Source organism: Prionailurus bengalensis, chromosome B3 (genome assembly GCF_016509475.1).
Source record: "Prionailurus bengalensis isolate Pbe53 chromosome B3, Fcat_Pben_1.1_paternal_pri, whole genome shotgun sequence".
Lineage (NCBI taxonomy): Eukaryota > Metazoa > Chordata > Mammalia > Carnivora > Felidae > Prionailurus > Prionailurus bengalensis.
In genome coordinates this window covers 11,605,719-11,749,531 of record NC_057355.1, presented here as the reverse complement: position 1 = coordinate 11,749,531, position 143,813 = coordinate 11,605,719, and the positions used below count along the sequence as shown (strand labels likewise).

At 47.2% G+C, this 143,813-nt stretch overlaps 1 protein-coding gene across 1 annotated transcript; it reads right to left on the bottom strand.

The window, feature by feature from the left end:
• Positions 1-64,266: 64,266 nt before the first annotated feature.
• On the bottom strand, positions 64,267-132,188 carry ST8SIA2 (ST8 alpha-N-acetyl-neuraminide alpha-2,8-sialyltransferase 2). Its single transcript, XM_043554760.1, has 6 exons — positions 131,903-132,188; positions 98,929-98,991; positions 95,043-95,171; positions 90,864-91,121; positions 84,825-85,118; positions 64,267-68,746 (listed from the first exon to the last, which is right to left on the bottom strand). The coding sequence occupies exons 1-6, from the start codon at positions 131,998-132,000 to the stop codon at positions 68,461-68,463; spliced, it is 1,128 nt and encodes a 375-aa protein (XP_043410695.1). The 5' UTR covers positions 132,001-132,188; the 3' UTR covers positions 64,267-68,460.
• Positions 132,189-143,813: the final 11,625 nt, after the last annotated feature.

Here is a 143,813-nt window from a genome sequence, read left to right as displayed (position 1 = left end):
CCTCAAGTAGTTGCCAATGGGCTGCAGGTTATAAGAAATTTTAATTTCACCTGCCATTTCCTTCTTGCCTTTGTTCCCCACATCACTATAGAGGCGTGATGTTGGGGCTCCAGGAAACTGAGTCTATAGGTTTCTGGAGATTAGACTATTGATAACACTGCCTTTTTCTTGTAATATACTAAGATATTTGTAAGTTGATAGAGACCCATGTCCTGCAGGACTGTGATCTCTATCAGTTAACCATTTGTTTTTCCCTTTTCCTCTGTCCTTGGGCAGCCAGGAGTGCCTGAGGAATGTCACACATATCCCACCTGGGGCAGGGGTGGGGAAGGAGGGGGGAGGGGGAGGGTTATGTCCTTATGTCACCATGTAATGTATGGGAGACAAAGAAGTCTATGCAAAGAAATTGCATCGAAGCCTATACCCCTCTACACTCAGGGCTAAGCCTTTTTGGGATCTTAGCCCGCTGAGCCCATGCTGGCACGAATAAAGCTGCTTCCTGGAAAGAACAGCCTTGGTGTCCTGTCCCTCTGTGCAAGACTCCTGTTACGCGTAGAGCAGCACCCATGTCAATAATAAAGATGAATTGTTGTTTGTATATATTTATAAACCGTTACCCTTGGGAGTTTAGGTGAAGGGCAGGGAAGTAATTGGGTTCTAATCTTTCTCCCAGCTGCAGCACCACTGGGCTGACTTTGGACAGTTCTTTTCTGTTTCTTAACCAACATATGACATGTGTTTTTCCAATGGCCCTTCTGCCTGCAGTATCTACAGGTGTCCTTACTCATAGACCCTTGGGATTCTCAGAGAATAGAAAACCTCCTGCTTTTGTTTTTATTTCAGGGACCAGTTGTTTAATTGGGACGGCCAGAAGTTTGTTTTCATTCCTAGCTTGTTTATTTTCTAGGGCTTTTTGAAAATGTTAAGCCACATGTTGGAGATCTTCTAAATTGGCAATTTCCCAGTCCAATTTATTTTTCTGACTAAATTTCCTATTTCAGATGTGAACCTATTTACAAAAAGAGAGGGCAAGGCTTCTTTTGCTTCAGCTGCTAGGTATATCTCAGAATATTGTTGAAAGGATTCCTAAAGTCTAGTTTTCAAGTCTCCTATTGAGACATATTTATTTTATTTACAACTTTGAAGTTTCATCCAATCTTCTCTCAAGGGGAAGACTCCAATAAAGGCTGTATGTATTTCATTTCCTATTTTTTTGTCCTCTCAAGGCCAATATCTGAAATATCTGAATTGAGCACAGTTGGCTTATTTAAATCCCATCTTGGCCTTTCCCACCCTATTGCCTTTAATGATTTTCCCCGTGTGAGGGGCTTACAATTAAGTGAACTAGTTGGTATGGATCTGGCAGTCCAGGATAGTAAATAACTGACAAAATCCATAATTCTGCAGATTACTTTTGTCTGTGTTCCTGTGGTTTTGGAATCCTTAATTATAGCCCTTAATTCAACTTAAATTTGACTTCTAGATCAGCATGTTGGCCTGGAAATTTCGAGGGGATATTACAAACTGTGGTCCTTTTCTGAGAAAAAAAATCTGGGAAAGGACAGTTCATTTAGGAGGTCAGGAGAAGGAGCCAAAGTACAGCTGGGTGTCTGTGGCCCAAAGATAATTTGGAGTAGAGAGAAAAAGGTGCAAGGAGAGTAGGTTTCAGAAGGTTGAAATGAAAGTGATTTCGGTTTGCTGGCTTCTGCCAAAGAGTCTTTCAGAAAGGCTATCTTGAAGTCAGTGTTCCATTTGGAGGCCTTGGCCAACCACTGAATGTCTGTCTTTGCTAGTGTTCCTGTTCAATGTGTTATTTTTACCACACTGTAAGTTACGGATAGTTGAGGTGGGTAGATCATGTGGTCTTGAGGCTGCCCCTTTCCTGCTCCTTCCAGTGGTGGTGGGAAAAGGGAGTGAGCTGGATCTCAGCTGGGAATAGTGGAAGGGTGAATGTGGGCTGGAGGGAGGAGAGTAGCAAGGAAGGGGTTCTGCCCACCCTGGACAAGGTGTCTACCAAGGTGCTCAGCCAGCTGGAGGGATATAAATAGCTTGAGTAAAGTGCAAAAAGGAGAAGGAAATTTTAATGAAAGTCTCAAATGTGGAAGAGTTTTATTGTCCTATTACCATCTGTGGACATACCCATGGTCAATTTTATGATCTTATATAACTCTTTAGAATTGGTGGAAAATCAACAAACTAGCTGTTCATGGGATTGCTTTGGGGGTGAGGAAGAAGGCTCAGAAAAGCAGCAGGTTCACCTGTGACAGATTTGTCAGACGTTAGGAAATGAAGTGTGAGTCAGGGGGTCCTAAATTTTGTTCAAACAGAGAAGGTCTCTGGGGCACCTGGTGGCTCAGTCGGTTGAGCGTCTATTTTGGCTCAGGTCATGATCTCATGGTTCATGAGATTGATCCCCTAGTTGGGCTCCTTACTGTCAACAAGAAGCCTGCTTGGGATTCTCTCTCTCCTTCTCTCTCTGCCCCTCCCCTTCTCTCTCTCTAAATATATAAACTTAAAAAAAAAAAAAACACAGAGAAGTTCTCTTAAAGGAATTAATAATTTCACACACTAAAATGGGAATGTAACAAAGCTCAAATCTGTCTATCAACCCTGGTCATTCAGTAATTGAATAAATGTACCTCTCTCTTGAGGATCTCCATGGTTAGCATTTTCTGGGAGAACAAAGGGTAGGGTAATTTTCCTAGCACAAGAAACACCTCCACCACTCAGATGCCTGCTTCTAAAGCTTCTATGAAGAAACAGCAGGAGGTCCTCACCAGTATGAAGCGTAGGCAGGTGAGGAGGTTCCCAGATAGCCCCACCCACCCACCATTCTCCACCTTGACTGTGGTCGAATAACCCGAAGAAGTCTAAAACATCCCCAGGCCCAGGCCCTAATCCAGATCAATCAAACTAGACTCTTTGGGATGGGGGCTGGACATCAGTTTTCCTTTAATTCTGATTAAGGAGCAGCGCTCAGATTCTTGCCTCTCAAAATATGGTCCTCAGACCAGCAGCATCAGCATCAGCATCACTTGGGGCAATTGTTAGAAATGCAAATTCTCAGACTTTAGTCCGGACCTGCTGAACCAGAAATCAGAAATTCTGCGGGTAGGTCCCAGAAACCTGTGGGTTTTTTAAATTTTGTTTTTTTTCTTGTGGTGAAATAGACACAGTATTTATCACGTTAACCATTAGTAAGTGTACAATTCAGTGGCATTAAACACATTCACAGTGTTGTGTATCCATCACTGTGATACATACTCAGAAATTTTTCACTGTCCCCAGCAAGAACACTGTACCCTCCCCTGTCTTTCCCACTGTCCCCCCACAGCCTGTGGTGACCTCTATTCTACTTTTTGACTCCATAAATTGGCCTATTCTAGGTACTTTCTATAAATAGAATAATGTAATATGTGTTTCCTTCTGTTTCTGTCTTATCATGAAACCTAATATTTTCAAGGCCCATCCATGTTGTATTTTAGCTTATATCAAAATTTTATTCCTTTTTATGGCTGAGTAATTAGCAGCCCGTGTTTTAACAAACAAGTCGGGTGATTCTGATGCTCACTCAAGTTTGAGAACCACTGACTTAGAGCAATGCTCCTCAGATTTTACCGTACATCAGAATCACTTGGGGGATCTTATTAAAATGCGGGTTCTGATTCATTAACTGACTTACTAGTTGATTCATTAGTGTGCCCCAAGATTCTGCATTTCTTTTTTAAAAAAAAAATTTTTTTTTCAACGTTTATTTATTTTTGGGACAGAGAGAGACAGAGCATGAACGGGGGAGGGGCAGAGAGAGAGGGAGACACAGAATCGGAAACAGGCTCCAGGCTCTGAGCCATCAGCCCAGAGCCCGACACGGGGCTCGAACTCACTGACCGTGAGATCGTGACCTGGCTGAAGTCGGACGCTTAACGGACTGCGCCACCCAGGCGCCCCAAGATTCTGCATTTCTAACAAGCTCTGAGTGCATAGGGTTGAGACTCATGCTCTGGAGTCATCACAGCTGTGCCTAGTTCACCCTGAAATGACAGGGTGCAGGTCAGTCTCATTACCAGGGTGGAGTGACAAGGAAGCTGTGTCTATTTCTGCCTCATGGGCTAGAAGACTGGACCTTGAGACCCTGTTGTTCTCTGACTTGGCCTTTCTGGGCTGGGAGACTGTCACAAGTCTTGCAGGGCACTGGATTGGGAAAGGCTGGAATCTGGGAACCTTTGGGGGAACTCAGTGTTAATTACCACACTATAAATGACAACCTGGTCAGTGTTTAGTCCCTGCCTTGAGATTCAGGCCTGGCAGTGCTGGGAAGAAGGGGGTGAGGTGAGGCTGGCTGAGTCCTGGGAGTGAGACAGGATGTCAGAGTAGGGGTTGACCAGCAGGCCTCGGGAACCAGCTGGGGCAGGCCAGTGTCATCACCTCAGGGGCCCCTGCACCAGGCAGGAGGGTCAGTACTTCTGTATTCCTTCCTGATTGATGAAATCTGACGTGGCGCGGGGGGCAGGGATAGAGCGAAGAAGGATGGGTCTCTAGGCGCACTGTTCGCATTGAAATGGTGCCAGATTTGTATTTTCAAAGCAATAGTAATCACCTCTGAGTGAATTCAACCACAGAATATCCTCAAACAAGGACTGTTCAACCTCAGGATATTCCCACAGAGGAAACCACCATGTATCACCCACAAGCTGTTCCAGTCTGACTCCTCAGAAGATGCAAGCTGTCACCTGTGTGTGGTCTTGAACTAGGAAACAAAGATAGTTGGGAACATTCTTTTGGAAACTTATCTGTGTCATAAGTAGAGCTCCTGCTGCATGGGAGAGAGAGCAGAGAAACACACAATAAGGAAATTATAGTTCATTTGTGTGATGAAATACTTTGGAGCCATTGGAAATGAAAGGATTTTTAATGACATTGCAAATATGGCCGTGATCAAAAAGGGAAAAAGGCTCAAATAACAGATGTAGGCGTATATATACACATATGTGTGTATTCTATGTAAAAACCTTAAACGATACATATATATAAAGAAAAAATGATAGGAAATACATTAAAAGTCACAATGGTTATCATTGGATGGTAGGAAGCCGTGGTTTTTAATTGTATTATTTATCATGTTTGTATTTTCTACATCATTCATCATGAGCATATGACACTAACAAAAAGATATTGAAACTATATGGTAAGGAAATGATCAAAAATCAAAAGACACAAGTTTTTATCTATTGTTTTTCTTAGTAAGTTTTTAATATATATATTTTTTTATTTGAGAGAGAGTGTTAGTGAGTGCCTGCAAGTGGGGTGGGTGGCGGAGGGGCAGAGGGAGACAGAGAGAGAGGGAGGGAGGGAGGGAGTGAAGGAGGGAGGGAGGGAGAGAGAGAGAGAGAGAGAGAGAGAGAGAGAGAGAATGAATATGAATGAAAATCCTAAACTGGTTCCTTGCTGAGCAGGGCTGGAGCTCAATCCCACAATCCTGGGATCATGACATGAGCTAAAATCAAGAGTTGGATAGTCAAACAACTGAACCACCCAGGTGCCCTGTATCTATTCTTAATTTTAGCAACAGAGTGTTTTAGTGCTTGATAAAATTTAAATATTCAGCTATCACCCAAGTCCCCCGGAGGATGCCCCCTGACTCAGAGAGAAAGCCATGATCTTTGACATCACCTCCATAGCCTGCCCTGATCTCTATTCCCAAGGCCCCTCTGACAATCTTCTCCACTCCTGGTCTTTCCCTTGCTCCCACCCTGGTCTTGTTGATTTGCATCAAACCCTGGTACTCTCCTGCCCTGGAGCCTTAGCACTGGCCCCACCCTTGGCCTGCAATACTTTCCCCAGCCATCTGCTGAACTGGGCACTTCACTTCTGTCAGGTCTTTCCTCCAAGCTACCTTCTCAGCAGAGCCTTTCCTGGAGATGCTGCTTAAGATCCCCAGACTCCTGTGACATTTTAGATCTCCCTCCTTGCTTTGGCTCTGGTAGGAGTTGTTACTATTTAACATCCTGTATCTTTTATTTCTCTATTTATGGTCTCTCCCATCCATTATAACGCAAGCCCCACTGGGTCAGACTTCTGTCAATTTTTTTCCACTCCTGTAGCTCCAGCTTCTAGAACATGCCTGGCACTGGCCCTTGAAAATCAGCTGTTGAATAAATGAATGACCAAAAAACCCCCTCTTTTTTTTCTTTAAATGTTTATTCATTTTTGAGAGAGAGAGAGAGAGAGAGAGAGAGAGAGAGAGAGAGAGAGGCAGAGAGAGGGGGAGGGGCAGAGAGATGGGGACAGAGGATCTGAAGCCTCTGTGCTAACAGCAGAGAGCCTGACGTGGGGCTCGAACTCACAAACCTTGAGATCATGACCTGCGCCGAAGTCAGATGCTTAACCAACTGAGCCACCCGGGCACTCCTATTTTTGACTTATAAAATCATAAAGCTTATAAATATCTTTCATCCCTACTAACAAATTAAAACCATTCAGAACCAAGGCACTTATTGCCACTTAATGATAGCATCCCATAGTAGCTTCTGCTATTTCAGTGGTTTATAGATGTAATTTTCAGGAAATATGAATATACAAAGTGGTGCCAGGAATATCATATTATTTGGTGACTATGTGCAAAAAAAAGAGGCAGCTTAATTTTGGAATGGCATTATGACTTGGTGGTCAGAGGTGGATAATAACTTTCTAGAAACCAGTCTAGAGAAAGCTGTACATATCAGCTGATATCCATTGATTCATTTAACATGGATTCATTAAGCATCTATTATGTGATGGGACCTGGGTACACACAGTGATCAAGATACCACTCCTTCCTGGATGCAAGTTACAGTCTAATGGGGGATATAGATGACTAAATAATAATAATGAGATGAGATATCATATGGGAGCACAAAGGAGGGGCAGCTAACCCAGACTTGGGATGGGAGATTTGGGGAAAGTTTCCTGGTGGAAGTAAGCTTTGAGCAGGATAAACAGGAATATGTCTGGGAGCAGGGCTTGGGCTGAGAGTGTTCCAGGCAGGGCGTGGGGGCTAGAGGGGTCCATGTTCTTCTGGGAAGCTGGAAAGCTCACTATGGTTTGTGTGTGGCCATGATCACACTCACATCCTGAATTCAGTCACTTCATATCAGCTCCGCTGCCATCCCCTCACCCCACCATGTCTCACGTAGACCACTGCGTCGCTCCTGTACGTGGACACCCTGCTTCTCCTATGTCTCTGATACTGGGAGAGAGAAAAGCAGTCCCTGGTAGGCAAGGGCTGGCCTGGCACTCACAGCCGGCCGGTGGTCTTCTGTCCCACATAAATGCATCACAGAACCCCAACAGACAGATGAAGACAAAAACAAGCCCACTCTGTAATCATGCCTGAACAGAGATGACAACATCTACCATGTCCAGACCACAGAACTGACCGGCAAGCCTTCCGTCCTGGCTGATACGGGTTACTACCACTTCTTTGCCAATCACACTTTTAGCTTCCCTCTGTTCCTCCCACCCCCAGGACAGATTTATTCAGACATCTGGCCTCAGAATTCCCCCCGCTTCCTGACAACATCTAATCCAGGGCAAACCACACTTCCTTGAACCTTCTCCATAATCACCTAACACAAGCCCCAATCCTATCATTTCTAACACCCTTCAGCTGTGAGGCCCCCACCGTCCCCATGGTGTATGTTCTAATTCACTGCAAGGAATTGGTCAATCCAGCTTGTTTAACCACAGTTGTGTTTCTGGTGATCATGGGCTGGAGGATATTGACAATACACACATCAGGTTAAGGTACTTTCCTCTTTGCTTCCCATGACTCTCAGCATCAAAGTCAAACTCTTTTCCAACACCTCTGTTATTTGACTCCGTCTGCCTCTCTGCCCTCCTTAATTCACCCCACAAGTCCTGTTGAGGATCTGCGATGATCCAGAGACCTTTCTTGGCACAGGTACCTTTCACACTGCTGTGTGAAGAATGGGTTGGAACAAGAAGCTGGAGCAGAGTCGGGACACCCGTTATGAGGATCTTTTAAATCAAGCGACACAACTGGAGTGGAATCAGGGAGGGAGAAAGGGGAAATGCAGTGCCCAGAATTATGCTTAATGAGATAAATCAGACAAAGGAAGAAGTGCTGTGTGATCTCCCTTGTATGTGGAATCTAAAACAGAGAATAGACTGGTAGTTAGCATGGGCTGGGGGGAGGAGGAATGGGGAGATACTGGCCAAAGGGTACATGTGTCCAGTTATGAGATTAACAAGTTTTGGGGATATAATGTACAGCATAGTGATTGTAATTAATTTAGTTAATAGTTATAATATTGATTTTTAGTTTATTGATAATGTATATAGTTAATCTATACTTTAAAAATTTTTAAAAATATTTATTTTATTTTTGAAAGAGACAGAGACAGAGAATGAGCAGGGGAGGGGCAGAGAGAGAGGGAGACAGAATCCGAAGCAGGATCCAGGCTCTGAGCTGTCAGCACAGAACCATCTTGGGGCTCAAATTCACAAACTGCAAGATCATGACCTGAGCCGTCAGGTGCTTAACTGACTGAGCCACCCAGGTGTCCCTAGTTAACCTATACTTGAAAGTTGCAAAGAGAGTAGATCTTAAAAAAGCAATAGTAATTATGTGATGTGATGGAGGTGTTAGCTAACACCACAGTGGTAATCATATTGCAGTATCTAAATGTATCAAATCAACACGTTGTACACCTTAAACTTACACAATGCTGTATGTCAATGATATCTTAATAAAGTTGGGAGAAATTTTTCAAATGTAGAAAAAAGACAGGGAATTTCAAAGAATTCTGAAAAGGATTAAATTGTGTACCCCTATTTTACACCAGTCACAAAAATTAAATCAAAATGGATTAAAGACTTAAAAACAAGGCTCAAAACAGGGGCGCCTGGGCGGCTCAGTTGGTTAAGCGTCCTGACTTCGGCTCAGGTCATGATCTCATGGTCTGTGATTTCGAGCCCTGTGTCGGGCTCTGTGCTGACAGCTCAGAGCCTGGAGCCTGCTTCAGATGTCCAGAAGTCTGCCTCTCTCCTACTTGTGCTCTGTCTCTCTCTCAAAAATAAATAAAAATGTAAAAAAAAAAAACAAAACCAAAAAAACCCCAAGGCTCAAAACCGTAAAACTCTTGAAAGAAAACACAAGGAAAGAACACTAAAGGCACAAACAACAAAATCAAAAGTCAACAAGGACTGACTACATCAAACTAAAAACCTTCTGCACATCAAAACAAACCATCAACACAATGAAAAGGCAGCCTACCGAATGGGAGAAAATAACAACAACAACAACAACAAAACAACCCAAATAATCCAATTTAAAAATGCTGGGCAGAGGACCTGAATAGACATTTTTCCAAAGAAGATGTACAAATGGCCAACAGGTACACGAAAAGATCCTCAACATCACTTATCATCAGGGAAATGCAACTCAAAACCACAATGAGATGCCACCTTACAGCTGTTAGACTAGCCATCATCAAGAAGAACAGAGACAGCAAGTGTTGACAAGGATGTGGAGAAAAGGGAACCCTCATGTACTGTTGGTGGGAGCGTAAACTGGTGCAGCCACTGTGGAAAACAGTATGGAAGCTCCTTAAAAAATTCAGAATAAGACTGCCATATGATCCAGCAATCCCACTTGGGGGTATATACCCAAAGGAAATGAAAACAGGATATTGAAGTGATAACTGCACTCCTGTGTTTATTGCAGCATTATTCATAATAGCAAGATACAGAAGAAACCTAAGTGCCTGACAATGGCTGAATGGATGAAGAAGATGTGAAACACACACACACACACACACACACACACACACACGAGTGAAGGAGGAAATCCTGCCATTTGCAAAAGTAGCATTATGCTAAATGAACTAAGTGAGAAGGAGAAAGATAAATACTGTACAGTCTCACTTATATGTGAAATCTAAAAAAGCCACACTCTTAGAAACAGAGAATGGTGGCACCAGGGGCTGGGAGAGTGGGGGAAATGGGGAGATGTTGGTCAAAGGGTACAAACTTCCAAATGTAAGATGAATAAGTTTTGGGGATCTAATGTACAGCATGGTGATTATAGCTAATAATACTATATTATATACTTGAAAGTTGTCAAGAGAGTAAATCTTAAGTGTTCTCACCACACACACACACACACACACACACACACACACAAAGGAACAGCAATCATGTGACTTGATGGAGGTGTTAAATAATGCTATGGAGGTAATCATTTTACAATATATAAACGTATCAAACCAACACTTTGTACACCTTAGACTTTTCTATGCTTCAATTATATTTCAATAATGCTGGAAAAAAAAAACCCCGAAACATGATGCTCAGGTTTCTGGCTTAGGCAGTGGGAACCAGCAAGTATCATTTTCAGCTGATATGTTAACAAGGATTCTGGAAAAGGCTGAGCATCTCATTTGTGAAAAAGGGCCCCTTCTAAGTTATCTTCAGGAAGCGGTCTCCCCAGGTCCTAGAAAGTACTGCAGAATTTCTTGGCTGCCTTTGGCCCATGGGCTGTGCCTGTCACTGCAAGAAATTGTTTGAATAATGTACCTATTTCAGGTTCTAGTTTATATGTTTAAGGGAGACATATTTCAGTGGAGTCAGTAACTTATTTCTTATGGCCTTCTGGGCTTAAATAAAATGATGATTAGAGTAATTCAGGGTCCATGAAGTAGTCCAAAACAGCCTCCATCTGCCATTGCTCTCATTGGTAACTCATTTACTTCTTATAATGGGTTTCCAGATATATGAATTAAGTTAAAATGTGCTGCTCCTGCTCAGAGGAACCAATAAATGACTTGCTTTTGTGTTACAACTCTCCGAAGTAAATTATTCAGTATTCATTGCTTGTAGGGTTTAAAGAGAAACTAAATTTATTTGGATTCCCCACCCTTCACTCTGGGACACGCTTTAACGTTCCCATCACAGGGACTTTGTGGAATTGACTAATTATGTGTTTTGCATATTTATAAACACTTTGTTATTTATTAATGGGCCATTTCGAGATAAAATTAGCACTTTATTCACACCACAGCCATTTCTCAAAGGCACCCTGACTCCAGCCTGAGGAGTTGAGATCTGAGTGCACACAATGAAAGCACGGGCGATTGTCTTCTCTGTAAATCCCAACAAGGGTGAAAGCTGCCTGTGTGCAATTTATCAGGCTGGCTCTCTAGAGCTGTGCTGTCCAATACAGTTTTGTAAAATTTAAATTAATTAAAGTTAAATAAAATAAAAAATATCCAGTCCCTTAATCACACTAGCCACATCTCAAATGCTCAAGAGCACATGGGGCCAGTGGCCACCATATTGGAGAATGCAGAGCATTTCCATCATCCCAGCAAATTCTACTGGACAATACTGCTCTGCACACTTAGTGTGCTGATGTTTTTTTTTTTTTAATTTTAAAAAATTTTTATTTTTGAGAGACAGAGAGAGAGAGCGAGAGAGCGAGCACGATCAGTAGAGGAGCAGAGAGAGAGGGAGACACAGAATCTGAAGCAGGCTTCAGGCTCCAAGGTGTTAGCACAGAGCCTGACGCGGGTCATGGGCCCATGAACTATGAGATCATGACCTGAACTGAAGCTGGACGCTTAACTGATGAATCCATCCAGGCACACTCGTGCTGAGGTTTTTGTATGGCTCCCTGGACTGATAGAATTTGGTCCTTATAAACTGATTGGCCAGCAAGACTGAGGGGTTAAGGCATGCCTGGTGATACTTCAAATCCTGAATATATCCTGAATTTGATTACTTCTTACTACCTACAATCTGGTCCCATTACTTCTGGCTCTCGCCTTTATTTCTAACTTCTTTCCCAGCTTGCATCCTGGGCTCTACAGTCTCTTGTCCACATTTAATAGAGCAGTCCTGCTCAGAAACTTCCAGTGGCTTTGTGTCTTGCTCAGAGTAAAAGCCAACATCCTTACAATGACCTCCAGTGTCCAATATGGCTGACTCCCTGCTGTCCCTCAGATACCCCATGGTTTCTACTTCTCCAGCCACACTGGGCTCTAGGTGTGCTTTCCCCTGTGCTGGCTGTTTCCTCTGCCTGAAGTACTCTCCTCTCAGATACCTGTATGAATTGTTCCTTCACGTCTTTGCTCAAAAGTCTTCCCTGGCCACCCTGTCTAAAATTTCACCGTTCTCTCCCTGCCCCCCCCCCCCCCAACAGCATTCCCTATACCCCTTCCCTGCTTTACTAACACTATCCATATATTTTACTAATTAGTGTTGTTTATTTTCTGATTCTTCTAGAATACAAACTCTGCCGGCAGGTTTTTGTCTGTATTGTTCACTACTATCCCCCAATGCTTAGACCAGTGACTGACGTATAGTAGGGGTCCAACTGGTATTTATGGAATGAATGAATGTACTTTGTAATCCATGTGTCCATCAAGTGAGTGAATGGAGAGGCATGGGTTTTAGAATGTATGAAGCTCTGGCTTATTCCAGATGTGAGACTTTAGGCAAGTCTCTTAATTTCCTCATCTGTAAAATAGAGATTGTAATACTTTCCAGGAAGGATTGTCACTAGGATTTACAAAGGCACTCCTAGTGCATAGTCAGAGCACAATAATGTTATTCTGGGGGTGTGAAATATGGCCCACGGCTCTTCTTCATGTGCCAATATCTATGTGAAAACCATGCCAGCCTTTTCTTTCCCTGTGTATTTTAAGCTGTTGTGCTTTTATTTTAATAATTAAAACATTATATATATGAAAATCTGGATGATGATCTTCTGAGTTTGGCTGTGAGATTACATTGATGAGATTACATTGGTGAGACTACAATGTGAGATTACATTGGCTGATTATTACATTGGTTTTTAGATGTGAAAGCCAGCAATCCATGTTCATATTCTATGAATTAAAATTTCACAGAAATTCAAATAGAGAAAATCAGTCGAAGAGTAGGGTCCTATTGTGTGACATGTGGTGGCATAAGCCTGCCGAACTGAGCAAGAGCATGCACCAGAGTGGATAGGATTATATTCACATTTCAACAGGGGATTTAGTTCTGCAAAATGATATGGTGCCCATGGCCTAGCACGTTGACTTAATGTTATTTTGAATTTTATTGTTTTTATTGTTATACAAGAGCCCTGTGCTTATAGAGTTTATACTGGGTTTTATGTTTGTACATATTGAGGAGTGTTAGCAGGGTTGACGAGGAAAATAGAAACCACTCCAGATATTTGAGACAAAGACAACGTAACACAGGGAAGTGGTACTTGGGAGCGGAGGTGCAGAGACCCAAATGGATGCATATGTGCTTGAACGCTGGCAACAGCAGGAAGCTCCCTCACCCTGAGGCTGGAGGGTCAAAATGTGGTGGCTTCAGAGCCCAGACTGGGGCCAACAGATAGAAGCTGAGACAACAAAGGGACCAAAGGCAGCTGGAGTTTTGCAGGAGATGCAGCTGTTTCCAGAGGAGCTGCCCAAGGTCGATAGAGACGGGAGGAAATACTATGGTTTCTCCTTTTCCCTGCCTCCATTTCTTCAGTAATGTTTCTCTTTGGCTGAAAACTGCAGAAGCCAATTGACATAGGAAACTGGGAAATGCATCCTGTAGGGATTAACAGCTCTGCACACCACCCCACCCCCCCGCCCCCACCCCCAGCATGGCAGAGCAGAGCAGGGGAAGGGTAGAGAAATTATCTAAGGATAAACTCATCATGATTGTGTGGATGTGTGGTTGATTCCCTCCATGCGTAGTCTCCCCTTCCACCCTGTGTGGCAGCTAGGTTGATTACACGGGTTCGGTACACCAGCTCCAGGGGTGGGCGCTGATTGGTTTCAGTGTCTAAACCAAGAATGGTAGCCCTACCCCCCTTGCCATAGTGATTGGTTACATAAGTCCTGGCCTAAGATGAACAACTCAGGACATTCCCCAGGCCCCAGTGGTTTAAAGCTAGGCAACCCTGTCTGTCTCCTTCCTATGAACAAAATAACACATAACCCCTAAGCATTCCCAGCAGCCAGTCCCTGTGATGGCATCAGAACAAGCCTGAGGGAGAGGCCTAGTGCTGCATGCACATGCATACTCACATGCACATGCACACACAGAGCCAGAGACTTACTACATAATTCTGGAAGTCATTATACCCCAGGGGTCCTCATTCATTTGAACCAGATTAGTTCCCTTTCTTGTTCAAGCCAGTTTGAATCGGCTTTTCTGTTGCAACTAACACAATCATAAAAATAATTTAGATCAACACTGGGAGTTCAAAAAAAAATGTGTGCTAACGGGGATACATACATTGTTCAAACTTGAGAAACACTGTCACCTCCCCAGAGCCCACGCCTTCCATTTCTCAGCTGAAGATGAACACTAGTCCTGCACAAAGCATGGCTCATGCTGGGTCCCAAGGTCTTTGGAGCCAAGCTGAGAGCGTGTAATGCTTCTGCAGCAGCAATAAGACACATCTCTGGTTTTGAACCAGGAGAAGGAGCACACAGATACGTAAGTGGTGAAATGAGGAACTTCCAAATGTTGTAGGTGGAATAAACATAAAGCTGTGGAGAGCCATGCTCTCCTTTTAGCAATGTGGGCGAAACTGGGGCCAAAGCAAGTAGAAAAACGTCACTGCCACCATGTTATTCTCTCTTTAGGTGGAAAAACCAAGTGCTTAGAATTTTAGTAGGCTTAAGAAATTATCTCACTTAAGAAGGGGCAATGCTTAGATGTTAAATCTCTTGAAAAGAATGTCTGGCCTGAATTTCCTAGAAAGAAAGGCTCTTTGAGCCTACTATTGTTCTACCAAGAGAGGCAATGGGTCCTGTAATTCCTGGTGAAAGCCACTGGGTTCAGCTCAAGGTGAGGGAGGGAGAGCAGATTTACACATTTTGGAAGCTTCTTCCTTCTGCTGGTTTTTAGCAGTAAAGGATTCTGAACTCCTGGAGGATTCTGAATAGGGGTCTTGGTGTTTCTGCGGACTAATCTTGAAATTGAATTGATCAACCTGAGTATTTTGTCTCCTCCTGAGTTAAGTTTTGGTCAGAGGTCAACATCATCGGGCAGGTGAGTCTAGAGTGCACTTTCCCCATCCCTCTGCTCCCCTAGTGCTGTCTACTAACGAGTGGAGAGGATGTGCATTAGCATTTACTGCTTCACACTAGCCAGGCCAGACCTCTGCAGACAGCTGCTGTTTCTCTTACCCAGAATCAAGAGTCAGGTGCTCAACCAACTGAGCCACCCAGAGTTTTTTATTATTATTATTATTATTATTATTATTGTTGTTGTTGTTGTTATTATTTTTAGAGAGAGAGAGAAAGAGCATGAGCAGGGGACAGAGGCAGAGGAAGAGAGAGAGAGAGGTAGAGAGAAAGAATCTCAAGCAGGCTCCATGATGTCAGCACAGAGCCTGACACAGGGCTCGTACTCATGAACCGTGAGATCATGTCCTGAGTTGAAATCAAGAGTCTGATGCTCAACCGACTGAGCCACCTAGGCACCCTGAAATGGAAATTTTAATATGTGTTGCTATGGGAATAAAGTGGTAGCATCTTTGGGAGGGCTATCTGGCAGAATCAGTCAAAATGTAACATGTCTCCTGTCCATGGTGAAGCATTTCTAACAGGACCCTATCCTATAGGACCCTATGCTTGTGAGCATCTACAAGCATGATTTAAGACGGGAAACCAGAAAAGGTCCTAAATTCCCTTCAGTAGGGAATGGTTGGATACATTGTTATACATTCCCAACCCAGTGCCATGCAATAACTAAAAAGAATGTGTTTGAGGGACACCTGGGTGGCTCAGTTGGTTGAGCATCTGACTTCGGCTCAGGTAATGATCTTACTGCTTGTGAGTTCGAGCCCCATGTCGGGCTCTGTGCTGACAGCTCAGAGCCTGCTTTGGATTCTGTGTCTCCCTCTCTCTCTGCCCCTCCCCTGCTCATGCTCTGTCTGTCTCTCTCTCTCAAAAATAAACAGTAAAAAAAAAAAAAAAAAAAAAGAATGTGCTCAATCTCACGTCTGTGCTGACATGGGGGTGTCCATGCTACATTGTTCAGTGAAAAAGATGACATGCAAACCAAACAAAGACGGCCTGTCCCTGTTAAAAAATGTGGACACACATACATCTTTAGTTCTGTATGAACTCAGGAACAAAGATCTGGCTAGAGTCTATTAGTCCATTAAACTGGTAACGGTGGTTACTTGTGGAAAGCAGGATTGGAGAGGTAGGATGTTGGGGACCTAACTTATCACACTAGGGGTGATTTTGAGTTTTTACACCCTAAATAAAATAATTTAAATAAACTGACCAGCCAACTCTTTTGGGTTAGATTTCATTTTACAAAATTCTGTGAATAATTTTAGGAAAAACACCACTCAATTTTAGGACACACACACTCACATGAATTTACCAGGAAAAGGGTTTATATTTACAACATAAGGGAGAGACCCAGGTCACAGAATATTATGATCCCAATTTTGTCTAAAATAAGTCTATTATCAGTACATATGAATAGAAAAATAACTGGAAAGTTACACAAAGAAATGTTAGGAGGGTTTTTCTCGAATAGTATTGTGGATCATCTTTGTTTTTCTTTTTGTTTGTGTTTTCTAATCATCTGTAATGAAGTTGGATTAAAAGTAAAGAAAGGAAGGAGGGAGGAAGGAGGGATGAAGGAAGGAGGGAAGAAGAGAAGGAAAGAAGGAAGGAAGAAAAGAAAGCAAGGCAAGCATCCAGAACTGCCCCTGGACAGGGATGACATGTGAAGGATGCAGGTGGGCATCTGACAAATCGTGGCTGCTCTGGCCTCACTTAACCTAGTGGAGCAGAAGTGGCCAGGCTCTCCTTGCTAGGCCCTATCACCTGCACCCTCAGAGGCACGCACCAGCCCTCTTGTAGGGAAAGCCGTGGCCTTGGACATTCCTCAGGCTGCAGGCTCTATGGGCCCAACTTCCAACTCCCAGATGTACAGCGGCCTGGAGAGGAAGCCAGAGCATAGTCTGTTCGGCCCGGCTAAGCAGGTGACACTTTTATTAGCCACAAACCTTAAAAAAAAAAAAAAAAATCCCTCGATCTGGGGAAAGATTTCTATTTAGGGCTGGGAAAACTAGGCCACTTCTAAGATCAGTGACCTACATTTCCTGCTACAGAAATTTAAGATGAAATAGCAGTTGTCACTGCTGCGTGCAGGTGCCGAATCTCCATCAAAGGGCCCGGAGCAGGGGGGGAAGGGAGGAAGACCCGGGAGAGAGGGAGGGAATTCTAAAGCGCCTCCGTATTTGAAATCTTTTTCAGCCGAGCTAACAATATTTAGTAACAGAAGAAAAATGAGTCTCCCAGCTGTGTGTTTGTTTTCCTGGAAGAGCACTGTTTGCTAACTGGTGGCTCTTGCAGCAGGTAAAAAATCCATTCCCACTCTGAGGCCTGTTAGAAAAATGACAGCTTCCCAGGCCCCCACCAGCCATTCACAAAGACGCGTCGTCTTGGTGTTTCATGCTGGCTTCCAGCCGTCTGCTTTCGGTTATAGACTTCTGAGAAACTGTTGGCTTGACCGCATCGATCCGGGGCTCGTTACACCAGACCCCGTGGAGCATCTAAGGTTAATAGGCTCTTGGGACCTGAGTTCCTATGAATCTTGTGGTGGGGGCGAGCGGTTGTCTAGAAGAAGAAAGATAAAAGGACAGCTGTACACAGCACTTCTTATTATCTGTAGCCGCCTCATCGAGGAGTCTGGGCCAACATTTGGATGGCAGTAACCAGATGGCTCCTGCCCAGGCCTGCAACTGTTCCATTCATTGTCAGCTCCTATCGGGGTTCTCTGTAATTGTTAAAATGTGGAGGCGAAGAGATGGCAGGATTCATATCCACTGAAGATAGTGCTACTATCCTCCAATATGGAGCTCCTTCCTAATCCCGGTGCATGGGTCAGAATCATCGGCAAGTAGCAGAAGTAACTCACCCAGAGTGAGGACCTCACAGAGCGAAACCTCTCTCCAGACCCAACCCAGGCCGGACAAGGGGTGTGAGCGAGAAATAATCTTCTGTGGTTTTCAGTCTGTAAGCCCGTCCTGGCTGAGGTGGTGTCGTATCAGGTCATTCACGAAATCTGTTATAGTTTTGGTCGTACCCCTAAAAAACCAGAACAAAGGATGGGGCGCCTGGGTGGCGCAGTCGGTTAAGCGTCCGACTTCAGCCAGGTCACGATCTCGCAGTCCGTGAGTTCGAGCCCCGCGTCAGGCTCTGGGCTGACGGCTTGGAGCCTGGAGCCTGTTTCCGATTCTGTGTCTCCCTCTCTCTCTGCCCCTCCCCCGTTCATGCTCTGTCTCTCTCTGTCCCAAAAATAAATAAACGTTGAAAAAAAAAAATTAAAAAAAAAAAAAAAAAAGAAAAAAAAAAGAAAAAACCAGAACAAAGGAAAGTCAAAACAAAACCCAAAAGATGAATGCGCATGTTACTGGAGATACAGCAGGAAGAACTGAGACACTGTCTTTCCTCTCTTGGACCTTTCATGGGAACATGGGGGATTCACACAAACCGGGCAGTGTTCCTACCCCGAGGCTGCCGTTACAAATGATGACCAAGTTAGCGGCTTAGAACAACAGGAATTGTTCTCTCTCACAGTTTGGAAGGCCAGAGACCAAGGTGTTATCCCTCCCAAGACTCTAGGGGAGAAGCGTCTCTTGCCTTTTCTAGCTTTGGAAAAGCTGATGGCATCCCTGTGTGTGTATCACCCCAGTCTCTGCCTCCATGGTCACATGGCCTCCAAATCTCCCTCCACCCTTCTCTTATAAGGACACTTGTCATTGGATTTACAGTCCACTTGGATAATCTGGAATGATCCCATCTTGAGAGTCTTTTTTTTTTTTTTAATGTTTGTTTATTTTTGAGAGAGAGAGAGAGAGTCAGTGTGTGTGTGTGTGTGTGTGTGTGTGTGTGTGTGTGTGAGAGAGAGAGAGAGAGAGAGAGAGAGAGAGAGAGCAGGGGAGGGGCAGAGGGACAAGGAGACAGAGAATCCCAAGCAAGCTCCTCACTGTCAGCTCAAAGCCTGACATGGGGCTTGAACCCACGAACTGTGAGATCATGACCTGAGCTGAAATCAAGAGTTAGACGCTTAACTGACTGAGCCACCCAGAAATACCCCCCCCCCCCCACCATCTTGAGAGTCTTAATCACATCTGTAAAGACCCTTTTTTCAAATAAGGTCACATTTACAGGTTCAGGGTGGACATATCTTTTGGGAGTCCATTCAACCCACCACATAAATATTTTCTCAGTGCCAGCCATTAGGTCAGGCACTTTATGTCCATGATTTACCTGACTTACCTCTCCAATAAGTCTCTGAAGCAGCTATTGTAGACCTGTTTTAAAGACAGTGGAACTGAACTGGCTCTCAGGGATTTTAAGTAACTTGTCTAAGGTCGCAGAATAGTGGGAGCCAGAAAATATACTTAGAGCATAAATCTTATTCCTACACCTGTGGCATTTTAGGTGTATCCAAATAAGTGTCATTTCCTCTAAACCACTGTTGCTTAAAAGATTTCTGGACCCCTCTGCTTCTAAACCACTCTACAATCCACACAAGAAGGCTGCCTACTTGTATTATTGTCACAGCGTGTATGTACGTGGTTGTAGGCAACTTTATTTTCATATGCCGCAGCACCCAGGTGAAACTCTGCTTGCAGCAAACAGGTCCCTGCATGTGATGAATCACAGCCTATGGATTCCTCAGAGCACTAATGGCCCCAGAGCAAAGTAACCTGGTTAAATCCAGCCGAGGGCTTGACATACACTAGAGAGGACTAGGTGGAGACGGACAATTCGAAATGTCCCCGGTCCCGGATGGGTGGTCACACCGGTGGAACCCCTCTGCCATGTCCTATGATGCCTGGAAGGCACGCAGGTGCGGCCCGTGAACCAACCATAAGCATATGGAGTCCACGTGTGAGCACGCACACACGCAAATACATCTTTCCTTTCCCCACTGTATTCAGCCTGAGCCGTACGATATTGATTCCATCCCACCAGCTGTCTCCTCTGTCTCCTTTGCTGGCAATACCCCCTCCCTTTTTTTGCCAGCGGCCACATGACACCTGGGAATGCAGGGTTGCCTCATCATAGTGGGGAAACAATTGTTGAGGCTCTCCGGACGATGAAAGCAGCTGTGATGTGACCAGTTGTGTCCAGAACTCCCTACCTCTGGACTCCCTGCAAGGTAACCAACGCCTTCGTCTGAATCCTGTGCTACTTACACGCTGTCTGCTTAGAGGAGTTACAACAACACAAAAGGTACACTGTTGTACACAACAGTGTGCCCTGGGAACTTTCACAGGCTATCTTATTTAATTCGCACAACAATGCTATCAGGCAGGTATTGTTACTTTCACTTTGTAGATGAGGAAACCAAGGTACAGAGACGTTAAGTAACATACCCAAGGGCACACAGTAAGTATAATAAAGGTAGGATTTGAACTCAGAGCCATGTGCTTAACCCATATACTAGGCTAACTCTCAGTCCAGTGGGCATCAGGGAATCCTTCCTCTGTCCCCCCCACCCCCAGAAAGCCCTGTTCTATCACTTGCCTTGACAGTTCTTTCTGAAATGGAAAGGGTAAGTTTGCTGGATAAGTACCCTCAGCTCTTAGAACCTTGGGCACAAAACAGATGTTTTCTCATTGGAAGGAGGATAACACATTTGTTATTTGAGAAGAAGGAACATGCTTAGAATGTTTTGCTTCTTGGGGCGCCTGGGTGGCTCAGTCAGTTAAGCGTCTGACTTCGGCTCACGTCATCATCTCACGGCTCATGAGTTCGAGCCCCGCGTCAGGCTCTGTGCTGACAGCTCAGAGGCTGGAGCCTGCTTCTGATTCTGTGTCTCCCTTTCTCTCTGCCCCCACCTCCCCCACTCACGCTCTTTTTTTCTCTTCTTCAAAAATAAATAAACATTTAAGAAATTAAAAATTAGAATGCTTTGCTTCTTTGGCATTGCTGAGTTGAGAAGGATCCTTAGGCTCTGATCAGATAGTCTTGTCTGCAGGGGGCTCAGGCAGGATGAGACGTGGTAGGTTTGCTTTGTGTGTCATTCCTGCCCTGGTGAATCACAAGACATTCAATCCAACCGAGAAAAGGATTTATTGATAAACTGGGTAGCGGTGGAGGGAGGGTACTACTTTTAAGTTAATTTTGCCTTAGGTGTTACTCCGTGGGTAAATAAAGAGAATGTGTGTTTGGTGCATACGATACAATTGGCAAGGAGGGAGCATCTGTGTGAGCTGGTTTTCCATGTCGCTTGCTGTCCTAACTGCCATATGGCAGGGAAGTCCTGTGGCCATAGGCTAAGGGTAAGCTCTAACTTAGCCCAAAATAAGTGATGGCAGATTGATGATTAATTCATTTTGACCTAATGGGATTTTATTATTTATTGTCTAATGTTATTTCTGGATGAAGGAATTCTGTGTATAGAGGGTTAAAAGAACAATTGACAAATAGCTTAGCCAGCTAGTGGGTTTCTGTTTCCTTTCTGACTCTTGCCTGTATCATTGCTGCCAGCTCTTACCAGCACCTTCCTTGAAACTGTCCTGTTTTATGTGTCCTGGTCATTGAGAGTTATCGGCTCCTTGGTGCACCAGTAAACTGTGGCTCTAGCTGTGGTCATTTTTGTGGGAACAGCTCCTTGAGCAGCTTGTTTGGGGGAAACTCCAAGAATGTGGCCTATTTCAGTGCCCTGGAAGTATGTTTCTTGATGGGAGTGTGGGAGTTGGGGGTTGCTGTCAGTCCCCGAGGTGGTTCTCCCAAGACTCACAAAACTATGCTCTTAGAAAGGATAAAACCAGGGAAGCCTGGACGGCTCAGTCAGTTAAGTGTGCGTCTTCGGCTCAGGTCATGACCTTGCAGTTCGTGGGTTCGAGCCCCATGTCGGGCTCTGTGCTGACAGCTAGGAGCCTGGAGCCTGCTTTGGAGTCTGTGTCTCCCTCTCTCTCTGTGCCCCTCCCTGCTTGTACTTTGTGTGTCTCTCTTTCTCTCTCAAAAATAAATAAACATTAAAAAATTAAAAAAAACAAAAGGATAAAATCACATGATCATCAATAGATGCAGAAAAAGCATTTGACAGAGTACAACAGCCATTCATGATAAAAACGTAGGGTTAGAGGTACATACCTCAGCATAATAAAGACTTTATCAGGAAAACCCCACAGCTAACATCACACGCAATGGGGAAAAAGTGAGAGCTTTCCCTCCAAGGTCAGGAACAAGACAAGCATGTCCACTCTTGCCACTTTTATTCAACGTAGTACTAGAAGTTCTAGCCACAGCAAGCAGACAACAAAAATAAATAAAAGGCATCCAAATTGGTGAGGAAGAAGTAAAACTTCCACTATTTGAAGATGACATGATACTATATATAGAAAATCCTAAAGATTCCACAAAAAACCTAGTAGAACTGATAAATGAATTCAGTAAAGTTGCAGGATATGAAATCAAGGTACAGAAATCTGTTGCATTTCTATATCCCAATAATGAAGCAGCAGAAAGAGAAACTAAGAAGACAATCCTATTTACAATTGCACCAAAAATAATAAGATACCTAGGAATAAACTTAACCAGAAGTGAAAGGCCTGTACTCTGAAAACTATAAAACAGTGATAAAAGAAACTGAAGATGACACAAAGAAATTGAAAGACATCCCATGCTCATGGATTGGAAAACAAATATTGTTAAAATGTTTATTACTACCCAAATCAATCCACAGATTTAATACAATCTTTATCAAAATACCAATAGCATTTCTTACAAAACTACAACAAACAATCCTAAAATTTGTGTGGAACCACAAAAGACCCCAAATAGCCAAAGCAATCTTGAAAAAGAAAAACAAAACTGGAGGTACCACAATTCTAGACTTCAGTTTATATTACAAAGCTGTAGTAATCAAAATAGTATGGTACTGGCATAAAAACAGACACATAGATCAGTAGAACAGAATAGAAAACCCAGAAATAAACCCACAATTATATGGTCAATTAATCTTTGGCAAAGCAGGAAAAAATATGCAGTGGGAAAAAAGATAGTCTCTTCAATAAATGATACTGGGAAAACTGGACAGCCACACGCAAAAGAATGAAACTGGACCACTTTCCTACACCACACACAAAAATAAATTCAAAATGTATGAAAGACCTAACTGTGAGACCTGAAACTATAAAAATCCTAGAAGAGTGCACAGGGAATAACTTTTCTGAACTTGGTCGTGGCAGCATGTTTCCTGGGCAAGGGAAATAAAAGCTAGAATAGACTATTGGGACTACATCAAAATAAAAAGCTTCTGCACAGTGAAGGAAACAATCAACAAAAGCAAAAGACAATCTATTGAATGGGAGAAGATATTTGCAGGTGACATATCTGATAAAGGGTTAGTATCCAAAATATATAAAGAACTGATACAGGGGTCCCTTGGTGGCTCGGTCAGTTAAGCGTCTGACTCTAGATTTCAGCTCAGGTCATGATCTCAGGGTCATGAAATTGAGCCCTGCATTGGGATCTGCGTTGAATGTGAACCCTGCTTAAGATTCTCTTTCTCGCCCTCTGCCTCTCTCCTGTTTGGTCTTTCTCTCTAAAATTAAAAAAAAACCACACACACAAAACAAAAAACCAAGAACTGATACAATGCAACACCCCAAATAATCTAATTAAAATGGTCAGAAGATATGAATAGACATTTCTCCAAAGAACATATTCAGGTGGCCAACAGACACATAAAAAGATGCTCAACGTCGCTCATCATCAGGGAAATGAAAATCAAAACTACAATGAGATATTACCTTATACCTATCAGAATGGCTAAAATCAACAACACAAGAAACAAGTGTTGGTGAGGATGTGGAGAAGAGGGGAACCTTCCTGCACTGTTGGTGGGAATACAAACTGGTGCAGCCACTCTGGAAAACAGTATAAAGATTCCTCGAAAAGTTAAAAATAGATTACCCCACAATCCAGTAATTGCACCACTGAATATTTACTCCCAAAATATAAAAACATTAATTCAAAGGAATACATGCATCCCTATGTTTATTGCAGCATTATTTACAATAGGCAAATTATGGAAGCAGCCCAACTGTCCGCTGAGAGGTGAATGGACATACACAATGGGTACTAGCCATCAAAAACAATGAAATATTGCCTTTTAGAATGACATGGATGGAGATAGAGAGTATAATGCTAAATGAAATAAGTCAGCCAGAGAGAGACAAATACCAGATGATCTCACTCATATGTGGAAGTTAAGAAACAAAACAAATGAGCAAAGGGAAAAACAAAAGAGAGATGAACCAAGAAATAGACTCCTCACTATAGAGAACAAACTGCTGGTCACCAGAAGGGCGAGGGGCGGGATATGATGAAATAGCTGATGGGGATTAAGGAGTGCACTTGTCGTGATGAACACAGGGTGATGTGTACAATTGTTGAATCACTGTATTGTGCACCTGAAACTAATATCACACTGTATGTTACCTAACTGGAATCAAAATAAAATCTTAAAAAAAATTTTTTTTTAACTTCTATTCAGTTTTGAGAGACAGAGAGAGACAGAGAGTGAACAGGAGAGGGGTAGAGAGAGAGGAAGACACAGAATCTGAAGCAGGCTCCAGGCTCCGAGCTGTCAGCACAGAGCCCAACGCGGGGCTCGTACTCACAAATGGTGAGATCATGACCTGAACCGAAGTTGGACACATAACCGACTGAGCCACCCAGGTGCCCCTGAAATAAAGTCTTAATAAAAAAATGCTATGCTCTTAATAAATCAGTGCTATTCCTTTTTCATTTCGTTACTGGCGGGTTCCAGGGTATTTGTCAGAGAAGTGCACAGCACCTCCCAAAGGCTTGTCTGAGTCTCTACATTTTCATAAAGCTCCAACTTGTCTGTCTATTTCCTTTCTCTGGCTCCCTTTGCCAAGGACCTTGACAAAATTGGGAGATAACTGATGTTTTTCCTCCCAGCCTTTCCTGCTGTCCCCCTTTGCTCTCTGTGGAAGCTCTCCAAAAATCTTCTGGGGGAGAGTTTCCTGATTCCGACCACCTTCAATGAGTAACGTCATCCTTTGCAATTTATATTCTGTTAAATTCTCATTTCAGTTCTCTCCAGAAATTGCTATGCTATTTTCGAGATGAGGGAAACCGAGGCTCAGGGAGGTCAGTGAATGTGGCTAGTTTTCTGCTGAGCAAGAACTTGCATTCAGTTCAGGGCTGAAGTCCTCCCTGTGGGGCGTGCTTCCACGGACTGCCTTCCACCCGCCCCGGTGACCCCCGCTTTCTCTGGCTGCCCCCTACAACATCTGCTTTCAGCAGGCTGTATTTTTCTAGCCATTATCTTTTTGTTCATGTTCATTTTCTATTCCATTATTTTCCTCGATGGCAGGGTGCTGCCTCTTTAAAATACAAATCCCATCACATTGCCCCTTAGCATAAAATTAGTCATGCTTCCGCACGGCTTTCTGGACAGAATCCAAGCATGGCCTCTCAGGCCTGATCTGGCCTTTGCTCTCCTGACCATTTATTCCTTGCTCTACCCCTGACCCCCACCCCCACCCATTCCACTTGCCCCTGTGCTCTGCACAGGGTCATTGGCAGTGCCTAGGATTCTTGAGTCTCTCTTACCATCATGGCTTTGCACCTGGTATTTTCTCCTTGCCTAGAATGAGCTAGTTTCTGCCCATCCTTGAAGATTCATTCCTCTGGGGAGCCATTCTTACCATGGTCACCCCGCTGCCCTGGGCTATTCTGTGCAGGACCCCTTACAGCTGGACAGCTGAACCCCTGCCCACCCAGTGCCTGCGCCCTCATCTAGACCATGTTCTGAGCCTCAGGGCCCAGGAATATTCTTTGCACAGGGCTCCAGCCTGCTTCCAGGGCCTGAGAAGTTGGGCTGTACACCTCAAGGTCAGAGGGACAGCCATGTTTAGGGAGAGGAGTATTATGTGAATTTATATGTATGTACTGAGCTGGGCACAAATGTTCATAGAGGCCTTTTGTGATGTCCCTGTGAAGTCAGGATAGGAACAGAAAGAGGGTAAGCTAGGGTGGGGAACACTCTTCTCCTGGGTGCTACAGATACTATGCTTAGCCAGCATCCATCCATCATCCTCCCTCCCTCCCTCCCTCCCTCCCTCCCTTCTTCCTTCCTTCCTTCCTTCCTTCCTTCCTTCCTTCCTTCCTTCCTTCCTTCCTTCCTTCCTCCTTCCCTCCCTCCCTTCCTCCCTCCCTTCCTCCCTCCTTCCATCCTTCCCTCCTCCATCTCTTTCTCCCTCCTTCCCTTGTTCATTGTGGTACAAAATACACCACACAAAATTTACCATCTTAATACTTTTCTTGTTATTAAGGCGATGCTAACGCTTGAGGTTGAGCTCTTTAATATAAGCTACTCTGGAAGAATTCTGGAGGTCAGGCCAGACCTAAGCAGCTAAGGCCAGGGAGTTCGATTTGGGCCGAGAAAGAGCGAAGTCTGGATCGGAAGGCCAGCTTTGGGTGGCAGGAGGAGGAGGACTTGCTCAGAATGCAAGGTCAAAGACAGTACCTTTGAATTGTCAGCATCTTGAAAAGGGAATTTTAAGTTGGGGTCCAGAAAGGGTTGTGGCAAATCCTTGATAACGCCCTGCTACTGAGTGCTATGCCAGGAAAATCACCTCCTTAACTGCCTTGGCTTACTTTCCAGGCCTGAACTGGGTATATCCCTGGTCAATACACTTTAAGAGAGGTAGTGACAAGCTGGGGTTTTCAAGAGTAAGGTAAACAGGGGTCTGGATGTGTGCCATAGAAGGAGCTGGAGATATTTGCTCTGAGGACAAGATTCAGGGGGCCAAGGTAATTGTGCACATAGTGCAATACTATGTAAATAACTGGGGAAAGAATCCAGTCTTGCACAATTTTAATTAAACTTATTCTTAGATACTGTCTATATGTTGACATATGCTGTAAATTGCGTACTGTTCTAAATAGCTTCTTCTGAAAATTACATTTTGAACAGTTATTTTGCTGGTATATAGAAATGAAAAATATTTTTATATTTTGATTTCAAATCTGGTAACCTTAAACTATCATATTAATTCTAATTATCTATAGATGCTATGTATTCTACATACCTAATAGTATATTCTGCAAACAATGATAGCTTTGTTTCTTCCTTTCCAATCCTTATTTATTTTCTTGGAGAAAGAAAATTCCTTTTATTATTCTGGTTTTTTTTTTTTTTTTGTCTTTTTGAGGCCTCAAGAGCAGAGGGTCAAGTTATTTATGCTTCTTAGTTCATGGTGAATGGTGAATTATCATAATTGATTCATGCAAAGCACCTCTCTTGCATTATTTATTTATTCCCCATTTCTGATACTCCCACTGCCCTCCCCATACTCCGGGGACAATGGCTTCAGCATGTTTAATCTACATGTTTTCCTTTGTATGTATTTTGGAAGATGTTATTGTTTGGTGGGAATATACTTTTAGTTTACACAAATATGTTGTATTATATAGGTCATTAGGTTTCTTTCTTTTTATATTAAACGTTATATGAAGACTTAATCCATAGTTTCTAACTGCTTCATGGTAAATCTATCGTATTTTGCTTCTTCAGTTTCTCAGTAACGCATGCCCAGAAAACCTCTTTGCCACACAAATAGAGCTACAGCAAACATCTCTGTAAATATCTCCTCATAGACCTGTGTAAGAGCATATTTGGAATCCATAGGTGGGAGTGGAATCATAGGCTCTTAATTTTTTTTAAGTTTATATACTTATTTTTTAAAGTTTATTTATTTTGAGAGAGAGAGAGAGAGAAAGAGAGAGAGCAAGCTCATGGGGGATGAGCAGAGAGCAAGAGAGACAGAATGAAGAAGGCTCCAGGCTCTGAGCGGTCAGCACAGAGCCCCATGCGGGGCTTGAACCCATGAACTGTGAGATCATGACTTGAGCTGAAGTTGACCACGCTACCGACTGAGCCACTCAGGTGTCCCAGTTTATTTATTTATTTTGAGAGAGAGAAAGTGCAAGTGTGGGAGGGGCAGAGAGATGGAGAAAGAGAGAAAATTCCAAGCCGGCTTTGCACACTGTTAGTGTAGAGCCCGACGTGGGGCTTGAACTCATGAACTGTGAGATCATGACCTGGGCCGAAGTTGGATGCCCAACTGACTGAAGCACCCAGGTGCCCTGCATATTCCTAATTTGATGAAGTCGTCTGCATGGGGCTTCAGAACCCCTCTTGCCAGTGGTGTATGGTGTTTCTGTGTCCTCATCTCCTCCAACACATGGCATGGGCCATCTTCCTAATTTTGCCAAGCTAATACATGAAAATGGATATTTCATTGTTATTTTCATTTTCATTTCTTATCCTAATAAGTTTGAGCATCTCTTCATATACTGTTTGGTTTTGGGGTTTCTTTTTAGTAAAATGTTTGTTTATATTTTCCTCATTTTTCTATTGGGTTTCTGTTCTTTCCTGTTGATTTACACACATTCCTTGTATATTCTAGATATTATTCTCTTGTTGATTTTAGACATTGAAAAATTGTTGATTTTATCAACATGTTTGCCTTATGATTTATACTTTTGAAAATTTGTCTATAGGGTCCTTCCTTGCCCCCAAACCACAAGAATGTTATTGTGCATTTTCTTTGATCAATTTTATGTTCATACTACGTTTCATATTCAGGTCTTTGATCCATCAGAAGTCCTCTAGTAGTAGGTTTAAAATCAGATTTAATGATCCATTCTTTTCGAACTGATTCATGGTGACACCTTCGTCACATATTCAATTCCAATGCATGCACATGTGTGTGTACATAGGCATTTATATGTGTGTGTGTATGCATGTGGATGTATACATAAGGTTAGCCCAAATCTGTAGGTTTGAACTGAGCTCTTCATTCTCTTCTATTGGTCTACTTAACTATTTTTTCTCTACTACCAAAATGTTTTTTTGTTAATATGTGAGTATGTCTTTGTAGACTGTCTTATGTAAGCAAAGACCCTTTATTAACTGTACTTTTTTTTAGGTTTATTTATTTATTTTGAGAGAGAGAGTGAGTGGGGAGGGGCAGAAAGAGAGGGAGAGAATCCCAAGCACAGAGCCTGACACGGGGCTCAAACTCATGAGCCATAAGATCATGACCTGAGCTGAAATCAAGAGTTGGATGCTTAACCGACTGAGCCACCCAGGTGTCCCTTAACTAACTGTACTTTTAAAAAATGATTTACCTACTCACAAATCTTTATTTTTATATGTATGTTTTAAAGTAAATTTATTGAGTTCCTTAAAAAATCGAAACAGAATTTTGATTGCATAGGATTTATACATTACTGAGGGCAGACTGTAATTTTATAATATTAAGTAATATCATTCAAGAAAATGAAATGCAATATCTCTGCATTTAATTAATTTTGAATATTCTTTACTGAATTTTAAAGTTTCACCATAGATGTCTTGTGTGTTCTTGGTGAACCTTTTTCTTAGAAACTTTCTAGTTGTACTGATTTGGGAAATTATGTCTTCTTATTTTGAAGTATATTTTCTTTATGGTTAGAAGGGTCATGTAGAGAAAGTCTCAAGCTGATGAGTCTTATAGGTTATGTCTCTCTTCTGGGCTCTAATTAGATGCATGTCTCTATATTTCTTATTTTTTTCTTTCATACTTACCATCTGTTTTTCCATGTGTTGCCTTTTAGATAATTTATTCAGCTGTAACTTCCGGTTAATTAATTCTCTCTTCAGCAGTGTCTAAAGTGCTCCACCTCTGTAGTGTGTTTTTAGAAAAGAAAAATTTCCCCATGTTATCTTTTTTTTTTTGAGAGAGAGAGAGAAAGAGAGAGAGAGAGAGAGAGAGAGACAGAGAGGGGCAGGCAGAGAGGGAGAATCTCAAGCAGGCTCCATGCCCAGTGCCAAGCCCAGTGCAGGGCTTGATTTCACAACTGTGAGATCATGACCTAAGCCAGAATCAAGAGTCAGATGCTTAAACTACTGAGCCACCCAGGTGCCCCCATGTTATCTTGTTTTTTAAAGTCAGGTTTATTGAGATATAATTTATAGCCAGTAAAATTCACCATTTTTAGTAGTTTGATATGATCAGTTTTGACAAAATTATACAATAGTGGAATCATCACCACAATCAGTGCATAGAGCACTTCCATCCCCTCAAAAAGTTTCCTCAAGATCTTTCATATTCATTTCTGTCTGTCCTCTCCCAGGTCCTGGAAACCACTGGTTTATTTTCTTTTTTTATAGTTTTGCCTTTTCCAGAATGCCATCTAAATGGAATCATATACCATATAGCCTTTCATGTTTGGCTTCTTTTACTCACTTAGCATGCTTTTGAGATTAATCCATGCATCAATAGTTCATTCTGTTTTATTCCTGAATAGTATCCCTTTGTATGGATGTACCATGATTTATTGATCCATTTTTTTCAATTGATAGAATTTGGGTGGTTTCAATTTTTTGGCTATTATGAATAAAAATGCTATGAACGCTTGCTTGTAGGTCTGTGTGTGGACGTTTGTTTCACTTATTATGGATAGTACCTAGGAGTAGGATTTCTGGATTGTAGAGTAAATGTATGTTTAGCTTTAAAAAACAGCTGAACATTTCCCAAAGCTTCCATACCATTTTGCATTCCTGCTGGCAATGTATGAGCATTTCAATTCCTCCACATCCATGTCAACGCTTGATATTGCCAGTCTTTTTTAAGTTTAGCTGTTGTAGCAGGTGTGTGGTGTTTATGTAATATATTTGCAATTTCAGTTACTATATTTTTTATTTCTAGAGGTTTTATTCATTTTTCTTCAAATCTGGTTAGTCATTTTTAGATATGCTTGTTTATTACCTGACTCTCCTTTACTTTTTTTATGTTTATTTTTGATAGAGAGAGAGAGAGAGAGAGATAGAGAGCGTGAGCGAGCACAAGAGGGGGATGGGAAGAGAGAGGGAGACACAGAGTCCGAAGCAGGCTCCAGGCTTTGAGCTGTCAGCACAGAACCCTACACGGGGCTTGGACTCAGGAATGGTGAGCTGAAGTCAGATGCTTAACCAACTGAGTCACCCAGACATCCCTCTTCTTTACTTTTCAAAAACATATTAAACTTACTTTATATTCGGCGTCCAATATTAGCTACCATATTTTCAGGTCTCATTCTGCTGTTTTTTCAGCTGACTCTTATTCATGATTTCTCGCTATAGATTGTGAATTCATATGATTTGGACCTTTATCTGAGGAAATGCTCTGAGAGCTGGGTTGAAGATGACGTTTCTCAGATAGGGAAGGCATCCCTTGCTGTCAAGTGCCTGGGGAATCACCAATCTGGGACTGTTTGAACTGCATTCTCTCCTTGAGGTTCTTAAAATCAAGCAGGTGTTTTAATTCAGTCTGTGAACATGCACGAGTCAGATTTGGGATTACAGAATCTCAGGGGAGATGTTTTTTCTTCTCTACTCACCACAGAGATTTGAGACAGGTCATTTTCCTTGCCGCTCTTGACGGGTGGGTTTCTTTCTAAATCATTCTCACACTAAGGGATGGCTTTTGGGGTCCCAGCTTTTTGTGGAGGGTGTCAAATTTCACGCTCGCTCTACGTTGAGGGAGCTCTGAGCTTTGCTCTGCCATCAGGAAAGATGGGAAAGGAACGGAATTGGGCAGGCAACCAACCCTGTGTACTGTAAACACTATCCTACATGAAAATCACATTAAACACATCCCGAAGTGAGAAAAAGCAAGGGCCAAGGAGTAGGAACCAAATCCTTACAGGCTTACCTGAAGGCGCGGTGTGAGTTGCCTCTAACACCTCACTCCTCTCCTTTTGCATAAAGACTCACACATCATTTTCTCCTTCTCGAGATGAGTTCTTCATAGCTTGCCAATAGAGGTCAACCAGCAGAGCATTTAATCCCCCTCATTTTTTTTTCTTTAAATATGACTAATGTATGGTGGAATAATAAGGTAGAAATTAACACACTCTAAGTCAGATGTGAGAAAACATGTGGCACCATCAGTTACTGCCGATTCTAGAGGAGATTGAGGACGCTTGCGCTGTAACAGTGCTCTGTAAGTAGGTTTGTATTGCTTTCTTTCTTGCTGCCTGATAAACTTGTTAGGATAAATTACTAGAAACAGAATTGCAGGCTCAAATGTATGCTGATTTTAAATTTGGAGAGGTATTACCTAATTTTTCCTCAGTTACTGTCTTACCAGCAGAGTATGGGCATTCCTTTTCCTCCATATGCTAGTCACACACCAAATAAAATTCAAAAAAATTTTACACAGTCTTGTAGTCTTGTAACAATTGTCATAAGTTAGTTCTAACTCTCATCTGTAAATATCCAATCAAATTCGTGTTCAGCCTCTACTGGGCCAGTTTTTTCTTCTTTCAAGTGCTTTTCTCTATTCTCCATCTTTTCAAGTTGGCATCTGGGTGTAGGCATAGGTGTATGTGATTTCATGCTAGTATGCAGGCGACTGGTTCATGGAGGGTGCTTTTGTCATCATCTGGATTCTCGATGGTCCTACCAGGTTCTTGTGGGCCTTGCAGATATTCTCTTCACTTTCCATCTGTCCATGGCTTGGGCCATCTATCTCCTTATCAATTTCTGCCTTCAGTGGCACCTTGCCCCTCGCCACTGCAGTCTCATGGCAGGCCCGCTGGCTTACAATGTTCTACTTCCTCCTGCTTTCCTCAGTGGTAAGCCAGGGTGAAAGTTCTGGCTGCTCTCTCACTGGGGAAAGACACTAATGTGTCCATCTTACACTCTTGGAGGCAAGGCAGCCCAGTACATAGTGGGTGTAAAAAAGACGTCAATTTTCCTTCCCTTCTTTTTCTTCAGTAGGCAATCACACGTCTGGCTCCGATAGTGGGTTAAAGGAAGGGAAATGGGTCCACTGCTCAGAGATAACCACTTCTCCCTTTCTGATATTTATCCACCTCCAGACATTTTTCTGTGACTACATATCTACTTTAGGGTGTGGGTAGAGGGAACCTCCTTTCTCTGCTGTTTGTGGTTCCACATGGTAACACTTGCACTAGAGGAACACTCTAGCCTTTCTCTAATGCTTCACTTAGTCCTCTGAAGAGGAGGGGCTTGGAGATGCTGGGCCTATAAAAGTCAGTACCTCCACTTGCCTGAGACATGCAGAGAGCCCCCATTCTGCCTTGGGGCTCCCTACTGTGAGTCTTACAGGGACAGGATCTGGTCCTGCTGAGGGAGCCTGCTTTTGCCCAATGTTGCCAGTGATCCAGTAGGCAAGGCAGTCAGTGGTGGGGCTCTGTACTGGGAAGCCATAGTCAGTATTTCTCTCTCTCTCTCTCTTTCCCTTAATCCCCTATGGATGCATTAAATTGTTTCCATATTTTACTATTAAAACACAGGCTTTGTAAACATTCTTGTACATATTTCTTTCCTACTTGTCTGATGAACTCGTTAGGATAAATTACTCAAAGCAGAATTGTAGGGTCAAATGTATGGTAATTTTAAATTTGGAGGGGTGTTACCTAATTTTTCTAATTACTTAATTCTTTCGTCAGCAGTGTGGAGTTCCTTTTCCTCTGTACCCTCGCCAACACTGGCTGTGATTAATTAAAAAAAAAAATCTTTGCTCATCTGCTAGCTGAAATATTGTTTTAATTTCCATTCGTTTTATTACTAGTGAGCTTGAACATCTTTTCCAATTTGTTTTTCTTCTTTAATTTGCTTGTGTGTGTTCTCTACAAATTTTTCCATTAGGGTGGTTTTTCTCCCCCTTCTTTGATTTGGAAGAGTTATTTCTGTGTTAGGGATCTCCATCCTTTGTTGACGGCAGATTAGAGTGGTGGCTGAGAGCTTGGGTTTTCAAGATCAGACTAAGCTATTTAAATTCTGCTGTCACTTCTTCATCTGTAAATTAGTCCATATTGGACAGGTAGAAAATATTAGTCTTTTCCTCTCAACCACACCCCTCCAGGGACAACTGGGAGAGATGGCATTGGTAGCAGCCAAGAGGGTTGGGTTTGTACATAATAGTGACAAATCCAGAGAAGGCAGGAAGCATAAAGAGAAGAATCAGTGGAGGAAAATGGAAAGAGAGACGATGGAGGGGAGCGGCTCCACTCTGGGGTGTGGGGAAGATAGATGGGCCAAACAGTTTTTTAAAGAACGTTTTTCTGAGTGTTGTAACCTTTCCTTTGTAGACTCTGGTTCCTCCCCCTCCCTGAGCTTTTTATTCAATAAAATTCTTTTCTTGAGCTTTGATACAGAGCTGTATTTCTTTAGTACTTAGCTCTATGTGACACTGGATTTAAGGAGAGCCAGAAGACTCATTTGACCAGGTTATTAACTGAGATGGGGCAAGTGAGGTGCATTTTGCCAACATTTTCCTTTATCTGTTCTTAAGTCTTTGTATTGCGTATGACATTTTGCCACGAAGGAAAAAATTGTTTTCATTTTAAATATTTTAAAATACTATCTCCTAAACTTGTGTCAGTGATGATGTATTTGTCTGCAGGTGACAGAAGACACAATGCAGAGGAGCTTAAACTGTAATCAGGGGTATTGGTTAATGTAAAGGTAGGTCTAGCAGTGGGGTGGGCTTCACATCAAGGACTCAGATCTTTCCACCTTTCAGAGTATTGACAACATCTTAAGGCTGATTTCTCTTGTTATTCTAGGACACCTAGAACTCTCCTCTTGTTTTGTGTTCAGGGCAGGAAAAAAGGAGAGAAAGTCTGACTTGCCCTGTGGCTCTATTTTAACGAAGTTTTATTCCAAAAAACTTTTATCAAACATCTCACTGTATCTCAGAAGGCATAGGTGACCTATCCCAGAAGCCATCATTGGCAAAAAGGAGGGGTATTATACTCTTGGCTTACATCAGGGGTTCTCAAAGTGTGGTCTCTAGAACAGCAACGTCAACCTTCCTTTGAAATAAAAGTTCTCAGGGCCTCACTGCAGGTCTACAGAATCAGAAATTCTCTGATTTAATAAGCCCTCCAGCTGGTTCACATGCCCCCTCAAGCCTGAAACCCACTGGCTCAGGGCCCACCACTGGAGCTGAGTGGGTGTGTCCCTTGAATCACATAGAGTAGTTAAGGGAGGGATGGACTCCTGAATAAAGCTGAGATTCTGGGAGGCAGGAAGAGAGAAATGAAAGCTGGAGAGGTACCAGCAAAGGTCACTACATGGGACAAATGGCCCATAATTCAAACCCAGATGACCTTTTAAATGCAACTTGTTAAATACAAAAATTAAACAGCACCTGGGTGGCTCAGTCACTTAAGTGTCTGACTCTTGATTTCGGCTCAGGTCATGATCTCGCAGTTGTGAGATTGAGCCCTGCTTCGTGCTCCACACTGAGCACGGAGCCTGCTTGGGGTTCTCACTCTTCTTCTCTCTTTGCCCCTCCCCCGCTTATTCCCTCTCTCTCAAAAAAAATTGAAAAATTAATACATGCACTTAGTAACATTTTCTAGTTGTGGAAAGGTATAGGTGGGCATACTATACTCACGATTCTTTACTTGCTTTTTCATTCAGAATGCCAGGGAGATTGCTTTATGTCCATAGCCACGAATCTCAGTCTCTCTAAAAGCTGTATATCATTCCATTTCATGAATGTTCCATAATGTATTCCATCAGTCTCCTCTACCTTGAAGTTTTTTCTAATGTTTTGCTAATATAAACAAGGCCGCAGTGAACATCTACGTCCACACATCTTTGTTTGAGACCAGATATGTACAAGTGGAATTTCCAGCTCAAAGGGAGAGCCATTTAGAATTTTGATAGTTATTTGCAAATTATTCCCCATTGGAATGATACTAATTTGCACTGCCACCGAGAATGTATGAGACCCATTCTCCGCCAGCTCAAGGTAGTACCACACATCTAGATTTTTGCTTATTGGAGAAGCAAAAAATTATTATTTTAATGTACATCTTTTTGTCACCATTTAAATTGGCATATACTTATATATAAGGAAGGTTGGGTTAATTTTCCATATTTTCTTATGCTTAAAATGTAGTTTATCACCTTTCTCGAGGGGCCAGCCACACAGACATTCATATTTATATGGTTTCTGCAAGTTTCTGGCTTCAGTGTCATGCAAAGCAGGGTCTTCTGAACTCCACGATTTTGAAGTGACTTTCTAATAGAAAAAAGATTAAATAAAGCATTTTGGGAGTGATAAAGAAGGTCAGCGCTGTTCCATTTGCAAAACTCTGGCTTGTGGAGAACTTTTCAGGCATACATGTCTTAGGCGCAAGCAGGATTCTTTACTATCCAAATGCCTGGGTAAAAAAGCTTGTCAAACCTTCCACTGAGCAGGGACAGGCTGTGGCAAGTCTGAGCTTTCGGTGGAGACCTGAGTTCTCTGTCTGTAGGATGAGGTGTTTACAGTGTTGGCTCTGGTGGGATCCCCCCCAGGACACCCCCCCCCCCTGCTGTTGTTTGCTTCCCATTCCTGGTGCCTCGCTGGTCCTCTGCAGGTAGCTTTCAAATACCAGCTCCTCTGGGTCTTGTTAAAATACTTTATCAATGCCCATCTTTCTCTGCAGGGGTGACCTTTAACTCAGCTTTGCTGTCACTACCTGACTTGGATAACCTCCAAAGGAAGGTTGCCATGGCGATCCTGCATTCAGCTCAACCAAATCTGGCTTCTGTATCTTATTAAATGTTCCCTAAAAAGGAAATCACACAGAGACACGGGCGATGAGGGTCATTCCCATGTAGCCATGATGTGCTCTCGCCTTGTCTCGCTCCCTGATTACCAGCCTCTCCTCCTCTGCCATGAATCTGGTCCCTGCCCTGCTTCTCCTTGCCCTAATCCCAGCTGTTGTGGTAAATGCTTACATTTTAGGGGGCGAAGGGGTGGGGGATAGTTAGGCAAATGTCAGTTTGCCTTTTAGAAGCCATTTTTTTGCAGCTCAATTCGAACATCACTGGCAAATGTCAGAAGTGGATGTATAATGAGGCCGTGTTAGAGACACTAATTGGACGGATCTCCTTTTTCCTCCTTTTTTTTTTAATTGTGGTGTTTTTCTTCTTTTCCTGGGGACTCTGTTTTCACTGTGACTCTCATTAAATCGGAGGAGATAATCTCCTTTAAACTACAAGCTCGGTGCTTCTTGTAAAGGGAGAGGAGCTGGAATGCACAATGACTGCTGGGGACTTTCAAGAGGTTGCTTTGTATTCACCCCATGGTTAAAAGAAGAGGGGAGAAGGCAAAAAATATGTGACGCTCACAGAGTCTTCAGGAGGATAGATCAGGCTCTCAATCCCTTGCCAGCAGTCAGTCTGGCGAAAGGGATGACTGGGCATCGGGGAAGATAAAGGTCGCTCCTGGAAAGGGCACGTGCTGCCATCAGTCATTGGGTCCCCCTGCCTTTAGAAGCAGAGGCCCCGCATCTGCTCGGAGAGGAGGGGAGGCCTGACCCTCTGGCCAGTGCAGAGACGAGGGGCTGGCGATGTGGGCAAACTCTGCTGGTCCTTACCTCCTCCCAGAGTGTCTTCCCCACCCTGACCCCCGTGTTAGTCTGCTATAGGCCTGCCATAATGAAATGCCACAGACTGGGCAGCTTAAACATTTATTTCCTCACATTTCTGGAAGTGGGAAGTCTGAGATCAAGATGATGGTACAGTTGTTTCCTTCTGAGGCCTCTCTCCTTGGCTTGCAAATGGTTGTCTTCTTCTTGAGTCCTCACATGGTCTCCCGAGTGAATATCTGTGTCCTAATCACTCCATCTTATAAGGACACCAGTCAGATTAGATTGGGGCCCACCCATGTGACCCCATTTTGCCTCTTCGAAGACCCTATCTGTCTCCAAATACAGTTGCATTCTGACGTGCTCGGGGTTAAGACTTCCCCATAAGAACTTTGGGAGGACTCAGTTCAGTCCCAAATAGTCACCTGCTCCTGACCAGTTGTCTTTACTGGGCTACCCTTACCCCATGCTGTGTTTGTTGAGGAGAATCGCCAGGATTCTGTTCTAGAAGCATGTCTCAAAAGCAAACCGGAAAACTGGTACAATGTCTGGAACCTCATTTTTACTAGATGTTGGTTGCCATTATGATGAAATGCTAACAAAATTTGATGTTTAAATAATATAATGATCTGCGGTTAAAAATATAACAAAGCATAGGGGCACCTGGGTGGCTCAGTCGGTTAAGGGTCCGACTTCGGCTCGGGTCGTGATCTCACAGTCTGTGGGTTCAAGCCCCATGTCGGGCTCTGTGCTGTCAGCTCAGAGCCTGGAACCTGCTTCAGATTCTGTGTCTCCCTCTCTCTCTGCCCCTCTTCTGTGGTCTGTCTCTCTCTCTCTCTCTCTCTCAAAAATAAAATAAACATTAAAAAAATATAACAAAGCATAATGTTCCAATAAATAGGAGTTGTAGGTGAGGTCACTCATTACACTCTCTTTGGGCTCTCGGATCTCTCCTGTTGTACTCCACAGAGCCCTAATTAGTACGTTGTGTACAGCATGATTATTGTTCATTCGTTTCTGGTGTTGGAAGCTCCATCCGGGCAAGAACTGTGACTGTTTTCTTCACTCTGTATCCTAACCACTTTACACGGCATGTACTTGAAAATAAATGGTTACGGGCACCTGGGTGGCTCAGTTGTTTGAGCGTCCGACTTCGGCTCAGGTCATGATCTCACAGTTTGTGAGTTCAAGCCCCATATCAGGCTCACTGCTGTCAAGCCTGTCAGCACAGAGCCTACTTTGGATGCTCCATCTCCTTACTCTGCCCACCGCCCCCTTCCCCCCGCCTGCTTGCACTCTCCCCAAAATAAGTAAATATTAAAAATGCTAAAAAAATATGGTGAGTCTGGAATATTACTCAGCCATCAAAAAGGATGAAATCTTGCTATTTGCAATGACATGGATGGAGCTAGAGTGTATTATGCTAAGCAAAATAAGTCAGAGGAAGACAACTACCATATGATTTCACTTATATGTGGAATTTAAGAAACAGATGAACATATAGGAAGGGGGGAAGAGAGAGAGGGAAACAAACCATAATAGACTCTTAACTATAGAGAACAAACTCAGGGTTGATGGAGGGAGGTGGGTGGAGACTGGGCTAGATGGGTATTAGGGAGGGCACTTGTTGTATGAGCACTGGGTAAGTGACGAATCACCGAATTCTAGTCCTGAAATATTGCACTGTATGTTAAATAACTAAAATTTAAATAAAAACTTGAAACAAATAAACAAACTAAACGGTGAATAAGTAAGTTTATATGCATTCTTATTCCTCCCTCTGTTACAAAACAAATGGCCACAACTCAAGTGCTTTTCTGGTAAGTCAGTGTCCAGCACCCCCACCCCCACCCCATCTGGGAAATCTACCCACAAGCGCTGAAAGGGGGACCCTCCACCAGAGAGGGCTCCCCACCTCCTCCAGCTGCCTTGGCCCAGAGTTAACCACTGACTCTTCCCTTTGTCTTCTAAGAGATAAACGCGAACATGGATCTGTTTTAAAAGCTTCACTTGAAGCTTGAAGGATTTGTATTAAAGAAAATAAAACTTTAGAAGTGGTCCTGGGGTTTCACTTCCTCAAAGTTTGTTACCTCCAGGCGTCAGACCTGCCTCCGGCTCCCTCCCATCTCCAGAGCAATCTATCTGCTGAGCCTCAGGCCTGTCCCCAGCTTGTGAGGCTTCTCCTTGCACAGTTGAGTCAATCTGGTGTTACCCACTTAGCCCCCTACCTCGTTCTGGAGCCTCCCCACCCCTGTGCCTGGGAAGGTCAGAGCTGGCATCAAAACTGTCTTCGGAGAGGTATCCCTCACCTTCTGTGAAGATTTCCTGTTAGGTTATCACACCTGGCGACCCACATCCCAATCATAGCATTGGCTTCTGCATTGTTAAGCACTCCCCATTTCAGGACACTTACATGGGGACTTGGGTCTGTACCCTGGAAAATAGCCACTGTGGTGACTTTTCCCAACACCAGGCAGGTCCTGCCCCAAAGAAAAACCACAACTTCTGCCCAAAGCCACTAGAAATTAATGCTCCAGGTTTTGGCTTCTAGCTATCTGAGCCTCAGAGATATTGGGGTTCAGTGTCTGGGGCTCTGGTTTTGCAGGTCTCTTTACCCATAAATTAGGGCCAAGGTGGCACTCTAAGACATTAAGGGATAGTGGGTTGGCCCAGAAAGGCTCAGCTTATAGCAAGGGGCAGTGGAGATGCCCAGGGGGGGTGTGCCTGGCACAGAAACCGCCTGGTCTCTGGCCCCTAATGCTTATCTGGGGGACTCAGAACGTGTCCCCGTGCAGAGTGAAGCCTGAGTGGAGTGGAGAAAAAGAGAGGGTCCCAGAGCCAGTCTTAGGTGGTCATTACCCTTCCCACCCCTTCTCTTAACTCTGCAGATACAGGACAAAATCGGGGCTCACTGGGTCAGTTCATAGAGACAGGTCTTCCCTGGGGTAGAGGTAGCCGGGGCTTATGCCCCTCCTCAGAGGAGGTGAGGAGGGGGTCTTGGAGAACCCCTCCCCGGCTCTGCCTGCCCAGGAAGAGGAGTAAGGAGATGGGCTGGAGGTGAAGCTGGTGATCATGACATTGGAATTGGCTGAACTCTCTTTGTCATTTGTTTTCACTGTGTTCCTGACCCTGTGCCGAAGGATTGCACACAAATGTTCTCATCCCATTCTTACAGGTGCCTTTGAGTTAACAGATAGAGAAATGGGAGACTCCAGGAGACCCAGATCACACTGCTAGCTTGAGGCATGGCCAGACTTTAAACCTTGATTCCCTGATTCCCAAACTGGCGCTGTCCAGGGCTCTGGCCCACAGGTTCTCACTACTCTCTCCTTTAGTGGGTAGAGACAAAACTCTCCTGAGCCAGTTTTGAGAAGCTCATACCTGAGAGGTAGAGACTGACAAATAAAAACGTCTTCAGTGCAACAGGAACCACAGTCTCAATTCCCTGGGTCGTAGGAAGGACCCCAGGAGTCTTGGGGTGCCCATCCTGAGCACATGGTGTGCGTTGTGTCAGATGAAGGAACACGCCGGCTGCAAACATTCCAAGTTCCTTAGGAGCTGGCCACGTAAGTGGCCGGGAGCTCTGGGGGAAGGCCAGCGCCATCTGCACGGGGACATTCCTTCCATTCTAGTTTACAACCTGCCTCATCAGGAGGGGGTCCTGGGTCGTCCCCACCACGACCACAGGCATCCTTGTTTCCCATCCTCTCAGGCTTGGTTCACCTTCAAAAGAGGGTGGAAAACAGATCCCAGCCCGGGGCTGCTGCTCTGCGGCCACCTGGAAGGTGACAACATATTTAAAAAAAAATTTTTTTTTAATGTTTATTTTTGAGAGAGGGAGAGCAACAGAGCACAAGCAGAGGAGGGGCAGAGTGAGAGGGGGACACAGAATCCAAAGCAGGCTCTAGGCTCCGCGCTGTCAGCACAGAGCCCGACTCGGGGCTCAAACTCACGGACCGTGAGATTTTGTTGTGTTCTTGTCATTTAACAATCCCTGTCTTTGTCATCCCTGCCCCACCTCGCTTACCTTGCAAACCGTGGTACCAAGTCACCTCAAAGTAGACAACATCAGTGGGTGCCCACAGGCAACTGCGTTCCAGGGGAGGCAAGAGCCCCAGGCAGCGAGCGTGTTCATGGGCACACCAAGGGTAGAGCCTGGAGGCTGGGTGACTGCCCCCAGCACCCCCTGGCCCCATGAAGAGCGAAATCATTTCCAGACCTTCCAACAGGCATAGAAGCAGTGCAGAGCTGGCCCCAAGGGCATTGAGGAGAGAGAGGGTCAAAGGGAATGTGGGCAGACATCTGGTAGTTGACAGCAAGGACCAGATGGTGACACCGCAGAGATCCTCAGGATTTGGGGGCCATCACAGGGAGATGAGGACATTCTGAACTAAGTCAGATTTTCTCCCAGCCTTATGGAGCGATGGCTCCAAACAGAACGAAACCCGAGTTACGAGTTATGGAAAGACAAGCAGGTCTCCTTATTTGCACACCGAGTGGGGGACTACAGTTCATGTCTGCCACCCATGTTGCCAGACTTAAAGGCCCTCTCTTCAGGGGGCAGGACTCTGGCCTTTTCTACAGACTGGATGTTGGAGAAGGAAGCAGGGGCTGGTCCTGAATTAGGGGAGGGGGATACAGGCCTGTATAGGAAGAGGGTGAGTGCGGATGGGGAGGGGGCGCTTGGTGGGCGGATGCAATTTTGTGTCTTTGTCCCAGGGGAGGTGGGGAGGGGGCAGAGGCCAGCGTCTCAGCATAACGTGAATTATCCAGACATGGCCACCACAAGGAGCTTTCTTTTGGAGGCAGGAGAAAGCTGGGAGCCTGTGCGTCAGGCCGCCTTCCTGGGCCTCCAGCTCTGCTCAGCATCCCCTACTTCTCGTGCGGCTTCTTTGCATTTACCGGCCCTGTGGTGGCATTTCCTGGATCAGCTGCTGACAAATAGCTTCTCAATGAATGCTCTGATGGGTGTGTTCTGTGATAGGGAAACCTGAAATAAATTGTGCTAAGCCTTACATTGGGTGTCAAAATGAGGAACGAGGAGGAACCAGAAAAAAAAAAAAAAAACTCCACGATTTTCCAGTAAAAGAAATCTACGTTTCATTTTCTCAGAATCCATTCTTTTAGAATGGATACCGGGGAGCTAAAACTGTCTTCTTTTAATTTCCTTATATCTTTCACTTGGATCTTGAAAACACCAGAAGACACATCACAGACAGATGCAGCGGCTTCTTCTGTGACCTCCTTCCTATCAGGCACCGAGCAAGGCACGGTCACCTTGCACATGATGCTTGGTCTGCTACCCGAGCCAGGGCTGCTCCAGACAGAGGGCTCAGTAACACTCTCTCTTGGAAATGATGCAGGTGGGGACTCCCTTGAACTCCACCTTCTGTGATCATGTAGGATGATACGGTTCCCTTAATGCACGCAATTATGAAAATGGCTCTTGTTAACGACGAGCCTGGCTGCTTTCCACAACAATTCTGCTTCCTTGCAAAAAACCAAGAGATGTGTCCATGGCTGGTCTGTCAGGACTCTTACAGGTAGAAGGTGAAAAATGGGTCTACAACTACAGATTTCCAGCAGATTTCCAGATTTCCTTCTTTCACAGAAGGAAGCCATAAGCCCCCCACTCGCTTTTCAAATGGAGGGGTTCTCTTTGCCGATTTCATCTGGAGGGGAAAAGGTCTCTGTTGCTGAAATAGGTTTGAAAACCATGTGACTAGGAAGCCCCGAATGGACAAAAGCCTTCACTCCATAGGGAAAGATTGAGTGTGGGGTTTTGGTTAACTTCAGCCTCAATCAGAAGTGTCTTTAAAAAAATTTTTTTTAATGTTTTATTTATTTTAAAAAAAAAATTTTTTTTTCAACGTTTATTTATTTTTGGGACAGAGAGAGACAGAGCATGAACGGGGGAGGGGCAGAGAGAGAGGGAGACACAGAATCGGAAACAGGCTCCAGGCTCTGAGCCATCAGCCCAGAGCCCGACACGGGGCTCGAACTCACGGACCGCGAGATCGTGACCTGGCTGAAGTCGGACGCTTAACCGACTGCGCCACCCAGGCGCCCCTGTTTTATTTATTTTTGAGAGAGAGAGAGAGGGAGAGAGAGAGGCAGACTGCAAGTGGGGCAGGGGCAGGGAGAGAGGGAGACACAGAATCCGAACAGGCTCCAGGCTCTGAGCTGTCAGCACAGAGCCCAATGCGGGACTCGAATTTGTGGACTGCAAGATCATGACCTGAGCTGAAGCTGGACGCTTAGCCCACTGAGCCACCTGGGCACCCTGTTTTTTTTTTAAACGTTTATTTTTGAGAGAACCTGCACCTGTGCCTGCATAGTCAGGAGAGGGCCAGAGAGACAGGGGGAGAGACAGGGAGAGGGGTAGAGAGAGAGGGAGACAGAGAGTCCCAGATGGGCTCTGTGCTGACAGCAGAGAGCCCAATTTGGGGCTTGAACTTTCAAACCCTTGAACCCTGAGACTGTGATATGAGCCAAAGTTGGATGCTTAACTGACTGAGTCACCCAGATGCCCCTTGATCAGAAGTGTTTTTTTTTTAAAGGTAATTTTTTTAAATGTATATTTATTTTTGAGAGAGAGACACACACACAGCATGAGCAGAGGAGTGCAGAGAGAGAGGGAGACACAGAATCCGAAGCAGGCTCCAGGCTCCAGGTCTGACAGCACAGAGCCGGAAGCGGGGCTTGAACTCATGAACCATGAGATCACAACCTGAGCTGAAGTCAGGTGCTTAACTGACTGAGCCACCCTTATATAAGGCGCCCCAGAAATGTCTCGATCGGAGTCATATTACAGTGTTGAGGAAGCCAGTCCCGTCCAGGTGGGAATGACGCCATCGATGTTTTGGGTAGGCTTCTGCCCTGTACTGCTTTGACCAAGGACCATGACTAGGGAGCAGTTGATTTTCTTGTTAGCCCTGGTTTGAGTGAACTGGCACTTTAGGCATGCCGGGCTGTCCCATCACAAGATGCAGCAGCCCACGTGGGTGCTCACAGAGGATGCCACCCCACCTTTTCCTGTTTGATCCCAGCATAGGCTTGGGGCAGGAACACTGGTGTTCTTGGCCTACCGTTCACTAACTCTGTGATGTTGGCAGCTACACTTTCTTCATCTGAAAAGTGGGGAGGACAGAACTTAGGAAGTTCTTCTAAAACGGAATCAGATCATTCACATGTAACGCATAGCATGCTGTCTGGCACAGATCAGAATCTCACTGAATTATCATCATCATCATCACCATCATCTCAGGAGTGGATGGCCTGTGGGTCAGTGACTGAGCATCACAGGGGCTGCAGGTGAGCCCTCTGGGACGTGAAATGTGTGACATGGAAGCACAGCGCAATTGTTCAAGGAAGAACTCCAAATTCTCTCTTGCTACATTTAGGAAGGGCAAGTCTGCCCACTGGTCCCTTGAGGATAAGCAGCCCATGGAGTTTTGCTGGAGGGGCATGAACAAGAAGACCCCATGATGCATTTTTGTTTACATTGAAGTAAAATTGGTATACAACATTATATAAATTTCAGGTGTACGACATTATAATTTGACATCAGTAATACTACAAAGTGGTCACCATTAAAAGTCTAGTTACTGTCCATCTGCTATGGACACTCACCCCCTATTTCACTCCCACCCTCCCACCCCAGTCCCCTCTAGTAACCACCAGTCTGTTCTCTGTCTCTATGAGTTTGAGTTATTTTGTTCATTTGTTTTGTTTTTTAGATTCCACATTTGAGTGATACCATACGATATTTGTCTTTCTCTATCAGACTTGTTTCACTCAGAGTAATGCCCTCTAGGTCCATCCATATTGTTGCAAATGGCAAGATCTCATTCTTTTTTTTATGGCTGATTAGTATTCCATTGTATATATGAAATGTGTATATACCACATCTTCTTTATCCGTGCATCCATTGATGGACATTGGGATTGTTACCATTTTCCTGGATATTGTAAATAATGCTACCATGAGTGGTGGTGCCTATATATTTTTGAATGAGTGTTTTTGTATTCTTTGGAGAAATACCCAGAAATGGAACAGCTGGATCATATTGTAGTTGTATTCTTAATTTTTTGAGGAATCTCCGTACTGTTTTTCATAGTGTCTGTACCAGTTTATATTCCCACCAGCACGTTTGAGGGTTTCCTGTTCTCCACATCTTCTCCAACACTTGTTATTTCTTCTGTTGTTGACAGTAGCCATTGTAACCAGTGTAAGGTAATAACTCATTATGGTTTTGATATACATTTCTGTAATAATTAATGATGTTAAATGTCTTTTCTTGTGGCTGTTGTATGTCTTCTTTGGAAAAATGCTTATTTAGGTTCTCTGCCCTTTTTTAAATTGGGTTGATTGTTGTTGTTGTTGAGTTGTATGCGTTCTTTATGTATTTTGGATACATAATCCTTTGTCATATATATGACTTGCAAAAATTTTCTCCCATTCAGTAGATTGCCTTTTCATTTTGATGTTTTTTTTTTTTTCTCACTGTGCAGCTTTTTAATTGATGGAATCCCGTTCACTTATTCTTGCTTTTGTTTCCCTTCTCTTTGGAGTCACATCTATAAAAATACCACTAAGACCAATGTTAAGGAGCTTATTACCTATATTTTCTTCTAGGAATTTTATGGTTTTAGATTTTACGTTCAAGTCTTTAATACATTTTTGAGTTTATTTTTGTGTATTGCATGCAATAATGATATAGTTTCATTCTTGTGTGTGTGGGTGCCCAGTTTTCCAAACATCATTTATTGAAAGACTGTCCTTTCTCCATTGTATATTCTTGGCTCCTTGTCATAAATTAATTGCTCATATATGTGTGGGTTTAATTCTGGGCTCTCAATTCTGTTGCATTGTTCTGTGTGTCTGTTTTGATTATTGTAGCACTGTTTTTTTAAAAGTGCTTATTTATTTACTTTGAAAGTGAAAGGGAGAGAGAACATGTGTGTGTGTGACTATGGGCAGGGCAGAGAGACAGGGAGAGAGAATCCCAAGCAGGCTCTGAGCTGTCAGCACGGACAGTCTCATGAATTGTGAGATCATGACCTGAGCCGAGGTCAAGAGTCAGATACTTCACCAACTGAGCCCAGGTGCCCCATTGATTATTATAGCTTTATAACAGTTTGAAATCAGGGTGCATGATGCCTCCAGCTCTTTTCTTCTTTCTTAAGTTTGCCCTGCCTATTCGGGATCCTTTATGGTTCCATGCAAATTTTAGAATTATTTGTTCTAGTTCTGTGAAAAATGCCATTGGGATTTTGATAGGTATTGCACTGAATCTATAGACTTTTTTGGGGTAGTATGAACATTATAACAATATTCTTCTAATATGTGAGCATGAAATATCTTTTCATTTATTTGTGTCTTCTTCAATTTCTTTATCAGTGTTTTATAGTTTTCAGTGTAGAGGTCTTTCACTCTCTTAGTTAAATTTGTTCCTCGGTATTTTAGTCTTTTTGATGCAGTTGCAAATGGGATCGTTTTCTTAATTTCTCTTTCTGATAATTTGCTATTAGTGTACAGAAACTCAACAGATTTCTGTATGTTGATTTTGTTGTTTTTTAATAAAACATTTTTAAATTTTATTTTAGAGAGAGGGAGAGAGAGTGTGAGCAGGGCAGAGGGGCAGAGGGAAAGAGAGATAATCTTATTAAGCAGGCTCATGCTCAGCATGGAGCCCGTGTGGGGCTCGATCCCATGATCCTGGGATCATGACCTGAGCCAAAATTGAGTCGCATGCTCGGCTGACTGAGCCAGATGCCCCCAGATGGGTCTTGTTCTTGCTTTTTTTTTTTTTTTTTTTTTTTAAATCCATTCAGCCACTCTGTGTCTTTTGATTGGAGAGTTTAGTGTGTTTACATCTGACGTGATTATTGATAAGTATGTGCTTATTGTCATTTTGTTAATCGTTTTCTGCTGTTTTTGTAGTTCTTTTCTCTTCCTTTCTTTTTCTCTTTCTTTTCCCCCCGTGGTTTGATGGCTTTCTTTAGTGTTATGAAAGTGTTAGACCACTTTCTCATTTTCTTTTGTGTATTTAGTATAAATTTTTGCTTTGTGGTTACTGGGAGGTTCACATATAATTTCCTAAGTAAATAAAGGTCTGTTTTGATTTGATAGCAACTTAAATTTGATTGCATTATAAACTTGACATTGCCTCCCATTTTATATTTTTGATGTCACATTTCCAATCTTTTAATTTGTGCATCACTTTGCTAATTATTATAGCTTTAGTTAATTTGACTATTTTTGTCTTTTAACCTTCATAGTTGCTTTATGAGTAATTGATCGTACTACCTTTACTATATATTTCCCTTTCCCTTTTCTGCTAAGATTTTTGCTGTCTTGTATTTTCTTATTATAAATTAGTGCCATTTTCTTTGGTCCCTTTACATTTCTTGTAAGGCTGGCTTAACGGTAATGAACTCCTTTAGCTTTTGCTTATTTGGAAAACTCTTAATAATCTCTTTTAATTCCTGAATGATAACCTTCCTGGGTAAAGAATTCTTACTTGGAAGTTTTATCCTTTTAGTACTCTGAATATGTCATGACAGTCTTTTCTGGTTTACAAAGTTTCTGCTTAAAAGTCTGTTGATAGCCTTATGTGATTTCCCTTGTATGTGGTAAGTTTTTCTTTCTTTCTGCTTTTAAGATTCTCTCTTTAACTTTTACCTTTTTTTTTTTTTTAAAACGTTTATTTTTTTGGGGACAGAGAGAGACAGAGCATGAACGGGGGAGGGCCAGAGAGAGAGGGAGACACAGAATCAGAAATAGGCTCCAGAGCCCAGAGCCAACGCGGGGCTCGAACTCACAGGCGCGAGATCGTGACCTGGCTGAAGTCGGACGCTTAACCGACTGCGCCACCCAGGCGCCCCAACTTTTACCTTTTTAATTATAAGGTGTCTTGGTGTGGCTCTTTTTAGATTCATCTTATTTGGAACTCTCTGGGATTCCTAGACCTGGGGTGTCTCCTTCTTTAGGTAAGTTTTGGGCCATTTTTCTCAAATAAGTTTTCTGGCCCTTTCCCTCTCTCTTCTCCTTTTGGGACCCCTATAATACAAATATTATTTCATTTAGTACTGTCTCAAAAGTCCCTTGAATTATATTCATTTTAAAAATTTTTTTTTTTTTTTTCCTGCTCGGTCTGGATGAGTTCTATTTCTTTGTCTTCCAGTTTGTTGATCTTATCTTTGGCCTCATCCAGTCTGTTGAAACCTTCTATTGTATTTGTTAGTTCAGTTATTGTATTTTCAGTTCTGTAACTTCTGTTTGGAACTTACTTATATTTTCTAGCTCTTTATTGATGGTCTACTTGGCTCATCCATTCTTTTCTCAAGTTCAGTGAGCATCTTTATAATCATTACTTTGACTCTTCCTCAGGTAGATTGCTTAGTCCATTTCATTAATTTCTTTTTCCATTGTTTTGTCTTGGTCTTTCATTTGGAACATATTCCTCTGTCTGTTCATTTTGCCTGGCTTTCTGAGTTTGCTTCTATGTGTTAGGCAAATCAACTACCTTTCCCAGTCTTGAAGGAGTGGTTTTGTGTAGGAGATGTCACATGGAGCCCAGAAACATAATCACCTCTGACGATTAGAGCTAGTCACTTAAAGGGTATCCCCTATGTGGGATGCACATGCCTGTCTGCTGTGGTGGGGCCACATCTGTGGCACAGAGGCAAGTAAGACTGGCACCTGCTTGGCTGTAGTGTGTAGTTGTGCTGTGGTGTAGGGACAGGAAGGGCTAGTAATTGGCCCATCTGTGACTTGCTGTTGCACTGGGCAGTGTTTTCAGCTGGGTAAGCCCACCACCTCTAGCATGTTGGGGAAATAGTTTCAAAATGGCATGTGCCAGTGCCATCATTGGCAAAATAGAATGAAGTTGCAAATATAGTGCCTTCCAGCGTCTCTGTCCCCAGAGGAAGTCCTAATAGTTTCCTGCCTCTTTGGCAGGTGATTTAAGGTTAATAAGTGGGTCTTTTTCACATATGGTATAGGTGCTTTTCAAATTGATGTTTTGTGCTGAGTCCTAGGGTGAGTTCCTGTGCATGAGCCCTTTAAGACTGGGTTGTTTGTTCCCTACAGTTCTATGATTTCCCTGGACATAATCCCCAGTGTTTTTCAAAGCCTGCCATTTAGGGGGCTTGTTCCTCTTGTGCAGGATCTAAGGGTTGAGATGCCTGATGTGGAACATAAACCTGTTACTCCTCAGGATAAAGTTCTATATTTTTGAGATCCCTCCCAATTGTGGATTGAAATGCCTGGGATGGTCCTCCCCCCCACCCCTTTTTTTGTGACATAGTGTCTCTATCTCTCCTACCTGTCTTGATGCTATCCTTTTTGTCCTTTGTTGTGGATCCTCTGTTTACTCAGTTTTCTGGTCTTTTTCAGAGGAAAGTATTCCATATGTAGCTGTACATTTATTGTGTCTGTGAGAAGGAGTGTGTTCAGGATCTTCCTACACTGCCATCTTGCATTCAACTCCCCATTAGACAGTTTTTAAAAGAACATCTATTTGAATTCTCTCTCCCAACCTCATCTTAGGGAGTTGAAACAGGATCAGCTGTGCCTAGTGTTGTGAACTTCATGAAATCTGGCCTGTTACAGAAGCCAAAATGCTTAGTGCATTTCCTGGGGGGAAACAACACAAAATAACAGAGAGTGGCTTGAGAGAAGGAAAAAAGGCATTTATTCCTTCAAGGAGAATGTCAAACATTCAGTCCAAACACCCCCGTAACTAATTCATTACTTTACACCAAGCAGACATCTTTTAAATTAGGCGGAATACAAATGAGTCTTGTTTTGTGCCATTAATTTCAATGGTTTTACACAATATTTGAATCACTGGTTTTTCTTCTCCTTTGGAGGCAGACCAAGTCAGGCTGAATCTACTCGCGTTAAAAGCCATTCATGGGACCCAGCCAGCCCCATCTTGCAGATGGAACGCCATATGTTTTGGCTTGCCCCCACATATGGAACAGTGATATTCAATCCAAGAATAGAATGCACTATTTCTCTACGTCTGCATTGTCGGTCACCTCTAACCCATAAGCACTTTCTTTTCTGGACAGAGGTAAGCAAGTTTATCTGGAAAAGATTCAGAAAGATGCTGAAAGTCTGAAGAGATGGCTTTTGTTTTCTCTGGCTCCTTCTAGACTCAAGACCTCAAATGCAATCAGTCCTAAGAGTTTAGTGCATCCATAATATGGCACTTGGAGGTATTCCATTTTTACTTTTCCAAGAATGTTAGGCCTTTTAACTTGAAAGCATGACATTTGACTTTTCGTTAAAGTCTGAAGACTATAAATAACGAGTTAGCTTGTTCTAGTCCTTTCAAACACATTTGAACTTAGTTTGATGCTTCTTGGGGTGATCTCAGAATGGAAAAGCAGAAGTACTGTGGCTCAGGAGAGACCCAATATGGCATCTAGATCATATCTACAACTAGAATAAGCCTTGAGTGTTTGGAGAAACTTGACAGAAGAGACAGAGTAAAGGTAGTAAGAAGGAAGGGCTCATTTTCCTGTTTACCCACGTTGCTGCTGACTAGCTGTGTGACTTTGAGCGAGTGCTGGGATTACGTTCCTCACCTATAAAATACGGGAATTAGGTGCAATTGGCAATAGCAAATGGATTTCATCTCTCATGTTATCTTGCACTGGTGGGTACTGGCTGAGGCTTAGTGTGCATGGTGGTGAGGTGAATTAGATGTTCGCTGTGAGCCTGGGGCCTGGAGGTGAGCATGGCCACCACTTACTTGGTTTAGAATTGAATGTCTCCAAGGTCCTTTCCAGCCATAACCTTTTGTAACTATGATTCGGTTTGTTCAACAATTGACCTTGAGTCAATTGGGTACCATTTGGAAACCTCTTAGTGACTGAAGAAGGCTGCTCGGACTTCTTCAAAGCATTCTCGAACATGAGGAATGCCTGTACACAAACCCCTATGTCCATCTGCCCATTGCTGTGAGGTTTTCCTGCCCAGACAGGGAATAGTTCCAACAACAGACCGTTTGATGTCATGGAAACACAGATGCAGCTACTCTGGAATTCTGATTTTAGTGAGATTGTAAACCAGAAGCAAGGGTTAGATAATGGAATCTCATCTTGTTTCAGATCCCCGAGGTGTGGCCCGTCTCTTCTGGTAGCTCTTTGGGTTCCAGTCAGCTATAATCATGGCCTTTGAGTTACCAAATGTCTATTTTCTGGGTCCTTGGAGATTGAGCTTTAAGAAATCTAGGCCCTGAGATTGCCTGACCCTGTAGAACAGGCTTTCAAGCAAGCTGCCTGAACCATTACCTGTAACGGTACATTAAAATGTGACTTTCTGGGGCACGTGGGTGGTTCATTTAAGTGTCCGACCTCAGCTCAGGTCATGATCTCACGGTTCGTGAGTTCGAGCCCCGTGACAGCTCAAAGCCCGGAGCCTGCTTCGGATTCTGTGTCTCCCTCTCTCTCTCTGCCTCTCCCCCACTCGCACTCTGTCTCTCTCTCTCAAAAATAAATAAATATTGAGAAAAATAAAAAAATAAATAAAATGTGACTTTCTGTTTCTCTTTTCGCTGAGATGCCACAGGCCAGGAACATGACTCTCGTATTCCAAAGCCAGGAGCTACACATCCACTCAGGACTTGCAAAAGGGCTGACCTAAATCCAGTGTCCTGATCCTTAGCCCATTGCCCATCTCAAGGCCATATAATTGTGGAAAATGGCAATCGGAAAGAGGATATTTGGGGGTAGAGTTGGTAGGTGATATGACCCGCCCGATACCCCAATCCACACACCCCAGGGGAGAGGAGGCAAAAGAAGTAAGAAAAGCCTCTGGAGGACCACCTGGAATGCTGCTCTTCCTTAGAATTGGGTGACACGGTGGACTGTGACCTGATGCATGTTGGAGTTATTGATTAAGGATTAAAGATGAAGTTATAGATTGAGGCACCAGAGCTGGGAGGATGGAGGCTGCTGGCAGGCAATGTTGTGAATTTTCTGTGAGTCCAGTGGGTGTGAGGAGGAGATTTGGTCTGGAAACTTTGCCCAGGAGGTACAATTGGAAGGATGATGACCCGATGCCTGGTGATCCTTGAATGCTCATGTGTTAGCACTGTGAACGAAAATAGCATTTGAAAACTCGTGTCAGTGTATGTGTATATGTGTGTGTATTTGTGTTAGTCATGAGAGACTACACTTATGCTTTTCTTTTTTTAATTTGAAGATCTAATTGGCTTTGTTAAGTAATTTATGAATTGGGTAGTATACCATTCAGCAAGTAGAGGGGAGCTCCCATAGACTTATGTTTGGAAACAATCTCCAGTTCTCAGCCACTTAACAGAACATACTTAGTGAAGGTTACTTTAGAACTCTGCTCTGCACTCAGTGTCCCTGCTTGAGGGAGTTTCCATCATTCTATTGTTGTTTCATCTGGGTCATGTTGTCTATTTGGGCATAGTACAGGAATAGTCAACCAGATGGCTGTGTGTGTGTGTGTGTGTGTGTGTGTGTGTGTGTGTGTGTGTGTTTGTGCTGGTTCTTATATGTCTTACTCCAGAAGTACTATGCCACTTCTGCCTAAAGTCAATTGGCCATATCTAGTGAGAATTAGGTTCTGCCTCACTGCAAGTGGGCTGGAAAATGTGGGAGAGCAGATGGAATGCTTGTTGACCAGCACTGCCTTTGCCACAAGCTTTTTAACTGTGGGCTCTTGTACAGTGATCTGGCTGGACCCCAGTGTTAATATCTTTCTGTATTTTTCTCTTGAGATAGTCAGATTCCAAAAGAAGTTCTTCTAATCTCTTACCTATAGAGTGACTCCCCATATCCAATGCTCTGGAAGGAGGAAGAAGGCTAAAATGGGGTTTGTGGAGGGGAAATCTCTACATTTAATATGCCCGGAATCACTCAGTCCCTCTGTCCTGTACCTTTGCCTGGTATCCCCAGTTCTTTGGTTTAATCCTCTCCAGTGCTAGATGTGTGAGGAGCTGTCATCTAGTTTCCCAGAGGGCAGAGGGAATCAGAGGGTTTAATCACTACTGTAATGTGTCTTAACCATTTTTCCTGTTTTTAGCCTCATCTTCACCCCACATTCACAGGCACCTGGTGCCACCTTTCCTATGCCAGCTTACCACGTAGTCAGGTCAGTCTGTATTAATCCCTCTGCTTTTCATCTTCCAAATTTCTCTTGTTTTCTTTCCCATGATTTATGTGCCAGAAGATTTGCATCCTTTTTTAAAGAAAAATTTTTAGTGTTTATTTTTCAGAGAGAGAGAGAGAGAGAGAGAGAGCACGAGTGGGGGAGAGGCAGAGAGAGAGGGAGACACACAATCTGAAGCAGGCTCCAGGCTTTGAGCTGTCAGCACAGAGCCTGACGTGGGGCTCGAAGTCACGAACCATGAGATCATGACCTGAGCTGGAGTCAGACATTCAACCGATTGAGCCACCCAGGCGCCCGGATTTGTATCCTTTTTAAAAATCATTTTAATAGGACTTCTAAAGTCAATAGAGGTAAATGGATACTTTCAATCCCCATCTTTATGCAGAAGACCTGTTCTCACAATTTTTAGAAATCTCCCTTTCTTGTTAAATGACAATTCCTGGAATCTTACATACATCTTACCATTTAAAATTGTTTTTTTTTTCAACGTTTATTTATTTTTGGGACAGAGAGAGACAGAGCATGAACGGGGGAGGGGCAGAGAGAGAGGGAGACACAGAATCGGAAACAGGCTCCAGGCTCTGAGCCATCAGCCCAGAGCCTGATGCGGGGCTCGAACTCATGGACTGCGAGATCGTGACCTGGCTGAAGTCGGACGCTTAACCGACTGCGCCACCCAGGCGCCCCAACATTTAAAATTGTTTTTATTGGAACTTGGGACAGCCCTGTCCTACTCCCATTCAGGAAGCAAAACAGGGCACTTTATTCACCCTGCCTTCCTTCTCTGTAGTAAGAGTGGTAAGTAGGTATCTTAGCTTTGGAGTATTTTTGTAGATGACAAACCATAGTTAATTCAAAGGAGTTTGGTAGAGTAGGACCACTGAATGTGGAGAGAGAGTTTTCTTTTTCATTACCTGGAACACAAATTCATCCACCACATATGCCCTCAAGCCCTAAAACTGTTGTGCTGTGACTCTGGTACCATAAACCTTCAGGGTAGCATATTGTGGCTTTCTCATGGGCTTTTTCTTTTTTTAAAAATTTTTTTTTTTTCAACGTTTATTTATTTTTGGGACAGAGAGAGACAGAGCATGAACGGGGGAGGGGCAGAGAGAGAGGGAGACACAGAATCGGAAACAGGCTCCAGGCTCTGAGCCATCAACCCAGAGCCCGACGCGGGGCTCGAACTCACGGACCGCGAGATCGTGACCTGGCTGAAGTCGGACGCCTAACCGACTGCGCCACCCAGGCGCCCCTCATGGGCTTTTTCAACTTGGAAGAAGCGTAGTGTCTCTTAATGTTTTAAGAGTTTATTTAATGGTTTATGGAAAGCTTGATGAGAGCCCACTTTGTTCTCTTTATAGGGAGTTATAAAAGACCTTATTTCCAGAAACACATCGTAATTTATCTTTTTTTTTCTCTTGTAGAATATGGCAGAATGAAAGGAGATTTCAAGGGGAGGGGCGGTGTCTGTGGGATACAGAGACACTATATTGAAGGTACAGCCTGAAATAGACTCTCCAGTAGAAATGGGTCATTGTTTGTGCTTTTCAAAGGGAGGATAAACACATGCTTTGTGCTTGGAGTTTGTTTAGAATATGGTTGAGACTCAGCTAATCAACTCTGCTTTTAAACCTACTCTGGGTACATATGAGTCATCCTGAGCCCATCCCCTATCTACAGATTTACATGTGAATATTTGATATTATCCGGTCCCCTGATGTACAGCTAAGGCCCTTCTGAGTTAAGCTCTGGTGGCAGCTGCCCTGTGTTCAGCATAGGAAACATGAGCTGGAATTATAGAGCCATCTAGGCCAGCTTCCTGTCACTGGCACATGGAGGAGGAAAAATTGGGTTTGAATCTAGTCTATGACTTAGTGCTTCCCTGGGAAGCCTCTTTATAATTCCATAATGGAAGTCCCATTGTCCTTAAAATTCTCTCTCATGATTGGCAAAGATAATGCCTGAGTCAAAAGTAGGCAGGGCTACCTTCTGTGCCCCAGCTCTTGAGAAAGGCTAGACCCCACATTGTGCATGCTGTTTTTAAATAGGCTGAGTTCAAAGTCACCATCTGTTATAGACAGAAGTGTAGCTCGTGTCTCCCTTTGGAAATGCAAGCAGGGATGAGCTCTTTTGGCATCTGCGTTGTTGGGTGTGAGGTTGTAAGCACCAGCAAAGCGCCACCACTTAGCCATGTGTCTCTACGTCTTGACTCACCTTGCTCCTCCTCCTTTTCATCAGTCTTAGTGATTGTCATGTCAGCTTAGTACCTTAAATATTTTGGGAAAAGGTGCCACTTTGTAGAATGGGCTTCTCTTCCATCCTCCACCACCACCTCCAGATATAATTCAGGGTAGGTCATCTTGTTAATTTCTCCTTTCTTTTTAACCAAGCAGGCAAATTTTGAGGCACCCCGCTATTTACCATACCCCATTTATTCCTGCCATCCACCTCTTCCTCTTGTAGGTGGGGGCTCAGATTTAGGACCTTGTCACATATCCTTTATGCTCTCAGGCAGGGATAGGATAGCATGTCTCCTGGAGATTCTGGTTAGCTTGGTGGGATCCCGACTGATGACATCATTAGGTGCTGAGGCTGCTCCTCAGATCCAGGACAGGTCTATTTTTCCTCCAGGGCTGAAGAAAAAAGTGCAGCAGCCTGCTCACCCAGCTCAGTGATACTACTTTCATCCTTAGCTCCTCCTTTCTATCTGCTTGACTCCCATTGGTGAGAAGCTGGAGGCCCCTATGTTCCTTGAGAAAGAGCAGGAGGAAGCAGATCAGTGCCTCAGTGGTCTGCATAGTTTACAGCACTCTTGGGAAACTGTAGCACTTTGGGTGGGCACCTGCTTGCCTTCTCTCCCTCTGGAATGGCAGAGACCATTATCCACAGATCAAGGGTCTCATGAATCCAGGTAACCTCACCTGGGGCAGCATTTCAATGTAGCGGGGAGGCCAGTGGCAAGGTTTATTCCCTTGGTGGCTTTCGTAAATTGGTGGGGATTGGCAGGAATGTGGCAGTCCGCTGCCCGAACCTTCCCCTGCTCCTCGCTGCTGCCAAGGAGGGTGGAACCATCCAGAGGGCCAATCAAGAAAGTCAACATCCAACTACCAAAATCCTACCCATTCCTCAAGCCTCAGCTCATCTATCCTCCCCTCTGTGAAGCCTGCCCTGAATCTCTCCAGTTGCTTGGACTGGCGTTCCCTTATATTTCATTCTGCCATTGGTTGTGCAGAACTGTCCTTCCCATCAGACCTGAGCTTCTGGGGGCAGGTTCTGTGTCTCCCACAGTGCCCAGAGAAAGCTAGTTCATTGCTGGCTCTCAGTGTGTCTGATAATGAATGAACAACTACAAGCAGACACAGGCACCACTTGGGGCCCTCTTCTTGCCCTGCTCCTACTGGTGAGCTCACTGGTGGGGGCCGTGTGCTGTGTATGTGGACTACACCCCCCAACTCCCAGAGCCGGAGGCTCACCAAGCTTCCAGGGTGTGAGGAGGTAGGATCCAGAGGGTCCCAGCCCCCACTGGGGTCCTGTGTCTGTAGAGGAAAGGAGTGTTGTCTTCACAGGCACGAAGACTCAGTCCCTAGGGCGTGTTTTAGAGTTCCACTGCCCCTCCGTAGTGAAGGTCATCAAAGAGAACGGACAAACAGGAGAGGAAGGAGCTGACATGTGCGGGCTGGAAAACTGGCAACAAGGGGAACAGTCACTTACTGTAAGAATTCAAGCACTCCTCACTTGAGAGCTGCCCCTCCAAGGGCCCTTCTCTTTGGTGTGCCTTCCTGCCAGCCAGGTTCCTCCCTCCTTTCTTTCTGCTCTCCCTGGGCAATCTGCTCCTTCCCCTCACATGTACCCTTACAGGGCTGTGCTGTGTGTCTGCCCTCCCTCTGGCATGCCCAACACTGGACTGTGAGCCCCTCAGGAGTGAGCACGGGCTCTTCTTGTGCCCTGACACCCAGAGGAACTCCCCAGTGTTTCTTGAGTGGGTGAAAAGATGAATGAGTGAGTGATGCATGCATGCATGCATGCATGAATGAATGAGCAGACTCCACCTGCTGCATAGATTAGGGAGGGAGAGATTCATAGAAGGAATTCTCCCTCTGAGTTAGATCCCAGCGCTGCCATACTAGCCATCTGACAGGCATGGGCCTTGGCTTTCTCATCCATAAAATGGGGATAGTACTATTGACCCCAGAGGGCAAAGTGCCCGATGCGGCAATGAGCACATGGTAGATACTCAACAAATGGCAGGTCCTAAGACTACATGACTCGGGGTGTCGCAGGGACACAAAGCCACTTAGAGAAAGCCCTCTTCTGGTGTGCAGTGGGGAGGGAATTTAGGGATTCTGACCGGCATTCAAAACCCATGGTAATCTGCTGCACTACTATGATCCCAGCTGTGGCTGTCAGGTAGAGGAAGGCAGAGGAATGGACCTCTTTTGTTCAGGTATGGAAACCAAGGCTGGGGAGCCCATCTGTTGAGGAGCTGGAGAGAAGTGGTTTCAGGAAACTGGGAAGCATCGTTCATCCATTCATGCCAGGCCCTGCCACTTACTTCTGCAACAGCTAAGCAGACAGGCCGAGCCAGGTGGGGACCAAGCAGAACTCATCACAGGCTAGGCTTCACCCGAGTGGCCTGAGTGCCCTGGAGAAGGCCTCGCTGGCTTTGCGAGGTGGGGTGGGGGAGGGCTCAAGGTGCCTGGTCAGACTTAGTCACAAGGGCATCTAAGCCAAGCAAATTTTCATTTTCCCAGCTTGCTGATGGGGAAACACAGACAGGAGATGAAGTTGCTGGACCCAGCAGCTCAGACAGGATGCTGTGGAGGAAAGGTTGGGGCTGGGTCATCTGGGGTGCCCCAGTTCCCCAGTGCTGCAAAGCAGGTCTGGAGGTCCCTTGTGTGCTGTAACTCAGCCTCGTGTGAATGGTTGTTTTGAGGCAGGCTGTTAGAGCAAGGGTCTTGGCAGGACAGCTGGTGACATCTGGCAGAGTTCACAGGAAAGCTCCATGACCTTTTCCATGCTCTGTCTCTTCTGTTCCTGCTCTTTACCCTCTCACCTCTGTCCACTGTCCCTTTCCAGGCTAGCCTCTGACAGAGGGCGCTTCCACATTTTCCTAGAAGCCTGTGGCTTGGCTGTCCCCCCATGTCATCCCCGGACACGGGCCAAGTGGCTCGGCGTGTGCACAGGGAAATGTCCAGTCCCCGCTTCCTCGCCAAGTTCAAAAAGCAACAGCTGCATCCACAGGGCCCTGTGCAGACAGAGCCTGTCACTGTCACTGTGCTAATGAGCGTTTCCACTCAGTGGGCTGGTGGTGACAGCTGGGGGTCAGCGGGGGCTGGTGGCTGCGACTGGTGTGGGAACAGCACCTGTGGGAAAAGGCTGGTCATCCAGCAGTGAGGCTAATGCAGCCCCCCAGGCCACTGAGATATGCTGACCAAGGTGATGGTGAGGGGCTTCCCGCACCACTTTGGAATCTGTGGACTTCAGTTCAAATCCCAACTCAGTCACTTCCTGGAATTTTGACCCCTGGCAAATTAATAAACCCTTTGCCTCAGTGTCCTCATCTGTGAGGTGGGAATGATGATAATGTCCACCTGCAAGGAGCACTGTGAGGAGTTAGTCCACGTAAAGCATTCAGTTAGTGGTCAGTGAACCTTGCCTGCCTTTTCTGGTCCTCTGCCAGCCCTCTGTTCCTGGCCCATCTCCCACCCTCCACTTGTGCCTCACATATACTCGTGAAGGCAATCATTTCTTACCACCGGTCCTGGCTGATTGCCCTAAGATGCCTCTCCTGCTTCTTGGGTCTCTTGATGCTTCTGCAGTTGAATTCACCACCCACACTCACATGAGCTGCACAGAACATCTGCTCTGGGTCAAGGGTGTGTCCACGGGAAACAAGATGGGGGAAAGCCAGCCACCTCTGCAGGCCTGGCTGCCACAAAAACACCAAGGAGAGGAGGCTGTGGTGTCCTGCCCTGTGGTCCAGATGCTCCAACCGCTCTCTTGCCTGGAGGGTCTGGGAGCAGGGGATGATGTGGGAAATGGTGAGGGGCCCTGGCCAGTCAGAGTGGACTCTGGTCATGGTGCTGGAGCATGGCACACTCGGGAGGGCTCAGCATGGTAGCTCGTAACCAACTGGCAAGGAGGTAGTTTTTCTTTTCTTAATTTTTTAAATGCTTATTTTTGAGAGAGAGAGAGACAGAGCACAACTGGGGGAGGGACAGAGAGAGAGGGAGACACAGAATCCGAAGCAGGCTCCAGGCTCCGAGCTGACAGCACAGAGCCCGACGTGAGGCTTGAACCCATGAACCGTGAGATCATGACCTGAGCCGAAGTCGGATGCTTAATCAACTGAGCCACCCAGGTGCCCCTTTAATTTTTTTTTTTAATGTTTAAGAAAGTACTTTTAACAGTAGACATTGTTGTGCAAGTGTGTTCTGGGTCTATAGCAGCTGTACCCATGGGAAGAGCCAATGCAAGCAGTAGGCCGGGAGGGGTCTGGGTGCTCCTGAGCCCCTTCCTGTATGCGGGCTCAGCTTGTGTCTAGAGAGTAGGGGGTTCAAGGGGCCTGTGCTAAGTGTTGGCTTTGGCATCAAACCATCTGCTCATGAGCTTTGGCATCTTGCACAAGTTTTTAGCCTCTGAGACCTTGGTGATCTAATCTATAAAATGGGGGCATGAAGCTCACACGGCTGTTGTAAAGATAAGTGTTACAGAAAGCACAGGGCCCAGCATGCAGGGCCCACAAGGAGAAATGGGTGCAATCTCTGTTCCTCTTCAGGAGGCCCTGGTGTTCTTCCCATTAAGATAGGAGTCCTTCCCACTCTGGGGGTCAGCGGGGTGCAAATCTTCCTTAAAGCACTCACTCCCTGCAGCCCGGGCCCGTCTGTTCATTCAGGCCACAAGACTTTGTTAAGTGCCTTCTCTGTGCCAGGCATAGTTCCAGTGCTGGGGATGCTTCAGTGAACATGCCAGGCAGGCCCCGGGCCTCACAGAGCTTTACATTTGGGAAGGGGAGGCAGGTGAGGCCAGGCCTTTCCTCCTGCTGCAAGCACACAGAGATCTCAAACCCTGGAGGTGTTTCAGCAGCAGCAGCATCGACAGAACCCAGCAGATGCAACGGAACCAAGCTTGACATCGAGGAAGGAAAACTCCAGAAGCCAGAAACAAAAGAACGACCTCCAGCCAGCGGCCTGAGGGAAGTTGCCATGAACTGGTGCAGGGATTCCTGAGCTGGGTCTGGGTCAGCCCTTCCCGTGGGGTTGGACCTCAGTGCTCCCTGGGGGCCTTCCAGAGACGCCAAGGTCTCATCTCAGAACCAACTGTATCAGCATCCTGCTGGGTGCAGGGCTGAGGTACCAGCCATTTGAAAGCGCCCCCAGCTTCTGCAGTGGGATGGGGCTGGGGTTCTCAAGCCTGCTCAGACCAGAAACGAGCTGGGATTCCGGGTAGGGCAGGAGTCGTGAAGTTCTCTGAGTAGGTGAAAAGGGCACTGGAAAAACTCCACTCCCAACTTGGCTAACGAGGTAAAATGCTGTCCACCTGCCCAGCTGCTACCCAGCCACCTACGAGGCTGCAGGGGACAAAGTGTCGCTCCTGAGAGTGCAAAGCTGGTTTGTGCCTCCTAAGAGTGCCAGAGAACTGGTCACATTGCCAGCCTGTTGCCAGCACCCGGGGCAGACACATTAACAACAATGATGAAGGGTGGACATTTCTCCCTCCCGGGGCATAAGACATTGCTGTCAGAAACGAGTTCCCACTGAACATTCTAGAAAGGCAGGCAGGCAACAAACAAGGGAGCAAATGCCATTGTTTCTTAATCCTGGCTGTGCACCAGAAGGAGCTTTTAAAAAATACTGACGTCCCCGATGAGTTTCCGGAGAAACTGATGAAACTTATCCAGAGTGTGGCCTGGGCACTGGGACCTTTTATGACGTTTCTTGGAGCTGAGAACTACAAGATAAATGAGACAATTCAGAGAGTTTATAGAGGCTACCTGGCAGGATAATGCGATAGGTAATAGAGAGTAATTAGCTGTGGGAGACCAGGGATGGACTGCCCAGGAGGTGAAGTTCAATTTGCAACTTGAAACGTGAGGAGGTGGCAGCTTGCAAGGGGCAGGGGAAGCTGTGATCCAGGTAGAGGGGACTGTAAGTGCAAAGTCCCTGAGGCTGGAATGAGGCCGGTAAGTTTTAGGAGAAGCCGAAAAAGCTGTGTGCCTGGAATGGCATGAGCCAAAGGGGACGGGGTTTCAAGCCCCAGTAAGCCGTGGAATTTTGCAGTCTCGGAAATGTCAGCATTTTTTTTTTTTTCCAAGAGCTAAGGAAAGCCACTAACATGTTTGAGCAGGGCAATGACATGGGGAGATTCCTACAAACTCATAGCTGCACCCATTTCATTTGCTTTATGGCACTGAACCTCCCCACTCCCCTCACCCAGCTTCTCTCTCCACCCCGTTCTTTTTTTTTGAAAGTTTATTTCTTTATCTTTGAGAGAGGGAGAGAGGGAGATAGAGAGAGAGAGAGAGAGAGAGAGAGAGAGAGAGAGAGAGAGAGGGAGGGAGGGAGGGAGGAAGAGAGGGAGAGAGACACAGAGAGAGAATCCCAAGCAGGCTCAGCACTGTCAGTGCGGGGGGCTCAAACTCATGAACCGTGAGGTCACGACCTGAGCCAAAAACAAGAGTCAGACGCTCAACCGTCTGAGCCCCCCCAGGCGCCCCTCTACCCGGTTCTTTATATGCATTTTAACAATGACTTGGTGAAAGAGGTGGGTAGGCATCTTCTCCAGTTTACAGAAGAGATGGCGCCCAAGTCGACTGGCTTCATCTTGACTGTGTCTTGCTGCTCTGAGTGCAGGCTTCTGCGATCATCGGGTGCGGGTCCCAGAGCTCTTGCGGGTAGATGGGTTGCTCCTGAGCTCACGCAGCAGCCACAGTTGTTACTACAGTGAGTTACATTCTTGTCAACCCCAGGCCCTTGCAAGGGGAATGCACAATGCTGGCTTTCCTTGAGCAAAGCAGCTTGCCCCAGAGTGGTCTCCTTTGCAACGTCTACCTTCCATGAAGGGCTAATTATTCTCATTGCCAGTCGTCCCTTCACAGACTCTCTCTGGCACTCCCCTGTGACCACCTCGTTTTAGAACATGAAGGTGCTTTGAACCAAATCGAAGGGGTGTTTTGTGGAGCCAACCCCGACTTGACTCACCTCCATGTTTGGCCACGGAGTCTGCCCTGCCAGGGTCCACGCGGCCACTGAGCAGCTTCCCCACTGCTTGGCTGTGGGCTCTCATTTTATATTAATTCCCCAAGTTCTGGCTGCTCACAGCTGGTGCTGGGTCAGTTTTGGAGAAACCTCTTTAATATTAGAACATCATGGCTGGAGCATTTGGGTCTTTCCTGACATAGCCCTTGGATCCCCTGGGAGACCCATTTCTCACCCCAGGTTCTCAGGAGGGGAGGGATGGCTGAGGAAATGGAGAGGAAAACTAAGAACAGCCACAGGGGACCCTTAGTGTCCTCATTGGGTGATTCTGTTGGGTTCTGGATATACACAACGGGGGTGATTCTGGAAACTGGATGATTTGGGGATAGATGGCTCAATGCGTAGTATGTAGAATACGGCCCCACCACCAGGACCACTAATGGTGAAACTCCTGCCCTTACCATGAAGCCCAAGGGCGGTAATTGCTTCTGGATAGACCTCCTGCTGCTGCCTGCCTGTTGCTGTGGATAACCGGCCGCTGGAGCAGAATCCCTTGGGATTTTGCTTCCCAGAGAAATGGCATAGGGTGCTCCCCACCCTCCTCCCTTTGTGCCATCCCCCCACATTGCCCCAGTCAGGGCTCAGATACCCGAGAAGAGCTGCAACCCGGCTCCCCAGGCTCACCCTGCTCTTGGTGGATGCCAGAGGGAAGAGCCCTGCTTAGGGGAAGCAGAAGGAGGCGGATGGAGACGGGAAGAGATGATTCCATCCAGCAGTGCTGGTGAGAGACAGGCAGGCTAGGGCAGGCTGTCAGTGTCATTGGGGATGCTATTAAGGGCATTCATGAGGCAGCACACACGTCTGGAGTCCCATCTGACTGGCATCAACAAATGTCCCTGTTCCGTTCATTCTGGAAGGGGGGCTTTAATTAGGCATGAAGAGATTTATCAAACGGCGGCCCCTTGGAGCTGTTGGTCTCTTTGCCATCTGGACGGATGGCTTCGTACCCTGTGACAACAACAGCGGGAATGATTTATGAGGTCCCGCAGGGACCTGGTAAAACCTGAATGGCTTTTGTCCTCCCCCCAAAAGGAGGGAGGCTTTGCCTTTGTGGGTGCAAAATCTAGGGTTCATGTTGAGGTTCATGTTCATGTCTGACTCTGTGAAGGCAATGCCCAGACCTCTGGCAGCCGGGACTGTGCTTTAGGTCAGTTTCCTGTTTGCAGTGACCCAGCCACAAGGATTAACAGAAGATTCCATAAGGGGGTAAGACCTGAGTGCAAATTCTGCCAGTGAGCTATGGGGCTTCATGCAGTTTTTTGCCTCAGTTTTATGACCCATCCAATAGGAATAATGATTTCTGCATCTGCCCAGTTCATATGATTTTTTTTGGAGGTTCTTATGACATTACAGATGCAAAATGACTTCATTAAGTATACAGCCCTCCACAGGCATTCAGGATTTAATCCAACAAACATTTATTGAGCAACTGCTGTGTGCTATGCACCTCTCCTGGTGCTGTGATGGACACAGATGAGTAAAACACAGTCCCTGCCCTTGGCGAGCTTACAATCTAAGAACGGTCATAGGACAAGTGCACAATAACTATAATACAAGGCAGAGTATGGTAAGTGCCATGAGAAAGGTACAAATAAAGTGCTATGGTGGTCCAGCGGAGGGAGAGATCCCAGTGGTTGGTAGATCAGGGAGGGCTTCATGGAAGATGTAGTTTCTGAATGGGCCTTGAAGGGAACAGAAGAAGAACAGCAAGACCAAAGGCACAGAGACAGGAAACCCGGGCACCCCTTCCAGAAGTAGCAACAATTCTAGATGGACCAGTGCAAGGTGTAAAGAAGGAATGGGGTGTTACTGGGTGGTCTATAGTGTCAGGGTGAAGACTTGTACTTTATTTTGTGGGTCAGGGGAATGTTTAAAGTTTTGTGAATGGCTGGAGATAAAAATTGCCATGCAGGTGCAGGACGCCGGGGGTGTGCCAACGTGCCCAGAGTGAGGGCAAGGGAGCATGCTGCTGCAATTGTGTGAGCCACGGGGAGGCACGGACAGAGCTGGTGGGGAGGGGTGACAAGGGGACCCCTGGAGAAGAGTCGAAGATGACTTTTGGGTCTCAGACTTGGGTGGTTGAGAAGGTCGTGGGGCTTTTCTCGTGAAGAGAGAGGATTGTGGCAGAAGGGGGGGCAGACGTGATAAACTTGCCTTTGGGTGCATGAGGTCTATGGCGCCACCAAGGGGTAGTGTGGGGATGCCACGGAAGGCGCCCATGTACAGAGTGTCCATGTGGTGGGGCAAGGTGGAGAGAAGGAAATGATGGTCTGACCCTCCTCGGGTCCTTTTTGGATCCAGGTAAGGGTGGCAATAAATAAATCATAAATACATAAATAAATAAATACATAAATACATGATGAGGCATTGGGAAGGGAGGAGAGCATGGCATCCTGGGCACCAAGGGGACAGGGGTCTCCAGGAAGGGTCACTGTGGAACCAAGCCATGTGGGGAGCTTGGGGATGACAAGGGGTCTTTTGGTGTGGCCACGTGGAGGGTGCTGAGTTGCAGGTCCCTGGAGCATGGAGGCCAGGTTGGGGGGACCTCAGCACAAGCACCAGAGACCGCTTCCCAAGGCTGGTAGTGATGGGAAGGGAGGGAAGAGGCCGCAGAAGCCGGGATGGGTGGTGTGTGCTATTGGAAGTGAGGACAGAGGTGGCAGAGGAGTGGCTGGGGAAAATGTCACTGGTCAGAGGACAGATGTCACTTCCTCCCAGAGGAAGGAGGGGAGCAGGGAGGAAAGAGAGCAGGAGATCTGGAGGAGAGATGGTGTTTTAGATGGCTCCATCAGCCAAGGAGGTGGCTGCTGGAGGGCGGTGGTCATCTGGGGACTTGAGGGGCATGGGGGTCTCGGGGGCTCCAGGGTGGGTGATGGCAGAGTACTGGGGACTAACGGTCAACAGGAGGTGACTGGAAGGGTCTCCTGCTCCGAGGATGGCCATGCCCACTGTCGTCACAAGGTGGTGGACCAGGTGGTAGGGACAGGATGCAGGCTGGGACTCGGGGCCACCCAGGCTAGCTGGCCTGTGCCAGAGGCTACGGTGTCGCCTCAGTCAAACTGAACTTCTCTGAGTGGGCAGAGGGGGCAGGCTGCCTCCTGACTGTGCGCCCAGATGGAGGAGCAGGAGCCAGTGGGGGAGCCCAGGCCCCTGGAGCTTCTGCCATCAGTGGCCAGAGCATTCTGGTGGCGCAGGACCTGTGAGCTGGGGAACAGAAGGGTGTGGATGGTCCTGGCTCCCCAGCCCTTCTCTGGGGAGAAGCTGAGGACAGGTTCTCAGGGCTCCTTCTACTTCAACAGCCGCCACTGTCAGTTTAAAGGAGCCATGACAATGGGACAATATGGGACAATGGGGGACAATGCTCAATATGGGACAGAAGGAAAATCGTCTCTTCCACGGAGCTCTGGCCAGTACACAGAGTGCGGGGCCAACCCCAGGACCTGGCATCCCAGCTTCCCTAGGACTCACCACTGGAACGTTCTGGAGTCCAAAGCCTTAGTTAATCCACCGAGACCCAGGCAATTCTACCTGTTCCCCAGGGCATTGCCAGCTTCAGACATTAAATGTCTTCCAGGGCCTTTGAGATCCTCAAGATGAAAGGCTCTGGAGAAGTGTAAAATATGATACTAATTACTTCCATTTCTTGTGAGGGAGTCCAACCACTCAGTTCCCACAGAGGCTGTTAGGGCTGTTGCTTTTTAAAATATTCATTTTATAATGCAAATCCCAAATCTCAGACTTCAAGCATCAACGGCAAGAACAACAAGGGAAGAAACACAGAGATGCAGGGTGGCAATCGTAGTCGCGGTTTGGAGCTGGGGTATCCACGTGTAGGGGTTGATGGTTCTGCGTACCCTCCCACAGCCTCTTCTTCCCCTCAGTCATGAATTTAGAGCCAACGTCCTGTTCTGAATTGCCGCTGGTTAATTATGTCCGGTCTCATGCGCTTGGGAGCAGATCTGGGTTGCTTTTCTTAACTCCCTTCACCTTCAAGATAATGGTTTTTTACTTATCTTTCAAATATGTTTGAAAACACTGTTATTTATCAGGTGAGGGAATACATGTAACTAATCAGGCCGGCTGATGCTTGTCTATATGTGACCTCTGATTCTAGCCCCTAAGTGATTGGCATGGAGCCCAGATTTCCCCAGGGAGATTGTGTCCAGTATTTGGATACTGCATTTGGCTTTGGGTTAAAAAAAAAAAAAAGTCTTAACTATTAATCTTAATAGGGGGCAAGAAGGATCTTCGTGAAATTCTAAAATCATTGCCTCCGTGGGGGAGGGTGGGCCGGTGGGGGTCGAGGTGGAATTGGAACCACTCCCTGCAGACTTGAAAGCCTCAGTGTTGGAGCTCAGCGCCGGCTAATGTGACCATCAGGATAGGAAGATGATAAGGAAGTGACATTGACACAGGCAGTCTGGCTGCACAGGCCCCCCCGAGTGCATGATGCAGAAAGCAAACAGAGCAGTTACAGAGAAATGAAGCTGGGTGCTTAACATTTTTTCAGGTCTCACGCTCTGGGGCTCTGTGAGGCACCCAGAAAGGCAATCATGTATATTTTAAAAAGGGTGACATTTATCTTGATGGTGCCCTTTCAAGCTTTTGCCATGGCTTCCCCGGTGGCAGAAGGGGACAGTCCGGTCCCTCCAGTGACATTCTAACAGAGCAGGAAGGGGGCTAACCCAGAGGGTGGAATCCCAGGGCCCCTTGCTCCTTGGTGGACTCTACTTGCCTTAAGGAACACCCACCAAACTACCACATTCTGGACACGCTTCTGCCTTACTGTGGGGCGGAGTGCTCCCCTGAGCAGGAGGTCTCAAATTTTGAAAAACGCAAGGCTCTTTAGTGTCATCTGCCTGCTCTGTCCAGGTCCTTGGTGGTTCTTGCAAAGCCAGAATATGCACTGACCATAGTTTCTTCTCTAGCCTTCCCTCCACAGCTGTGGAAGCCTGGCTGGGACAGGTGGGTCCACCGGGGATCATCCCTGGGAGAGTTAAACTCCAAGTTTGTGGAACAAGGCCCACGGCTCTGAAGCGGCTTCTGCTTCCCAGTGTCCCTATACTCCTCTGCCAGGCTGGACCCCTCAATCTCCTTCTCCTCTGTGAACAGCACCATTTTAGACTTGGGTCAAGATGTCCCTTCTGGCTCTTGGCTCACCCAGGATCCACATATCTCAGAGGCTTGGGGCAGCTGCCAACAGGTGGCTCTCCATCCATCCATGAGCCCAAAGATCTCTCCAATCCAGGAAGCAGTTTGTCATCCAAAGTCATGGGACTGGCTTCTTTTTCATGTCAAGTCCTTCTGCCCTTAAAGATGGACTGAGTCTCCATCTGGTTTGGGTGGGTTCTCCACACCTTCTTCCTGTGGCTTATCTGCCTAATGCTAGATGAACACCACACAGTTATAAATACTCAGGTCAATATATATATGCAGGTATAGATATATATATTCTGGTCACTGTTTTACACTTGAACAAAGAAAACCACTAGCCTGCTTGTTGTATAATTTGTACCACCCCGACTCCCATCTGCCTGTGGTGTAGCTGGCAGGAAATGTGAGCCACTGAGTCCCACGAGGTGCCCAGCTTACGTGGCCCCGTCACACTGGCCAACAGTCAGTTTCAAAGCCCCCTGCTCATGCAGGCTCTTGAGGGCCTTGAACTCCAAAGGCATGGTGTGGGGGCTGGCCTGGGAGGTGTAGCCATACTTGAGGCTGTCGTAATAGTGGTACTTGACGGGGTTCTGGTTCTGATCTAGTGGAAAGGGCCAGAAGCCATAGAGGTAGATCTGGTTGCAGAAACGTGTGGCCAGGGTGTACATCAAGAGACCGGTGGTGGGTCTTTTGATGTGGACTTTGTTGGTCAGCCAGTATCTGAAAAAAAAAAAGAAAAAGTGAGAAGAGAAACAAAAAAGAAATGTGAGCTTGTGAATCACTTTTCCAGGAAGGGAACAATTTCTTTCTTTATTTTTTTAACGTTTGAAATGTTAGATTTCCTTCCTTCTTTCTTTCTTTCTTTCTTTCTTTCTTTCTTTCTTTCTTTCTTCCTTCCTTCCTTCCTTCCTTCCTTCCTTCCTTCCTTCCTCCCTCCCTCCCTCCCTCCCTCCCTCCCTCCCTCCCTCCCTCCCTTTCCTTCCTTCCCTTCCTTCCTTCCTTCCTTCCTTCCTTCCTTCCTTCCTTCCTTCCTTCCTTCCTTCCTTCTCAAGTTAGTTAACATTCAGTGTAGTCTTAGCTTCAGGAGTAGATCCCAGCGATTCATCTCTTACATATGACACCCAGTGCTCATCCCAACAAGTGTCCTCCTCAATGCTCATCACCTATTTTCCCCACCCCCATCAACCCTCAGTTTGTTCTCTGTATTTAAGAATCTCTTGTGGTTTGCCTCCCTCTCTGTTTTTACCTTATTTTTCCTTCCCTTCCCATATGATCACCTGTTAAGTTTCTCAAATTCCACATATGATGAAAATCATGTGATACCTGTCTTTTTTTGACTGACGTATTTCGTTTAGCATAATACCCTCCAGTTCCATCCACATTGTTGCAAATGGCAAGATTTCATTCTTTTTCATCACTGAGTAGTATTCCATTGTATATATACACCACATCTTTATCCATCCATCAGTCAATGGACATTTGGATAGTTCCATAATTTGGCTATTGTTGAAAACACTGCTATAAACATTGGGGTGCATGTGCCCCTTAGAATCAGCATTTTTGTATCCTTTGGATAAATTCCTAGTAGGCAATTGCTGGGTAATAGGACAGTTTTGTTTTTAATTTTTTGAGGAACCTCCACATTGTTTTCCAGAGTGGATGCACCAGTTTGCATTCCCACCAATAGTACAAAAGGGTTCTAGGAAGGGGACAATTAAAAACTTTTTTTTTAATCTTATTTTTGAGAGAGAGACAGAGTATGAGCAGGGGAGGAGCATAGAGAGACACACAGAAACCGAAGCAGGCTCCAGGCCCTGAGCTGTCAGCACAGAGCCCTATGCAGGGCTCAAACTCACAGACCCGAGATCGTGATCTGAGCCGAAGTCGGACACTTAACCGACTGAGCCACCCAGGCGCCCCTCCACTGTGGTTCTTCTGCTTGGTTTTCAAACTCACTGGGGTGTGTGGTATAACCTCTTTCTTTCTTGTAAAAGTTTCTCTTTACCCTAGGCTGAATCCCTTTACATGCAGTACATATGCTTCGGTGGAAAGACAGAATTCCTCATCACCGACTCCGCACGACCATGTGTCCACGCCAGACGCTGACTGTATTTTTCTGACCTCACACTCTTGGGGCCTCACCCCATGTGCTCCACCTGCCATTGTGAGACACATGCACTCCCCAGCCACAGTGTGGCTCCTGATGACACCTGAGCACAGTGATACGTGTGACTGTATAGTCACACACACCAACTGAATTCACGCCAGAAGTAAAAGTATGCCAGGCAGGACGTTTACATGTTGCTGGAAGTTGAAACTGCTTCATTGGTCACAGTGGTTTTTAGCTAAAAGCTGGGTGAGCAGGGGGAAGATTTTCTTGAAGCTCAGGTATGGCCTGTCTTTTGCAAGTGGTTCTTTCTGCAGCCCCCAAAGGGAAACCCCAAGACATTCCAGAAAGTTAACCTTAAAATCCTTTTTTTTGTGTGTGTGGGGGGGAGGAGGTATTAGCCGTTGGCTCAGACAAGCTTACAGATTCCTAATAACCCATATAATTTCAGTATATCAGGAATATTTGCTATAATGAAACCTATTTCCAGGACACCCCCCACCTCCCTTGGTCCATCCTGTCAGGGTGGGTGATTTGAATCTCCCCTTAGAGTTTGCTGGTGGAGGCTGTGGTCCCAGGTGGCCAGAATCAGAGCAAACATGATTCTCTGGAGCACCATGTGCTCCGGGGGGAGGCGGGTACAGGCAACTGCTGTTTTCTCATGAGCCTGTCACTTGAAGACCACTGTGCTTGGGTCTCTTGTTTCATCCCGTCTGGGCCAAGCAACTTCCCTGTGGCTGAATTTTTCAACCCAGAATCAGAAGAAGGGGACACAGGCAGAGAGCAAGAAAATGGCTCCACTAACCACAAATACAACTGGGAAAAAATAGGGGGAAAACCTGTGTGGACATCGCGCAGACCTTCATCATTTCTTCCCTGCACGGCTGAGAAGCTTACTCCCCGCTGATACATGGAGGTCACGGAGCCGGCTCAGGGCGGGCGCTTGGTGCTGAGGTCGAGGCTCACCAGAGAAGGTGTCCTTCCTTGTATGTTCAACGGGGCTGAGCTGAGCTTGGAAGGGCCCCGGGGGAGCGGGGGCAAAAGCAGGGAGAGTACAAGGAGGAGAAGAATCCCAGCAGAGTAGCAGCTGATGTTTGGATCGCCCCACACATCTTTAACAAAGTGCTCATTCACCTTGGCTTAACTACCTCTGGTAACAGGGAGCTCTCCCACTCCTGGGCTAGCCTGTTGCATTTTCGGTTCTAACTCGATGGTTTTGACCTCGGCTGTCCACTGAATGGCCTGGAGCTTTAAGAGCACTGAACCTGAATGCAACCTCTAGGTGCAGACTGGACACTGGGAGTTTTAAAACCTTCTCCAGTAGTTCAAATGTGCAGCCAAGGCTACAAAGCCCTGCTCTCACTGGTAGGTGGTTCTGCTACGAGGAAGGTATATTTAGAGAAAAGATGGGCAACGAGTGAGTCTGAAAGGAATAGTCGTAGAGTTTTAAAGACGATTGAGCCCAGAGAACTCATCTAGCCCGGCAGCCTGGCAGGGGATGTGACAGAGTGAGCTGGGAGCTGGGATGTGTGTAGAGAAAACCAGTGCCCACCCTCAGGCTCGCCAGTGATGGGACTGTGGCATCTAACAGGGCACTCAGTTTTACCATTGTCCAGTATGGTGGTGCCGAATTTTCTGATTTTTTTTCCCAAGAGTATCAGAGATCTGGATTTTTATGCAATTTCTCGAAGCTTTTAAATGTTGGCAACTAATTAAAAAAACCAAACAAACAGGGGCTCCTGGGTGGTTCAGTTAAGCATTCAATTTCGGTTCAGGTCATGATCTCACAGTCCGTGGGTTCGAGCCTCGTGTCTGTCTAAGCACTGATTGCTCAGAGCCTGGAACCTGGTTCAGGTTCTGCGTCTCCTCTCTCTGCCCCTCCCCTGCTCACATCCACTCTTTCTCTCTCTCTCAAAAAAATAAAATAAATTAAAAACATCATATGAGGCCCTATTGGGTGAGTCAACAGACTGTATCTGTGGGTAATCGATGGGTCTCCTAGATTGAACTTGACCTCTTCCTTCAGGTTCCAGGGGAAAACGCAGCAGTCCTAGATGTGCCTGAGAAAAGGTTAGATAGAGCTTAGATAAAACGCTGCCTCCCCACTCCTGGTTTTTGGGCCTCTTCCACCCTAGGGTGATTCTGAGAGGGTCGAGGCCAGGACCGAGCTGGCCACAGAGGCTGTTGACCCTACCCAGGGGCGTGTGAGCCATCACAGTGTCCCTGCACGAGAGCATAGCTCCATTTGCTCCCTGAGCAAATTGAAGCCCTAACACCGGCCACATGCCAGATTAAGGGATTTGTGGTTTGTTTATTTTCTGATTGTAAGACCTTTCGCCTGAGAAGGCTTTTGGATATGAATTTCTTTTCAGGACATCAGTGCTGTGCTCAGAGACGGGGAGGGAAGAGTTTGATCAGGAGGAGGTCTGAGGTACACAGACACATGCTCTGCCCTCCCTTGCAGATGTGACTTTCATCCCCACGTCTCCTTGGTGAACACTGTCTTTCCCCTCCCCTCGCCGCCCCCCTCCCCCAAACTAACCACATGAATCACATCTTCCTGGAAATGTTCTTTTTGTTCCATTCCTTCCCAGTTCCTACTGAGGCAATCGCTTCCACCTATTATGAACGTTGCTCCTGCTTCTCCTGTGGTGCTTATCAATCTGGCCTGATAATTCGCTAGTGTATGGGTTGGTCTCCCCCCCTAAACAGTGCTAGAATTTCCTCGAGAGCAGGGGCCGTGCCTTATACTCCTGGTAGGAGCTTCAGAGGCACCTGGCTCATTGCACGGGGCAGCCAGGGCACTGTGGTGAGGACAGCAGCACTCAACAAACACTCCATGTGCCCTCCTACATCTCCCAGTATCCCTTGCAATTGGACAGGAGTCATGTGACCAGCTTTTGCCAATAGGCTGTGACAAGAAATGTGTCCCTTGGGGGCCAATGTTTCTTTTTTTTTTTAATTTTTAAAAAAATATTTATTTATATTTGAGAGAGAGAAACAGAGTGCGAGCAGTGGAGGGACAGACAGAGAGGGAGACACAGAATCTGAAGCAGGCTCCAGGCTCTGAGCTGTCAGCACAGAGTCTGAAGTGGAACTCGAACTCACAAACTGCGAGATCATGACCTGAGCTGATGTCAGACACTCAACCGACTAAGCCACCCAGGCGCCCCAGGGCCAATGTTTCTTAAGAGCTGGCCCTCCCTTCTTCTCTTCTGCCTTGGAGAACCTCAAAGCCTCTCATAAAGACGGTGTCAGCCTAAGAAGGAAGAATCCTAGATCCCTGAATCACTGGCTGGAAGAGGCTGGGAGCCGACCTGCACCACACCTTGCACGAATGAGCAATGAGCTTCAGTTGTGCTAAACCATGAAGGGTCTGGGGGTTGTTACTGTAGCACAGCCTAGAACCACGATTATCCTGGCTTCCATTGTGCTCAGCAAACGTTTGACTCAAATGGAACTGGAAAATACAAAGAAGTCAAAAAGCAGAAAGGGGGAAGCCCAGCAGCACACACGGCCTTGTACCTGTGGCTGGCGGGGCTGGGGCCGGAGATGCCTGCCCTCTCAGATCTGCTGCCAGCCTTTCCACCGAGAGTCAATCACTGGGGAAGGTGTTAACAGCAAAGGAGGCTCCAGATTGAATCGAGAGCTCAGGGGCACGGAGGGACCCACTTAATTCCCATCCTGCAGCCATGGGTAAACAAGAACACTCCTGAGCGATGTCTGACAGGGACACGGGGGTGCCGTTTAATGAGCAGCTTGTAATAGAAGCTGGCTGAGTCATGTGGGAACAAATCACCCTTGATTTCCTTTCTATCTCCTCAGCCGCTCTGGCCAATTTAGAGACTGTGTGTGTGGCCGACTTGTACACTATTTCCTTCCTTAGGATAACAGCTGGGTGTTAAAACACAAACTAATTAATTTTGCCTTCCCAAATGAGGTTAGCTGGGTGCATCCGGGATGTTGTATTGACAATGCACCTTTAATATCCCAGTCTTGAGATTTTAATTAGAAGGCAAAGTAATCTCAAAGAAGGCAGTAATTATTTTTCAAATTGGTTACCCCAATTGCCAAGACGATTAAGCGCCGTATTTTATGAGCATGGACAGCAATAGATGAGGATTGCCAAAATCATCTCCAAAGCACATTTGTCCTTCTTCCTGGCTCCCTGGGCTCAGGATGTGGCAAACGCAATGGTTGTCACTGTTGGAAAAAGACACCAAAAGGGCTTTCTCTAAGACACTAAAAGCACTTTGTGGGACATAGCTCATGTTGTCCTTAAGGAGCAGGAATGCCTTACAGGTAGTTACCATGGGACACTTGGTGTCACTTTGTGCAAGGTCAGCAGCAAAATAGGGGACAAGACCCTCAGACTCCTGGTCTCCCATTATGCACATCAACAGCCTGGGCCCTGATCTGAGGGCCCACAGCTGTTTTTTCTGACCACAGCCCTCTCGTAGGGCTCTGGTATCCTGGGGAACATCTCAGGATGAGGCTGCCCAGCTTTGTGACGATGGAGAGCTGGGGATTTTGTCTCAAAATCTGGAAGGGGGGGCAGTGCAGAGCTAAGTCCCGTGGATGGTTGAGGCCCATTCCTGGTCCTCAGGCCTCCGTGCTTACCCAAGCCAATGCTCTTCAGTCGAGTCAGCAAGGTTAACCTCAAGTATGACCATGCCACCAAAAACTCTCCAGTGACTCTCGGAGTCCCCGGGAGAATGTCCAGTGGCCTCAGCCAGGCTTGTGAAGCCCTCGTGAGCTGGGCCTGAAATCCTTCCTACCACCTGGCATACACAGCCACATGGCTACGAGGTACTTCTTGGTTTCTAGAAGGACATCACCACCTCCCAGTTCTCCTGGCTGGCAATTCCTTCGTATGGCCTCAGCTTCGATGTCACTTCCCGGACCTCCCCAGATGGGTCTGTGCCTGTGTGCTGTTCTTCCCCTAGCAGAGCACTTATCACCCTATGCTATAATTATTCATTTACCTGTCTTTCTCCTCCCCTACAATTAAAAATTCTGTGAGCAAGTGGACTGACTTCCTGCTTCTTTGTGACCCCAGATCCTAGCATAGCTCATGCACAAAGTGGGTGAATCACAAATCTTTATTCAATGAAGCAATGAGTGGAAACGAGCAAGCAGAGGCCAGTGATTCCCTGTGGGGGCACTGGTCAGAGAAGTGAAGCAGGCTGGCCTTACCATAGACCCTTCTAGGCAGCCACCAGGTCTGCACATGAGAGAGGCACGCTAACGGTATGGTGCCAAAAAACATGAGGAAAAATCACGATGCTGATCCCTTCAGGGCTTCCTCCTGCTACAGGGAGGGCCCCTTGGGGAGTCAAGAGACTGTCGCTCATGCACAGGGATCACCCTTTGGCCCAGCAGGGACAGAAAGACCACCTCTTGGGGGCTGAAAACTTGTGGCTGGATCCTGGAGGTTAAACTGACACCACTCCAGACAGGAAAAAAAAAATAATAATTAACCTCATTCATAACTAAAGGAATCCAGTTTCACACAACAGTCAGATGCCATTTTCCGCTGGATTGGAAACATAACAAATGTTGATAATATACCACGTTGGCAAGGTTATGGAAAAACAGGAATTTTCAATAATCATAGGTGGGAGTGTAAATTGGTACCTACCTCTAGTGAGGGCAATTTGGTAACCTCTATACAAACTAACAATACCCACATTCATCTCTTTTTAGCGATGGCACATCTAACGAGCAGGCCTATACATGCATGTATGTGTGCAGGTGTCAGTATAAGATGATCACTGTAGCAGTGATTCTACTGGGACAAGATTGGAAAAACCCACGATGACCACCAATGGCTTCTGCTCACAGAAATTATTGCCCAGACACTGTAAAGGAGAGCTAGGTGCTGTGTACTGATGTGGAATGATTTCCAGACTATATCAAGGTACGGTGCTTAAAACACGCTCCCTTATGTTTAAAAGTGGCTATTTCTGGAGGAGTATACAGAGAAAACCAGTTTAACAGGCTGCCTCTGTGGAGGAAGGCTTGCTTGCTTTTCACTTTAAATCCTTTTAGACTGTTTGGATTTTTCTTTTTACTATGTGCATTTGCTATTTAAAAAATAGAGAGACAGTCTATGAAAAATGACTTAATACCGCAGACCTCTCTCCTTTCCTCCATGTAACGCCGTCATGGAATATACACTCCACGTCCCTGGAGGAGACTGGAACCCGGCTCCTGGACTGGCCGTAGGGACACGTTCTTGGGACTGAGACGGGCATGTGTGGGAGGGGCCACCTCCCAACTGCGCTGGTCTTGCCTCTTATTCTCTGCACCAGGCTTGCTCTCTCACCCATCCAACCTCAGGCTTCTCCAGGCTGCCAGGCAGCAGTGCCCGCTCTGAAGATCTGCTCCAGCCCTGGCTGGGATGCCCGCTGGATCACTGCCATCCTACGGCCTACGTTCAGCACTTTTGGTGCCCAATTAAGCATCAATTCACAGGCTTCCTCTGCACCAGGCCCACGGTTGGGCAGCTAAACGGGCCAGGCAGCAGGCTGCTTTCCTGCCCGAGGGCCACCCTCTCAGTGGGTCACAGCCTTCCGAATTGTTGTCATTGAATCTGAGCCATTCACTACCAGCTGCGGACCAGAGTGTTCCCCATCCTGCAGCCACGTTCAGCTGCCTGGGTGTCCTTCCGCTGGGTTGCTCATCTCCCTTGTCAGCAGCCAGCCGGGGCACTGTGCCACCCTGCAGTGTGGCAGAGCCAGAAGCCCTCTGGAAGAGCTGTTCAGTCAGGGGCAGGGCCAGTATGAAGAGTCAAGGGCAGGCTTTCTTAGCACCAGGCTGCCCCCTCCCTGCAAAGCCCCTGCCCAAGGACTACCTCAGATGGGCAAGCATCTGCAGAGTAGCCAGTGGTTAGAGACTCTTCTGGCACAGGTGCAATGAATCAAAGACTGAGTGGAAAAAGTGACCGTCTAGCCCAACTGTTGTGGGCTGAAATATGTTCCCTCAAAATTCGTCTGTGGAAGTCAACCTCAGAATGTGACGTCATCTGGAGATAAGGGTCTTTACAGAGGTAATGAAGTTAAAATGAGGTAATTAGGGTGGCCCTTATTCCAATGCAACGGATGTCATAATACGCAGGGGGGATTTGGAGATACACAGGCACACAGGGAGAACAATGGAGCTGGTCCTCCACAAGAGAGAGGCCTGGGACAGATTCTTCCCTCAGAGCTCTTGGAAGGACCTCCAGTTTCCATATCTGTGAGACGATAATTTCCTGTTGTCAACTTAGGTCACTCGGCCTGTGGTCCTTTGTTATAGCAGTCCTCACAAACTAATACACTAACTCTGCCTGATGCAGGTTTCCCAAGTCATGGCCCACCAAGAGGCATTCACTGCTGCCTGAACAAGAGGCAACCAAGCTCATTTCAGATGACCTTTATTTGTTGGAATGTTCTTCCCCGTGTCCAGATGAAACCTGACTCCCTGTATATCCCTTCTCAACCCTAGTTCTACACCTGGAGCCTCACAGGCCAAATCCTTGAGCCCCTCAAGGGCAAAATCCTTGCTTCATTGACTTTTGTGTTCCCCCAGGACAGGCCTGGAGCCTTCTGGGAGCCAATAAATACTTATTAATCGGAGAAAGAGTGTTCTCATGCTCTTTGGAGACTTCTGTGTCTAAAGCTTTCAACTTTCGAACTTCTCTGCCACTGTGGTCCTTCTCATGCCTGGGCCTGGGACCGAAAACATCTTCAAGTGGGATTTGACCAAGGTCATGGATGATCTCCCAGACTCTCGAAATGTTATACATTTTGTATAAGATCTAAGCTTTTAGACTATACAGTTGTTTAGAACTTGAGTACAGAATCTTGCATTTATCCATATTAAATTCCTCCCTCTTAGACTGACTAATTGTTTCAGCCCATCAAAAGAAGTGTGGATTCAACTCTGAGCCCCAAATATGAGGAATGTCCCAAAAGTCACGTCTTCTGTGCATTGGCTAAGGAGACAACTGATGCCTTCCTCTAAGCCATTGGTAAAAATGGGGATAGTTGGCAGGATGGGAGGCTGGTGGAATGTTCTTAGAGATCCCCATGAAATCAACCTTTAATTAATTAGTGTCTTTTGGGTGTCAGTGGTCAACAGACAGTGGTCAGCCTATCTGTCAAGGACACGAGAGGAGGGATGGCAGTGGAAGAGTAGAGACAGCTGAAGCCTATACACATGGGTTCTAGTCCCGCCGCTCTTCATCTGAGTGACCTGGGGCGATCCATTTAGCATTTCTGAGCCTGTTTCCTTGTGAGGAAAATGGGGATGAAAATGGCGTCTATCTTACAAGGCTTCTCTGAGAAGAGAGTTAACATTTGCTCCCTTTTACTCCTTGAACCATCCATCAGATCGCAGTTCTTTCTCCATGCTGCTCAAGAAATACTTTGTCAAAGTTTTGATCCTGGATCTACCTGTCTACCATCCTCCTTGGAAAAGCAGACCAGGACATTGTGCCCTGGCGTTGTCCGGTGAGCACAACTGCTCTCGGTGTTTACTTCTTCAGGTGTTCATGAGCCATTGATTGCACTGCTGACCTTTTTAAAATTCTGGCTTAGGGTTGACAACAAGCCCAGTGGAGTCCATATTTCACCCATGTTTAGAAAATTGGGGCAAGGATGGGCTGTTCCAGACTGTCCTTTTCCAATTTTTGTATGATTTGGAGAAGATCACAGCCAGCTTCTCAGTGGTCTTAGTGTACGATTTCTCCCGGGATGTTAATTGGTCTCGGTTTTGTTGAGAGTAGAGGTTCTCAAACTTACGCCATGCATCGGAATCACCTACTGGGTTTGTTAAAATGCAGATTTCTTGGCTCCAGTCCTACAGTTTCTGATTCAGTAAGCCCGGTTGGGCCCGAGAATTTGCATTTCTAACAGGTACCCAGGTGATGCTGATATTGCTGGTCTGGGGACCATGTTGAGAACCATTGGTTTCGAGCAGTTGGGTGGCATTGTAAGTAATGATACCAAAGGCTTTGTTACACTATCCACAGCTCTTCTTTGCTGAGAAGACAGATGTAGAAGAGAAATCAAGAGTCCAGTTTCCCTCTGTCTTTTGTAGCCTCTGCACCACCTGCCCTTATCTTTTTGGTTTTCCTTACTTGAAACATAAGATGCCCTTTCTGTTGTTCTTATTATTTTCTTAAGCTCAAACTCAGGCTTTGGCCTTCCTGACATTATTCTTCTAGGGCCTCTGTCATTATTCCCTGGTTATTGTAACGGGGCAAATGGATCGCGGGCGGGCGGGGGCGGGGGGCGGTGATCCGGAGCAAGGGAGGAGTCCTGAATCTGTCTCTTGCCAGCCATGGGACCTTATACAAGTTGCTTACCACCCGAGGCTCAATTTTCTTATCTTTAAAATGGGATATTTGGGATATTTGTAGTAGCTCTCTCATTACGTGACACAATGCTTAGCACGGTGTCTGGCACAGAAGTGTTAGGGATGGTTACTTGTGGCCCTTGTCTCTTTTCCTACATGTCCTTCTTAAATCTGAGGTCACTGGGGACCTGTTGACCAGTTGCCAGATGCTGAGTATCAGCACTGTGCAGCAGGAAGTGGCATCACCCTGGCCTCAAGGCACTTACACCTGAAACAATTAGGTTAATTGTTTAACAGAAGTAGGTTAATAATCACAAATGTGTACTAGGAGATTGTTGAACCAGGGAAACTGAAACCATGGTCATTTGGTCTCTTGACATGGCTCTACCATGTGCTAGGTGTTAGTGCTGGATGGACTTAATACAAGCAGCATTGGCTCTAGAAGTGATTTATATACATGATTTCATGTGGTCCTCACAATAAGCTTATTGGCGGTTACTAGAGCATCCCACAATTTTTTCCCCATGAGTGGATGGACTGCGGACACTAAACCAGCCCTGGGAGCACAGTGACTCGCATGTGGACATATCTGGGCATTGCAAGCCACCCAACAGCCAAATGAATGAGGGAGGGCAAAGACCAAGGTGAGGTCAAGGGGCAAACGACACTGAGAGCCTCAACAGAGGGTTCCACAAGACTGTGTCAAGCCTCAGGTGCCAGCGGGTGTTTGGTGGGACCCTGAGGTATTCTCACCTTTTGGTGCATTGTGCCTGGTGGGAAAGCTGCCCCATACTCAGAACTGCCCTGTGCACTGCGCTCATATATGCTGCTGCCCACTGTGGTCTCCTAACACCGCTTCCCCAGTGCGGCAGTGCCCGGCCCACTGAGCTCACTGGACCCCCGATCCAGACCGGGCTGGGTGTAAATTTGCTGCATCTCATGCACTGGCTAGAGTGGGGTGATGTGCTTGAGTGCCTGGCTGTGCCTCTCACTGGCTGGGTGGTCTCCCACAAATCACCCAACCCATCTAGGCATTGACTTCCTCATTTGAAGAACGAAGACGCTAGGATGTCTCAAAGTTCATTCCCACTTGACACTCCCACCAGCAGGGCACAAGGATTCTGATTTCTTCACATCCTCACTGACACTTGCTATTTCCCACTTTTTTGATAGCCATCATCCTAGTGGGTGTAGAGTGGTACCTCACCGTGGTTTCGTGTTTTCCCGATGACTAGTGATGTTGAGCATCTTTTCATGTGCTTTTTGGCCATCTGGACATCTGCTCTGTAGAAATGTCTATCCAAATCATTTTTAAATTGGGCTGTTTGATTTATTTATGTTGCTGAATTGTAGGAGTTCCATGTGTACTCCGGATACTAATCCCTTATCAGATATGTGATTTTCTCCCATTTATTTTCCCATTTATGCGATTTTCTCCCAAATATTTTCTCCCATTCTGTGGGTGGATTTTTTTTTCACTCTTTTAATATATTGGCTTTTTGGTGCAGAAGAAGTATTAATTTTGATGAAGTCCCTTTTATCTGTTTTTTCTTTTGTTGCCTGTGTTTTTGGTGTCATTCTTAAGAAGCCGTGGCTTGGGGCGCCTGGGTGGCGCAGTCGGTTAAGCGTCCGGCTTCAGCCAGGTCACGATCTTGCGGTCTGTGAGTTTGAGCCCCGCGTTGGGCTCTGGGCTGATGGCTCAGAGCCTGGAGCCTGTTCCCAATTCTGTGTCTCCCTCTCTCTCTGCCCCTCCCCCATTCATGCTCTGTCTCTCTCTGTCCCAAAAATAAAAAATAAAATAAACGTTAAAAAAAAAAAAAAAAGCCGTGGCTTAACCTAAGGTCATAAGGATTTTCCCCTACGTTTTCCTCTAATAGCCACTTTCTTATAATTGTACACTTAAAAGCGGCTAACATGGGCTACTATATAAAAAAACAAACAAACATAACAAGTGTTATCAGGGATGTGGGAAAATTCAATGACAAATGTCAGTGAAAATGTGGAGAAACCGAGACCCTTGGGCACTGCTGGTGGATTGTAAAATGGTGCAGCTACTATGGAGAACAGTGTGGAGGTTCTTTAAAAAATTAAAAACAGAACTACCATACGATCCAGCAATTCTACTTGGGTATGTAGCCGAAAGAATCAAAAGCAGGGTCTTGGGGCGCCTGAGTGGCTCAGTTGGTTCAGCAACTGACTTTGGCTCAGGTCACAATCTCCCAGTTTGTGGGATCAAGCTCTGAGCTGGGTTGTGTGCTGACAGCATAGAGCCTGCTTCAGATTCTCTGCCTCCCTCACTCTCTGCCCCTCCCCTGCTCTCTCTCTCTCTTTCAAGAGTAAACAAAACAAACATAAAAAAAAAAAGAAAGCAGGGTCTTGAAGAGAGAGCACACCTATGTTCATAATAGCACTACTCACAATTGTCAAGAGGTGAAAGAAAATTGAATGTCCTTTGATGGGTGAATGGACAAACAGAATATTACTCAGTCTTCAAAAGGAAGCACATTCTGACATATGCTACAGTATGGATGAACCTTGAGGACATTATGTTAAGTGAAAATGAGTCAGTCACAGCAAGGCAACTGCTGTGCGAATCTACTTGTAGGAAGTATATAAAGTAGCCAAATTCATGGCAAGTGAAGTAGAAAGTGGTACCAGGGGCTGGAGGGATTGGAGGAAAGGGGACTTGTTGTTTCATAGGTACAGAGTTTCAGATTTGCAAGATGAAAAACTTCTGGAGATCTGTTTCCCAACAGTGTCCATATACTTAATGCTACTGAGCTGCCCGGTTAAAACTGGTTAAAGTAGTAAATATTATGTTGTATATATTTTATCACAATGAAAATGTTTATCCCCTCCCACCTCATAAACAGAATTTAATTATAGATTTTTAAATAAGGAACAAGATTATCCTGTGAACTAGTTTACACTGGAACTTTGAGGTGAAGAACTCCCGACAGGTGACTCTGACTTCACCCATCACTGTACTACAGGATCCTTTATCAAAATTGAGCCCAATATGGCTCCTTCCTGTGGTTTCACCTTCTGGTCCTAATTCTACTTCTTCCTTTTAAATATGGTCTTTTTTTTTTTTTTTAAGTTTGCTTATTTGAGAGAGAGAGAGAGAGAGAGAGAATGAGCAGGGAGGGGCAGAGACAGAGGGGGACAGAGGATCTGAAGCAGCTCTGCACTGACATCACAGAGCCCGATGCAGGGCTCAAACTCAGGAACTGTGAGATCATGACCTGAGCCGAAGTTGAATGCTTAACCGACTGAGCCACCCAGGCGCCCCCTAACTTCTACCTCTTAAGTCTATAGGTCAAGTCTAATCCCTTGGTGGGTGGTTGGTGGCAGCTGGCGTGGTGGCAGGAGCTATGGTTGACTGACTGTGTGTCTCCTTCGTCAGCACAGGACACACACTCAGATGTAGGAAGTGTTCCCCAGCGAAGGGACAGAGAAAACAGGGCTCAGGCAGACAATGGGCCTCTTCAACCACATGAGTAGCGGAGCCGGGATTTGAAGCCAGGGCTCCCTAACTCCAAAGCCCACAATTTTCATGCTAGACGGGTCTGCCTCTGGGCCAGGTTCCTCTTCAGCCATCTTTTCTGTGGTCCCTTGGTCTTTTCTCCTGTGGCTTTTTTCCACGTGCCCCCCGCCCCCACCAGCCCGCTCCTCCTCTTGAAGCAAACCCCAGGTAAATTCCCACCAAGTAAGTCCAAGGCAAGCCCTCCCTCTCACTACAGATGCTGCCCACCTTTCCTGTAACGCCCTCCTGGACCCCAGACCCCACAGAGGGAGAGGCTCATTGGCAGAAATCCATTCCAAGGCCCTTGAAGCCCTCTCCGCCCCCCGCCCCCCACCTCTTTTCCTTGCTAAAAGCAGAAGGCTGCCCTGTTCTCTCTCCTGCAGGATTTCCTCCCGGGAGTTGCTGCAAGAGAAAATGTTGCCATCCCAGGATTAACAGCCTGTTTGTTTAAAGGGCCTATTACTGGTGCTTAATGCTATTTTGACAGATGAAAGTGAGTCAATTATAGCTGGAAATAGCTCTGGCTGTGTACGTCTCTTCCAGGTAGTGGCCCTTTCCCTGTCTAAGGGACTGTTTCTCTTTACCAAGGGGCAGTCCTTCTTCTTTTCTTATCCCGTCTGACCTCCAAACCAGGCAAAGAATTTCTTCCTTCCAGGAAGAGGCAACATTTAAGGCCTGGAACCTAAATCCAAGAGATGGGGGTTTCTGGGGGCAAGACCCACGCTGTGACAGGGGTGAAGTGGATGCTGAAGGAAGGCCTGACAGGTGAACCTCCAGGATAAGGGATGTGGCCCCAGTGAGCCCTGTGTCCATCAGGAGTCACTCTGCTCCATCAGCCACGAGCATGGCTGCCTCTTACTGAATGTCTCTTTAGGCCTTTTTGGGGGGCAATGGGTTTCTGTGTTGACACCCACCCTAAAGAGACCAGAGCTGCTCACAGGCTTGGGTGCCTCAGGGGTCACCTTGGTGAGGACAGCAAGAGTCCTTTGATTGGCTAGAGAGTTTCCCAGGGTCACACTGAGTTATGCTCAGGCCCCAGTAAAGAGCATTTCAATTTCACAGGGGGTCTGTACAAGGGGCTCGCTTATGCCCAGAGCAGGACAGTGAACTCCCTGCCATGTGACTGGATGGGCATCTGGTTGTAGGGCCTGACCCAAACTGCAAGGTCAGGAGTGTGCAGGGGCATGTTTGTAACAGGCATCTCAAGCTTAATATGCCCCAAATCCTTCTTCCTCAATACCCCCAGGCATGCATGGGGTTCTCCCCAGCTCTCCACTCACAGAAAATGGTGCCACTGTCCATCCACCTGCTCAAGCTCTAATCCTAACTGCCATCCTGGATGTTTCTCTTTCTCACACCCTGGAAGTCCTTAAGCAGAACCCACCAGAAAATCCTGCTGCCTCTCCTCCAAAGTATTCAGCAAATCTGAGCCAACTGTTGCCTATCTGCCACCACTGTCCCAGTCAAAGCCACAGTCAGCCCCAACCCAAACTATTGCAAGAGCTTCCAACACATGTTCCTCCTTCCATCCTTGCCCTTCATGGTTTGTCACTCGCGCAGCAGCAAGGGGAGGACCGTTCTCAACACAGCTCTCCAGGCCGGCACTACCGATTGGTCAAAACTGGCATGCCAGATGGAACCCACCTGCCAGCGCCCCTCCTTCCTCCAGGTGGGAAGGCTCAGAAAGGCCGGGGACGTGCTGAGGTCCTACAACCAGCGAGGGGGGTAAGCTGGAATGGAAATGCATCTGGGAAAGGAGTATTGCCCACCAAGCACCTGTCATACTCGGTGACGGCCCCCACCCCCAGGGAGAGGCCGCTCACCCGCGGACGGCGTGCAGCAGGCGCAGAGAGGGGTATGCAGTTCGCACGTTGACGCGGTGCTTCAGGATGAGCTCGTTGACCCACTCAACGCGCTCCTTGCCGCCCCTGGCCATGAAGGCGGGAATCCACAGGATGCTGCCATTGAGACTGTGCAGTCGCTGCAGCAACTTCTCCCGCCAAGTGGCGTTGACCAAGTCCTCAAAGGCCCGTTGGATGACGGAGGGGTTCATGGTCACCAGGTCTGTCTTGAGCCCCACATCCCGGGCATATTCCTGCACGGGGGCCAGGTTGCACCTGCCAGGGAGAAAAGCATCATGGTCCTTTGGGGCAAGATGAGACGCTGTTGCTTGTATTTCATTTTGTCCAACCTTTGCCTCCCCTCACCTCTTCCTCATCCCCAAAGGCCCAGGGCATCTTCCAGCACCCACCCGCCCCTCCTGTCACCCGTGCTCCTTCTTCCCTGCCACACGTATTTGCTAGGCTCTTACCACGCACATACAACTTTGCTGGTCCCTGGGGCTATACAGTGCCTGCCTTCTGGAGTTGAGGATGTAGCAGAGGAAGGAGGCAAGCAAGCCACCCTCAGCTCACAAGATGACCATGCTGTTGCAGGTGTGACCTGGCCACGTTAGGTAACAGTGAGGGCTCTGAAGGCACACTCCTACTTCTTACCTGTGTGATTCTGGGCAACCTGCTCAACCTCTCTGTGCTTCCTAAGAGCTTTCCCTACAGCTAAGGAATATGCCCAACGGTTTCTTTAGCTATGATAGAGATTGCAACAGCACCCCATTCCAGGGATTAAAGGAGTCATTGCATATCGAGTACTTAGGACCCTGTTGGACCACACCAAGATCTCAGTAAATGCAAACTATTGGCCTATTAATATTCCCATATTAGTATGGGAAGGAGGAATGTTTGGTCGTGTTCCCAGAGGTGGTAACCACTGAGAGAAATCTAGAAGGATGGGTGAGCATTAGTCCATTTGTGGATGAGGCAGTTAGAAGAGTGTTTTTCCAGCTTTCCCGAGCAGAGGAATCACTTCAGGCAGTAGTTAAAAATACAGATTCACTGTGTTTCTCACCTGGGCATCCAGGTTCAGCAGGTGAGCCTAGGAATTGATACTTATTTTTACAAGCTCTTCAGGTAATTCTTATAACCAGGCAGTTTGGGCAACATCAGGCTCTGGCATTGCAGGCACAAGAAATGTATGTAAGGGCATAGAGGTGTGGAGCAGTGTGGGTATTAAGGGGAAGGCAAGCGATTTGCCTTCTGGGACATATTGTGTGGAAGAGATGAATCTAGAGAGGTCAGCAGGGCCTATATGTCAGGGATTTGGCTCCAAGGGCAATAGGGAGTCACTGAAGATTCCCGAGCAGGAGAGTAACAGATTTGCATTTTAGGCAATAGCTAGACAACAATAAGATGAAGTTGTACAGGTATTTAGAGTGGATGGAATTGTATCTAGGAGGACAAACTAAAAGGCCATTGCAATCTCTTGCTGAACAAGCCTGGGACTCTGGGTGGGTGGCCTCTGATATCTCACCAGAGGCCTGCTTTGTGGGGAACTCTCCCACCTTCACGGGTCCAGCTTGCATGTGCACACTGGGGCTTCTTGCCTGTGATGCAAGCTGATCAGACTAGGGTGGCCAAGGGCACTGCTGGGGAGGCCTTGCTGCTGTCTGCCTGGAAGATTTGTTGGTGGAGGAGCCCTTTGACCAGTGGAGTTAAGTCTGAGAAATTAGAGTAAGTATTTATAGAACAGAGGCTGGAGACGTGAAGACCAGGGTCACAGGTCATTGCCAAATGATGAGATCCAGAGAGACACCACTTTCCCTCCTTTCAAGCCAGGACTTTCTTCCTTCAACGATTGGGGAGAAAAAGTAGGATCATCAGAAAGAAAACTAACATCCTGGGGCTCCGGGTGTTTGCCAGCCCCTAGTCCTTTAACACAGGTCTGCTCATCTTATTCTGGCTCAGTATTAATCACCCTCACTTTACAAGGCCCAGAATGTGCCAGAGTCCCAGAGCTAGTAAGGGAATCTCCAGGATTCAGTCTCTGGTGTGTTGGGCTCAAAAGCCTGTTTGCTGCTCAGACTAGACCCCCTAAAATGCCCGCTCTCCCCATTCCCACCCTGGCCTTGCTATTGCTGACTGTGGTTACACATTGCAAGGGGGCAGAACTGACTTGAGACACCTTCAGGGGCCCCTGCTGCAGACCTTAGAGGAACAGAGCATCTCATCATGTCCACCAGTTAGACAGTTACCCCTGTTGTCCTATAGCCCAGCTGAACCAGGCTTCTAAGGGCTTCCTGAAGGCCTGGGGCCTCTTCCAGGCCAACCACCAGGTCCTGAGAGCAGGGGCCTCAGTGCAGTTCAGGTGTACTGAGTCTGTCGTGGGCCAGTGAGGGCTGTGGGAGAGGCAAAGGAGGAACTGATGTGGAGCCTGACCCCAGGAGGCTTCTGGGGTGGTTAGGGGAGAGGAACCACAGAAGTCCTTACCCAGCTACAATACTGGTCACTTGGGATATCGTCCAAGTAAGGTGCGATAGACTCTGGGGAGCCCTGGGGCTTCAACCTCCCTGGGGCAGGCTCCCAACCTCATTCAACATGGGACCCGGCTAATGGAAGGTATTCCAGAGAGAGGGAAAGGCTGCAAAGGCCAGGATTTTCCCATGACCATGTCTCAGGGCCACTTCTTGAGTGAGGATGATGGAGACATTAGAGTAAGTCTGCTCAGCTCTATCTTATCCCACAGCAGGCCCGGCCTCCCAAAGCAAATTCTGGGTGGGCTGTGGGTGGGCTGGACAAGAGTCCATCCATTCCAGAAACAGGCATGTCCACAGGCACAGGGTGAGGCCCACAGCCTGAGCCTGGCCCGAGTGTGCCATCGACCTCTGGTTCTCTCAGCCTCAATTTCCTCCCTGCAAAAGCCAGCGCAAGATGGAACATTCCTGACAGGGTTGTTGCAAGAATAAAATAAGTTAATAAACATGAAGTGCATAGATTTGCACCTGGTGTATGCTAAGTAACTAATGAGCATGATGATAATGATGGGGATTTATCTGTGAAAGGGCGTTTGTTCATAAGACTCTCCCTATTGAAAGTGTGTGTGTGTGTGTGTGTGTGTGTGTGTGTGTGTCCATGCGCACACATGTGAATGTGAGCAAACAGTGAAGTTTTGATCCCTAAACATCTGGGAATATACTCTGTACATATATGACCCTGAGTTAGGTAGTCTCTTCAACCTGCCATTGCAGGCTCACGGGGACCCTGTGGGGACCAGCCCTCCTGTCTGGCCCCATTTCCCAGCCACACCCGAGACAACGTAGGCTCACTCAGGCACCAGCTTCCATGATCCATGAGTCTAGCTTCTTGCTTCCATGGCTTTCCTCACACTACGTCCTCATGCTCACCATTTTCATGTGCTAAACTCAGCCACCTTCTTCCAGAAGCCTGCCCTCAGGTCCCCCAGGAGGCTGCGTATTTTGCAACCTCATTGCATTTTGCATGGGGGTGTCTTCCCATGGTTCGGTGTTGAGTTTTCTGAGAGGGGGCAAGGTCTTGTTGTCTCCCATGCAGAAGAGGGGCCCAAATGACACAGAGCAAGGCAAAGTGATTGAAGACTTCAATTGATGGAGACAAAGAACATCCCATCAGAACCCTCCGGGCATCTGTTCTCTCAGCGAAGCTGCTCCGAACCTGAGCCCGAGCCCCTCGTCTATGCCAGGCACAGGCTTGGGCTGGCATTCAGGGATGGACACAAGCAGTCCGCTTTAGGGGAGCTCATGGTCAGTGTGAGGCAGGTGGGGTGGAGACACAGGGTCCACGGAGAGCTCTCATTTGCAGAGGCAAATGGTACAGGAGAGACGGTGTGGAATTGTGGGGTGACCTCCCTGCACCCCAAGGGAAAGGCAGCGGGGAGATGAACACTTGTGCTTTGTTGTGGGACACATGGCCCAGGCACACTCACAAAAGCCAACTCAGGCAGTGGCCATAGCATCACACCCCGTTTACTCTTTATGGGGCCTTTGGCCTGTGGCATCCCCCCGGGGGAGGACACGGATGATCCTCCAGATGGGAAGAGCCCAGAGGAATGGCCCCACTGGGGCGGAGGAGCCAGTGCTGCCACTCGGCACCAGCAGGGGTCTGTACCCGGAACAGCTTTGTGATCTTGTCCTAAAAGACCACTCAAGTCCACCCCCCAAACACACAGGTGTGTGAGAGCCACGTGCAGAGTGTAAAGCTCGAAGGACAACTGTGCGTTGTTCTGAGGCGCTCTCTCCTTGGTGCTTCAGCTCCCTCTTTTCTAAGCACGTGTGGACAGGTGTGGACAGGACCCCTGGGAGAGGCAAAGCATGGCTTTCCAAGTACAGCCCGCACAGCAGCAGGGAGGGCATTAGATATGCATGGTCTTAGGCCCCGCCCCAGACTGGATGACTCTGCCCTTGGAATAAGCTCAGGGGGCTCCTGTGAAGGTCAAAGTTTGCTGGGTCTGGCCCAGAGCACAGCCGGTATTCCTAACAGAAGGACCTCAAAGACAACCAGTCCAACCCGCTCCATTTACAGAGGGTGAAACAGAGGTCCAGAAAGGGCAGTGACACACTCCCGAGTCGTGTGACAAAAATGAGCCACAGAGCCAAGACGGGACTCTGACGCCACACTGCTCATCTTGCTGTGTCAGTGCCCACAAGGGAAAGTTCTGGCTGGAATCAGCCGTTGCCTTTGGAAGTTGCTAGGGCAGGGCTAGTTCAGAGAGGGAAACCTCGTCATCAAAACTAGTGACAAAGGCATGGCTTATATGTGTGACACCAAATCAGAAAGGCCTCCCTCCATGCTGCCTGGCACCCCTGCTTTTACCCTCCGCCTGCACCTTTAACACCTCTGTCCCCTTTGCTCCCCCCGACCCTCCTTCGGCTTCTGTCAGACATTTGCTCCGCTTTCTGCCTGCCTTCTTCTCCCCCTCTGTCCCTGAGTCTTTAGACCGGAAGGACTGAGCCACTGGCTATGCCAGGCACAGACAAAGCCTGGGACACTAACACAAGTTCGGCTGCTAGGTTGCGGTGGCTCTTCCATGAGAGTGGACGCAGGAGGAAACACACCTGCTAAAATCCCATGTCCCGAGGCCCAGGGAATTCTGTGATAAAGGCCATTTCCCAAAGCCTCAGGACAAGGCTCTCTTTGCATCAGGACAGCCCCGAAGGAAACGTGAGATGCCGTACGCACTTCTGCCAGGGCTGGGGCACTGTTTGGGGACGAAACTCGAGGCTCTGTGTGCCCTACTTCTGACCAGAGGACAGCAAGGCCTTGTTTCCAAGTCTGTCTGGGTTGGGGGTCAGGTATCAGGGCCACTGGCAACTGTGTCCAAATGTGTCCCCGGAGACTGAACAATGAGAGCTGATATTTCAGCAGAATGATGGTCAAGTTGAAGCCCAAGTTTCTCTGTCGCCCCTTCACTTTCCAGATTTTGACTGCAGAATAATAGTTACGAGCAGAGCACCACCTTCACGAATACTTAAAAGAGATTTGCAAACGTGAACCAACTAACTGGTCAGCCCGGGCTTTATCTAAGGCTCAGCAAACTTTTTCTGTAAGGACCTGATATAAAGGCTTCTGGTATATGCTCTCTCTGTTGCAACTCTTCAACCCTGCCCAACTAATCTAACTTTGCAGAGAGAAAGCAGCCATTGAGGATATGAAAATGAATGGGCATGACTGTGTTCCAGTAAAACCTTATTGACAAAAGCAGGCTGTGGGCCATAGTCTGCCTACCTCTGTGTCCGATTAGAGATTCTCAACCTTGGCTGTTCACCAGAAGCATTCTGGGCCACATGCCCCTGACCCTTCAGGTTGATTTAATCGGACTGGGGTGCAGTCTGGACACCAGGACTTTTAAAGGCACCTGAAGAAATTCTAATGCACAAGGTTGAGAATGGGGACAAACCCAAGCAGTGTCTCTGGTTGCAGAGACACTGGGACAAGTGGTCAGGCTCAACTTCAACCTGCCTGTCGCTCTGGGCCCAGAGCCCCTGCAGCCGTTACCTTATGACAAAGCTGTGCGTGTCAATCTCTTGCCCGCAGCCGCTGTTCAGCAAGACCCCCGAGTTGCCCACGATGGCACAAGTCTGGAAGTGCTTGTTCTTCAGCGGAGACGTTCTGGGGAGCAGATCGTAGAGGTTCTGGGACACGTTCATTGTGCTGTCACGGTCGAAGATGTAATGAATAATGTCTCCGGGCTTCAGGGTCCCCTTGAGGACAGAAATGTCCTTTTCAGCGTCCAAGAACTTCAAGATCTGCTTCCTACAAACACCAAATACACATGAAGAAAAGGTCTTCCTGTTGTCCTGTTGCTAGTTGCCCTCTGCCCTGCAACCCGGCTTTCCCAGTCCTGTGTCACCCTGTGGCCTGCTGCAGCCAGCCCCCGGGTGAAGCTGAGTTCGGAGGCCCTCTGAGAATGGGTTCCAGGTGGGGAGTATCAGAAATGACCCAGAGGCAACAACGGGCGTGGCCAGTCTGGTTGCTGTGGTTACGCCCTCTTCCTGTGAGAGGTGATAACTGCCCAGAGAAAAGACTCCATTAGGACACACTGTGAGCTCATCACAGAAGGCCCTGGAAGGAAGGGTGACCTACTGCTCTGGTTTGCCCAGGACCTGCGTTTATCACTGAAAATCCCACGTGGCAGGGAACCCGTGTCTCGGATAAACCCAGACAGCGGTCAGCATACATCACACTCTCTTCTCAGTAGGATTCGGGGCCATCATCTGACAGGAGGTCCTGAACCAGGATGGCACCTGTCCCTCACTCCTCAGTGGTCTGTTTTCTTCTCTGCGCGAAGGGTTTCCTATGGGGTGAGTGGGAATGGATACTGTGAGGTGCGTCAGCTGCTCTCCCTTTGAGAGACTGAGCATGCCGCCTGATGTCCCTGAGCCGGTCCATTCCACGCAGTGTGCTGCCTGAACCCACTGCTGTCTAGTTTGGAGTTTGTAAATATTGATACCTGTCTTGCCCCTCCGAGCAAGTTCCTTTGTGCTGTTTCAGAACAAAGGTGAGCAAATGACAGCTCTCTAGGCTCTAGGATGAAAGTTCTAGAATCGTCTGGCAAAGTACACAGTTGGAACGGGGGATGGTCAGAAAAAGGATAGATGTCCTCTTAGAATCACCTGGGGAGATTTACTGAAACCACTCAGGCCAAGGTAGGGGATCCTAGGTGGGGGGCGGGGGGGGGGAAGCTGCAGTGACATGAAGAACTGTCTAAATCTCCCAAAAGATCTTTAGAAATGATTCAAGTCGGGGTACCTGCGTGGCTCTGTTGGTTAAGTGTCTGGCTTCAGCTCAGGTCATGATCTCGTGGTTTGTGAGTTTGAGCCCTGCGTTGGGCTGACAGCTCAGAGCCTAGAGCCTGCTTCAGATTCTTTGTCTCCCTCTCTCTGCCCCTCCCCTGCTTGTGCGCTCTCTCTCTCTCTCTCTCTCTCTCTCTCAAAAATAAATAAACATTAAAAAAAAAAAAGAAATGATTCAAGTAATAGAAAGAAACTTGGTACCCACACTAGCCTAAATGCACTTCATTTCCTACAGGAAACCCCTATCTAGAATAGATACAGTGATGGCAGTCTTCTTTTCCACAGAACACTGGAGGGATAGAGCCTTCCTGCACTTGGCAAAGGTGAGAATTTGCAAGATGGTTGCCCCATTGTGCAGATGGTAACTCTGATGCCTGAGAGCCTGTGAGATGTGAGATATTTACAACCTGCAGTGCATCCCAGTAGGGTGCCCACTCAGTCACTCAGGGGACTATAAAGAATTCAGAAGTTCTGGGATCCCACCTGAGAAATCCCAACTCCAAGAGTGGCCCAGGTCCCAGCATGCTTCCCAAAGCTCAGCAGGTGACTCCAGCATGTGCCCAGGGTTGGGAACCTCTGGAATAGCCAAGGAGTAACTAGAATGCTTGGCAGGGCACCACCTCTCTGCTAGTCTTTCCTGATTAATGACCGGGAACTCTTGCCATCATGCAGGGGAGACACCCTTTGCTGAATAATTTGTATCTCTTGATAGGAAACAGAGGCATTAATTTTATTTACCACCCTGCCCTTTACCAAGGATTATACAATTTGGCAAACTGACACAGTATGGAAATTGCTACAGCCTCTGCAGTCACTTACCCCACAGTATTTAAAACTAAGGAGAGCCCCCCAGAAAGTCCATAAATAAACACCTCTGTGAGTGAATTAATTTATAACTAATTACGAGAAATTACTATCAATTATTAAACATCATTCCAAATCACTCCCAGCATCTTTTATTAAGAATAATTTTGGTGATTAATTGAAGGAAGTTAAAGGAAATTCTTTTCCCCCTTGGTGAAGGCACATTGCTCCTGCCAGGGTGGCTGTGTGTAGGCTCCCATGGTCTGGTCTTCTCTGAAAGCGAGGCGTGTGTGTGTGTGTGTGTGTGTATGTGTGTGTGTGTGTGTGTGTGTGTGTGTGTATAGTGTCCATTTCTCTACGCAGTGGCCGAGAAAGGGCCAGGGAAAGGATTTCACTCATAGGTGGTGCAGTGGGTGAACAGTGCCCACCCGCTAAATATATGTCTGGTCCCTAACCCTCAGAACCTGTGATGTGGCTTTATTTGTAAAGAGCATCTTTGCAGATAATGAAATTAAGGATCTTGAGATGGTCCTGGATTACCTGGCCCTAAATCCAGTGATAAGTGTCTGTACGAGAGGCAGGCTAGGGAAATACACAGACACAGAGAAGAAGACCATGTGACATGGAGGCAGGGATTGGAGTGATGAGGCCACAGGGTGAGAAAGGGCTGGAACCTTCACCTGCCCCACCCTCCCAGCATCTGGAAGGGACAAAGAAGGATCTCCCCAGGGCCTGCAGAGGGAGCATTTGGAACTCTAGCCCCAGAGCTCGGAGAGAATACATTCCCATTGTTTGAAGCCCCCAAGTGTTAGGGTTACTGGTTACTGGTTACTGTCACAGCTGTTCTCACTGACTGATCCAAGGGCAAGTGAGGAAGGCCTGCAGCTGGTCCACCCAGGGGGCCCCAGGAGGGGCACTGGTGAGGGTGGCAGATTGGGGGCAGCAGAAGTCCGTTCCTTCAGATGGCTTCTCAGCTGCCATCTGGGTCTCAGGCCTCTCCAGCCCCGACACCCTCTCATGTCCCCACACAAAACCTTGAGAGCTACGGGGTGGGGGCATTTCCATTTTGACAATGAGCCTACCTGGAAGGGGCCCCCCTCTCTGCTCTGTGTGGTGACACTTTGGGTAGCTGGGCCCCCTGTTCTCCCTCCCCATGGCGGAAGGCCTGGGAAGGTTGGCCACCAGAGTTGAGGCTTTCCCTGTCTGGTCCAGGCGACTGTGCCCACCTCACCACCCGTATCCCCTACCTCCTACTTAGAGCTCCAGAGGCACTGAGCGCGAATAGCGGAAGTCAGCCTGTGTGCAAGCGGGACGCAGCTTGGCATGCCTGGCAAACCCCTAATTACCGCTCAAAACACTTTGCTCCTTTCTCTGCTATCCCTCTCAGCTCCCTTACAAAATGAAGTGTGCTCTCTTCTCAGCACGATCTCTGTATTTCCACCTATTGATGAGAAGCAACACCATCTGTGTACGTCACGTGGCCCCGTCCTGTCTGACATTTGTGTCTCCCTGCTAGCATGTCTGATTCACGTTAGCACCCTGGGCCCCCAGCACGATGCTGGGGTTATACTGACCACCCTCTGCTGGGTCAGTCATGGCTACGTCAGAGTCACGCGGTCCAAGTGCTGGACAAGAGCTGCTCTCTCTGGCTAAGCAGCCTTCTCCCTTGGCAAACAGGTGTCGCGTCATTCTGGGTCATGCACAGAAAGGGGGCCACGGGTGCCAGACTGGCCCAAGCAGGAGACATATCCTGCCAGAGAAGGACTCCTGCCTGTGGTCTCTAGCCCCCAGGCTCCTGCTGCTGCTGGCCCAAGAGCCTCACTCCTTCCAGACCCAGGACCCTAGCTGGGTGCTTCTGCCCCCTCTCAGGCCCTGGTCGCTGCAAACACGTGCTGGCCGGCTCGGCTTGTCTCGGGTTTTTATTTCCAATTGATCGCTTACAGATGACACCTGCCTCGGCGGGAGGTAAACATTTTATTTCTATCCTGACTTCTTTAGATGATGGAGAGTGGCAATTTGCTGGCTTGTGCTGAAGAAGGCCAGGTCTGTCTCTTGTCCTATTGGTAATTACCACTACCTGATCCTTAGAGACAGCGTCTGGTTGTGCCTCCACTTGGCCGAGGCGGGCTGGATGTTGTGCTTAATGCTTTCATTACTTCTGTCAACAACAGCTGGCGACGAGGAACCATTTATTACAACTTCAGCTCTGGATGGGGGGGGGAGAAAAAGGAAGAGGGTAGACATGATGTGTTAGCATGCCGATGACAAGTCTAATAGTTTTGTTTTTGCACGGGCTTGGATGTAAACTTCGGGAGAGCAAAATTGAGGTTATTACCTGAGAAGAGAAGGAAGTCTATTTATCCTCTGGAATGCCCGAGCTCTCTCCCTTAGGTATAAGCTCCTTACGCTTTGGAGACAGGGAGGGGGTATTAAAACTATCTTCCTCCCCACCCTCCTCCCCACCGTCTCCTCCCAGGGAGATCTAGCTGTCACTGTCAGAATGGTAATACGTCTTCTCTCGAGTTACTTTTGTGAAACTCCGCAGTTGCATTAGCAGCTGGGTGTTATACGATGGTCTGCAAACTTAATAAAGAGAAAACAAAAGCTCATGCCAGGGGAATGAGATGCAGCCTGCGGCTTCCCTCACCTCCTCCTTATCTTATCACTGCCTCGTTTGTACTCTCCGATGCCACCTCACACATCCGCCTTGTTCCAGAGTTATCGGTGTTGGGTCTGTCTCTCCCACTAGGCTGTGAGCAGGGGAGCTCCCTCATTCATTTCTTTATTCCCCGATGGTCTAACATAGCAGGTGCTCAATAAATAACCATTTGTTGAATTTGAGTTTGAATTTCACTCTGGGGGGAGCCTGGATGTGTGAAGGAGCTGGTTGGCCCTGCCTGCCTCGGGGCAAATCACAATTCTGGCTGCGCACGGTCTTTCCGCCTGACGCTGGAACGCCAGGCATTTCGGACCCACTTGAATTCTGAGGGTTGCAATCTATGCTAGTAGGTTTCTAAGAAACTAGGTTACAATTACATCTCTAAAGGCAGTGTGGTAGCCAGCCTGCCTCTGTCGGATATGTACAAATGCAGAATTTCCTTTGCTGTGGATTCTCCCACTTAAATGGATTCTCCCACTTAGAACAAGTGGGTTTGTGATGCCAAATTTTGGAGCTCTAAAAAATTCAAACCAGGGGTGCCTGGGTGGCTCAGTCGGTTAGGCGTCCGACTCTTGATTTTAGTTCACGTCATGATCTCACGGTTGTGGGATTGAGCCTCATGTTGGGCTCCATGCTGACAGCCCAGACTCTGCCTGGGATTCTCTCTCTTCCTCTCTATCTGCCCCTCACCTGCTCTCTCTCTCTCTCTCTCTCTCTCTCTCTCTCCTTCCCTCCTTCTCTTTCTGCCCTGCCTCACTTGCACTTGTGCTCGTGCACGCTGTCTCTCAAAATAAATAAATTAAAAAAAAATTCAAACCAAACATCTATGTCCTCAGCGTCTATCTCAGAGCACTTAAGTTAAAAAAAGCTGCAGGCCTTTTAAGGAGGTATACAGTCAATGCTCTATTTTTCTTTTTGTAGGTAGAGAAGTTGGGGGTGCAAATTTTCTCTGCACGTTCTCCCCACACACCTCCATTTCTCTATATTCCTGACTCCTCTGGATGATACAGCTGGCCCTGGATTCAAACATATGTAACTTTTGCAGAGGACTAGAAAAGGAAACCAAAGACCCGACCCTTGGAAATTTTGCTGTTTTCATGAAAGGGAGCAGAAGGCGTAGTGAAAAGATTTCACAGGCTGTGTGACTGTGGGTAAACCACTTTACCTCTCTGAGCTTCAGTTTGCCCACTTATAGAAAGAAGGTGTGGAAGAGGAAGATATCCACTTCTAAGGTTCTGGAATTCAGTGAGGACCGTGGTGTCACCTGCACCTGTCACTGACTGCACTCTCATGAGGTTCCAGCAGGAGCTGCTTGTGGCTGTCAACCTTTGCTACAGCCTACTTCTGCACAGGGCACAGGCAGGAGCAGTGACACTTGGGACCACAGCTTCAGCTGTCACACCCGAAGAGCCCAAGCTTTACTGCAGCTTACATCAGACGGTATCTATGATAGAAACACTTGACTACTTGTGATGGGGAGTTGTCTTCTTAAGAGGCTAGCTGATGTTCTCGTCAGTAACAGGTGACTAGAACCTGGCATCTGTGGCCTAAAGTGGACTCAGTCTAAGGTGAAGCTCCTCAGAAGCTGGGGCACATTGGGTGACCCCAGGCTATCTCAGGCAAGAGGGATCTGCAGAGGGATCTGTCATGGCTGCTTGCCCTGGGGATTTGCTTGGAACACTCCAGAAGGAGTTTCCAGGCTTCTCTGGGACACAGTGTGGTGGAGGCAATAAAGGGAAGGAGATAAACACTGGCGTGGCTGGGGGTAATGTTCTGTTTCTGTCTCCACTTCCAAGTGAAACTTCAGAGGGGACATCATCTACCACCACCGGCCATGGTCTTCCTGGACTAAACCTGGCTCTGTGGCTATTGAGCTGGGGAACTTGGTCAAGTCACCTCGGGTCTCTTGCCTCTGCCTTCTTCTCTATAACATCGAGGGGATGGATTAGGTGACCCCAGGAGCCACTTCAGCTCACTGGTTTACATGCTGTATGTTGCACCAACACACCTGGATTGGTGGGTTGTTCTAATTGAGTGAGGAAACTGAGGCTCAGAGGGGAGAGATCATTTGCCCACAGCCCCAGCTAACAAGCATGGGGACTGAATCCAGGTCTGCTTGGCTCCCAAGACTTTTCTTCCCGCTTCTCATGCTATTTCAAGAAAGGTTCTTCCACCCTGAAGTTACCATGGGGCACGGGGTTCCCCCTCGGGGGGCAAGATCTTTTTTCTCCAATAGGGGACATCTTTCCACAGTAGAAGAGAGAGGAACTTAGGGTCGCATGGCCTCCTTTTTTATTTCTGCGTTTTACCAGGCACAGTATAAGCTTCATCTGTAGCTCCCAGGTGGTTAAGGGGTCATTAGATATCCAGAAGCAATGACATCAGGGAGAGAGGGTCAGTTTCCTGAATCATGTGGGGTCGGGGAGGGACACAACTGATAGGTCTAATAGGGTCAGGAGACCTAAAAAAATTTACGGAAGAGCAAATAACAGACCCTGCTCTAAATAATTTAGGTCTCTCATTCCAAGACTGACCACCAGGAAGTAAAGCAAGACCTTCATTTTCAGTAGTGGTTGTCTATGTTAAGTAACTTGGCATTCCTTTCTCCCTTCTACCGTTCCTTTAGCTGGAGCTCCTAAGACTGTAAGTCAGAGCTATGGAGCAGTTGTCATTAATGGAGAATGAGGACTCAGAGGCATGGTCCAACCATAGCCAGTGGCCAGTGTGAGTCTGTTGGCTTACAAAACATGTGCTCACGCCTCCATACCCAGCTGCCCCTGGCCAGGGATCATCACAGGAGAAAATGCTTTTTTGAGAGTTTAGATTGTGCATTCAATAATCAAGGTTAACATTACTGAGTGGGCTCCCTAAAAATTTTAAGAGATCTTTGTGAAGTTCCCGAATGTTTTATTTTCTGTCTTAATCTCTTGGACAAGCCACCTACCACAATGAAATGGAGTGAAAGTCCGGATTCTCTTCAGAGCCTCCACCGTTCAGCAAAAATGCCAAGTTTCTGAATAAGCACATTGACGGCTCAAGTGCTCCAAAGAGTGTGGGCTCTTTTCCAGAAAGCAGCGCTTACCCATCTCGGTTTTCCACCTCTGAAGCCTCTAGACCTTGGGCCATTTCATGGGCTCTTCTATCGACAGCTCCTCCCCAAAAGTGATTAGGGAAATGCAAAGCCAAAGTGAAACAAAACAGATCTATTCGCTAAGGAAGAAGGGCACCATCCAGCAAAGAGGAGAAGCAGATTAATAGCTGCCTTACAGCAAAAACAAATGAACACAAAATCTAATTTACAAACCTATTAGATTTGCTATGTAAGCTGTTCACAGCTGATCTGATTGTACCTCTGCCTCCAGAATCCCTGCAAGACAAAGGAAATGCATTATTTATAAACCCAGCTCTTCTTTGTAAAGCCCTCTTCAATCACCAGGAGATCCTGCAGCCCGCCTGGAGAACTACAGAGGGAGAAGGAGATCTTACTTTGGCTTCTCCAGAATGGGTAACATCCTGGCCCAGCTACAAACCCAAGCATTTTTCAGGGAATGAGGCCTCCCAGATCCTCCCTGCTTCCCACTTGAACACTGTTTGAATCCGCACAAAGATTTCCACTTGAGACTCTCATTTGACTCTTGAGACAAACTCCTCTGAGATTAATCTCCAGTAGTTAATCCCACAGGACAGGTACATCTCAGCATGTGCTCTAACATGACTCGTCATGACTCAGCACGTGCTCTAGTATGACTCAGTATCTGTTCTAGCATGACTCATCCTGACTCAGCATCTTTCTAGCATGACTCATCATGACTCAGCATGTGCTCTAGTATGACGCAGCATGGCTTGGCATTCACGCTAGCATGATTCAGCCTCTGCCCCTAGTCTTCTCTTGCTCTCACTCACATGTGTTAGGATGTTGTCCATCACATTCTTTCCAAAACTGAGACACCAGAAGTTCAACAGAGGCAGCAGTGATCGACTCAGTCATTGCCTCCAACCGAATGTAATAATGATTTGCTTTTTGCTGGCAGAAAAAATACTAAGTGGTGTCACTTTGTGGGGGGAGCAGGAGCTGGGGGGAATAATGGAGTCCTTTGCTTCTTCTGGCATATCAAGTTTTGGAATAGAAGCTTTCTAAGGCCCTTTCTAGCCCCATGATCCCTTCAGTTCTGGAAAATTCCATTCTCAGGGGACTCTCAGGCCATGAAGTTTCACCCCGCTTTGCGATCATAATGGGCCAGGGAACAGATGAATCCATCCCCGGTACCTAGTCCACTTTGCGCTCTGTGTGTGTTTTTAAAAAGTTGTGAGATGAGTTATTTTTATTAAATTAAACAATTTTTCCCCACTGATCTATATAGGCTATGTGGTTTGAAGAGCTATTTCTTCATACTTTTCTCATTTTTTTAAAATTCCATCTAGCTTTTTGGTCAGGGTGTTGGTACAATCCAAAGAAATGATTAAATTACTAGCAAAGCTCTGTGTTTCGAGGGATCCTATGATTTAATGAGAACTCTTCAGGGGATGTTAATGCCTATCTCTATGCTGGCTTTACATCTGAATTTTTCTGTCTACTTTCTTTAGGGCTAGCATATCTGTAGGTATAAGTGTGTGTGTGTGTGTGTGTGTGTGTGTGTGTGTGTGTGTCTGTGAAAACATACCTGGCTTTTCCTGATGGACTGAAATGTCTTTTTAGCATTACTTGGCAATGGCAATGTCCTCCTACTTCACAGCCAGCCAGACAAGAGGAAGTGTGCTATGTCCTACCCAGAGCCTCCTCCCAGCTCTTCCCTCGGGTCTCAGATTTCATTCATCACTTCCTGTCTGGTTCTTGATTACATGGAATATCATTTGTTCTTCACATTTTAAATCAAGGTCTCATATTTCCTTTTTATTCCTCCTGGTTTCTCCCTGGGATGACAGATCTTTGGTCCTTGTAACTCAGGGCTCTGGCCCTGTAACTATAGCTACTCAGGTCAAACCCCAAGGGCTTTCCTGGGTGTACTGCTGTCCACATGTCACTGACCTTTCACACCCCCACCCTGACCCCCGTCCTCAAAATCAGTACTCCTTGTGGGGAGAGGAGACCTGCATGGCCAGATATTAAGTCAAATGCAGTAATTCAAACTGTGGTAATAGCTCGACTAGTGAAATGTTAATGGAACAAAAAAGATCATCCAAAAAGGCTACATATAAGAATTGATTTACGACTTTAAAAAATCATGATCAATGAGAAATTCAATAAATGGTTCAGAGTAGTTGGTTAACAACCAGGAGGTGAGGTGGAGGGAAGTCAGTTGAGTGTTGCTCTATTCTACACCGTGAAATAAATTTCAGGTGATTTAACTAGTGTTTCCTAAACTTCAGCCATTCTCATACCCCTATCACCAGTTTGCTGGATTTTGTTTATCACTCACACCATTATGTACTTAAGTTTTAAAATGGACTCATCTTTAAAAACTCCTTATCCTAAGCAATGCCATCTGTGAAAATACAGGTTTGATATGATGGTTATATATCTATTTGACAACACAAAATCATTAACACAAAAGTATTTGTCAACGGAATTCCTAGAAGCATCTTACATTATCCCCAAGAATACTTATAGCACCCTCTGGGAAAGACTGAATTGAATAGTTACATATTTAAGGAGGGTATCCCATAAGAAATTGGTAAGAAAAAGGAAGAGAATATTTATCATATACTTGTTGAGGTATGAAGAGTGTATATGAAGGACTTTTTACATTCAGAAGGGTAAGAAGAAATCATGAGAGGAAATACAAGACAGATTTGACTTCATAAAAATGTAAAACTCTGCTTGTACAAAAAACAGTCCTCAACAAACTCCATGCACAGTGTCTTTCATGAAATGGAAGCAGGCACCAGGTGAGAGAGCACTGTCTGTATGAACCCTCTGGTTTAATGTGACCCGAGTTTAGAGAGGGCCATATGCCAGACAACAGCTGCCCCTGGTCTTTCTCTTCACCTGCCTCCAGGCCAGGTGCTGAGTGGCACCCAGATTTGCCAACGTGGCACCACACCTCCATGCACTCTTTCTACCAAGCCTTCCTCTACCTCAGGTCTTCCTAGCTTTAGCACTGTTGACATTTGGTTGGGATATTTCTTTGTTGGCGGGTTCTGGGGTAGGGTGTTTAGCAGCATCCTGGCCTCCATCACTTTCGGCAAGTAGCAGGCCTCCCGCCCTACCCTTTAAGCTTTGACAACCCCAAATGTCTCTGGACATCACCAAATGTCCCCTGGGGCCGTGGGGCCAAATTGTCTCCATTTCAGGATCTCTGCTCTAACTCCTGTTTTCTGCCTGGTGCCCCTGGGAAGATGAATCCCCCACCAGCCAGCCCATCCACATCACCTTCCCATGCTAACCCCCAAGCCAATGCCTGCGCCTTCCTTCTGAACCATCTCCATTTTCATTTCTCCACCATCTTTTCCTTCTCCCAGAGCATTCAATTCTCTTATAGCATTTGTCACCTTAGTTCCGTATTTAATTATATCATGGACTCACAGATGGGAGGCTTTAAAAAAAAAATCTCATTTGTATCATCTAAACTCCTCTTCGTAGAGTTGAAATCAGGGACTAGAGATTTGGTCCTGGTTGCAGCTTTCTTGGTGGCTCACCACACTAGAATGTAAGCCCCTGGAGGGCATGCATTAACCACATCTTTTATTTTCTGTATTCTGATGCTTTGATGTCTGAGGTCTTGTGGATTCTGGAGGGACTGCCCCTCCCAGGGTTAGCCAATTCCTAGGGACAGTAAACAACTCACCTGGGAGTGCAAACCAACCAATCTGGAGCCCACACCCCTGCCACCTCCCTTACTGGAGTCTCATACTCTGGGCTACTATTCCCCTGCCCTAACTACCCCAGAGCTAGGTGTCAGATTCTAAGGACAGCCCTTATGTCCCAGAGCTTGCCGAAATTATTCAAATTAGCCAACCCTCAGCCTGCTTGCCCTGCCTCACTCTTCCTTCTGGTGAGAATGACAGTAAAGGCTCTTGTCCACAGTTTTCCCCATCTTCCTGCCTCCTGAGTGACCTGGCACTCGTCCATGTGGCCCTGCATGGTGCACCATGTCCTCTCCTCTTGGGGTCTAGGAGTATAACCAGTATCTTTTTAATGGCAGTTGTCCCCTGATCTGTTGGCCTGACCATATCTAAATAATAATAAAACCTATATTAAAACGGGGGGATCCTGCCTTGTTCACCTTCACAGCCTTACCCAACTGGGGCTCAGTGAATCAAATCTGACTTCAAGATTTAGTGGGACTTTTCCTCCAAAGTCTTCTCTTCAGTGTGCACACTGTGTTCCTGCATATTATTTCCACCTGTACCAGACATAGTTTTGCCTCTCACATGTCCATAGAATGGGGCGGACAGACATTCAAAGAAACAGACTGCAGATTTTTGGCTCAACAAGAACCACATGAATTAAGAAGGGATTTTTTTTTTCCTCATTAGGTTTTGCCTTCAGTGTTATTAAAATAAGCTTACATTCCTTATGCTAGGGGAATGCTGATATCTGCTTGGGTGAGTGACATAAGAAGGTGATCAAGTGGGAAAGGTTTGCTAAAGATAATTCACAGTGTGCTTAAGTCATAGAAACAAAGGCGCTTAGATCATGCAAAGGAGAAAATATATGGGAAAGCACTCCGCACACATAAAGAACCCTATAAAACAAGGTATAATACTAGTAATAACCACTGTTCATTTGACCCTGCTAAATATTCTCAGCCACAGCGACAATAGAGATTGACTGCTTTAAAGCTCTACATTTTAGCACAGTGATCTCCCTTCCACCACTGACCTAATACTTGCTCTGAGTACAGTGTATGTGGTCAACTAAGACAATACATCAAAATGGCATATTAAAAAAATACATCATGCACAGTTAGCTCTGTTTTTAGTGAAAAGCAATTAGCAAACCTGAAAACTGCATTTCTGTGTTGCCTCTTCACCCAAGCCCAGTTGTTTCTGGGTAAGGTAACACCCGGCATGTTGGGGTCTTGTAGCTGTGTGAGAATCTCCTGTGTTCTCTGTTTTTCACTGGAGAGTCAGGCTCAGTAAACAAACTGTCAGCTTTAATTAAGAGTCTAGACCCAACTTAAGCAATTGACTAGTCTTGAGAATAAAAGATTAAACTAAAGCATAATTCATGAATTTGCAGATGGTTCTTCCTTCAGAGTTTTGGGAGGATATTAAATGTGTTGTTGTTGTTGTTTTTTAATTTTTCCTTAAAACCACTTGGGGTTCCTACTTGTTGACATCCAAGGGACACACTATAAGTATATGGCTCCACAGACGCATGGTTGGGAGGACAGTCATGAAAGGGATGAATCATTTGGGATCAATCACAGGGACCGAGCTAGGGCTTCCCTACAGAGTTCAAGAGCAGGTTTCTTAAAAAAAATATTTTTATTGTGCTAAAATGTGCTCCCATAAAACTCCCATTTTAACCCTTTTAAAGTGTACAATTCAGTGGCCTTAGTATATTCACAAAATCCTGTAGCCATCAGCACTATTTTTCTCCTCACACAGAAACAGGTTTTTGTTTGTTTTTTTATCACCTCAAACAGAAACTCTGTACCCATTAAACAATATCTCCCCAATCCCTCCTCCTCCCAGCCCTTGACAACCTCTATTCTACTTCCTTTTTTTTCCCCAAACATGCTTTTAATGTTTATTTATTTTTGAGAGAGAGAGAGATTGAGAGAGAGAGAGAGAGAGAGAGAGAGAGAGAGAGAGAGAAACAGAGTGCAAGCAGGGGAGGAACAGAGACAGAGGTGGACACAGAACCCGAAGCAGGCTTCAGGCTCTGAACTGTCAGCACAGAGCCCGACATGGGGCTCGAACTCACAAACTGTGAGATCATGACCCGAGCTGAAGTTAGTCGCTTAACCGACTGAGCCACGCAGGCGCCCCTCTACTTCCTATCTTTGTGAATTTGTCCATTCTAGATATTTTATTTAAAAAAAAATTTTTTTTTCAACGTTTTTTATTTATTTTTGGGACAGAGAGAGACAGAGCATGAACGGGGGAGGGGCAGAGAGAGAGGGAGACACAGAATCGGAAACAGGCTCCAGGCTCTGAGCCATCAGCCCAGAGCCCGACGCGGGGCTCGAACTCACGGACCGCGAGATCGTGACCTGGCTGAAGTCGGACGCCCAACCGACTGCGCCACCCAGGCGCCCCCATTCTAGATATTTTATATGCATGGAATCATATAATATTTGTCCTTTGTATCTGGCTTCTTTCAATTAGTATAATGTTTTCAGATTCCTCCATGTAGTTGCATGTATCAGAAGCCTGGCTTTTGATGTGGCAGTTGTAAGGAGGCAGAACGTTATCGAGACCAGAGAAGAAAAGACTCCTCCAAAGCGTTCATGTCTTGATCCTTGAGCACCTGTGATTAGAACAGGAGCAGAGGTTCTACCGGTTGACCAGTGTTTGAATGGCTCGGGGGCTCTCTTGCCCAGGAGCTTCCTGAGTTTGTTGCCAGAAAATTAAGCTTTGCTGTCCATCTCCTCCTCCATGGAGCTCGTTGTACTTGACCAAGTGCTCAGATGGGCAAGGGACCCGGCCTTGTTGATCCAGTGCAGATCATCACTATGAGTCTGGCAATAAAAGTACCTTCAGTTGCCCTAGCACAGTGGGAAACATGGCACCCCATCCTTTGGGCTAAGCCAATTTGCATTCCTGAAGATTCTCTGTCACTGGTCTCTGATTCACTCTAAGCAGAAGGTAGTTGCAGGCCTTCTTGTCCATAGGCTTAGTAATCCGTTTTGGGTTGGTTGCTGTGAGACCATCCCCTACAACCTGTATACTACCTGCAAGCTTTCTGGTCATCTTGGTCTAAGGCATCTTCAGTAGACACCACTGGGTAGTCCTTGATGAAGTGCTTGCACCCAGTCACCAGCTAGTCAGGAGTGAGGCAGTGGCTGGGGTCATCAAGAAACCTGAAGTTCAAGGTCATACTTTCCAAACTCTAAGAACTAGAGGCTATTGCATTCACATCATTCACTACCATGTAAATGTAGCCCCCTTTTCTTTCTTTCTTTCTTTCTTTCTTTCTTTCTTTCTTTCTTTCTTTCTTTCTTTCTTTCTTTCTTTCTTTCTTTCTTTCTTTTCTCTTTCTCTCTCTCTCCCTCTCTCTCCCTTCTCTCCCTCTCTCTCTCTCTCCCTCTCTCCCCCTCTCTCTCCCCTCCCCCCCCTCCCCTCCCCTCCCCTTCCTTCCTCTCCCCTTCTCTTCCCTCCCCTTCCCTTCCCTTCCCTTTCTTTCCCTTCATAATGTGGGGCCTGAATTCACAACCCTGAGATCAGGAGTCAGATGCTTAACTGCTTGGACCACCCAGGTGCCCCAATGGAGCCAGCCTTTCTAGTCACATTTCATTGCAGCTCCAAGGTTCTATATTCTCCAGGATATGAGTCAGCGAACTTTTCCTTTGAAGGGTCAGACAGCAAATATTTTAGGCTTTGTGGTCCAAGAGGGAAAATTGAAGAACTTAAACAAGAGAAAAAAACAAATGTCCACATATTTCTCATTGATGAAATAGAAAAAGTAATTGAGTACTTTTTTTTTTTTTGGTATAGGTCTGTCAATGAGAAGAATATAGTTCTTTTTGGGGGAGATTAGAATTTGCCTAATTGAGGTTCAGAGTTAATAGTCTTCCTGTATCATTCCTCCACAAAACCTTCCGTTCCCTTGCTTCTCCACCACACTGTTATCTTCCCTCCCATGAACCCACTGGAACATGAGACTCGAATCTCTCAGACGTCTACTCTACCTACCCTTACTCTGTATGGGGATGCGGGTTGAGAACACAGGCTCTGGGATGACTCCCTGGGTCTGACTTCTAGCTGGACTAATGGTTAGTGATGCGACCTTTGACTATTATTTAACCTATCTAGAAGCTTCCGTTGGGTTCCCTGTCTACAAAATGAGTAACACTACCTACTTCATGGGGTTTCTGTAAAGATTGCATGTGCTAATGAATGCAAGGCTTTAGAACACTGCAGGACATATTATAAAGCACTCGATATTAGTGTTAGACTTCCTTTGATTTTTTTTACCCTGGCTTTTAAAAAATGTCCAAATATTCTTGGCTTGAGGGCCACGTGATAACAGGTAGTTGGCTGGATTATGGCCTGTGAGCCACACTTTGCTGACCTCTGCTCTAGGAAGTCAAGAGCAAAATGCCCCTCATCCTGCACATGGGAGGTGTCTTTGCCATATTTGTTTTTGATGATGCCCTTCTGATTGGGCACAGCTCCAACCAGGAGGACTATGTCCTCCTGCACTGCCAGCTCTTCCCCACCGTGACAACTACCGTGGATCACATAGAAAGCAGGAACTGACCAGTCACTTCTGGATTGCCAGCCAGGACTGCGTGTCACTGTAAAGGTCACAGCAGCTCTGACTTTATAGGCAGCAGGGGACGCTTTGGGTGTGGTATTTCCATCAAATTTAGACTTATTTTCCATGCCACCCATGTCTGTCACCAGTTTGTCCCTTCCCTCTGGTTCCATGAACTCAGCTTCTTGCTCATCAGGTAAGCCTAAAGTTTTACTGATGTGCCCAACAGTCTCTGAGACACCTTTTCCTGTACAGCAAGTCTTACTGTACAGAAGCTCTTGAACCTCACAGATACTGAAACACCCTGGGCACAGAGCTCTGAAGACACCTGTGTGGGGGTCCACCTTGATCGTGGTGTTGCCATGGCGATTGAGATATCTGCTGTAGATGCCAGGGAGGAGGGTTATGTCAGCAAGCTCGCAGGTGTCGCCCTTACACCCCTGTGGGTGTCTCTCTTATGCCCCTGTACTCTTCCTGTTGGCTACTCAGCTCCCTTCTCTGCTGTCCTCACTTTACATATTAGCTTATTATTAAATTATTAAATTTTATCCATTTGCTTTGATTTCGGCAAACTTTTGCTTGTTACTCAGCGTCTGTCGGTGTACAAAAAGCAACCAGCTCACGGCTCTTCCCTTTGCTCAACTTCAGAAAACATCTGTGTGAACTTAGGGCTTTGATTATGTGCCAGCCAATTTCCCTCATCTTTATATAAAGGTGCGGTGAGGCATCTGCACATCAAAATTCAAGTAAACAAGTCACTCGGACGCCAAACATTTTGTACCATGTTTATTCCTGATCCTTTCTCATCGTCAGACTGTCCCTTGTAATGGGGTGGGGGAGAGGGGGGCCATATGACTTATCATCCAAACCAGATCCCTTTCAGAGTACACTGAGGCACCGATTACCAATCCATGTGGGACTCATCGATGGTCCAATCCACACCCATGCTATAAAGGCGATGGACTTTATAATAGAAAGACTTCTAAGAGAATGCTTCATTCCAAAATCCTGAGCACTCAAAAACCCAGAAACCAAAGCAGCTGTAAGTCAGAGAGGAGACATATTTATTGTGTTGCTTGAGCTGGAAATAGTAAAGCTGTTGGCAGAGAAGACTTCTGTAAGTTGTTCATGGCTATGGAGGCTTTTCTGAGTCCCCCGGACTCCTGTCCCCATTCTGAAGACCCCACTTTACAGCGAGCCAGTGCACTTGTCCTACTCAGTGTCCTGGTTGTATCTGCACCCAAGTGTTCCCTACCACTTGCAGTGTCGCCTAGCATGTGGCTTTGCCAGAACGCGGCCAAGCATAGGACAAGGTCCTGCTCATCTCCATATTGCAAGGGGTGGGTGTGTTTCTCCTGCACATCAAACGTGCTCTGGAGAGTGCTGCTGAATGAATAGATGAGTCAGAAAAGCTAAAAGTGTCCCTCTGCTGTAGAGAAGAGGATTCAGCCTCCCAGAAGCATGGCTTGGGGAAGAAGAAGGGAAATCCCAGCGTCACCTCCAATACTACTGCCCACCTACCCATGTTCTCCCAGGGGTGTTACAGTCCCAGGGCCTTTGCACTGGCTGTGCCCTCTCCCTAGAACACTCTTTTTACAGATATCTCCATGGCTCTCTCCCTGCTAGTTCAAACCTTGGCTCATATGTCACCTTCTCAGAGAGACCTCTCCATCCATCCCATAAAATAGCATCTGCTCTGCTCTTCCCACCCCCCTCTCCCATTTTGGCCCTTCTCACTCCTATCTCCTTTTGTCTTCTTATCACCATGTTTGTGTATTAAGCGCCCTGTCTGCTTCTGCCCCTGGAATGTAAGCTTTGTGATGGAAGTGTTGTGTCTGTCTCGTTGACTGCTGCGCCCCCAGTGTTGGGCACAGCGCCAGGACGTCATCAGGGCCCAATGAATATTTGTAAATAGAAGGAGCCTGCCCCCTCCCTTCCTTTGTTAAAACAGAGAAGCTGGCTGATCTCTTATCCAAACCCAGTGCTTCCACCTGGGCTCTGAATTGCATTGCTTCCTGCCTTTTGAGACTCTTGTTCTACTATTTCTTTTCCCTTCCTTATAGTCAACAGCCTCCTTTCAGCTCTGTAATACTTCTGATATTTATCTTATCCATTCTATATAAGACGACACCCAGGCACAGAGAAGTTGAAATACTTTTTTTAGGGTAGCACAGGGACAAAGTAGGGACACCAGGATTTGATCCCAGTAGACTGGCTCAGGAGCCCAGCTCCTGAGTTACTGGCTCATACCCACTAGCATTTAGATACTTATATTTGCTTTTCTGAAATAAACACCCCAACCTTAATTTGACATTTCCCCTCACTTCTTTCTCTGTGTCTTGCCAGCACTTTGCAAACTTCTTAATGCACTGTCTATACTAACCATCTGTGTTCCTCATTCCATCCCCTCCTGGCATCATTCCCATCTGGTCTACGTCCTCATCACACCATCAGAAGAGCTCTTGTGTGAGTATCTTGCAATGGACGTTACTCATTCCCCGTCTTATTTGAACCCCGTCATTGTGTGACGCCAGTGGCCGCGTCCTCCTTCCTGGAGAGGTAAAGAGGTAAAGTCAGGGCTTCCTGGGTCTGGCCATGGGACAGACCTTCTCCCTCTGGAGGAAATATGCTACTAGATAATGACATGATGAATGATCCCCAATGAAGAGATGGGTTAGAGTCCTCAGGGCATCGTTAAGATTCCTTCTGGCTCAGAAAATCCATTATTATATTAAATCATCTCCTCTGAACACTTTAAGGTTCCACTTTACAGTGACATAAAATCCCTCCTTGATTCTCACTGCTCCCCTGACAGGACGCCCCCAATGAAAAGTCTTGATTTTTCTCTATATTCAAACTCAGCAAGGTTTGGTCCAGCAGTATTTTCTATGGTTTTTCTCACAAAATATGAGTTATGTAAAATTTTCAAACACACAGTATAGCAGAATATGTGTTTTTTTTTTCCCAAATGAAAAAGTCTCTTTTCCCACCAAAATTTACTTCCTAAGAGTGATGCTTTCTCCAATCCAGGTGACAATCCCTGTCCCAAGTGGACACATTAATAAAACATATTCCTGGGGTGCCTAGGTGGCTCAGTTGGTTAAGTGTCTGACTCTTGCTTTGGGCTCAGGTCCTGATCTCATGGTTCATGGGTTTGCGCCCTGTGGTGGACTCAGCGCTGACAGGGTAGATGCTGCTTGGGATTCTCTCTCCCTGTCTCTTTCTGCCCCTCTCCTGCTCACGCTGTCTCTCTCAAAATAAATAAATAAACTTAAAAAAAAAACATATTCCTGGGACGGGGATGCAGATTCCAAGAGATCAGTGCAAAATATTAGTAACCTCATCTGCCTGAGCCCACCATGTGCCAGGCTGGGTGCAAGAGACATATTAATTTCCATGTTTTGGTTTTAAAAATAAGATCCACTGGGCCCCAAAAGATTTGGCCCAGTGGAAACACTGACAGAGCAGGCATTGGGATCTCTGTGACCACAGAAGCCAGTCCCTGACCCCCACCCTCTACCAGCTGCAAGTAAGGATTTAATATATTGTCAAGGGGGCTCCAGGGGGTTAAGGGGAAGCAAAGGTTAGCTCAACAAGTAGTCTTGAGGCAGCTGGTGGGCTAACTGGGGAAATACGCAAGTTGGATTCTTTACCCACACCGCCCCAGTAAAGACAAAACATGATCCAGCCGTTGGAAGCTACAGTTAGGAATGGTTTTATATGAAAATTCATTCGATCCTACTGTCTGAGTCCGTTTGGGCTGCTGGAACAACACCAGAGACTGGGTGGCTTATAAACAGAAATTTATTGCTCACTGTCCTGGAGGTTGGAAGATTGAGATCAGGGAGCCAGCACAGTTAGGTGAGGCCCCCTCTTTGTTCTAGCCTCGCGTGGTGGGGAAAGCGAGGGTGCTCCATGGGGTTTACAGGGAGGGCACTCATCCCATCCTGGTTCCTGGTCCCACCCTTGTGACCTGATCCCCTCCCAAAGGCGCCACTTCCTAGCAGCATCACATTGAGGGTTAGGATTGTGACCTGTGAATTTGGGGGAGGACACACGCACTCAGACGGTAGTGCCTCCTCCCCTGGCCAGTTACTTAGCGTCCATCATCGGCAGTCCCTGGGCCACCTGCTGCAGACGCAGTGTTAAACTTGGCCGTCATTTTTCCCTTTCGCTTTGTGTTGGAAATATACTCCTGCAAAACCTGAGGCAAGAGGTTGGCAGCTCTGAAGACTTCTCATTTCATTCATGTGGCCTGCTGTGGATAAATCCGTGCTCTTTAAAGAGAAGCAGAATGCCCGTCCACCGTGCCGTGCTTTGCTCTTGAACCCACCTCGCCAGCACTTGAAAGGCCTCTACCTTAAGCCGGCCTTTCTTCCCCGTCTTTTGTTCACTTCTTGATAGAGCCACATTCAGAAACAGCATCCCCATTAATGCCAGCTGTGGCCTTTTCCCGAGGAAACCCCCCCGAGGGCACCAGTGTTACAGAGGACTTTGAAGTCATGTTTTTCTCTGGGTGTCAGATGTGTCCCCACCCTGCCTGCCCAGCGGTCAACAGCAGGGAGTGTTTGTGTCATACAGAAGGAGGACAGCCACAGGGCACCTGGGTGGCTCAGTTGGTTAAGCGTCCAACTCTTGGTTTTGGCTCGGGTCGTGATCTCGTGGCTTTATGAGTTCGAGCCCTGTGTCGGGCTGTGCACTGACAGCATGGAGCCTGTTTGGGATTCTCTCTCCCCCTGTCTCTATGCCCCTCCTCCACTTGCACGCTCTGTCTCTCTCAAAATAAATAAATAAAATTTAAAAAAAAAAAAAAAAGAAGGAGGCCAGCCAGGACCATCAGTTAGGGGACCAGGGGTTCTGGCTCCTGATGGTTCTACCTTCGCAGCTCTAGACCTCTGTAGGTCTTGATGCCCTTCTTGATAAAGTGGGGTCTTTTTGTGGGACTGCAGTGACATGTACTGGACACACAGGAGAAGCAGCCATGCCTCACGTTGGCTGGAGTTGGGGCGGGGGATATGCCACAGTCCTCTCCACTCCCCATTGTATTACACTGAGCTGCCTCACTTACGTATGTGTCCCACCTGACTCTGAAGTTTGAGATCCCTGGACCGACTCTTTGTTACTCAGGTAGCAACGTGCACGTCATCTTCTCCATTAACTCCCCTGATGCAGAAGCCCATCTTATGCCAGGCAGAGTAACCCTGCTGGACCTGATGATGTGCAGGGAGTGGCTGGGAGGTACTAATTTCTTGCTCCTCAGGGACAACTGACAAGATGCTTATTGACCAAGTCAACCATAGACAGAAGAGGAACACCCAGGACCCTAGCCCTTTGCCCCCTGCAACGTGTAGAAGACGAAGCTGCTGGAAAGGAATATCTGGGAGCCTTGTTCTTCCTACAATACAGTGCAAGGCTGCTCCCTGAGGCTCACTGATTGAATCGCCAACTGATAGAACAGTAAGAGGAAGCCAGCCCACGCTCCGGAAGGATACTTAACCCCACTGTCTTCAGGGGACAGTCGTGGCCTCCATCGCCAACCCCGCCCTGTGTTCTGCAGGAGTCTGGGGCTCTGGGGAGGGATTGCGTTGGGGTTCTGCTCCTTTGGTCCTCTCTGTGAGCCCACTCTTTTTTTTTTAACGTTTATTTATTTTTGGGACAGAGAGAGACAGAGCATGAATGGGGGAGGGTCAGAGAGAGGGAGACACAGAATCCGAAACAGGCTCCAGGCTCTGAGCTGTCAGCACAGAGCCCGATGTGGGGCTTGAACTCACAAACCACGAGATCATGACCTGAGCCGAAGTCGGACGCTTAACCGACTAAGCCACCCAGGCGCCCCTGTGAGCCCACTCTTGATTGCCTTAGAGGAAAGCCCAGAGATGGTGCTCAGGGTGGAAAACATGACCTCCAGCCATGCTGAGTTAGGGCATGGAAAAATGAGTCCACTCAACAAAGATCACTGAAGCTTGTAGCAGGTCGGGGTGGGGTAGGGATAGGCGTAGGGAGGATGGTGGCAACAGAGGGCGTGTCAGGTCGATCTAGAAACAGGTGTCTGCATGGGGGCTTAAGAAGAACTTTGTGTGGGTGGACAGAGCCCAGAGGAGGGACCACGCAGAGTTACTACTGCTGGGCACCTAGCATGCAGCACTCACCGGCCACGCCCTCGCTGAGGATTTTCTCCTTCCATCTCTATCACAACCCTGTGAGCTGGACATTTTTAGTATTCCCGTTCAGTTAGAGACGGTAAGCAGTGAATCCAAGGATTTACGGCAAGGAGGGGCTGGAGGCAGGATCTGAACCCGGCTTTGTCTGACAGATTGTCTCCCAATCAGGAACGTGGTGTAAGGGGCTGGGGTGAGGGGGCAGGTAAAGCCTGGCAGAGCCTGAGTGGAGTCCAAACTGGGGCTTAGTGTGACTGGAACAAACCCAGAAGAGAATCCAGAGAGCAGGGCCAGGCAGTCGTTGTACCTGGGACACCACACCTGACTCCAGACAGATGCCCCAAAAACGTCACCGGGCAGAGTGGAGAGGAGGAAGCATGAAGCCAAGTCCTATAACGGGTGTGCGCGCAGGGGTCTGGGACTGTCCATCCGACTGGATTCCTACCCTTTCATTCTAGAAGGCTTTGGCCCTCATGCATGGAATGTTTCTAGCAGCTTTTCAGGGAGTTCAGGCTGTGCCTGGTGTCTGTTGTGAATATGCACAAATGAGAGGTGCATCGCTGTACTAGAAACTAGCCCCTCCTTTGCTTTTCCTCTTGCCCAGAGCCTCAGTCCAGACTCCCAGAGGGGGAGATTGGGGCCTGGGAGCATCACAGTCACAGGCCTGTCTGCCTCCAGCGTCTGGGCTGGTGGCTGTGCATGGTGCTCTGGGAACAGTGGTTCAAGGTACAATCTTGGGCTTTGTACTGGGGCTGCTTGAGAGCACTACCCTCTCCCCACTTCTCCTGCCACCAAATTCCCATGGAATATGCCAGGGAAGAAGCTAGGGTGAAGTGGAGGGGGAGGGGCTAGTCTGCCCCTCCCTGGAGTTGAGAATAATCCACAGGCAAAGAGAATTCCTCTCCATGTGACCAGAGTGGACTGACAAGTGGATGGGGAATGTAACCCTTTTCATGCTCTGGTAAAACACCCCGGCATGTGAAGGGTTTTGTATGGCATGTTTGGAATGGGGAGGAGTGGGGACAGGGCACCTACCACCGCCTGGCATTTTTTTTTTTTTTTTTGACAGAAAGGCGTCTTTGATCCAATGCTGTCAAAAAATGAATAGCAAAAGAACACAGGCTTTAGGGTGATTCCCTAGCTCCGCCTTCACAAGCAGAGTATTTAAAACTGAGCCTCCTCACTCCTTCAAGGGAGTAAACTCTGAAGAGTCACTGAGATGGTGCATACATACAAACAGCTTGGCAGATGCTTTGTTTTATTTTATTATTGTTCTCGTTAAAACTTTTCAGAGAGGAGAGGTTGGTCACGGCTGAATTCCTCTGCCTTCCTGTCATTTTGTGCCAATGAGCACGCACTTACTGAGCACCTACTATGTGACAGGCTCCTGAGCTGGGCCCTGGGGGCACAGTGGGGATAGACAGGGAGCTCCCCGTTTGAAGGTGCTTAGCATCTCCATTTGGAGACGGGAATTGCACACATACACACCCGAGGAAAGCAAATGCCCCAGCAAAGGAAGAGTGGCCCTGAGAACAAAACAGGGGGAGTGGTGAGCCTGTGGACTGGGGGGCGACTCGGCAGTGGTCGGGGAAGAGCTATTGAAGGAGCCGCATTTTGTCAGAATCCTAGAATCTGATGAGGAGCCAGCCTTGCCAAGGACTGTGGGAAGAGCCCCAGGCAGAGGGGTCAGCTGAGGCCAGAGCATGCAGGCAAGAAGCTCCTGATGGGTCAGTGGCTCCCGAATCTTCCCTCCTTTAATTTTTTTTAAATCTTTATTTATTTTTGAGAGAGAGAGAGAGAGGCAGAGTGCGAGTGGGGGAGGGGCAGAGAGAGAGGGAGACACAGACTCTGAAGCAGGCTCCAGGCTCTGAGCCATCAGCACAGAGCCCGACGTGGGGCTCGAACTCGCGAACCGTGAAATCATGACCTGAGCCGAAGTCGGACGCTTAACCGACTGAGCCGCCCAGGCGCCCCTTCTCTCCTTTAAAATTCATGTTTCTGGACCCTCCCCACTGCAGAATATGGTCTCTGAACCTTCATTCCCACCCCCCCTCCTCCTCCCCACCTCTGATACTGGGCCTGTTTTCACCTCAACATTGTGGCTTTATCGTAGAACCTCCCGTTCCTCCTTCCGCTCCTGGTTTCTCTGCCTTATTTTTACAAACGCATTCTTCCCTTTGTAAAATAGTGTCCTCCTGCCTGGTCTCCCCGCCCCTGACCTGCTTCTCCTTCCTTCTCAAACCTCTGGCGCGGCCAGACTGTGATCACTGCTCCTTTGATCAGGGACCTCGTTTTGTTTTGTTTTGAATATAATTTATTGTCAAATTGGCTGACATACAGTGCGTACAGTGTGCTGTTGGTTTTGGGGGTAGATTCCCGTGATTCGAACTCTCCTTCCAACTCATCATTGTCTCACAGGTCACCAGGGGCCTGACGACAGCCGAGACACTCATTCCTGTGGTCCTCCTGCCAGGAGCACTCACCTCTCTTGCTCACTGCCTTTCCTTTGGTTCCTGTCATCTTTCTGGCCATCCTTCTCCATGGCCTTTGCTGTCTTGGCCTCTCCTTCCCACCCTCTAAATGAGGGCAATGGCCAAGGCTTAATCCTAGGGTCTCTGCTACTTTAGGGATTTCATCTCCACTCGTGGCTTTCAGTCAATGTCTCCCTACAAATGGCTTCCAATTTCCATCTCCATCTTCCATGACCTCCCTCCTGAATATAATTCTCTCATGGATTGGTCCCCTGTTGCTCACCATCTCGGTGACCACAGACAGTCTCTCACCATCTCAGAGCCTTTGTGGCCATACTTGAAACATAAAGGAGAATGGACCACCTGGCCTTTTGTCCCTGTGCTCCAGTAATTGGTGATTCAGTTATTTTTAAATGTCTTCATTCCCACATAAACTCCATCTTGTTAAAACCATGATGTTTAAGACCAAGCCATTGTCCCGGCCACCACTGATGGTCCCCAAAGTGCTGTCACTTCTTCTCTGTACCAAGATGCCCTAACTCTGTCTTCCTTTCCATTGACATGACCACACCCCACACCCTCCAAGCTGCTCCTGTAGATGACCTGACTGGTCTCCCCAGCCTGTCCCCTTCTGAGCAACTCACATATTCTCTGCACACTCCTGTTCAAAACCTTTCAGGGGTCCCCACTGTCCATAGCATCTTGTCTTCAGTTTTGTGGATCCCTTTGAGAATCCTTTAAAATACATGTATCCTTTGCCCAGAAAAATGCCTACAATTTCAGGAGGTTCACAGATCTCCTGAGACCCATCACGGACTCTTTAGAGGTCTTTGGACCCCAGCTTAAGCTGAAGTGACTCCCCAAAGAACCAAGTGTGAGTTCCTCAGCACAGACAGCTTGGCTCTGAGCCCTCTGACCTGGCACATTTCCCTCCACCTCCAGGCACCCAGAAGCCTTCACTCCAGCCAAGCCCCTTGCTGTCACTCATACCTTCTTTGCCTTGGGCCATTTTCCCCATCTGGATCACCACCTTCATTTTTTTTTTTCAGCTAAGTCCTTGGACCCTTCCAGTAAGTCCCACCCTGATCCTGTCTCCTCTAGAAAATGTCTACCTTGTCCCCAGCCCTTGGTGGGGACTCCCTCTTTGGAACTCCTATAGTACGAATCATCAGTACCGTTAGCATAATAATGTCACTTTCATTTTTATTACAAGGCAGGGCTCACGGCTGAGGACAGGCTCTGCCGTTGCACACCCGAGAGGTTGGTTGGTGACGATGAATCTTCCTGAAAACCAAAGGAAGAAGGCTTTCCAAATCCGCCAACCTAGCTATGTTCGATAATAGCTTTTTCGTATTTTATTACACACACTCAGGCGCTTTTCTGAAACATGGAATATTGAGCATAATTTATCTGGAACGCCAATCCTGCTGTAATAGAACGAGTCTCCAAGTGGTGCTGGAAGGTGGGAAACAACAATGCTACTGCACCTCTCTTGCAAGTTTATCAAGGCGCTTCGTTGACATGTGAAAGTGTCTACTGTAATGCCTGGCATGTGGCAGGTGCTCCGTGTGTTAGCTTGCCCGCTCTGACAGTGGCCTTTTTATTCTATTTAATGTAGAGCAGATGGTGGGTGAAAATAGACCAGCACCTACTACTGCCCCGCTCTAAAATTTCAGGGCAAGGAATTCAGAGGCATAGCAAAAGGATTTGCTATTTCCAGGGAGTCTGGACTCCATCCAGCAGGGAAGCTCATCCAGGGAGGCACCCAGTTGTGATGTGTGAGTTCACCGAATGTTCATTGTACAGATGGGGAAACTGAGGCCCAGAAAGCTTAGGGCCTGCCGTTAAGGTAACGGTCCGGTGGTGGCGAATCCACAACCAAAGCCCTGTCTCCAAATTGTTGCTCACTCCAGACACGCCTGTCATCAACCCCTAAGGATTCTCTGCCCCGTCACACCACAAACGCCTTGAGTCCTTTCTCTGTACTGGGTTCAGCTTTGCACGGTGCCAGCATCCAACAGAGGGCTTGTGAGCACCTGTATACACTGAGTCGGATGCATTTTACTCACACAGCTTTGTGATGACTGCACGGAGCTCATGGTCACTGTCACAGAAAAGTAGGCACTAAGGAGCCTCCCGGGGCTTTTCTCCAGGGGCACCGTGAACGCCTAGTAAGGCTGCTGTTTCTGCCCCGGCCCCGCATCGGGAGCAGATGGACTTTTCCAGCAGACTGGCCCGTGGCGCATAGCATGCCCTGGTTACACTGAAATGTTGCATGTGAGAAACTGACACTCGAGCCTATACCGTGTGCCCTGCACTTGAGACACACTGGTGAACGGGACAGAAACGGATCCTTCCCTCACGGAGATCATCTTGTGGCAGATGAAAACAGTAAGAACAAAAGTAAACAGACCACTGCCTCGTCCAGGCTGAACGACCCTCTCTGTGGCTAATCTCCGCCTGTTTCCAAGACAGAAAATAAAAACAACGCTACACAATGGGACTCTGATGAAGACTAAGAAATCCAAAAGTCAACACGTTTTACTTTATTTTCTCTCAATTGATCTCAACTCCCAAATGTTCCAGCTTCAAAAGGTAAGATTAGGTACCATTAAGCCAGTCAGACCAGCATTGATTTAAAAACCCTCCTTGATGCTACAGGATGGAAGAGGTTGCAGACCCTTATTAATCTCCTTCTTTATCAGCTTAATCTCAGCCTGCCAGGAGCCAGCCTGTCTGATTCCCGATTCTGGCCACATCCCTCCAGTCCTCTGGCTTCTGTGTACCAGGCCACGGAGCCGGTATAGAACCGTGAATTACCCTGCAAGGAATACTTTAGCAGGGGGCTGGTCTTTCTTCATGGAATCAGGAAGAATGAAAGTGGGGCTTCATCTATAAATAAGATAGAACTCTAAGGATTTCACAGAAGACAGTTCTATGGCAGGGGCTCATATAACTCAATACATTTCTCACCTCTGGCCATGGAGAGGAACATATACATGATCTCAGGATGTCGATGTCAGGGGCCTTTCTGAACCCCAAGGAGCTAATTCCCTCCTTTCCGTCTTTTTTTCTCCAACCCAGCACTTACTCTCTGCCAGGCACCCTGCAGGGAGCTGGAAGTACCATGGAGCCCGGGTCTGAAATGGTCCCAGCCTTCCTCGGGCTACTGTCTAGCAGGCAAGAAAGATACCATGCAAGACACACAAGACCCATAAAGCCCAAGGGATTGTGCAAAAAAGCAGGAGAGCATGCCCTCAGACGGCAAGATAGGGGTCTAACCTAGTGGCATTGCTGGGGGTGGGGAGGTCTCTCGAGTCGAAATTGTCCTTGTCTTTTGAGTCATTCACAAGATTGTTTCATCGGACCATTCCTTATCTGCACGCTGGGCAGTTTCCCAGGCACAGTGAGAAAATTTATCTGTCACTAGGTACTTTTCTGGGAAGATTAAACTCACTTCTTCTCTATAGGAATTTTGCAAGGAGTTGTCGAAGGTTTGCTACCAAAGGGGCAGATAGTGACCAGGGGGAAGAAGAAAGGCTAGCACGTGGTTGCTGCATAGACGTCAATTGTTTCCTGGATCCACCTTCACGTGTTCTGCCAGCTCCACATTATTGACTTAATACTTTACTTTGCAATGACTCGCTTAAAAATGTAAATGAATTTATCACAAAAGGAATCTTTATATCACTGCCATAAATAGAATACCAATATCCCTTGCCCCGAGTAGAAAGTAATGGCAAAAATAAACGCAGTTAAATTCTCTGCTACCGACCTGCCCAGAGGCTGTCTTTACCTGAAGGAGCAGGTTGGTTCTAAAAGGCTCCATTATACTTGTCTTAGATCGCCCCCAGAGGCCTCCTCCCTCAAATCTTCTGCCTTCCGGAACAGAGCACAGTTTGGAATGAGACTGTAGGCTGGGCAGGTCACCAAAAACACTCGGGAACCCCAAGAACTCTAGGGGAGTGTTACTGTATGTGCCAACTGTAAAGGGAGTGCCATTTGCTGTGTGAATGACCACCTCTCAGTCAAGCTCATGAGGGGGCCTAATGATCCAGTCGAGGAGTGCTCTGCTGTCCAGCTTCTCCAGAAATTTCAATCACGTGCTCTAGGCCTGGGTCAAAGTTGTTTCTGGTACAGACCGGCCGCAGCCTCCTTAAAAACTGATTTAGTAAGTCAGTTAAATACTTGATTAGGATTTCTCCTTGCCTTGCCTCATCTGGGAGATGGTCAAAGAGAGAGAAGCAGGTTAATCTCTAGGGCTAAATTGCCAGCACCTGGGAAATGGCCAGCTTGACCTAGAGAAAATTCAGTTCTTTTTTTTGTGTTCAGTAAGTAGTTACTTTATCTCAGTCTCAGTTTACCTGTCCATAAAGTGGGTTTTGCAGGGGCTTTATAATCAATGTGTGAAACAATGTATGAAAGGCTCCTGGTGCATACACAGGCATCCAGCAAGTGGCTATAATTATGATTAATGTCTTTTGACATCCATTTGAACATAACTCTGGGCCAACTTTGTGATGGGTAACGGGGATCCTCAGACAGGTTTCCCCTTGTCTCATGGGCCTACATCACTGCCTTGGGCTGGGACTCTGCAGAAACCAACTATTCCCACCAGTGGAGGGAGTGTATACACAAGTTACCTGGGGTCTTGTTACAATGCAGATTCCATTTCATTAAGTCTGGGTCTGGGGTGAGGCCTGAGATTTTTCATTTTCACCAAAACTCCAGAGGATGCCATGTGGCTGGTCTGAGGACTGCCCTTTGAGTGACAAGCCTCTAGCCCAGTGGTTCTCAAAGGATGGTGCCTGGAAGGACCAAGGGTCCTTGGGACTTGTTCGAGATTTGGATTCTCAGACCCCACTCGGGACCTGCTGAATCAGAACCTCCGGGGTGGGGCTAGCAATGTGTGTGTGTTCTTACACCCTCATGTGATGCTGAGCCACAGCTCTGGCACTTCCCGTCCCTGAAATCCACCCACAGCACTTGCTCATTCCTCTTGTGCTATGGGAACCATGTGGCCTGAGCCTAAAAGGGAAGAGACAGCTGTATCTCAGCCCTTCCTAGGCCAGAAAGAGCCAAATCTCTGGGCATTAGCATGTGGGGGCTCTTTTCTGTTTTCAGATTCACTGTTGACCCCCAAACACTAGATCAGGCGACCCCAATGCAGGTGGTAAGGGAAGGGGCAGCTAGGGACCTAGTTCTGCTAGGGAGGATGAGTTGGCTGTCCACCGCCCTACTGTCTTCCCCCACCATTTGGTGCCTTACATGTGGCTTGGGCTTCTACGAGACCTCATGGGCTCCTCCACTGAATGGAGACAGGCAGGCAGACCAACAAGTATTTACAGAACGTCACACACACACACAAATTATGCGTTTGCACTTTCCACAATCCTAAATCCCAGGTGTTGGGTATTTGCTCACCTGCAGCAAGTGTGTCCAAATATAACAAACACCGGTTTGTATTTCTGTAAATCTACGTCTACATCCCTTCTTCTTTTTCACCCTCTACTTCCTCCGCACCACGCTTTTAGTCACTATATTATTTTTTGAACTAAAGCACGTTCCCATTGATGTTGCTCGGTTAATATCGTAACTACCCTCTTAAAATAAATCAATGGGTGTTGAGCACCTGCCAGACACTCTTTCGGCGGCTCGCATCTGTATGTGTGTTTTTAATTGTGGTAAAGTGCGCATAACATAAAATTCACCATCTTAACCATTTTTAACTGCACAGTTCAGTAGCGCTAAGTACATTCTCGTGGTTGTAAAACCAGTCTCCAGAGTTGTCCTCGTCTTGCAAAACTGAAACTCTGTACCCATTAAATAGGAGCTCCCTCCTCCCCCAGCCCCAGGCCACCACCTTGCTACTTCCTGTCTGGATGTATTTGACGACTCTAAGCCCCTCCTGTAAGTGGAATCATACACTATTTGTCTTTTTGTGACTGGCTTATTTCACTGAGCATCATGTCCTCAAAGCTCATCCACGTTGTTTTCTTCCTTTTTAAGGTTGAGTAATATCCCATTGTACGTATACGCCACATTTTACTTATCCTATCATCCACCCATGGACATCTTTTGGCTACCGTAAATAATACTGCTGTGAACATAGGAATATAAATACCTGTCCAGGCCCCTGCTTTCAATTCTTTGGGGTAGACGCCCAGACGTGGAATTGCCGGATCGTACGATAATTCTATTTTTAATTTTTTGAGGAACCACCGTCCTGATTTCCATAACGGCTGCACTATTTTTCATTCCCATAGTCCGTGTTTTAGTTAATCCTCAGAACACGGTGAGTTGGATATTATTGACCCCATTATTTAGATTAGGAAAGTGGAGCTCAGAGAGGTGAGGGCACCCGCCTGCGGTCACACAGGCAATAAGTATTTCTCAAGAGACCAGAGCCTCAATGTTCCCACAGTAACCCTCAGGTTGGCAGCTGAGAGAAATTTACAGGGAAGACCTAAATGAGTTATTCTGACACTGCTAGAGGTCGGAGCTTTGGTGGGCAGCACCAGGCAGGCTGGAGAAGGGGCCATGGCGCTTTGGCTGGTTCCACCCCCAAGGCTGGACCACGCGGGCCCATGCAAGGCCGTTTGTCAGCATGCCGTCCTCATGCACAGCAGCACAAGAGGCATCCTGCCCAGGGCCGGGATAGAGGCACCATTGCAGGTTTCTCTCTTGCCCTTCTCTTTGCTTCTCCTTGGAACTAAATCTACCCATCAGGGTATAGTCAGACATCACCCAGGGTCCTCTTAGCACCAATTCCCAAATTTTGGGAACTGCAGAGGTTCAATAGGAGAGGATTTGCTTCTCACAGGAGAACGGCAAACGAAAGCCACTGGCCTGATGAATTTACCAACTCATTTTCTCTGGATATCTTCTGCCTCCTCCCTTCATTATTTAAGCCACGGTGGCATTTACCGAGAGAGAAGGTGTGAATTAATCCTGGGTATCGCTCCTCCGAGTGCAGCCAATGTTCTTGTTCTTGAAATCGGAGATGGGTAACTAGCGACACACACCCACGCCTCACCGGGCAGAGTCTGAGCGCGGCTGCCCCTTCCCCCAGCATCTGCCGAAACGGTGCGCCCAAGGGCAAAGGCCATCGCTGCGTTTCGGAGGCTCACCTGCCCTGCCGTGAGTCTAGTGTGCAGTGTCAGATGTCCCCAGTCCCCTGTACCAACTGTGTGGCACAGAGTGTACGGAGGAGGCCTCGGGAGCTGGAAGACCAGGACCAGCCGCCTTGTAGTTGCCGTGCACAAAAGCGGCTACAGCCTGCGTGGGCCGTGGAATCAGGCAAACTGGCCTGGAACCCCAGCTCCTCAGTTTCCCCACCTGCGTGACCTTAGTAAATCCTGGAACCTCTCCGGGCCTCCACTTCCTCCTCTGCAAATGGGCAAAGAGGGTGGTTGTGAGGCTTCAGCGGGTGACCCACGGGGCTCTTGGCAGAACGGGGGGCCCAGAGGCAGTTCCCAGGCCACGGGGCTCCTTGGGTGGGTACCTCCTCCCGGCAGAAGCCTGTCCCCTTCCCTGGCAGCTTCCTTCCTTTCTCGCCAGCCCCCCCCCCGCCCCCCGCCCGGCCTGAGGAAGCAGAAAGCCCCAGCCCTTCTGTCTTTCCCAGAAGAAAATTGCTCCAGGCCTTAATCATTTGTGTTGTTTCTCTCTTCCTTCAGTGTGTATCTGTCTGTCTGGTAATGAGACAGGCAAACAAATGCCGTGCTCCAGAGCCGATGTGATGAGACTCGGCGGGGCAAGCAGGTGGCTGGGGGAGGCAGAAAGACGGAAGGCAGAGCGGGAGCACCGTTGTGCCACAGGGTGATTCGACGCGGCAGTGGTCCTTAGGCTGCAGGATGCTGTCCCGGTCTCGGCACTGGCCCGCCGCCCCGCGGGTCTCTTTTGGCACTGGTGCTTCCCACCGACCTTTGTGTTTCCCAGCTTTAGCCTTTGGAGCAGGAGCATGCCTGCTTCCCTACTGGATGCTATTTAGCACATCGTTTCTGGGTAGTCCTCCTTGTTTCCCGGAGCCTGTGTTCAAATCCCAGCTCTGCAAAGCTTACTGGCTGTGTGACTTTGGCCAAGTTGTTTAACTGCTCTGTGCCTCAGTTTCCTCATCTGTGGATGAGGCAGTAACACAGCCCTCACAGGACTTCTGGGAAGGCTACAGGGGTGAAGAAGGCTCACGGGTCTAGAGTATCATTCAGCGCAGAGCAGACACCCGCAGGTGATGCGTTATTCTCTGTTGGCTTCAGCCTCTGAGCAGAAAAGATGTGTGAGTAGTGAAGCCATGCTTCCAGAAGCAACCACCTCCCTTTACCTTTCAAGGCAAACTCGGACCCCAGTATGTTTGATTTCAGGGACAGGTAATGTTTCCCCCAGATTGGGACTTGGGGAGTCATAGGGTTATCAACCTCTTTGGCTAAGGAAGACCATCACAATCACTATCTACTGACACCCTCTTTCAGGGAGGAATACCCCAAAGAAAAAAGAACGTCATCTCTGAACAAAGAAGAGTCATTGTCAGCAATGGTGATGAGCAACTTGAAAAGAACATAACTGTCATGGATGCATTGTGCTTTTTCTCTTTTTTCTTTCTCTTCTCCCTTTCAGATCACCGCCCGTCTGCAGATCAGCCTTCAGGACCACTGATCTAAGGATCATTTCGACCCCCTAGTCATTGACTAAGAGGCTAGAGGGGAAGGAAAAACTTTAAGCCTCAAAAAGGGGCTACAGGCAGGGCTGAGGGCCTCCATGTTCCTCCAATAAGAACACAAAAGTGTTCGGGGAAAGTCTGGGTCAAAGCAAGAGCCTCCTTGTTTGCAGAGCAAAGCAATTTAGGACCTCACACCCACACCCACCCCGCAAGGCGGACGCTGGATTTCCAAGAGCAGCGAATCAGGATTCCAAGTGGACAAGTGTCCGGAAGGGCCGCTCCTGCTGGCATGTCACCAGGATACATGTCTCGTCACAGCCACTGCTCTCTCCCCAGATGGAGCAGTTCCCCTTGCCACTGTGAAGTCTGTGACAGCTGAAGCCGAGAAAACGCGGGGACAAACAGGTCCCGTCAGGACACCGGGCAGCTTCCTAGCCTAGTGACGAATTGCAGGCGACTGGGGAGAATTTAAAACCAACCCAGCTGCCACCCAGGAGAGTGAGTAATCTCAACACTTAAGGAGAAGCCCCAGACCGGCAGTCATTCAGACACAGGAGACAGTTTTCCTGGACCCAGATGGCACCCAAGTGTCTCACCCTGGGGCTTCTCTTGGACAAATGGACCTACCCCATCCCCTGGTAGGAGATGGCCACCTGATGTGTCCACCCCTCCTGCGCCCCCCTCCCCCCACCATGGCATTTATGTTCATTCTGTCTTTCTATCTGTCTCCAGAACTTCCTCCAGAATCTCTGGAGCTTCTCTAGGGTCCACACAGCTGCCACAAGTCTTGACCCATCCATCACGATTCCCTGGTTTGCTCAGTGTTTGAAAATCAGAACACCAGTTAAAAATGCTTAATAACAAAAGTCTTGGAGATCACACACATTGACCTGACCTCACGTCTCTTACCCTCCCAATGTTTCAAACATGCAACTTCCAGCATCCTCTCTGGGGATCAGCCCTTGGAAGGAAATAGTTGGCTCTAAGTGAAGTCTGCTCTTAGCACCCGTACGGAAGCATTAAGGTGATACAGGCGCACAAGGGCTGGCACTTTGTCTCCGGGCAAAAGGACGACGTCTGGGGACACTGGCACTCTGGGCAGTGGCAGGGCTGGAAGGGGCTCAGTGGAGGATAAAGAGCTAAACAGAGGCTTGCAGGTGGGTCTCTACAGCTATGGTTTTTATCTGAACTGGCAGTTCTGAACATACCACTAGGTCTCCTTCTTTTATAAACTAGAAAGGCTTTTCCATTGGCCCGCCTCCAACATTCTAAGATGACGAACAATGCCCTTAACAGGGCTGTGCTCTCCATGTTGGATGCATATGGCGGAAAAAGCAGGGCCTTCTGACTAAGTGGAGGGTGTTTACTTGTTATTAGACTAGTATAGACCTTTGGGGGCAGAAAGACTGAAAGCTTATTTTCGCCATGTCCTAGGCCTGAACTTGCTCATCCAAAAAAATATATTATGGGCTTTATGCACTAGACCATATGCTTATCACCAGGGGCCTGGGGGCAGGGAGAACTAAAACAGAATCGAGTCTCTCTTCATTGGCGTGGATACTGGCGTGACAGCATGCTAAGGGAACACACAGGAGGGGCAGCTACCACGGACTGTCCAAGGAGGGTCTGGGGTCTGGAAATGCTTTACAAAGGAACTGATACCAGACCTCAGCCTTGAAAGTGGAGGCAGGGGAAGGAAGGATAGGGTGGGGTGGGACTCAGGAGGGATAGGATGTGCAAAAAGGCTTTTCTAGAAAGGAGAAAGAACATGTGCAAAAGCATGGAGGCATGGCTCATCCTGGGAAATTGTAAGCAAAACAGAATGGCTGGAACCCAGGGAGGCTGAAACAGGAGGCAGGGGCCAGATTATGTATTACCTTGTACACCATGCTAAAAGCCATGAGAGCCCTTCTGGAATTCCACTCTCTCTGAGAAGCATTTATAATTGGCAACTCACAACATCCCCAATTTGTAAAACCTAAATAATTTTTAAAAACCTAGCAACCCTGCTTTATAAGGGGAAAGAGGCCCTGAGTGGTGAATTGGTTTCTAAGACGGATCTGTATTTACAATTTAAATTTGATGCTAGGAACAGTTGGCAAGAGGACTTGGAGCAAGTGACTTAAAAACCAGAGCTTTCTCTCTTATTTTACCCTCCAGTCATATTTCTACGCGAGGTGAGGGAAGTACACCATGACTGGGGAAAAGAATGAGCTTCTTCCAAAAAAAAAAAAAAAAAAAAAAAAAAAAAAGAATGAAAAAAAAAGATTGTATCGTCTTGAGCAAATATGTATGCTGCTTACAAAGTGCCTGCACTTCAAATGTTCAAAGAGGAGAGCTTGTTTTCTTTCACATCAGCCTGGACTCATCCACCACCAAAAGGTGCACCTCACTTCACTCTTGGCTGACGGCCACAGTTGCTGCCTGCTCCCAGATCTGGTCACAGCCAAGGACCAGAGGTAGAACCCCACCCCTGCCCCCCAACTTGCCTTTACTTTCCCCAGACATGGTCTGATGTCTCCCTGAGGTGCACTGGGACCCCTGGCCAGGGTGTTGGATGTCTCTTCCAATAGACCCGTTGTTAAATACCTTTACTATCACCCCTGCTCCAGGCCCCTGGATGCCCAGTCATATGGCACATAGATGCCAGCATTCTCTTTCAATTGACATCTGAATCAGATTTGCAGAGGGATGAGAGTTTTTCCCTCCGGAAGCTTTAGCCAAGGCCCCAGCTGTGAGTCTAGGATGCCCATGCCTATGGCATGGGAGCTTGTCTGGCAAGCCAGGGGGATGGCGCCATTACTGAACTTGACTGGACCAATGGGGCATTTTGGGGAGACAGGCGCTCAGTGCTTCCACAGTCTTCTTTATTCACCTTCCCTCTTTATAAGGTTCTGAGGCCAGACCGGTCTCTCAGGAAATCTCTGGGCCTGTGGAAGATCCCTAGGGAATGGGTTAAGTTCTGGGACCCACTCCCTACTATTGGCACAGGGGGAAAGAACCCACAGGGCAGGGCAGTCTAGCAAGGTGGTCAAGAGCACAGGCTGTGGGGTGTCTGGGTGGCTCAGTCGGTTAAGCATCCGACTCTTGATTTTGGCTCAGGTCCTGATCTCATAGTTTCTGAGGTTGAGCCCCACGTGGGGCTCTGTGCTGACAGTGTGGACCCTGCTTGGGATTCTCTCTCTCTCTCTCTCTCTCTCTCTCTCTCTCTCTCTCTCCTTCTTTCTCTGCCCTTCCCCCACTCGCTCTCTCTCAAAAATAAATAAAAATTAAAAAAAAAAAGGGCACAGGCTTTGGCTTCTCACAGAACTAGGGTCACTTGCTTGATCACCAAACCTCTCTGAGCCTCAGTTTCCTCATTGATAATTTGGAGACAGCCACAAGTACCTAGCTTAAGGAGGTTCAGTAAGGATTGAGTGAAGTGGTACTTTAAAGCAATTAGCCCATGTTTGACACAACAGAACTCAACAAATAGTAGCTCTTGTTGCCAGTGGGAGGTGACCATTGGGTGGCCATGAGGATAACATGTATTAACATCTATGAAGCACTTGGAATGGCCTTTGGCTCCTAGCAAGCACTCAGTAAATCAATAAATGCTAATGATCGTCATCACCTTCATCTTCACCATTATCACGATGACTATTATTATTGCCAGTTACCTCCTTTGAGACCAGAGACTCTTTTATGTTCATGGAGATCCTCTGGGGAGGAGGGGATTGGGTTGCAAATATGGAGATCTGTGCGGGCCTGGCCTCTCTTTACCAGGTCAGGGTGTGATGTTGGATAGGCGAAGTTGCTTCTCAGGGTCAGATTTACCCTAACTGTAAAAAGGGAGGAGGTTTCCTAGGGGGAAACTCACACTTCCTTTCCATCCTAAGGCTGTGTGGGTGTCTGCTTTGCCCAAGGATGCCATGCATGGCCATCACTGGGCCAGTGCAATAGATGTGTATTGAATGCTCTGTGTGCTGGGTTCTGGGGACACCATGGTGGGCAAGACAGCCGTGCCTCACGCTCCTCTCTTGTGGGTTACATGTAAGACTAAAGCTCAGGGGACAATCAGAAAAACATTGTAGCTTACGACTGGGTCTAAAAATTGGGGCATGGCATGAATCCATGGGTGCTGTTTTATCAAAGCCCCATCCAACGTTGGATGTAGAATTTGAATTTGCTCTTTGTTTGAGTGCTTTGCAGAGAATTCATCTTTCTACATTTCCTTTTCTCTTCCAGCCCCAGGGAGGCATTTTCACAAGTGCGCAAGTTAGAAGTTGAAAACCATCACCGAGGAAAAGAAACGAGTCTCTCAGAAAAAGCTTCGGGAAGAAAATCCTGCCCCTCATAACCCATCATACGATTACTTGGGCAGGACAGGACCTCTGAGACTACCATACCAGAAGCTTCATTTTACAAGAAAGGGGATGGAGAACTTAAGAAAAGTGTATCTCAGTTTTTTCGACCTGATATGCATATACAATTCTCTTTCCTTGTTCACTTCTCATTCCTTAATCCTTTGAATATTTACTCCAGAAAGACAAGTCTTCCTTCCTTTTTTTCTTCCTTTTTTTCTCCTCCCTCCCTCCCTCCCTCCCTTCCTTCCTTCCTTTTTTCCCCTTCCTTCCTTCACTCTTTCCTTCCCTTCCTCCTTCCCTCCCTCTCTTCCTTCTTTCCTTTTTCTCTTCCTTCCTTCCTTCCTTCCTTCCTTTTTTCCCTTCCTCCCTTCCTTCCTTTCCCTTCCTTCCTTCCTTCCTTCCTTCCTTCCTTTCCTTCCTTTTTTCCTTCCTTTTTCCCCCTTCCTTCCTTCCTTCCTTCACTCTTTCCTTCCCTTCCTCCTTCCCTCCCTCTCTTCCTTCCTTCCTTCCCTCTTTCCTTCCTTCCCTCCCTTCCTCCCTCCCTTCCTCCTTCCCTTCCCTTCCCTTCCCTTCCCTTCCCTTCCCTTCCCTTCCCCTTCCCCTTCCCCTTCCCCTTCCCCTTCTCTACCTCCCCTTCCTTCCTTCTTTCCTTCCTACCAAAATCACAAGGTCCCCACTCTTCACTGCCTTCCAGAAACAGCCATCCTTTTACAGAACCATCGTCTTCTCCAGCAGGTAATTTTCCATCTCCCCTAGCATAGGGGAGGTCAAGTTGGGGAAGGGTGGGCATGCCTGGTATAATAGCACCATGGTCTTCAGTGTGATTCCAGGTCCCCCAGGAAGGACTATGATAAGGAAGACAGAACCCTACTCCTGGCGCCCCTTACTGGCCACTGTGCCAGGGCTCTTAAACCACTGAGCCCCTACTGGTTACTCGAAGATGGGCTGGTTCCAAGGGTTATATACACGACTGAGCTTGAAACCTGGCTTTGAAGCAGATATCAGACCTGTTGGGATTCTAGTCTTCTGCCCCATGTCCTTCTTCCTCCAGTCACGGCGAATCCTACATACGGCTCCACTCCACTTAAACACTTGTGGGGCAGCCTGGGGGAGGGATTGAAGTGGGAGGATATTCTCAAGCTTGGGTCACAAGTGGTCTAGCCAGGGGTCTAGCCAGGGGTCACCCTGAGGACAGGGGCACCAAGAAGGAAGGATAATGCCACAGAGGATAACACATTTGACCTGTCTGACAGTTTTCCCCAGGGTCAGCCTAAACAGGGAACCTCCCAATGAAACAGGTGTCCAGGGGCACACGCATAGCAGAAAAGCCCTGGGTTTTAAATATATATGCAAATGTCCTTCTTAGCTCAGGCCTTCTGGCTTATTCCTGGATACACTGTTGGAGTAACCTGATGTGGGGTGTGGGGGCTCTATAAGGCATTTGGCAGGAAAGTGCAGCTAATTGCGCAAAGTGATTTCCTGACTGTGTTTTAAAAATTAAAAGTCCCTGGCATGTAGAAGCTATTCAGTAAAAGTTTGGGGAATGGATAAGCCAGGGATGCCTGAATGAGTGGAGCACTCCTTAGGTTTTTATAGTAGAACAATGGGCAGCTGCTGATCCGTCCCTCTCACCTGGCAAGGCCAGCAAGTGGTTTGGGCCTCGCAAGCCCACACCTGGGAGGAGAGAGGGAGAACTGGGAGGAAGGCCCTCCCCACCGGGTCATCCATCACCCCAAGACTTGGCTTGCCTGATTTCCTTTCCGACCCTGGTTTTTGAGGCGAACAGCTCCGGAAAGTAGCGTGTTCCTCTATCTCCGCTTGGGAGCACGTCATGTATTAACTGAACGGTATTTGTGAAAGTTTGCGGAGCTCTTGGGGAAACCGAGGACGAAGAAGAGGCAGACAGAGGGGTTCTTGAAGTGCTGTGGAGTTCACAGAAGGAATTCTTGGGTTCCTGAGATGGGAAGGCGCAGGGAGAAAAGGAGAGAGCAGGAGGTGGGCGCCTCCCCCGGGGCTGGGGTCTGGGTCCTTAGGGCCTTGGGATCCTGGCATTCCCCTTTTGAGGGACGTGTCGGCATAGCGGGCCCTAAACTCGCTGTGATAATGAAGGCAACAAATGGGACAAAGGAGGGGGCGCGCGCGGCGCAGACTCGAGTAGGGCTCCGGCTCGGCCGTAGCCCCAAGGAAGAGGGGACCTTTTGCCCACTCGGCGACCTCACCTTTTCCCTGCCCTGGGCCAGGAAGCTCTCCATAGGGTCCCTCAGAACCCTAGCTGCCTCCCCACCTGCCCGCCGCGGGTTGGACGCTCTTTGTGGCGCTGAAGCAGAGAGACCGCGAGGAGCGTGCGGGAGGTGGCCGGGCGGGGCGCGAGTCTCAGCCTCCCGGACCCACGGCGGGTGCGTCCCGAGCCGCAAGTGCGCACTCCTGGAAGTCCCGCGCCAAGGGCAGGGGCTCGCGGTCCCTCCCCACCTCTGGAGAGATCCCAGAAAAGCCGGGGCGAGACAGCGCGCCTGGGGGCCCTCGAAGACCCCCCGGCGACGGTACAGACTTTCTCGAAAGGTCTCGGTCTCGGTCTCGGCGCTGGGAGCGCACGGGAACCCGGGGGCGTAGGGGGCGCCGCGGGGTTGGCTGAGCGTCCAAAGCCAGGCGACAGCGAGAGTCTCAGCGTAGCCCCAAGCGCTCCGCCTCTAGCGGTACCAGCCGGCGCCCCAACGCCGGGCTCCCGGGCCGGCGGGAGGATCGTGTGCCAGTCCGTGGGTACTGGAGACACTCCCCTTCCCGGGAGCCAGTGCAGAGCCCCCGCCCTCCGCTCCGACCCGGGGATCCCCTCCCCCAGCGCAGAGATCCCCGCGCGCCCCCTGCCCACTTTGCCAAGGCGAGAAAGCGGCCGAGCTGGAGACAAAGAAACTCCTGCCTCCTCCACTCTCGGCCCCTCCGCCCACCCCAGACACTCCCCGGCGCCCTCCCTCGACCCGGCGACAGCGCCCGCGGACAAGCTAGGGAAGGGGGGTAGGGTGGGCGAGTCTGCTCCCTGACGCGGGCCAGCTGGAGGCTGCCCGTGCTCCCCGCTTGGGGACACCCCACGGCAGCCGCGCCCCCCATCCTCCGTTCCCCAAACCGTCCCGGTCCCCCGGCACCGCCTCCCCGGGCCGAAACCTCCCCCCACTTCTCCAGCTGAGCGTTAGGGGGGCGCGGCGCACACAAAGCGGGTGTGGGGGGCGGAGTACCGGGGTGGGAGAGATCCCGCCAGGGCTCCGCACGGGCCTGGGCGCAGCTATTTACCCGATTTCTTCTTCGATCTCCGAGATGTCCGCGAAGATGAGGAAGACCACGAGCAGCGTGAGCGCAGCCAGCATCCAGCTCCGGAACTGCAGCTGCATGGTGGGTTCGCGCCCGCCGGGACCCGCGCGGGCCGGCGCGAGGAGCGGGGGCTGGAGGGCGCAGCGGCGGGCGCCGGAGCCTCCGCGCGCGGCGCGCAGCGGGGCAGACACCCTGCGCTCCGGGCGAGTGCGGGCCAGCGGCGGCGGCGGCGACAGCGGCAGACAGGGGTTGCTCAGGCGCGGCGAGCCCGCTCGCTCCCTCTCCGCTCCTGCCCGCCCCTCCTCTCCCCTCCCGTCTCCTCCCTCCCCTTCCCCTCCCCTCCCTCCTCCGCCCCGCGCGGGGCTCTGAGTGCAGTTTGACAGCTTTGCTCCGCGCCTCAGCTCGCCTCCTCCCACCCTAGTCAACTCCAATGTCCAGCCATCCGCCTTTGCTTCTCCCGCCTGGTTCCTCTCTCAGCTCCCGAGGGCGCTGGGATGTGGCCAGAACCTGCCACTCCCCGCCTAGGGAGGCTGGGCTCGGGGCACCGCGGGCGTCCGGGTACCGCGCTGAGCCCAGGGAAGAGCGCGCACCGCCCGGCGTCCCCAGACGGCTGGCAGACGCCCTCCCGCGCTCGCTCTTTGTCCAGCGCCTTCGCTTCCTTGCAAAGTTTTGGCGACACAAAGACCTACACCTGGGGACTGCCCCCAGCGCTCGGCGAGGAGGCGGTTTCAACCAGGCAGATGTTTCAGCAGTTGACGAATTAGGAGGGGTGGTGGGGGAAGGGGAGGAGAGAAAAGATACCTAAGATAGGCCAACTTCGGCGGAGATGCAGATTGCAATTTGAGGGCCAGGTGCTCAGCCCGTGAGAAACCACCCCCTCAGGACGGTCATCTTGGTCACCACTGATACAGCCGAGAGTGGATCCGGAGAGGCTCCCCGAGTTGCCTGAGGTCACACAGCCTTGGCTAGAACTCTGGGCTCTTGCCGGAGTGGCGGCTCTACCCACAATGGCAGACTCAGCGCCCACCCTGCCTTGGCCCTCGCCCTTCTAACTCTGGGCTGGGCTTCCTCTCCCCAGAAGAGGGGTCCCTAGAGAGAGGGGCTTCCTCTCCCTACCCTCTCCTTGCAAAATCAACACCCCCCACCCCCGCCACCCAGTCCTACCTTGATCTAAAGGCCTCCTAGAAAATATGGCTCCCACAAAGGGGTAATGCCCCCCATGCCGAATATTTTTCGCTTCCCCAGCCTTAGACAGTTTAACTCAAATTACATTTTGCACCAACCATTAGCCTGGGAAGGGCCCCATTAAGTTTTACTGGAATTAGATAATTACCTAATTTTTTTTTCTTGCACTAATTGTAACAATCCTGAAATCAGGAAATGTAACTTCCCAGAAGTGATGGTCGGGTTTATGAAAGGGTCTTTGAGGTCCGAGTTTGGGGAAAAGGGTCCTGTTCAAGAAGCTGTGTGGAATATCTTAACTGCCTGGAAAGGACTGAAGAGTAAAGGGGGGGGGGGTGTGCAGATTGGCTATTTCTTCAGGGCCACCAATTCAGAGCCCGTTCTCAGAGGGTTTGGGGAGGGGCTGGCAGTGGCTAAGTCCTTTCAGGGTCACCTTGGGGAGGTAAGAGGGCCTTTAAAGCACTGCTTTTGGCCAGAATCCTGCCTCTTTGTGTTAGGAAGGAGGGACAGGACCAAGGCTTCCAAGCTAGGAGGCTACTGGACAGCTGTTGTTGATCCTGGAAGTGGAGATAAGTTCAGTTCTGCAGGAGGGGTTCCATCAGCCTGCCTGGAGAGCAGGAAAGGGAAGCAGCCCTTAGAAAGGGGGAGAGCTTTGGTTGTGGGGAGCAGACGTCTTGTCCCCATTGGAGGGGTGTACCAATGCCCGCGACAGCATTTAATTTCTTTCCCAGCCTCTTGCACCTCCATTCCTACAGTGAGCTTCTCCAGAATACCCCATATTTTTCTTGGAGTGTGATGTTGAGGTACAATGTTGGATGTTCATCTCCCAGTCCATTAGAGGTGGTAACATGCATCAAAAGAGGGCTTACCATCTGTGTGTGTGGCTGGCCACATGGTCTAACCATCGTGTCTCCACATCTTCTGATCGCCTTGATCTTTCCCTCTGTCTTGCTGGATGGGTGGTTAAGGAGTTGTTGAATCGCATTTGTTGTTGTTTTATTTTTCTGAGATGAATGGTTGTGATATCTGAACAGGGAGAGGTAAGAAAGAACGGGTTGTACCTGCTACGCTACTCAATATTTCAATCACTTATTCATTCACTTCATTACTCAGCAATGTTTATTGAGCATCTACCCTGTGCTAGCCACTCTGTGCTTCAGGCTAGAGCTATGAAGAGGAGAGAGAGAGGGAGAAGGAGAGAGGGAGGGAGGGAAGGAGGGAGGAAGAGAGAGCGAGAGCGAGAGCGAGAGCGAGAGCGAGAGCGAGAGAGAGAGAGAGAGAGACATTTCCTGCCCTCTAGTGGCTCATGGTTTAGGAGGAAGACAGATGTAATTATGGTATGGGATGTGAGTGAGCTACACTATAGCTATGGTCTCCTGCATAGCTTATAACTAATTAATAAGATCACACAAGAAAGCAAGAAGAAACTGGCTGGCCTCTCTCTTCTCTGCTCCCTGCTTCTCTACCAGCTACACTCTTACTATGCTGAACAGCATGGAGAGATTATTGTGATCCTAAATTCATCCAAATCAGGGCCTTCCTTCTTTGGACTCATTTGAGACAAGTCATTAGGACCGGACAGGAAACGTGGACACTGTTGGACAGTTCCATCCCTTATAGAGAAATGCTCGTAACCAGACCCACAGAGCAACATCTTCAACTACACCTGCTGTGAAAAAACTGGCTATCCTTGTTATTGAGGCTGTCCTTGTACTGAGAGTTACTGGGACGGGATTTTATTTGGAGGGTGATAGGGAACCCTCATGACAGTTGACTGCAATGCTGTCTGGAGGCAGTTTGAATCTGCATGGCCCCATGCACACTCACTGCCTCACAGCTGTCTCTGAACACTGAGTTTGTTCCTGGAGTCTGGAAAGAGGGAACATGACTGCATTGGCAGTAAGTGTCATCGCTGCGGATGCTGAGTTAACTGCCACACGCATACATACTTGGCTCAGCCATCCTGACCTTCTTGGTCTTTCCAAGAAACTGGGAAAACCCACAGTGATCACATCTTTAGGTTAAGTTAGTATTTGGGTTAAAACACAGGTGTTAGATGGGAGTGACAGCAAATTAAAAGTCTTTACCACACATTAACATTTTAACTCACATTAATGGTAGTATATTCATTATCTGGGCAACTGATAAGGCCCTAGGAAGTTCATATTAATGAGGGATAGAGTAACAGGAGGTTCTGCAGAGCCCCCAAGGCACCTAGTGGATTCACACGTAGCAGTTAGGCGGCCCTTCCTTGTCTCTGACTCTGGCTAAGGGCGTGCTTCTCTTTCCAGCTGCTGACCTCAACAGTGGGGACCCCCATCCAGAGCTGAAGTTCATGAAAACCCCAAAACCGTATGTGTCACTGACACATCAGCAAACTCTCTATACCGCTCACCCCAGATATGGTGAGTTTCCATCTGAACCACTTCCTGGGGGCAAAAAAGACACGTCTTGGCAATCGTTTTGCACAGGAGCCATCATCTTCATTTTACACGTGAGGAAACTGAGGCTCAAAGGAGGCTCGATGGCCCAAGATAGCTCAGTTGGCAGAGAGGGAATCGCAATGCAGTTGGCCTCCTCTGGGCTTCATTGACTTCTGGGATTGTGGGAATGCCAAGGTCCTCTCAGCACTTTGGGCAGTTCTAAATGGATGTATAAGTAGGCAGCATCTTTGATTCTAATGGAATCCCCTTCGGCCTGGGTATATCAGGATTCAGGGAACAAATTTATCTTCACTCACAGTGCACCCTCCATCACTGGTGAGACTGTAATCGTAAATCTCAATTTTTATCTCTCCACACAGAAGAAACCAGTCCTTTTAATCTAACCTTTAAAAAAATTTTTATTTATTTTGAGAGAGAAGTGGGGGGAGAGAGGGAGGGAGAAAGAATCCCAAGCAGGCTCCACGTTGTCAGCACAGAGCCTGATGCGGGGCTCGATCTCATGAACTCTGAGATCATGTTCTGAGCTGAAACCAAGAGTTGGATGCTTCACTGACTGAGCCACCCAGGTGCCCCTTAATCCAATCTCAAAAAACAAAACAAAACAAAACAAAAACGCACCCCAAACCCCTCAATAATAAATAATAATTTTCTTATCCAGAATTCTGACCCAGTCCTGAACACCCTTGAACTCATTCAGAAAGCAGTTTAGAACGCTTAAGGAAAAATTAGAGTGGTAATAGCCTTGTGTTTTCACATCTCTGAAGGAGGAGCTATGAATAGCCTAGTAGAGGGGAGGGGGCTGTTTAGGAGGGGGTAAAGAGTTTAGAATATCATAGTTGGAACAGACTAATAGGCTATTGTATTTCTGCACCTCCCATAAGGAGAGAACCTGCCTTCCCTTTTGAAATTTACACCAAATTTGAATGTTCTCACAAATGCAACATTTCCCCCTTCAAAATCAGAACCCGTTGATAACAATATGGGAAAATAAATGGGCACATTTGCATTCCATTTGTAGCTTTTGTAAATAGCAAAATTGTATATTAGCTAAAGAAAGAAAAGAAATATACCCAGGCAAGTGCTGTAAATGTTTCTGGGATTATCTGCTAGAGACCTTGGGAGGGACTTGGAATGGGCTCCACAGGGGAGCTGGAGGTAATAGCAGAAGGTGGGGGGTGGGGGAGGGCAGTGGTTCAGTACTTTGCTGGGAGTTTTCCAAAGTCTTCAGTCAGGATTAAAGGTGGTTTTGAACCAAAACATGAAGTCAAGGACCAGATGGCAGAGATAAATGAAAAGGAATATGCTCTCATGATTCTCAACAGGGCTTGAGCAAAATTACAACTGGGGTGTCTGAATCAGCTCGTCCAACTTTGCCCAAACGCCAGCATGACTCCCTCTCCATGAGCATCCAAGGAAGCTGGCCCTTGTCAGCCGTCCCTGGCTCTCCCTCTTGTATCACTTTTCCTAGCCTCTGTTTGGATCACAGACCTCTCCATTGTCAGAGCTGGAAAGTTGGGTAGAGAGCATGCCCCCTGTCCATTCACTCACTCAACAAATATTGCTGCATCACCTATGGTGTGTCTGGAATTATGCTAGAAGCCCGCGCGGCAGTGGTGAACTGCAGGCACAGTTTCTGCCCTTGTGGAGCTCGGGGTCCCATGGGATTTTACAGATAGAGACTGCTGGGACCCAGAGATCAAGGGACAACCCACAGGCCCATTGCTAGTTTTAGAGTTTTAGAGCTGAGAACAGGATCCTCTCTGTCTTGTCCCCTAGCTAAACTCCATGCCAGGTGTCCCACACATACACAATTTCATCTCGCTTTTCATGACATTTCGAGGAGATTGTAAGCTCCCCAGGGGTAGAGAGCTTTATTCCTCTTCTGGTCCCACATTATCTAGTGCTGTAGAAACCCAATGAACACCGGTTCCCCCCATGGCCAGTTTCAAGCCACCAACATCATGTCATTGAAGGCAATGTTGGGAAGGGTGTGCAGTGGCACACCATGGTATAGTATGTCCATCACATACGTATGATAAATGAAATCATTTCAAGGGCATAGGTAGTAGTAAAAGGTAGAAAATAAAATTAGGAACTGATGAGTTCTGAGTACGTATGTGCTCACGTATGTGAGTACGTACGTTTGTGTTTAATAAGTTTATTTAGTGGGAGTTTACATGGCTCTGTTTAGCAATCAGCATGGGTCACCGTCAGCACAATACTGGTGACCAGTGGCAACAATGAACTTGGTGAGCATGCTTGGTGAAATACCATTTTTTTATTAAAAATTCTTTTTTTACATTTTTATTTATTTTTGAGAGACAGAGAGAGACAGAGCACGAGTGGGGGAGGGGCAGAGAGAGAATGAGACACAGACTCCAAAGCAGGCTCCAGGCTCTGAGCTGTCAGCACAGAGCCCGACGTGGGGCTTGAACTCACAAACTGTGAGATCATGACCTGAGCTAAAGTCGGACGCTCAACCGACTGAGCCACCCAGGTGCCCTGGTGAAATATCATTTAAAGAAAAATTTTTAAAGTGTTTATTTTATTTTTGAGAGAGAGAGAGAGAATGAGAGAGAGTGATTGGGGGGGGGGTGCAGAGAGAGGGAGACACAGAATCCTAAGCAGGCTCCAGGCTCTGAGCTGTCAGCACAGAGCCCAACGTGGGGCTTGAACTCACAGACCAGGAGATCATGACCTGAGCCAAAGTCGGACACTTAACTCACTGAGCTACCCAGGCGCGCCGGTGAAGTAACATCTCTACAGCAAACTCCAGATGGGATAGTCTTCAAAGCGGTGGCAGCATTCAGTGGAATATCGACCTGCTAGGATCTTGGCATAAAGCAGTGGCCAAAGGAGAGTACCCTGGGACCCAAATGCATTTCTTGCAAAATGTCCCTTTGGGCGTCGTCTTCTGCCTCTCCCTGCCTCAGAGTCTTTGTGGTTGCACATCCTCTCTCCCCAGTTCCCCCAGTCTGGTTGGACAAAGCAGACTGGGAAACTGCAGGGAGATCTAGAGACAGTGGTTTTTTTGGGCTGCATGAGTGTATTTGGATTAGGTTAAGCGGCAAGCAACAGTGAACCCTAAATGCCAATGGCTTATTCGAAACAAGTTTATTTCTCTGTCCTGTGCAAATGCCCAAGGAGGCAGGCAGGGCTGGCTTTTGGCCAGGGTGCTCCTGACGTCCTTAGGATTCAGGTCCTTCCAGCTTTCCCTTTGATGAGGCTCTTCCTCATGGCTCATCGCATCCAGATTCCAAGCAGTAGAATGGAGGAAGAGATAAAAAAGCAAGGAAACTTCCTGAAACCTACCACACGGTGCTTCTGCTTAGTCCCCTTCAGCCAGAAGAATGCTGTCACACGGCCTCACCCAGCTGCAGGGCAAGCATGAAGCAGACCTTGATTCTGGCTCTCTGGGCGCTCAGCTCAATAGTCCATTATGGAACAAGTGCAGCGCAGATGTGAGGGGTAAGTGCCAGGATCTGCCACAAAGGCAACGAAGAGACCACTCACCGCAGGGTTTTTCTCTCCCGTCTTCAGCTCTGCACACCAGTCCTCATTAGCCCTGCCTTCAGATAATTGTGCGGACTGACCAGAAATGCCCGAGTCCGTGGCAACAGAGCTGTTTCTGAAGCTGAGTTCCACGTTGTTGATGTCTTCCTGTTTCTCCGCTCCCTAGTTTGCCACATTTATCTCTTTGTTATCGCCCTAGGGAGGCAGCACAGTGATCTGAATTAAGCAGATCTTTCTATTCGAATGCTTTGACATCTACGGCTTCCCTGACCCTGGAAAGTACCCTCCGAGGACTAGTCAATTCCTAGAGATAGTAAGGGTTCTGCCTGGGAGTATGCCTTTCGTATGCAAACCAGCCAATCCAGAGCCCAGAGCCCATCTACCTCCTCTGTGGACTCTCATTCTCTGGGCCACGATTTCTGTGCCCTCATCACCCCAAGGCCTCATACCAGACAGCCAGAACAGCCCCTGTGCCCCAGAGTCCCCTGAAATTACACAAACAAGTGAATCCTAAGCCTGACCCACCTGGTCCTTCCCATGAAAACCACAATAAAGGCTCTTGCCCACGTTTTCTTCCCACTCCTTTGCCTCCTGAAGGACGCTGTGGCCCTGTGTGGCACGGCCTGTGCTCTCCTCGCGGGAGCTGTAACAAAGCATCTTTTCGATGGTCACGGTCTCCTGATCACTGGCTTCACCACAGCTGAATTATAATAACACCTACATTTAAAGACATGGTTTGGGGTAGAGCTTCTCAAACTATTAGTGGAACAGGACCGGGTTTTTATTCGCTTTTAAGTGTCCTTGATTGCCAAGCACCCACTAGTGGGCATTTCACACCGAGCGCTGCTCACCATGCCTGTCACCCCTAAACCCTCTTCATCGAGGGGAGTCCCTGATCACACACACAGATGCTGCAAAACATGGAACTGCTGTGAATGTTTCTAAACGTTTGTCTTCGGCTTCTGTGCTTGTCTCAGCATGGACCAGGAAGGTACAGTTCACACACCAGCGCTGGCCCCTGTGCCACACCTTGAAAGGTCCTGACGGGAGCTGATTTTGAGATCACACCGATTCCTGTTTGGAACTTCGCTTTTCCCGTGATATTGATCTAAGTTCCTGTCTTCTTGATATTAAATGGGGGAGATAATAACACTTACTTAGCTCATGAGTTTTGGTAAGAAGGTAACGCAAGGACTTAGGAGGATGCCTGCATAAAGTAAGTGTTCGTTACAGCCGGGCTTTTGTTTATTATTTAGGATAATGCAAAAAGAGAAAAGATACACAGTATGTAAAATGCAAGGCGTGGTTATCTCCGGGTGGTGAAATTTGGGTTGCTTTTTATTTTCTCCACACTTTTTTCCACTTTATACGTTTTCTACAATGACCATAAATTACTCTGTGATCAGGAAAAAAAAAAGTCATTACAATTTGTTGCGCCTATTTTCTCTGCCTTGAATTTTTTTCTGCCAGAATTTAATATTCTTTCTTAATAACCCAATAGAAACACACGTATTTAGTAAAGAAAATTGGTTTTGCAATTTCTTTCTTTGATGTTTTGTGAGCAGCTGCCTAATATTCATACTGCCGTTTCTGGTGAAGGAAAACACAATCCATAAAACTTTGCCCACCGGCATTGGGAGCCCTGGAGATGCTTTCCTCTCGTTCTCACCTGATGGCACCCGCTCAGCATGGAACCCGGACTTCTCTGTGGCTCTGTGTCACAGCCAAGTCCCAGCTTCTGGACCAAAGGGGTGACTGGTGTGCAGGGAGAGAAGGAAGTAGCCTCCCACCCACACGATGCTTCAAATCACCCAGCTCCTGGGGCTGAAGGGACTGACTCTCCTCTCCATTCTCACCATGGCTCACACTCTGCCACTGAAGGTTTTGTGCAGGTGACTGTACTGAAGATGTATTAAAATGAGGGGCAGAGGGGGAAAGACAAACACGAGGGACATAATCAAGACATCTTTCCTTTTCAAATCCTCACACATAAAGTCCTTGCATCTCATTGTACACACCTCTCTTTGAGAAGAATGACCCTTACTTTGAATGCAGCTATGTGACCACTTCCTATTTTGGAATATCTAACCCCTCCCCACTTTTTTTTTTTTTTTTTGGTGGGAAGAAATTTATTGAGATGAAAAAAGAAGGCGATAATTTAAGATCCCCCAGACTTTTTTTTTAATCTGAACAGTAAAATCCAAATTGTCTCAAACTCTTCCAAATTCTAAAGGCATTATTACTACGTAACATTTATTATCGTTAACATTTTTGGGGGAAAGATTATCTTTACGGCTTAGTAGTGTTGCATGTTTCGTTTTGTTTTGTTTTGTTTTGTTCTTGTTGTTACAAATATCCTTCAGAGTGCTTTGGGATCCCGTGTATAACTAAAGCTTAAGAGCAGATGTTCACCAACAGGGAGATGATTTTGATAATTTTAAATGATTATGGAGATTTGTAGCTGTGTATCTGCCTTTATATCCACATATTATTGGTAATAGCTAGCATTTATTTGCTTCCAAGCCCGCTGGTCAGTAACAGAACCCCAGTCATAGCCTTGATCCAATGGAAGAAATATGGTCCATTTTGCAGGTTTCTGGAAATTCACTGACATGACAAGTAAGTTCTGGGTCATTCTTTCTTCTGAAAACAGGTTCGTAAATTTTCCTGAGTGGCCCTGGGAGCAGCCATGGCCTCCAGCCACCTGACATCACCAGAGGTAAATTGGGCACATAACAGCAGTCCCTGTGAGCATTTAAGTTACTCACATACTGAGTCAGAAAAATGCTATGTGATTTTCCCAGTACAGCAGAACATACGTCCAAGAGAGATTAGGAAGGCCAGCTTGATCTTTCAGTTTTATTCCAAAAGGAAAATGCCAGGGTCTCAGATCCAGAAAGGCCCCAGAGAGGCTTATTATACTTCTCTAAATGCCCATAAGATCCTTGGCCAAACTCTCTAAATTTTACCAGAGGGACACACTGGCTCACGTCCATGGATTCAGCTGTTTGTGTGGATTGTGGTTCTTGAGTGCTCGGGGGCGGTCAAAACGGACGACGAACCACTGACAGCTGGATTCAGAACGCTTTCTTTACAATATCCTTCCTTTTGCCTTGTTCACTGTGTGAATAATCCCTAGTGTGGACCATTTAAGATGAGTCTTGTAGTACTTATTTGGCACTTAATTTTGTACTTAAAAGGTATAAAGGGCTTCATCTGGCTTTTTCTTTTACTTTTTTAAAAGTTTATTTCTGTATTTTGAAAGTGAGAGAGAGTGGGGCAGGGGCAGAGAGAGAGAGAGAGAGAGAGAGAGAGAATCCTAAGCAGGCTCCGTGCTGCCAGTGCAGAGCCCGATGTGGGGCTCAAACCCACTAGGCCATGAGATTATGACCTGAGCCAAAACCAAGAGTCAGACGCTCAACCGACTGAGCCACCCAGGCATCCCCATCTGGCTTTTTCTAAGGAGCTCCCACAGTTCTAGTATTGCCACCCTACCTTTCCACCTGAATTGCCAACTTCTTGGTTCTCTTTTATTTTCTGTAGTGAGGCTCATTTCAAAAGAAAACTTTCTCTTATGGTTCTAGGCCCAGCAAAGGGGGGACACATCTTCCCCTCCTCTTTCTTCCTGTTTGCTTGCCCCAGGGGCAGGCGTCATCCTTGCAGGATGAGTGTCCTCATAGCTTAGATGGAGCCTGGCCCTGGCAGAGGTGTGTGCACAAAGGAAGAAAATAACAGCAGCACTATATTCATTTCAAGATCCATTAGGGGCATGCATTGGGCGAGGAAACCAATGGGAAAGAGGAAGCTGATGGAAAAGAACTTCCTTTTCTCTGTTTCTAGAATGTAATTGACCACAAATAATGATGTGGTGGAAATCACTAAGCAGCATCCACTTTAAAAGGTAGAGAAATGTAAAAATCATATCCAACAAACATTTTCGTTGTCATTTCCAAAGCGTAGCTAAAAAAAAAAAAAAGATAATTGCTTAAAAAGATAACTGCCACTTTGTTCCTTTTTTCTTCTCACAGCAGAGTACCTGCTGGGATCCAGGACTGTAGCACGCAGCTAGCCATCGTGAGAGCCAGACGCTTTGTGCAAAGCAGGAATTAAGTATCAATAATATTGATGATTCATCATAATTTGCTAGATAGTAGAAAACCATTTTACAGTTTTGCTTTCAGAAGCCAGTAAAGAGAAGGCTTCCGTTGGGAGTGGTTAACCACTCGAAAGTGATCCTTGTCCACTGACAAAACACGATGTAAAAGGTATTTTGAGAGAAGACGTGGAGAAGAGAATAGTTTTGATATTTGTAAAATAGTCTCTGCAGAATCAATCCTTCCTGTGCTGTCATACAGGTTGGGGATTTATGGGCCGTTCCGCAAAAGGAGGAATTTATCTCTCTTTATCCCTCATTTGATTTCTTTCATGCGATCAATCCAGGATGTTCTCATCCTCACTCATTTGGTTGACTTTTCTGGGCTTTTGCAATCGCTGAGAGGGGCCACCAGGTGGCGCCGTGCTAGACAAGGGTCTCCAAAAATGAAATGGAGTTACAGGGCTGAGGCTGTGCGGGGTGGATCCTGGGCCAGGGAGGGTCAAAAAGAGAGATTGAGGGAATGTGAACAGAGAGAGCATAGGAGCACCCGAGGGACAAGAATCTTGCATTTTGCTTATTGACCTGTGTTTGACTCACGGAAGCCAGTTTCCATCAGCCAGTTTTCAAGCTTGTAACTGGGATTGAGATGAGAAGTAGA

What these genes read in the sequence shown, in the direction of transcription:
- ST8SIA2 (XM_043554760.1), bottom strand. Translation starts at nt 132,000, where the DNA reads ATGCAGCTGCAGTTCCGGAGCTGGATGCTGGCTGCGCTCACGCTGCTC. An exon ending in ACGCTGTCTCTAAGGATCAG is followed by an intron (nt 91,122 to 95,042) that starts GTAGTGGTAATT and finishes TGGTGTTTGTAG; the next exon opens with GAAGCAGATCTTGAAGTTCT. An exon ending in CTGCTGCACGCCGTCCGCGG is followed by an intron (nt 68,747 to 84,824) that starts GTGAGCGGCCTC and finishes TTTTTTTTTCAG; the next exon opens with ATACTGGCTGACCAACAAAG.